Source organism: Onychomys torridus, chromosome 19, assembly GCF_903995425.1.
Source record: "Onychomys torridus chromosome 19, mOncTor1.1, whole genome shotgun sequence".
Taxonomy (NCBI): domain Eukaryota; kingdom Metazoa; phylum Chordata; class Mammalia; order Rodentia; family Cricetidae; genus Onychomys; species Onychomys torridus.
Window position 1 is genome coordinate 39457423 of NC_050461.1, and position 112861 is coordinate 39570283.

Sequence of the window (112861 nt, forward strand, 5' to 3'; positions counted from 1 at the left end):
TGAGCTGGCAAATCCCCAGTGTTTGAAACACCGAATTTAGCAAACCAGCCAGGGACAAAGGACAAAGTCAATGGAAATGGCTCTCCACTTTATTCTATCATCTTCTGGCCACCCCAGTCACCACCACCCCAAATCTGGAAACTCTTTCCTACAGTTGATGTATTGTTAACGTATTTTATTGGGATATAGCGTGCATAAAGTGCACATCTCTTAGATGCGTGCTTTGCAATCAGAACAAGCAGTCTGGTAGAAAGCACCACTGTGTGTGCCCTCAACTTAGTTGGCTCTCTCTTGAGGATTACAGGGATAGAACTTTTCAGAATACAAACATCTGACTTCTTCCCTCCTTGTCTGTGGGAGCTATACAAGATTTGTGAGGAGTGTGTGTGTGTGGTTGCCTTTTGTAAACACACAACTGTTACCTATCCATTCTCATGTTCACTAACTAACATTTGGAAGTTTCACAACTTTAAATAAAGTTTCTATGAACCTTTTTGCACATGGCTTCTGGTGCACACTGTTGGATAAATTCCAGTCTTGAATTTGCTAGTCTCAGAGCTTATGTTCACATGTGGTAAACCTTAAGTTTTTTTAATGTGAATTACCAACTTATTTTTCTTTTTATATTAGTGTGATATTAACACTATATGTATCTGTGTATGCATATATATATATATGCCTATAGCTGATAATGCCACTCATAAATTTAGACACTTAAAATTCAATATGTTCATTTTCTGAAGTGTGATGCTATACATCACTCAGAGTAGTCTTGAGTTCTTGGGTTCAAGTGACTCTGTTGCTTCAGTTTCCCAAGAATCTGGAACTATAGCACCTAAACTTGTACCCAAATTGACAGGTTCACAATCTGTCAATAGGGGTAAAAAAATAATTTCCCGAATCACCACCACCATCTGAATTTTGCAAAGACTACTCAGGGCCAATGAGTTGGCTCAACACAGACAGTAGCTGTTGTGTAAGACCAGCAGCCTGAATTCATCCCTGGAGGCCACATATGGTGTGGAAGGATGGAAGCAACTGGAATGTGCTGTCACGGGTTTCCTCATGCAAACTATGTTACACCCATACATACACAAAAACATAATAATGATTATGAATAAAGTATTTTTAAAACTTCCCAAATAATATTCTTGTCATTGGGGAAAATGCGTGTCTGGGTTTGAGCATTAGAAGATAAAATTTAACAATTGGAAGTCAGTCAAGGATTGACTTTAATGATCTAGCCATGAGCTGATAAAATTTGAGTTAGGTGCAAAGCCATTTGTTAATTAAGCAGCTTTTCAGATATCCCTATCAAAGAACATTTCACACAGCAAGGTGGATATTGGAATTATAATCAATTTTTCTAACTAAATCTCAAGTCTGTGTTGTACTCTTGAATTTTACTGTAAGTCCATTGCAAAGTTTAGATTGGCTAAGTGGGATCTTCATGTACATTTCTTTGAATAAATAAATATTCTTCCAATTTTTTTCATTATACTTTGGCAAGATAACTAATATTACTTATCATTTAGAATATATCTTTAGAAATTTTATCTTCAAGGTTAATTTTCTCTTATGACATTCAGTGTCATTATGCAAAGTTTCTTTGTTTCATTTTGTTTTGTGTTTTGAGACAAGATTTCTCGGTGTAGCTCTTGCTGTCTTGGAACTCACTTTGTAGACCAGGCTGGCCTTGAACTCACAGAGATCTGCCTGCCTCTCCTGAATGCTGGGATTAAAGGCATGCACCATCAAGCCTGGAGCCAAGTAAATTAAAAAAAAAAAAAAAACACTCTAAATCCTGAGAGGTCTTAAACTTTCAAGTTCAAAGTATTCTATTTTATTGATTCTCATTCTCATTTTGTCATGTTTTCCCTTGCAATAAAACTGTGTCACTGCCTCCCCCTAGGTTGCTCCCATGCCCCTCTCCAGTTGATAGGCTCTTTTGCTGTGGGGTAATGCTTTGGTACACTGGTTTAATAAAATGCTGATTGGACAGTAGCCAGGCAGAAAGTATAGACCAGATAAGCAAACAAGGAGAATTCTGGAAAGAGGAAGGCTGAGTCAGCAGAAGCCAGCAAGCCACCCAAGGAGCAACATGTAATGGGATGCAGGTAAAGCCAGGAAACATGTGGCGATACATAGATCAATAGTTATGGGCTGATTTAAGATTTAAGAACTAGCTAGCAAAAGGCTTGAGCCATGGCCATACAGTTTGTAAATAATATAAGCCTCTGTGTGTTTATTTGGGTCTGAGAGGCTATAGACTAGGCAGGACACAGAAAAACTTCCAACTACACTCTTTTTATTATTCTATTTGTTACATATGTGTCTGTGCATGTGTAAATATGTATCACTTGCTGAATCTGTCTTTGTTGTTTGTGTGTACATGATTTCAAGACTGACCACTCTGTGTTGGAAAACCAATAAGAAAGGGCTCATCCCTGAAAGAAACTAATTATGCCTCTCCCAGTAATCATTGGTTGCCTGCAGTTCTTTGTCTAGGGGTAAGAACCTGTGAGGTATTTCTGCCTTCCACTAATCTTAGCAAGTCTATTCATATTGCTGTTGTTCTAATACTATTTATGCAGCCATTTTTAAGAAAGACTACTTCACAGAAGATACTGTGATATTCTGGTTCTTACAATATTTCTGTCACTTCTTCCTAGATGTTCCCTATGCCACAGGAAACTGTGATGCAGGATCTGTGGTGTAGATGGGACTGCACTCCCCATGATCTCTGCATTGTGTCCAGTTGTAGTTTTTTTGAGATGGCTTCCATTTGCTATGAGAAACTTCTTTGATGAGGGGTTGTAGCTACACTTCTCTGTGAGTATAATGATAAGATTTAGAATACAATATGGAATAAGTGCTGATCTATCAAAGTGATGAAGATAGATTCTTTCCTAAGTCCATGACCTTCCAACCACAGAGAAGCTGCCTAAGTTAGTACCAGGCATGAGTTCTCTGTATTGAGTGGGCCTTAAATCCAATTAGACAGCTGTTGGTTGCCACATACGTGTGAGAGCTACTTCTTACACCCATTAATAACTTACTATGCTGGTAATTGTCATGGTTCATAGGCACTGCAGCTGGATGAGACTATTTAACTGATTTAGTCTCTTCTTAGCTTACATAGTATTTTTTGGAAACAAGGAAAATATACTATAGAAAGGTGGTTATAAGGTCAGATCCAGCTTGAATTATCTGAATTTTGTATCCTAAATGTATGGTATCTTCAGCAATAGGGGCCCACACTCAAACCTCAACCCCTAAGAGGAAACCTAGGGCTACATCAATAATCTATATTGTTTTGGAAATCATATAGACTACCCTGACCAACCCATCAAAAGGAGGTTTCTTGGGCCTGGTACTATGTTATTCTATAGTTATCATAGTTCAGTGTATGTATATGAATATATGTGGAGAGCTAAGGTATTGAACCTTCTTCTGATTGTCTGTATGCTCATAACCATTTAGATAAGAAAAGTGTTTAGTCCAAAAGCTGTGTTAGCAAATATTCAAGTAATGGAACTCGTAGAAAGGAGGAATTTGTATTGGATTTTTTTTTCATTTTTGAATAAATCTCTATGTATATTTACTTAGAGATTAAGGTTCAGGGTAAAAGTGATTTTAGACAATATGCAATAATGACTATTATGAAATTCTATTAAATGATTATGGCTATGTAACAACTATTAGATGCAACACAAAATTCCAAATAGAATATGAATGTTATTTTACTTTTTTTGTTTGTTTGTTTGTTTGTTTTGAGCTGAGGATCAAACCCAGGGCCTTGCACTTGCTAGGCAAGCGCTCTACTACTGAACTAAATTCCCAACCCCGTTATTTTACTTTTGAACACACATCAGAAACAAGCATGCTCTGAAGGAACAAATTGTTTATTTTATTCAATGCACCATCCATCTGCTTATATTCATATCTCACTAATTCTGCCACAACCTGAACTAGCTCTAGCCTGTGCTAGAGCTCACATCGTTTGTTTGCTTGCTTGGTTTTTGATTAAATGTTTTTGTTTGGTTGGTTGTTTGTATTTCCCTAATAATGGGAATAACTTAATATTAAAGGTCCCTTTGTGGGAAATGTGTTTTGTTTTTCCCCTAATAGTGGGAATACCTTAATATCAATGGTCCCTTTATAGGAGAAAAAATTAAAACAAGACCAACTTCTAGTACAGAAGCAATCACAACCAAGGCACAAAATACCAAGTCAATGTTGTTTAAATTTCCAGAGGTATTAGTCATTCATTATATGGAGGAGGTTCTCTTCTCTTGCTCATCTAATTAATGCTTAAATGAAAGTCCAATTTTCATGGTAAAGAAATTTTAAAAGTAAATTTTGTAATTTTGAACTATTTACCATTCGGTTCGATCTTACTCGTTCATCATTACTGAGGATTTGGCTCTGCTCTTTAAGTTACTTTCTGAAAACTCTTGGTTAAATTTTATTTTAAAAAATGTAATGCCTGATACAGAGAAGGTTATTAGCTTATTAAACAATGTGGCTACTAAAACAGTAGCTCATACAAATAGTCTCTTACTGATGAAGAGCCGACAAAAATTATTTTTCCACTAAATAAAATGCAGGAAAAAATATTTGTTCCACACTGTTAATAACTGGCAAGTCACATTAACACGCTACTTGGGATCTATAAAAATGAAAAAGGATCCTCTTTTTAAGATTTTATAAAATTACTCCCTGGGTATTGCCTAAAGTTACTTCTTAAAATTCTATAGAGATTGTTTTTAATGCTTTTATAGATTGCTCTTGACAAGTAAAAGTGCATGTTTACACAAAAATTCCACATGCTCCACAAAAAGATTGTACCCACTCTGGATTATACAGCTCAAAAGTCTAAGCTTGCTGTAATCAACCAACTTTTATTAGATATTCCAAGCCATTAAATATTTTAACTGACTCTTCTGTTCATTTAAATTTGGATAATAGTTTATTGGATGGACTAAGAAGAATCAGTCTTGTGGTCACAATTAGACAACTTTGGAGCCCCAGTTTGCACATTTTCACCCATATGTGTAGCCTTAAGGAAGGCTGAGGCTGAACATTAACTGCCCTCCTATATAAATTAACACATGAAGGACAGAGATGCACTGAGAATGGAAAGCAATCTAATTTGAGAGAAAAAGAATAATGCAGGAAGACTGTAAACATAGAAAGGCTATGGAGGAAGGAAACATTGGAATTGGGCATTGAGAAGAAGTCTAGTGAGCAGAAAGTTAACATAAATGGAACATGAGCAGTTTGGAGATGAAAAATAAAGACACAGAAATGGGGGAAAAAAGAGGCTTAATGTGTTCCTTCAGCTTCGTTTGCTTTAAACACTGGTGGGAAAAAACCTGCCTAGGAGGAAAAGCCAAGAACTGTTGATAAAAGGCAACACCTAAAAAGTTTTCTTAGTCCTAATGAACCCTCTGCTTATTATTTTTTTTTGGATTAGAGTGGATTTTTGTATAATGATAAATACCTAAGGTTGTAAAGGTATACTTGGGTTGACAGAAATTGACTTGGAGATGCACGTCTAAAATTGCAAAATTTTAATCTTATAAAAGCTACTAATGTGTTATAAACTGTTAAAAGATAATTAAGACATAGAAGTTTATGGCCAATCACCTTATAAATGATAAGATTCTTAATGTGTTCAGAACTAAGTTTGTAGTTATGCTAAATATGAATTTAATTCATTTACAAGGACAAGCTTTGGCCTTCTGTGAATGTTTTCAAATTTGGGCAGGGTTTGTTTGGAATCAGGTGTGCTTGGTGAGGATTGCCTGGTCAAATTTTTGAATTCTTATTTTTGTACAACATAACAGAAAATTTTAAGGATGACCATGTAGACAGGCTTGGGATGGATTTGAAAGGGAGGATGGTGTAGCAGGAATCTTAAATGGTCTTATTAATAAAATCAAACCTGAGGCCAGTTATTGGGATGAATGCTGGAAGATCAGAGAAGCAGAACAAGCCAAAGTTACCTCACCTGCCAGTTCTTCAGCTGATCCTGTTTCCTCACACTAGAAGCTTCTGTGTCCTCAACCCAATGGCTCTCAGCTGAACTGCTGCTCCAAAGCCTAAAAGCTTAACTAGTAAAAATGCTTCTAGTTTCTGGCCTTCACGCCTTATATACCTTTCTACTTTCTACCGTCACTCCCTGGGATTAAAGGCTTTTTCTGGGATTACAGGTGTGAGTCACCACATTTGGCTGTATCCAATGTGGCCTTGAACTCACAGAGATCCACAGGGATTTCTGTCTCTGGAATGCTAGGATTAAAGGCATGTGCTACCACTGCCTATCCTCATGTTTAATATTGTGGCCATCCTGTTCTTGACCTCAGATAAGTTTATTAGCCTGTACAATATTTCGGGGAACACAATATCACCACAGAATGGAGGTAAATTGAAATCAGGGAAAATTTTAAAATATTCCTTCTGGAAAATATAGTGGCTAAAAAAATATAAATATAATTACATTTTTCTTAAAGTTTCTTAGAGGCCAAAAGGAATTAAACAAAAACTACAATCATCAATAAAAATTAAGTTATTTTAGCCAGGCGGGGGTGGTGCATGCCTTTAATCCCAGCACTGAGAAGGCAGAGGCAAGAGTTCAAGGCCAGCCTGGGCTACAAAGTGAGTTCCAGGAAAGGCTCCAAAGCCGCACAGAGAAACCCTGTCTCGAAAACAAAACAAAACAAAACAAAAAATTAGGTTACTATAAAGGTTTCACCCAAAATTATTTTTGGTACAGCTTGAGAATCTATTATATCAAACTGCATATAGAATGTAGTAAAAACTAAAGACTTCCAACAAGTTCTTCCTCCATGGAACTGCTTGGCTTTGATGTTATTCACAGTTTAGTTTCATTTTCAGTATCAGTTGAATAGGTACTTACATGAAAAAATCCAATTGTTTTCTACTTCAGGGTTTCCTATGATTATTTCTTAGGTACTTCTAAAAATTCTGTTACCTAGTTTTAAAAAAAAAAAGTCTTCTTTATTATTATTATTATATTTGTATTTTAATTTTACACATCAGCCATGGGTTCCCCTGTCCTCCCCACTCCTGCCCCCACTCCCACCTTCCCCCCATCCCCTCCCCTCCATTCCCATCTCCTCCAGGGCCAAGATTCCCCTGGGGATTCAATTCAACCTGGTGGATTCAGTACAGGCAGGTCCAGTCCCCTCCTTCCAGGCTGAGCAATTTCCCTGTGTAAGGGTTAGGGTTAGGGTTAGGGTTAGGGGTTAGGGGTTAGGGTTAGGGTTAGGGGTTAGGGTTTAGGGGTTAGGGTTAGGGTTATGGTTTAGGGGTTAGGGGTTAGGGTTAGGGTTAGGGTACCTCTCCAGCACTCTGCCTATTCCTGATCTCATGTGGTCATCATTTATCATGATCTGTTATTCCTTGTTCTCCCTCTCTGTTCTTGATCCAGCTGGGATCTCCTGCTCCCCTAAGCTTTCTTTTCCTTGAAACTTGCTCTTCATTATTCCCACTGTTGTCCAGGTTGTCCTGAATTTTAACGATACCAATTCTTTAATTAAAAGTCTTTAGTTTAAATCTTTAAAAGTGAATGACCATTGTTAATTGAATGGATTTTGTTTGTCTTTTAGTTTCATGCTTGCCCTTGGTCTGATAAAAGATAGGACTCGAACTGGGCAGTGACACACGACTTTAATCCCAGCATTTGGGGTGGGGTTGGGGTGCAGAGGATCTCTGTGAGTTGGAGGCCAGTCTGGTCTACAGAGTGAATTCCAGCACAAGCTCCAAAGCAACAGAGCAACCCTGTCTCAAAAACAAAACAAAACAAAACAAAACAAAAAAAAACAAAACAAAACAAAACAAAAAAAAACAAAAATACAAAAAAAAAAAACCTCTGGTAAGAAAAATAGTGAAAAGAAGCTCATGAAAGCATGTCCATTATTTTATGCAGTATAAAGACTAATTTTATACAATACTCCAAGCTTCTAATACATCATTAGTAATAAATGAAAATATAACTGTCTGTGTTTTGGACATTCTCTTCTGTCAAGTATGTAAATATCTGTGCTCAAGGTGCACCTCGGTCATACACAGTGCCTCTCCCTAGCTAGTCAGCTACGGAACACAGCATCAGGAGTGACACAGGGCCCTGAAAACTCCACTAAAATACTATTGTATCTTTCCTGAAACCTAACTTTGTCAAATAGCTCCTTATCCATTTCCTTTCTAGGACCCTTGCAACTATAAAAAGATAATGATCCTGCATCTGCTAACAAATGGTTTAAAAATTTTTAATATGAATTGTGTTACTGAAGCCCCTTACTATCCACAGAAGAGGGAAGTCAAACTATTGTGAAATGACACCGTCAAATACTTAATCGACAAATTTAAAAAAAAAAAATTTAATGGGAGGGGTAAGAAGCTAAATCCTCACATACTATGTTAACTTTAAATTTATATATTTTTTTTCATTTTAAAGGATAATCATGTTTCTGCTGCCCGAAAGCATTTGCCTTAAAGGAAACACAACCTAAAGTAAGTGCTAAATAAAAATAAAGAGCCTGATGTCCTAACACCAAGGTGAGGTTATGCTTGTGTCTTTTCAGAAAAAGAACAAAGTCCCAGATGGCTCCTGGTCTGATGCCTCTGTCCAGGACAACCAGAGTCCACCAGACAAATAAAACGTCTAAAGACAGACAGCAAATCCATCGGAAAGATATGTGCCAAGAGGGAGAGTAAGCTGATAACATAGGAGCATTAGGACGTAGACATTAGACATTTTGTTCACAGCAAAAATATTAACAAAACATCATGAGATTTCTTATTCTGGCTATTGTTATGCTTGTCTTTGCTGCCATATCTTTAGTGGCTTTGACAGTGTTGGAAGGCACAACGTAAGCTGCTAGAGAGAAACGTTTGTTCACATAGCACTGGACCATAAACACTACAAAACCAACCTGCCAGGCAAGTTGTGCCCACTGCGACAATAATGGCAAGATGGTTGCGGGTATAACCAACCACTTTCTGATTGGACTTGAAGCCTCCAGTCCACAGGAAAGATTTCATTTCCAATACTGGAAACCTAATCAAAAGCTTGTGACTGGGGCTATGATACAACCCAATGGCAAATCTACTCCAATATGACTTCTTTCTTAATAAATTTGTCTGTACTTTTATATTTGTGCTGCTCTCAACTTTGGTCAGAGAAGCTTATTTTTACTGTGGGTAATGATTAACACAGACTCATAACTGTTTAAAGTGATGAAAATAAATGACTAATTGCTCAGCCATAAATGGTTCATCAATATAAACCTTCCCCCCATCCAAGTTGAAAGGAATATCACCAAAAAAGTTTAAAGAATTTAAGAGCTGGAGGATGAGGAGAAGAGCTGTCCAATGTCATCTCTTTGACATAACTATTGAGCAACAGGCTTTCCTCAGGAGAAATAACACACACATCTACACACCCTGTAAAGGGAATCCTGTGGTGACTCATAAAAGTTGCATCCCTGGAGCTGGCAGCACAGTTTACAGGGGACTCTGTAGTTCCAAGAGAACAGTCTCCTCCCAACCCCAGCATACCTGACTCCACCCACAGTTGTCTACTGCTTCTACACAATGCTGAGAAGGGAGGGGCCTTTGAGCAGTTTCCAAGTTTCAGCTGTCCCAGAGGTGAGTTGGATTACTTCCTGAGTCTCCTGAGTCTTTTACTCCCTTCTGGAGTGACTATTTCCATTCAGAAATGGCTACGCAAAAATGGTATGGCTGATACACACAGTAGCCTGCAGCAACTGTGGTTGCCTGCGCTAGACATTCACAAGATCAAGCCAGTAAAAATTCCAACATGAATGGAGGAGGGCTCTCCACTCCTGGCTAAGGAGCTATTTCCGATGATGGCTGCTGAAGGAGGAAAAGTCACTACCCCAGTGTGGCCTCTGATAAATTGTTTGTGCCCCAGGGGATGACACCATACCTGTTTGCACTCAGTCAGCACTAATCTGACTCAGGCAGAGGTACAGTGATTGAATAAGAATGGCCCCTACTGGCTCATAGATTTGAGTGCTGGATTTCCAGCGTGGCACTATTAGAAGATGTGACTTTGTTGGGGTAGATATGGATTTATGAAAGGAAGTGTGTCATTGGGCATGAGCTTCGAGGTTTCAAAAGCCTTGGCTCCTCCGAAAAAAAAAGAAAGAAAGAAAGAAAGAAAAGAAGATGGAATGTTGAGTCCTAGGGGCAGTATGTAGATGGTAGAGAGGAGTAAATCAGATTAAAATACCTTATATTCATGTACGACATTTTCAAATGGTAGATTAAAACATTATTTACAAAAATTCAAAGAAGATAAACAGATAAAATGTCACATATAAAGATATCCAACATCATATTTTAATGTATAACAAATTATTTTGTAGCATAATATTTTAAGGTATAGTAAACTAAAATAACAATGATTTATTCTATACACATATTAGAATGGCTATAATCCAAAAGACTGGTAGCACTAAAAAGTGAAATTTGAAACAACATGAACCCTCATTCAAGGATGGCAGGAATGCAAAAATATAGAACACAGCTTGGCAGTTAACTTCTGAACATATTCTTAGCATATGGTCCAAGTGCTGTCTTTGGTACTTATTCAAAGGAGTTGAAAACATGTGCTCTATGGATTCTGCTTGACCTGAGTGCTGCCATCTTGACTTGTAACTGCCATGATTGCCTCCAAAATAATCCTACCTAGTTATTCCTGAATAGTTTTCCAACAAACCATATAAACAAGCTGTTAGAACAGGCTAGTGAACCCAGACTGCTCATACAGAGGGGTGCCTCATTCTTTGATATTGGCTCAAAGCACACCATGTACCTACAAGCAAGCTAAGAAATTACCTTTGTCCTAACCCAAATATATATGTCTCTTTCTCACCCACTGAAAATATGGGAACTCAGCTGGTCTTACTAATACTTAGGATCATACTTCCACCAATTGGTCTCCCATCAAATTATATTCTATGCAATCCAACATCAATCTGGCTCTCTTTATTCCAGTTTACAGCACCTCAATGCCAGTCCTTATTAACTAGAATGAGTTCATCCAGAACACACACACACACACACACACACACACACACACACACACACACACACACACCACACACAAATCTGCCAGTGGATGCCTATATCAGGCTTATTATTGTGAAATTTTGGCAACAATTAAGATGTCTTTCTGCAAGTCAACAGAACAAAAGCAAACAAACTCTGATGGATCAAACAATGGATATTATCCAACTCTGAAAATAACCTTTCTAAACTGTGAAAAGAGTCACAGAAAATGGATATATATAACTAGGTGAACAAAGGCAATCTGGAAAGGATGCACACTGTATTATTCCAAGTACAGGGCAAAGCTACAGACAATAAGGAAACCTGTGGCTGCCAGTTGCTGAGTGAGGGGAAATCTGAATATGCAAGTACAGAGAATTGGGGGTTAGTAAAAATAGTCTATATAATACCATAATTACGTGTCCAAAGCATGTAACATTCACTGCTAAGGGTGACTCCTAATATGAAGTGGTCTTTTTGCAATTTGTAACATTTCAAAGTAGGTTCATTAATTGTAACAAATATACCACTCTGGTTGAGTATGCTGATAAACTGTATAGTATTAATATATTGGGGGGGGGGGTTATGTGTGGAATCAGTACATCTTTTAAGTTGTACCTTGTCAGCAGTCTTCAAATATATTAGTCAGTTTGGGCTATGATAACAAAATACCATACACTGGATTATTTCTCTGTATTCTCACAGGATATCAGAGACTAACAGGCTTCCTTGGGCCTCTTCAATAAGGGCACTAGTCCTTCTTTTCTAGTGGCCTAATCACCATTTCAAGCTCCTGTCTATACTACTTCATAGGTTTCCACATATGGGTTTTTGAGGCACACAAACATTCAGACAGTAATACATACAAAATATTTTTTCCTTTTAGAAAATGATGTGGTGGGCTGGAGAGATGGCTCAGAAGTAAAGAACACACTGACTGTTCTTCCAGAGGTCCTGAGTTCAATTCCCAGCAATCACATGGTGGCTCACAACCATCTGTAATGAGATCTGGCGCCCTCTTCTGGTTTGCAGGTGCACATGCAGGGAGAATACTGAATACAGAAGAAGGAAAGAAAGAAAGAGAGGGGGAGAGGGAGAGAGGGAGAGAGAGAGAGAGAGAGAGAGAGAGAGAGAGAGAGAGAGAGAGAGAGAGAGAGAGAGAGAGAGAGAGAGAGAGAAAGGAAAGAAAGAAAAAGAAAGAAAGAAAGAAAGAAAGAAAGAAAATTTTGTGGTGGTAACTGAAGCCAGAGTATTCCTGGGGATCACATACAAACTCAAGTACTAGAGATAGTATCTGTAGTCTAGGTGATCTATGAGAAACACTCCCATACACATAGATAATAGTGCAGTCAAGATTAACTACTGTCTAATGATTTTGTCTTGAGAAACACATTTCTTGTGTGTAATTGCTTCCAAATTTCAAGAAGTTATCACACAATGGACATAACGTATATATTAGATCAAATAAGAAATCTACTACTAGGCTGAAGAAAACCTCAGTGTAAACAGTATCTAGTACAGAAAATTTACAGCTAATAGAATTTACCTCCGTGAAGAGATACACTCAGGGAAAGAACAGATCTTGTGAGAATGAGATACCCCATGGTTATGTTATTCTAAAATGAATGGAAGTGATTGCAAGCTCCTGGTTCTGATAAATGCCTTTTTTCTTTCCCAAGTGGAAAAAAAAAAGTTCTCAGATGAAGATGTAGCCCATCAGTACACCACTTGCCTACTAGTGTGCATGGTGCCTTAGGTTGAACCCTCAGTGTCTCATAAAAAGAAGAAAAAAATAGAGATGTTAATGCTATGTAGATTATTACAAAAATTGGAAGAAGGGAATTCTTTAGACAAATGGTTAGATAGATACAGAAGCAGCCTTCTATGAGAGCTCAAACAGAAATATGCTAACAAGAGTGTCATAGACCTATTATCCCCAGGGGAGAACAGAACTGGTAGACATTATTAATACACATAAACATTAATAACTTTTGACATTATCTATAGTGAAAAAAAAACAAGAGGGGGATGAAGAAGAGGAGAAGATTGTCCAAATTACCTGAAAAATCTAAGTAAAACCAGAATAAGTCAGCCTGTGGCATTTGAGAATCAACCCACCTCCTCGTGACCCCCAGTTAGCATGGTAGCTTCTTTCTCTGTGTGAAAAGCCACAACAGAAGACACCATACAGTTTCTTCCCAGGAGGATCAGAGTACCACTGGTTATCAATCTACATATGAGAGCTCCAGTCCAGCCAAGAGCAGCTGAGTAGTCCAGAGCAATCTTACTCCACGATCTACTACTAGCATGTCAGAAGTTATGCTCCAGGCGTAGCAATCTACAAATGCTGGGGCCTACCATACTCACTTTCACTCTGGTTCCCTTGAAGAGGGAGGGGCAAAGTGAAGAAAATTAGAATGCCCACCTTGCCCGTTGCTCTGCCTGTAAAGCAGCAGTAATGGTGTTACTCAGATAAAAAACAAGCCACATGCCCTGCTTTCAGAGCTGAAACAGTAGTTCTGATAAGTGTGAGTGTTGAAGAAAGGAAGGAAGGAAGGAAGGAAGGGAGGGAGGGAGGGAGGGAGGGAGGAAGGAAAGAAGGAAGATCAATAAATAGCTCTACTCAAGGAAACTAACACTGGAATAAGACTTGGGAAATTTTAAGATGAATGACATTGTTCAAATCAGTGAAGATTATGATACCTGTAGCTTCTAAGAACAATAAGATAAATCATAAACCACCTACTACTTAAGAAGAGAGAACCAAAGAAACAGGACAGAACAAAGCTGAAATACTGACCTTAGAGACTATCTTTTGCAAAAGGTTCTGAATTTAATTGAATCATACTGTGAAGCATTTAATGCCCCCAAGGTACTATTAAAAACAATAGAGCATCAGTTAGCAATTAGTTGAAGCTAACAGCTGGATATGATATTTACTGAGGCAGACAGATTAATAAAGAGTTCATGGAGGGCCTGGAGAGAGATGGCCCAGAGCTTCCGAGTGCTTATTACCCTATCTGAGGACTAGAGTTTGGTTTCCAGTACTCAAAACCACTCATCATCCCATTGCAAGAGGGGGCTCTAATGCCTCTAGCCTCTGCAAACACCTGAACGCGTGAGAATATAACCATACACATACATATAATTTTTTAAATAAAACATAAATTTTGAAGAGTTCAGGGACAAAGAACATTGCTCAAACCACTTCACACTAGGGTGACTATCCACATGCACAGCTTCCATCTCTGAGGAGTGATATCAGAGACTGCACACTGTGAAGTACAGAGACATCATCCAAATAGTTCAAACTAGTTAACAAATATAAACAAGCCAATAGATTTGAAGGTGGTCAGAATACAGAATGGATTCGATGTATTATCTAAACTGTGTAGTTTTCAATGAAAGAGTATGTATGAGATGTGAAAAGAAACAAAACATACCTATAGGAAAGAGCAGACAAGAAAAGCGAAACATAAAATGTAACACATGAAAAGTTTATGTTAATAGTTTCATATTGAGTTTTTCTATACTAGCTGAATAGAATACTCGATATATTTAAATAACTAAACAACCCCTGGTGTAAAAATAGAAGGTATGGGATGTCTCATTCCATATAGGATGTTGGAAAAGGAGGTAATTCTTTCTTAAAAAAAAAATGTGAATTCCAGAGATGAAAAGTTTAACAATTAGCATCACACATTCATTGTTGCCCTCAGCACTGGGTTTGAACTGGCAAGAAGTCAGTAACACTGAAAACAGACTGTAGTTAATGTATAATCTGGAGACAAGAAAAGGCAAAATGAAAGTGAGCAGACTTTGAGAATTTGTGGCATATCATTAAGTAGACTACAGTATACACATATCACCATACCAGACAGATAAAAGGAAGCAGAAAATATTCAAAGAAATAGTGGATGAACATTTCTTAAATTTGGTGAAACATATTTAAAACATGTTGAAAAATCCCCAGTAGCCTTCCAACTGGACAGCACAAAAATATTTATACCCTGGCATTTTAAGGATATAAAAATATTCAAAGATAAAATAGTGAAAGAAAGCAGCAAAAGAAAAATGGCTTGTCAAAGACAAGGGAACATCTGTAGAGTAACAGCTCATCTTTTCTCTTGAAAGGATGGAGGTCTACGCTCCAATGGGATGTCATATTCACAATAATGAATGAACACCTGCCAGACAAGAATCTTATAATCAGCCAAGCTATCCATTCAAATGAAGGGAATACATTCAAAGACAAAAACAGTATTTTGTGGCAGCAGTATCAATGAAAAGGAACACTAAGGACGCTTCAGTGGTGATTTCTGCTGCAAAAAGAAGCTGCTTATTTGATAAGGGTGAGAGCTACACCTATCTGTGCATATAATATATTTAGGAATTACAATGGCTTAAGGAAGAGGCAATAGTAGGTTCTCTCTAGAGTGCATGAACTCACCAGTCACAGGTAGTTGAATTGGTTAACAGTACCGGGTATGAATTCCCTCTTATTGAGTGAGCCATAAGTCTAATTAGATGGCTGCTGTTTACCTTCAAAATATAAGTGCCATCCCCAACTGATACAAATACAGCATAACCCCTTCATTCACCTAAGGCTCACCAAATATTGAAGATAAGGGAACAGAAAGATTGTAAGAAAAAATATAGTAGGGAAGCCACACCCACAAAATAATAACAATATTGTCACCTAAAAAAAAAAAGACCTGCATAGTGACACTACCAGTTGTATTCCCATTATGGAAGTGGGGTGTCTTACAAAGTCCCAGCCACAAATAAGGAGCAATAGGAAGTTAATTGGCTGGTACAAGTAGAAGAAGCAGTCTTTTCAAAGGATGGATCCACTGATAAATTATTTTTAAACACATATGCATATGAGTAATACTAAGTTATAGTGATATTTTATTTGTATTGAAATGTGATTTTATTTGTATGTCAATAAAGTTGCCTTGAGGTCAGAGCAAGCCAGAGCAGAAGCCGAGCAGTAGTGGGGCACGCCCTTAATCCCAGCACTTGGGAGGCAGAGCTAGGCGGATCTCTGTGTGTTCAAGGACACAGCCTGCATAGCAGACACACGCCTTTAATTTCAATAGCAACCATAGAAGACCTGGAGGTCTGTACAAACAGGCAGTGACGAGGAGGTCATGTGTCTGGGTTACTACCAATGTGGGAGGAGAACAGAAAGTCTTTAAATAGATAGGACGCACAGAAGTTGGTCTCTTGCGGAGAGGAGGAACCGCAGAAGCAGTGAAGGGTAAGGTTTTCTGCTTTGGCTCTGACCTCGTGGTTTTTAACTCTGCAACTGGCTCTGTGTTTCTTATTTAACAAGCAGGATACATCTACAATTGGCGCCCAACGTGGCAAGAATTCATTAAAAAACCGCTTGCCTTGGCAGTGGGTCCGGCTTCCCGCCTGGGCGGGCCTGCCTCCCTAGCTCCGGCTTAGCCCTGGTCTAACCCAGGCCTAGCTCAGCTTAGGACTCAGGCGCTGCAGCTGGAGTTACTTGCTTAAAAAGCCAGTGCTACAAACAACTCAGGCCTGCGGGAGCTACCGCTAAATTGCAGGAGCTACACGCAACTGCAGATAGGCTGCTTTTGGCTGAAACGCCAGCGCACGTGGTCGGTCGGAGCTTAAGGAAGCCAGAGCCCAGGCTGGACTCCGCTCAGACCGGAACATTGAAGCAGCTGGATTCAAGATTTTAGCCAGAACTTGGCTACGCTTTCTTGCTTTCTCTCTCTCTCTCTGGATTCCCACCTCGGACGCTAGGTAGCTGTTTGGAAATTCCCTCGGATTTCTACTGTTCTGCGCATAATTGGTAAGTCATTTATATCAGATATTTTAAAGGAAACTATTTAAAAGAGATTTTTTTCCACATTAAAAAAAAATGGGTTTTATGTGTACATTGGAAGAAAATTGGGCTTTGTTTGAAATTTTAGGCAGTATGGTAATGGAACAACTATATGAGAAGATTAATGTTGATCGAATTATGTACATTATTATTCTTCTTATCCTTATTTTACAATTTAAAAAGACAGTCAATTTAAGTGCCAGGATAAAAATTTTAGAAAAACTTGTTAAACCTGTTAAAATGAATTATAGAGAAATTCAGATTCAGACAGAAGAAATTAACAGTGAAGTTGTTTCAGGATTGGATTATAAGGTTACAGAAAGAAAGCCTGTTTTCACACAATCACCCTTAATTTATCCGGTAACCATACAACAGCAGCCTGGTCAAATGACTACACAAAATATTTGGACTCCAGTTGAAATGTTAGACTTACGAAGGTTTAAGGAGGCAATAGTATCTTATGGCATGCATTCTCCATATGTAAAACAAATGTTAAACTCCTGGTCGACTTATAATAGAATTATACCACAGGACTGGCGGGAGCTGGCACAGGCGGTTCTAGAACCCGGACAGCAGCTCCAGTTGCAAATGTGGTTCAAACAGGAAGCTAAAACCATAGCAAAACAATGTAGTGATAGAGGTATACAAATCTTCCAGGATCAGCTTGTTGGAGAAGGCCAATATGCTGCAGTACAAACACAATGTTTATATGATATGCAAACTCTAATTCTATGTCGAATGGCAGCCATGAATGCATGGGACAGAGTTGAGGAACCAGGGAAGAAAACTGAGTCATTTACAAAGGTTATACAGGGCCCAAAAGAATCTTTCACAGATTTCTTACAAAGATTGACTTCAGCAGTAAAGAGAATGGTCCCAAATTCAGAAGCTAGCCAGATAATAATTGAATCTTTGGCTTTTGAGAATGCAAATGAAGCATGCAAGAGAACAATCAGGCCGTTAAAGGCGAGATCTGCACCCCTGGAAGATTGGATTAGGGACACGGTTAATGTTGAGGCGCATGATCATGATAATATGTGGGTAGGAGAAGCAATTTCAAGAGGTTTGAGGAATGTTAGATGTTTTCGATGTGGAAAGCAAGGACATTTGAAAAGGGACTGTAAACAGGGCACTTCTAGAAACAATGTTTCTTCAAGGAACAATGGCAACAGAATGCCCCTTCCTTCAGGAGTATGTAGAAGGTGTGGTAAGGGAAGATATTGGACCAAGGAATGTAGATCAACAAGGGACAGACAAGGTAATACTTTGCCTCAGTCTTTGGGAAACTCCCAGAGGGGCCTCAGGCAGGCCCCTACAGTGAATCCAGTTCAGACTTTTCCTGCAATCGTAGAGGAGCCCCCTACTCAGAGCAGTTAAATGACCAAATGCCTATTGGAATAAACCAGGCTACTCAGAGTAATGGAACAACTGAGACAGAGAGAACAGAAAATTCAGGAGAGACCATAAAGAAAATTTTTTGGCAAACTTCTATAAATGAACAAAGACCACAATTAACAATAAAAATAAATGGTGTTTTGTTGTCTGGTCTGGTAGACACAGGTGCTGATGTTACCATAATTGCACCAGAATTTTGGCATCCATCTTGGCCTCTTCAGGAGGTAAATGTTCAACTGTTAGGAATTGGAACATTATCTCAAGTTAAACAGAGTGCAAGATGGCTCGAATGTATAGGCCCAGAAGGACAGAGAGGCAGATTAAAACCATATGTGGCTAACATAGCCATGAACCTGTGGGGTCGAGACCTGTTACAACAATGGAATACTCAGATTAACATCCCTCCAACCTCAGAAATAAATAATAAACTAGCACATGTTTCTGAGAGAAATATTAGAAGGTATTATTCTAATGAGTGGTCACCAGCCATCCATATTATACAAGAACAGGGCAGAAAAACTGATGATCTTCCAAAGGCACCAACAGCTCTACCTTTAAAATGGTTAACAGACAAGCCTGTATGGGTTCATCAATGGCCTTTAACAACAGAGAAACTCCAGGCTTTAGAAGAGCTGGTAGAAGAACAGTTAAATGCTCAGCATATTGAAGAATCTACTAGCCCATGGAATTCTCCTGTATTTGTTATTAAAAAGAAATCTGGTAAATGGAGAATGGTAACAGACCTTAGAGCAATTAACAAAGTAATTCAGCCAATGGGCTCTCTACAATCTGGAATTCCTTTGCCTACTCTGTTACCTAAAGGATGGCCTCTCATAGTTATTGATTTAAAAGACTGTTTCTTTTCAATACCCCTACAAGAAAAAGACAGAGAAAGATTTGCTTTCACGGTGCCTACTTACAATAATTCTCAACCGGTTAGAAGATTTCAATGGAGAGTCCTCCCACAGGGAATGTTGAATAGTCCAACCCTGTGCCAATATTTTGTACAACAGCCCTTAGAAGTGATACGTAAAAAATTTCCTAAATCTATAATTTATCATTATATGGATGATATTTTACTAGCTGACTCAAGTGCAGATACTTTAGAAAGAATGTTTGAAGAAGTAAAGAAAATATTGCCTGGCTGGGGATTACAAATTGCTCCTGAAAAGATACAAAGAGGAGATTCTATTAATTATTTAGGATATAAAATAGAGCTACAAAAAATTAGACCTCAAAAGGTACAAATTAGGAGAGATCGCCTACAGACTCTTAATGACTTTCAAAGATTATTTGGGGACATTTCTCATCTACGAACTATTGTTGGGGTAAAAAATGATGAACTGAATAATTTGTTCAAAACCTTAGAAGGTGACAAGGACTTAAATAGTCCAAGAGAATTATCACCTGAAGCTGAGAAAGAATTGGCCTTGGTAGAAAAAAAAGTACATGAAGGACATGTAGATCGTATTGATCCAAAGCTGGATTGCATTTTGGTTATTTTACCTTCTAGGCATTCTCCTACAGGAATATTAATGCAGAGAGAAGATATTATATTAGAATGGATATTTTTACCAAATAAACCAAATAAAAAATTAAAAACTTATGTGGAAAAAATCTCTGACTTAATTTTGAAAGGAAAATTGAGACTTCGTCAATTAGCAGGAATAGACCCAGCAGAAATTGTTGTACCTTTAACTAAAGAGGACATTGAAAAATTATGGGCAGAAAGTGAACCTTGGCAAAGAGCTTGCAGTAATTTTTTGGGAGAAATTAACAGCAAATATCCTAAAAGCAATAGAATTGATCTTATAAAGAGAGCTGATTGGATCTTGCCTCGAATTGTACGTGAAAAACCCATATCTGGAGTTCGGACATTTTATACAGATGCCAACAAGCAAGGAAAGGCAGGTTACAAATCAGAAAATTTAAGTAAAGTGGTTCAAAGTCCTTATAATTCAGTTCAAAAATCAGAATTGTATGCTATTCTCTTGGTATTAATGGATTTTTCAGAACCTCTCAATATAGTTACTGACTCTCAGTATGCTGAAAGAGTGGTATTACATATTGAGACTGCAGAATTTATCCCTGATGCTTCAGAATTAACTTCACTATTTATTCAATTACAAGATACAATCAGGGAAAGGAGTCATCCTTTATATATAACTCACATCCGATCCCATACAGGTCTGCCAGGCCCTCTAGCACAAGGTAATGATGAGATTGATAAATTATTGATAGGAAATGTGCTGGAGGCCTCAGAATTTCATAAGAAACATCATGTCAATAGTAAAGGTTTAAAAAAGGATTTTTCCATAACCTGGCAACAAGCCAAGGAAATTGTAAAGAAATGTCCTACTTGTTCCTTCTACAATCAGACACCATTACCAGCAGGATGTAACCCAAAGGGTACTCAGAGGAATGAAATCTGGCAGATGGATGTGTTTCACTTTGCAGAATTTGGAAAATTGAAATATGTACACCATACTATTGATACTTATTCAGGATTTCAATGGGCAACTGCTTTGAGTTCTGAAAAAGCTGATTCTGTAATCACTCATTTGCTAGAAGTTATGGCCATCATGGGTATACCTGCACAAATTAAAACTGACAATGCTCCAGCATATGTCTCTATTAAAATGAAACAGTTTTTTGCTTATTATAATATAAAGCATATTACAGGTATACCACATAATCCTACAGGCCAAGCAGTTATAGAAAGATCCAACAGAACTCTAAAGGACATGATAAATAAACAAAAAGGGGTAACAAAAACCCCCAGAAATAGACTGCACAATGCTCTACTAACTTTGAATTTTCTCAATGCTAATGAGAAAGGAACAACAGCTGCAGAGAGACATTGGTTAATAGAAAAAACAACAGAATTAAATCAGCCTATATACTTCAAGGATGTGCTGACCTCAGAATGGAAACCAGGGCATGTGTTACGTTGGGGACGAGGTTTTGCTTTTGTTTCTGCAGGAGAAGATAAGCTGTGGGTACCATCAAAACTGATAAAGTTTCGATTTGAACAAGAGGGACCTCTTAATTAGAAGAGGTGATAGTTCATCAACCAACATGACCATCCAGTTTAAACTCACTTATACCATTAATACATGCCTTTTCATTTAATCAGATGTAACTTGCCAAAAGGGGACCTCCCCAAAATTAGTCTTGGGGAAGGGTTTTTGTTTTTGTCTTTTAGGAGAATGAAGGCTAAGGAATCTGAAGAACACTGGACAAATGAGACAACTGAAGAAAAAGGACAAATCATCTGTCCCAGGAAAAAGAGTAAAATGGCCTATTGGTATATCATCTACAAAATTTCATAAATCTTTCTAAATGTTTGTTTCTGCTCTTCTCTAAAAAATTAATACTCTTAGTCTTCTTGTAGTCCCAGTTCAATTAAAGCTCCAAGCTGATTTTGGAGTTGGAGAATGGCTCTCTCCTCCTTTAAACTCAAGCATGTTGTTAAAAAGAAAATGAAAACTCCCTGTATCATACCAGAAGAAAGAGCCATCTTCTGACATGGGACAGGAGAAAAACCAAATTAATTAAGGGACTATTCTATTACTAATCTCAATTCTTTGACTCTATTCTGATTCTTTAAACTTTTCTTAAAGTATGAATTTTATATCAGAATTCACAAGATATATATATATATATATATATATATATATATATATATATATATATTTTAAACTTTGTTGAGATAATAATGGTCATATGAGTACTACTTAATTTAGAGAAAAGGCTTCGATTAGCTGCCTATACATGTCTTTGTGTTCGAGTCTCTTTTCAGTTTTCTGCAGGAAATCACGGCCAGGCCTAACATCAAATGAAATCTCCAGGAAGAAGATGGGGCCCCACAACGACAATTCCATGTGGAAAATAATATCACTAAGCTGACAAACATCATCTACAGATCAGCTTTGGACTACAAAGTGCTTAGAACAATTCTGAGATGGCTAGCTGAGATGATCCAGTTTCAAAGACTGCTTGAACAAGGACTTGAGATAAACCCTGAACTTTGGCATTATGGATAACAAAGAATATAGTTATCTTTCCTAGAATTTGTCAATTAACCCAAAATTTTTCTTTTCAGAATAAAGATAACTTCGCCCATACCCAGCAGGAAGCAATTTTAAGAATTCGACGCCCACATTCCCAAAGGGGTGGTGTGGGGTGGGTGGTGGTTTTTTGGTCTTTTTATGGGTATTGGGTCTGGGATAGTTTTCATTGTTTAGGAGGGTTGGTTACAAGTTGTTGTTAAGGGTTAGGTAAAGGGCTAGGCAAAAGGTGCTTGTTAAAAAAAAAAAAAAAAGACAATTACTAGTTTTAAATATTTTACATTCAATTGGATTGTTTTATATTGTATACAAATTATTATTATTGAGATTGAGATTGTTAGAATATACCATATACGTATTTCTAATCTTGTTCGAGATATTGTATTTATACCATTCATTTAACAATGTAATTGTAATTTGCTAATCCTTAAATGTTAGTATTACCAACTATTAGGATATATAGAAATAAAAATTAGTGGTTAGACATTACAATTGAACTTGTAGTCATATTAGGTGTGTTGTCAAGATCAAACAGATATATTTTAGATAGACAGGTCATCTTCAAACCCTTCAGAGATCTACAGAATATGGCATTTAAAATGTTTTAATAACTTAAGAATTTTTCTTTTTTGCTATGACTATGAGACATGATGGCTCCTGGCAGTACCAATCTACTTCAGAGAAAATATGGGCATTGAAGAAACTGCATATGGAACTAACTTTCATTGTTGCAAAAGTCAGCAACTGGACAACAAAGTATCCTTGAATCAACTGCTGACAAACAGGACAGACAGGACATGAAACCAAGGACTACCAATTCTTGCCAAAACAAGTGTGGTTGTGGCTTTAACAAAAGGCATCTTCTGAAGCCAGGACAATATGGCACCATCCCTGAAGTGAATGACCTTTGCAATCTGTAAAAGGTACCATGTCCTTTTCTTTGAAGGCAGCTGAACAGGGAGTGGGCCAATGGCTTCTGATGTGCAGTGGAACAGCAGATGAAACAGTTATTCTTGAGGAATAACTAAGCTCACCTCTCTCAATAGTAGACTGGTGTTTAATAGAGAGATGTGGAGAAGAACAGGATGCCAAGATGAAGCCACATATACACAGCCAAGAAAAATGGACAGCTGAATTGAAAAGACATCAATAATTTCCAGAATTTAAAATCCTGAATCATGACATGACATTAATGGAATTCAGGTGTTTCTGGTACATGGACTGCTCTCACCAAATGTGAGGTCAAACTGTTGACCTTGTATACATCTTAGTTCACAAAAGAGTCTGTCAGAAACGCTAAGCCTGTAGGCTGAAGATGATGCCCCAACACTGTGGAGAAACCTCAGGTGACTGTCCAGGTAGCTGGCTGTTTCTGTCAACTCACATTTTTTTTTGAAGCTGCTTGCATGTACTTCTTGTTTTTATTTTTTATTAGGTAGTATTATTTCCTTCTTGGGTCTCTGAGGGAGTTGAAGATCAGTTAGTTATAGTTATAATTATCTTTGTTAAGGATTTCAGAAAAACTCACTAAGAGCTGTAAGTGTATAAATTTGAAAGACGTTATAAGACAGTTCCGTTAGCTATATAAGTTAGGATAAAAAGTGAATCAGGTACATTCTGGACTTACCAAAATAGGATAGATAATGGAATTATTTTCTCTGAATTTGTCAATTACAAATGGACTAGACATTGCTTAGGTATTTATTGTTTGTATATATGGTATATATAGTTATTGTACTTTTGTATATAGTTTTTCTTATATTAGTTATAACTTTTTCCTTTTTTTCTTTTTATTAAAATAGAAAAGGGGAAATATAGTGATATTTTATTTGTATTGAAATGTGATTTTATTTGTATGTCAATAAAGTTGCCTTGAGGTCAGAGCAAGCCAGAGCAGAAGCCGAGCAGTAGTGGGGCACGCCCTTAATCCCAGCACTTGGGAGGCAGAGCTAGGCGGATCTCTGTGTGTTCAAGGACACAGCCAGCATAGCAGACACACGCCTTTAATTTCAATACCAACCATAGAAGACCTGGAGGTCTGTACAAACAGGCAGTGACGAGGAGGTCATGTGGCTGGGTTACAACCAATGAGGGAGGAGAACAGAAAGTCTTTAAATAGACAGGACGCACAGAAGTAGGTCTCTTGCGGAGAGGAGGAACCGCAGAAGCAGTGAAGGGTAAGGTTTTCTGCTTTGGCTCTGACCTCGTGGTTTTTAACTCTGCAACTGGCTCTGTGTTTCTTATTTAACAAGCAGGATACATCTACACTAAGTGGACTCAGCAGGCTGTACTTAAACATATAAGTGGAGTGTGGTGTGGGAGTGTAGCATTAATAACGGAGAGATCATACATTTGAGAGAGAATTCCGAGGACAAAGGAGAAGCTGGAGAAGGGACAGTGGAGTAGAAATGGTGTAAATAGAGTATTCACGCATGAAATTCTCGAAGCAAAATGAAATATAAAACAGGAAATGTATGTCTTAGATTTTAATTACATTTCCCCTTAATCTTTTTTTAAAAATATTTATGTATTATTTATACAGTGTTCTGCAGCCTGCTGCAGCCTGCAGCCAGAAGAGGGCACCAGATCTCATTGTAGATGGTTGTGAGCTGGGTGGATGTGGTTGCTGGGAACTGAACTCAGGACCTCTGGAAGAGCAGCCAGTGCTCTTAACCTCTGAGCCATCTCTCCAGGCCTCTCCTTAATCTTAATAGGTAATTTTATTTTCATTGTTAAGTGTTTTTTAGTTTATCATACAATTATACACATTTTTAATTATATAATAATTTTGTTAAATAAATACTTGGAATATGAAAAAAAAACAAAGGAATTTCTTCAGCCAAGAATCAACTGACAGCAATCCCAATCCACATGAATTAACATAACAAACTGTATAATTATGTAGTTATCCTGACTCCTACCACTTCTGTTTAAAAAAAAAAATTACACAACATAAAAATTCCAACAATGTATTATTGAGCTGGTAACATATGCAAATGAAATGTCTTTGATGATATTATCACCAAAAACAGGAGCTATATATGACTAGTGTTTTGGGGCCAGTGAGATAGCTCAGATTGTACAGTGACTTGCTGCCCAGCCTGTCAACTTGAATTTGATTCCTGGACTCACAGGTAGAACTGACTCATGGATTATCCTCTGACCACTCATGTGCCTTTTGGCACCACACACACACACACACACACACACACACACACACACACGATGTAATTTGAAATTAAACAGTAATATTTTATAACTTGCCAAAACTGTTCATATGAATCTGAAGTGGATCTAATGACATACATATGATAATCCATAAAGCAAAAACTAAGAATATTGAACAAAAATTAAAGAAATTGAAAATCTTTTTTATTTTATCTTTATATATATGCCAGCCCATGCACCAAGGACAGGTCCTGGCTCCACTGCCTGGGGACCTCCCAAACAGTTCAAGCTAATCAACTGTCCCACTTATCCAGAAGGCCTGTTCCAGTTCCATGGGGTCTCCTCAGCCATTAGTTCACAGTTCATGTGTTCCACTAGTTTGGCTATTTGTCCCTGTGCTTTTTCCAATCATGTTCTCAATATCTCTTGCTCATACAATCCCTCCTCTTGCTGATCGGGCTCCTGGAGCTCCAACTGGGGCTCAGCCATGGATCTTTGCAACTGCTTCCATCAGACACTGAATGAGAGTTCTATCATGACAACCATAGTGTTCTGCCATCCAATCACCAGAGCAAGTCAGCTCAGGCACTCTCTCAATAGTCTACATTGGAGGTATCTTTGTGGATTTCTGGGGACCTCTCTAGCACTCTGCTTCTTCCTATTCCCCTGGCATCTTCATTCATCATGGTATCTCCCTCCCTGTTCTCCCTCTCTGTTCTTGATCCAGCTGAGATCTCCCGCTCCTCTAAGCTTTCTTTCCCCCTGGCCCTTACCCTCCATTACCCACCCTCACCCCCAGTTTGCTCATGTAGACCTCATCCATTTCTCTGTCATTGGGAAATCCCTGTCTTTTACTCAGGGTCCTCTTTACTAGGTAGCCTCCCTGGAGTTGTGCGTTGCAGTCAGTTTATCCTTTGCTTTATATCTAGTATCCACTTATGAGTGAGTACATACCATGCTTGTCTTTCTGAGTCTGGGTTACCTCACTCAGGATGATTTTTTTCTAGTTCCATCCATTTGTATGCAAACCTCATGATGTCATTGTTTTTCTCATTGTTGAGTAGTACTCCATTGTGTATATGTACCACATTTTATTTATCCATTCTTCAATTAAAGGGCATCTAGGTTGTTTCCAGTTTCTGGCTATTACAAATAATGCTGCTGTGAACATAGTTGAACATGTGTTCTTGTGGTATGACTGGGCATTCCTTGGGTATATGCCCAAGAGTGGTATAGCTGGATCTTGAGGGAAGTCGATTCCCAATTTTCTAAGAAAATGCCATATTGATTTCCAAAGTAGCTGTTCAAATTTGCATTCCCACCAACAGTGGAGGAGTGTTCTCCTTGTACCACATCCTCTCCAACATATGCTATCTTCAGTATTTTTTATCTTAGCCATTCTGACAGATGTAAGATGGTACCTCAGAGTTGTTTGGATATGCATTTCCCTGATGACTAAGGATGTTGAGCAATTCCTTAAATGTCTTTTAGCCATTTGAGTTGCTTCTGTTGAGAATTCTCTGTTTAGCTCTATAGCCTATTTTTAATTCGACTGTTGGGTGTTTTTATGTCTAATTTCTTGAGTTCTTTATATATTCTGGATATCAGTCCTCTGTAAGATGTGGGGTTGGTGAAGAACTCTTCCCGTTCTGTAGGCTGTCGCTGAAATTGAAAATCTTAAAACAGAATAATAAATCAGTTTCTTGGGACCAGAGAAAGTAAGAAGGAATGGAAGGAAATGGGAGAAGAATTTTTCCTTCGGGGAAAGAGAAAAATATTTCTAGGTTGATTGTGGTCATCACCACAAACTCCTGTGACTGTAGTAAAAATGACTGAATCGTACACTTTAAGAAGCTGAATGGCCCATGTAGCTGTAAGGCTTCTAAGACACAAGCAAGGAGTAAGTAGAGGGGGGAGACAACTTCCCAGACCCTTTAGCCCATCATGTTTACTTCCAAAACTATTTATAGAAAATCTATTGGACCCTTTAAATCATGGAAGTTTCTAAGTGGGGAATGGATGTTATATTAATCTCCTTGACAGCTCTGACCCATAAGTTCAAAATAATACATGACTAACTATGGAACATATAGAAATAGGAAACACATAAATTGTTTCTCAGGTAACCCCCATAAGAAGTGGATGGGTTACCTTGGAGGACTTTTTCCTTTAGGAAAATATTTCAATTTAATCCTATAAAACAATAAAAGATATGTCTGTACCAATGTGGACAAAATGCTGGGTCTTGAACTCACGGAGGCAATGGCCTTTGGTTTGTGCTGATACATACAATTAAAACACACTTGAGAAGAGATCATTTCTGTTAGAAAGAGGCAAGGAATTCAACAGCCAAGTTTTTTACTTATGGTTAAAAATCACATTGAATGTTTCTTAATGAGAAAAGTTGTTTGGGTATATAATGAGGTTTCTATGTATTTTTAAATATAAATATTACTTGTGAAAATTAATCAGGTTGTTACTTAAGGATTGGTAATACTAGTAAACCACTTTAAAACAGTTTCATCCAACCGTTGTTTCAAATAGTTGCAAAAAAAAAAAAAAAGTGAATTGGGTAGATTTATTCAGATCAGAGCACAGAACTGGATGAGACTGACTTACATCCAAAGAATGGTGAAAACCTTAGAATAAGAGGATGTCAGTGCTGATGAGATCCACGTGGAATTGTAACTTCAGATAACACGTACTCAATAAATGACTCTCACTCTGTTGCAGCAGTTCTCAGCTTTCTTGGGAACAGTGTAGTACCTCCCAGCACAAAGCCAAAGCTGTTTGGAAGTTTAATTCTCAATTAAATGACATAAGCAAATACGTCAATCCATTCACACTAACTAGTGTTTGCTTGTTTCAGTAAGCACACTAAATTGTCACTCTGTATCCATTTTTGTCTGAATGCATGATAGAGTTGAGAGAGAGAGAAAGAGAGAGAGAGAGAGAGAGAGAGTCATTTTCCAACTTGGAGCATTTAGCCTAGATAGGAAATCTTCTAGATATGCCTCGAAGATGAACAAGGTAATAATTTCATTATGTAGCTGCCATGGATCTCAGGCGAATCCTATGCAAATATTTAGTGGAATCATCAGTATAGTCCAGTTTTCCCCCTTGCAGTGTATGATTACCAAGTTCTACTCCTAGGTTGAAAAAAAAAAAAAAACACTCACCCTTATTTTCAGAAAAATAAAACGGTTGTTTTATTTTCTACAAATATGAAACGGGCACAAAGAATAGGCATCATCTTCAAATTCCATATAGATCAGGAATTGGACAAATCACTGAAAAATCCCTTGGTATCTCATAAGCATTCCCCCAAATGAGAGACAACGCGACCAATCTGTCTTCACCCTCAGCATCCTTATTACTGAACTTCATAATTTAACTGGCAAACAGATTGCTGGCTGCAGCCTTTGACAGTTAAATAATATGTGTCTCGTGAGCGCCACCTACTGAGTGCTGGTTTTATTTCCTAACTCTCAGAAGACAAGCTTAAAAGCAAAACATAACCAAACCAGAGGAACAAAAGAAGGACAATGGGGTGGTTCTGCGGCCAGTACAACATTTCATCCCCTCTTCCTAAGTATAGGTGTAGTCAACAGAGCAGGGATGTCACATCACAAAAGGAGCTAGCTTGACACTTCACATCCATTGTACCATGCTTCTGTAAACCTTGCTTAATTATTACAAAACAGTATGAAAAAAGAGTAGTGAAATAAATCTGTATGTCTTATTAACCACACACTTATATTACAAGCAGAACATGAGTCAAACAATAGCCACATTGTAAGTTTTCTCATCTGCCAAATTTGGGAGCATAAAAATAAACATAACTGAACAGATTACCACAAACATAAAAGATGACTGTCTACAATGTTACCATTTCACATAGAGGCTTTGATACGTTCAAATGTAAACATGGTCAAATTACTGTTATCAAACCCTGTCTCCACTGCATGTGTGTTCTTGTTTAGAGGAGATCATCCTGTGGTAAAATCCTGCTGCATTCTCTCTCCCACGCCATCCCCCATGATTCTCCAGAGGTTTCTTAGCATGGAGATCTCTATTATGAAATAGGAACAGTTCCCCTCAAAGCCAATATGCTCAGTCACAAAGTATTCTGCAGAGGTTAAAAGACTGTTATGAATTTGGTCCACTGCATATAACCTGCATGGTATTGCCAGAGAAGACAAGAATTTGAATGAGCCCAGGTGGGAAAATAAATTACCTAGTTCCTTGAAGACAGTCTCCACTGGTTAAGGCCAAGACCTTTTCCGGTGGAATTGTAATCATCTCTCTCATCCTTTTTATTTTTTCCTCTTTACTGATAACTACATGGTTTGGACATTTTAGTTAGTAACCTGATATTTTATCAAAAATTGTCTTTCAAACAATGGAAATTGTTCTCAATATAATAGGAATGACAAATCATACAGATAAATGTCTTTCTTAAAATCATCATAACTAGCTCAAACTCAGACTATTAATAAGAGTGCTGCCTTCATCCTTCATTATATTTACTTCTACTCTCTGGGTTCATTGAGTGCAATATGACATTTCAACTTCCTGGTATTTCAGCACCTATACAGAAAAGTGTAGTGATCAGATACATGTCTTGTTAATGTCAGCAACAAAAGAAAATGACATAATCGTTGAGAAATTGTAGTCTGAGTGGCATTCCCTTTAAAGGTACCAAGTTGATAAATGAGTATCAGTAAACATTAAATCCAAAAGTATAACTGCCTAGAAATATGTTGAATTACATGTCAAGGATTTCAGGGATTAGAAACAGACTAGTCTTGAGAATAAGAAGCAAAATAAGGGACAATCATAACAGTACATACAATTAAATGATTCACAAGCTGCAACCTCCAGAAATGTGAACCCAAATAAGCATCTTTCACTAAGTTGCTCACCTGTGGGAATTTAGTTTTAGTGGCTGAAAGTGAACATAATATGACCATTACACTTTGTATACAAGTACTGAAATATTACATTGCTGAAGTCCTATTGTCAAACAAAAATTATACACATCTATTTTTAAACTTTTCCATATTTTAAAAGATACATTTGTTGGCCGGTGGTGGCTCATGCCTTTAATCCTAGCACTCAGGAGGCAGAGGCAGACAGATCTTTGTGAGTTCAAGGCCAGCCTAGTCTACAGAGTGAGATCCAGGAAAGGTTCAAAGCTACACAGAGAAACCCTGTTTTGAAAAACAAAACAAACAAAAAACAAACAAACAACAAAAAATATACTTTTTTTCTGATCCATTCAGAGATGTTTACTCACTAAGCTGTATGTCTTTTGGATTTTTCTATCAACTGAAGTGTTCTGGCTTTTATTTTCCCAATTTATACAAAAGTGTAATAATATACAATACCCTGTAATTATCCTGGGTATTGCCAAATGTTCCAAACATTCAGAAAGAAATGTTTCTTTTAACTCAAATGATCAAGTGATCAATAATAAAGTTAGTCATGGAGATAGCAGTCTAAATTTATTGATGGATTGATTTACTCTGTATGAGTGTGTATGAGTGTATGTGTGTGTGTGTGTGTGTGTGTGTGTGTGTGTGTGTGTGTGTACATGTGCGCGCACATGCGTATGTATGTGGGTATTTACATGGAAAGAAGTGTATCTACCTTCCGTGTGTGTTTTGGGGACCTAACTCAGGCCATAAAGCTTGGTAACTTTACCTGCTAAGCCATTTTGCTGGTCAGAAAATAACTTTGATAATTTCCTCCACACCTTTAGTCTTACAAAAAAATATATATAATCTGAATCAAGCACACATTTATACAGAAGTGCTTATTGAATTTAGTCACAAGTAGCTGCTTGCAGAACATTTGGCTCTAAGGGCATATATAGTTACTAAAGTCTCATTGGAACACCAACTAGGTCTCGAAAGTACTCCTATATTCAGACTCTTTTTGGAAAGATAAATCACTAGACCCATTCATCAACTGGGAAACAGGCTTCAAAGCTTACAAGTTTGATGATGCACCTGAGTTCCTGAAATGTTACTACTCTAGGAAAATCCTCGACACTATTCCTGAGACAGAGAGCATTTGTTTCCAGATTGTTCTGTGTACCAATTCAAAGTAGTTCATTCCACTAGGCTCTCACTTTTTGTCAAGGTCTCCCTACATTAGTTGACAACTAATGAGAAAATTTTTAGACAAGCAACATTAGAAGACATTTTTTTTTGTTTCCTGCCCATTCACATTTCCATTAAGAGTTTAGAATTACATTTTTAACACCAATAAATTCAGTGGCATAAATAATCTTTCAGCTTACTATTATCATAAATTTTATCTAAATAGACTCTGTTGGTTATCATTGTATTTCACATAATGACCTCTAACTAGTTATTAACTTCTACTACCATTGTTATGATTAACATCATTAGCAACCTGCCTCCTCATGAATGAATAAATCACATAAGCATTGTACATTTTATATAGTAATATTGCTATTAGAAACTTGCTGCCCATAAACTTATATACTAAATTGTTTGGGTCCCCAGTTACAAGCATGAATACTGGAGTTAGCCTTCACTCATTCTATGTACAACATTTGTTATGAATAAGTCACTACAGGATACTTATAGAACCTTTCATTGCACCTTGAGAAGTATCATTGGCATATAAATCTGGGGAAGCTGTTCACTCTAAAACTGTGAGAGAATACTAGATGCTTTTAATTTGTTTAGTTTATATGACTCAGAAACCTCAAACAATTAAGTAAGTAGATAGGATATTAATATAACCATCTCACATATGGCTTTATATCCTATTGGCTCTGGTGAAACTATATCAGAAGATCTCTATTAATATTATAAAGAAAAGTGAGCACATTCCAGTGTATAATGTGTAGAAATGAGTAGAAAATTTGACACTAAATTTTCCTTACAAAAGAGGACAAAAATATTTTATAAATTAGGTGTTCATAACAGGGAAAGGCATTAATCAGCTTTTGAAAGCTAAATGTGTCTCAGGTTCATTATTATTCAAAGGAGTGAATTCTCCCTAGTAACATGTCACAAAGGAACAAGGAGCAGCTCTAATGATAGCCCAACAATTTAGTATAAGATTTTTAATCCTGAAATCTAAAGCTCGTGCACATGAGACCGCCTGCATAAACCAAAGTTCAATTCCAGAAACATTTCATTAATTAAATGCATCCATTGCATCTCAGCCATTCCAAAATATGATTCCAGATTTCCATACTAAGCCACTACAAGGTGTTTGGTTAAACTAGAAGCATTCTTTAATTTTCCCCACACTAAAGCATGCAATATAAGTATTTACAAATGCCAATTATGTGCAACATTTAAAAATGGCAACAGATCAATGGCATAATGACAACCAATTGATGGTATGTCGGACTTATATTGATGAAAATTAGAATTGAAATTAAGTCAAATATGAGCACCAACAAAGGGGACATTTCAGTTTGACTTGTAGTAAATAATTTTACAACATTGGCCATTAGACATATACAGCTTTATAGATATTTGGTTTACCAAACAAAGAAAAAAATACAATTTTCACATATTTAAATTTTTATTATTTATCACAAGGAAAAATATGATTTTCTTATCAATGAATCTAAATGATCCAGTTAGAGCACCATAACATCAGTACTCTTTAGCTACTACAATGATTTGAAGTGATATGAAAAAAGAAAATCTAAGCATATTCAAAGGAATACTTAACACACCAATACTAATGTGTTTTCTTCAGCTGTCACTTACTTGCAATCATGACTAACTTATTTCTATGAATACTATTCATGAACCACAACCTACCTTAGGATCAAAATACTTCATTTGCCATTGGTAACTTGGGATTGCTTAAGACAAAAGCCCCCCAAAGCCATGTTTATTTACAGGACAGATTATCTCAGAACGAATAACAAAAAAATGGAAGGTTTTCTTCTTATGTCCCTTCAGGCTTACGTAGCTCCAGGTAAAAACGTGTCCACTTTTGAATCACGGAAACTGTTCTCAGTGATCAGAGTCATAGACGATGACGTGGATCTAAGAGACTAGAAATAGTGAATCTTCTGGCCGACCTGAAGGGTGAACACTTCAGCATCCCAGCACGGTTAACTTATGATTTCTGAACATAATGTCCTCACACTTGCCTCCCTCTCTACACTTCCTTTATGGCCTTTCTTCATCTAATGGCTCTGATTCCGCAGACATAGATGTATTCGGGAACATCTGCAGTAAAAATACCTTTTGAAGTAAAAGCACAAAACATTTCCAGACTCATTAGGGTGGTAGAGGCTGTAGTTAAAGGAACAGGAATAGACAACAATAAAAGGAAGAGAGACAAGGCAACAATAAACCGCCTTACCAATTGTTTGGCAACTGTTGCTCTAAATGGAAAGACTGTATCAAGTCTCACTGAAAAGCAAGCAGAGGGTGAGTACATTCGGAAGCTAGCATCTCCTCTCATTGAACATGTCACACCTATGCTCCTCAGTAATATGATTTGGATCTGAAGTGTCCCCAGAAGGTGGGATTCCCTGTGTGGCACTGAAAGGAAGCGGTAAACCCTTAAATAAGTGGGACCTACTGGCAGGTCATCAAGTCATTAGCAACATGGCCTTGAGGGGATAGTAGGGCTCCTCCCACCTGCCTCTTGCCCACAGAATTCCTCCAGGATGTACTGTCTCACCAGCCATGCAGAATAACAGAACTGTTGATCATGGGCTGAAACTGATGAACCATGAATCTAAATAAACATTAAAAACTTACTTTCACAAATATTTGTAACAGTGAAGGAAAACTGACTGATCCAAAAATGTCTTAAATTTACTTCCATATGAACAGATTCTGAGATGGAGGATGTGGGTACAGGATATTTATTGAAGAGCACTCTCAAGAATTGGCTGGAGCCGGGCGGTGGCGGCACACGCCTGTAATCCCAGCACTCAGGTGGCAGAGGCAGGCGGATCTCTGTGAGTTTGAGGCCAGCCTGGTTTCCAAAGAGAGTTCCAGGAAAGGCACAAAACTACACAGAGAAACCTTGTCTTGAAAAACAAAACAAAACAAAACAAAGAATTGGCTGGAGAAGAAAATGGAAAAGACTGGTCAAAGGAAGAAACATCTATGATATGGTTGTCACTGGAGTCTTGGTCAATACCAGGGAGAACTCTGGAGTTGGGATCGCCCTTGAATATTGCTCTGAACTAGGATTAGAATAGGGCTGCATTAGCCTATAACTGCCACAAGTCACCACTGGGGAAGGATCTAAACTGGCATAACAGTTCCTAGAAAGGTAGGACAATGCTCAAGAAAGTATGCAGCTGCCTCTGTTGGCAACCAATAATCCCAGCAGTCGAGGTTAGTATGGGAGTGGAGGACCTTTACCATCCACCACACTTGAACCAAGTTACCCTCATCACATAGGATTATCTTATTAGGCTTCGGTGATTGGTTGCTGTTGCCTGATACCCTAAGAGATGATCCAGAGGGATTTGGCCAGATAAAATTTTCTGGTTTTGCCCAACATAAAACCAAAGACTCCAGACATAACAGGCAAATAAGAGCTTTAAGCTCAGTGCCACATTGGCAAATGACCAACCTTCAAGTAGTGATCCCATGAAATGAACAACACTTCTTTTCTAATCTGGTATTTATGTTCACATATGATGCTAAACACTTTACACAGGGTATCTCATTTAATTCTAACAGAAGCCCTAGGAGGTGTTTCATACATTTTTTCCTGTTGCAGATGGCATATTGAAAACAAAGAATAAGTAGAATATGTATTTTTTGGTACAACCAGGAAATAGTGGTATATTGAAATATAGAAGCCTTTGACTGTCATGGATGTCAGCTTAGCATTCCATTAGTGAGGGTTTAGTTTTACCTAATATAATGGAAAACATACTGAGAGTAACCTGTGCTCAATCTCCAGGACCCACAAGGTGGAAGGAGATAATCAACTTCTGGAAATTGTCCTCTGACCTCCATACATATGCTATGGCGCATCCATGCCCCACCCCTGTAAAAACAGCAAGTGCACTGAAATAAATAGAATAAAATTGTAATTGTGAATTAACTGAAGTATTCGTGTGCTTATATTTATATGTGTATTTACTTATATGTGTATTTACTGGACAACCAATACAATCTCCATTCTTATATTACATCCAAGAACAATCAAACACTCAGAACTAGGAACAATTTGGTCATCTAAAATAAGTAAATGAGTAAATTAAAAAAAAATACCTCCACACCTTTGATTAATACTGACTATATATCACTTGACACTTCCATGACCTCTGTTGAATTCCTCATTCTAGCTCTAAGTCACGTGTGCTATATTACAAATATTTTTATTTGCATTATATTTGTCCTGTGGTCATATGTCCAACAATCTAAATTCTTGGAATACTATTGAGAACAATAACAAAATCACTCTGAAAGAGTTTCTGTTTGGGGAGAAGATTGTAGTGCTAGGGGTTGGGTGTCTTGCTTTCAAAACGATAAAATCACACCAATAACAGCAGCCCTCTGTTATAATTGCTACCAAAGATCTTGGCCTCCTGATAAATAAAGAGTGCGGAACTTCACTACCAAAGAAGAAACAAACAAGCAAACTGAATATATCGGCTTATGTCCATCTGTTTCCATGCTCTTTCAGAACAGGAAATCCTATCATACCCTAGGTATCTCCATGAACTCAGAATGCAAGTCTGTTCAGGGAGATGGAAAGGTGCCCAGTTTGCCAAAATTAGTACAATAGAGGTGTAAATTAAGAAGAAAGCACTCTAAAGACATGAAGAGATGTGGTATTGTGTTCCCCAAAATATTGTTCACGCTAATAAACTTATCTGGGGTCAGAGAACTGGACAGCCACAGTATTAAACATAGAGGATAGGCAGTGGTAGCACACACCTTTAATCCTAGCATTCCAGAGGCAGAAATCCCTCTGAATCTCTGTGAGTTCAAGGCCACATTGGAAACAGCCAAGCAGGGTGACTCACACCTTTAATCCCAGAAAGTGAACCTTTAATCCCAGGGAGTGATGGCAGAAAGCAGAAAGGTATATAAGGCATGAGGACCAGAAACTAGAAGCTTTTGGCCTGGTTAAGCTTTTAGGCTTTTGAGCAGCACAGTTCAGCTGAGATTCATTCTGGATGAGGACTCAGAGGCATCCAGTCTGAGGAAACAGGATCAGCTGAGGAACTGGCAAGGTGAGGAAGCTGTGGCTTATTCTGCTTCTCTTATCTTCCAGCATTCATGCCAATACCGGGCCTCAGGTTTGATTTTAATAAGACCTGTTAAGATTCCTGCTACACCGAGGGGTCTGCTGGAAGCTTCTACTGAAGACTGAGCTCATAAATGACAAGAAGCTACTGAAAGCCTGAGAAAGAAACACTGTAGCTTCTATCCCCCACACCCAAACACAGATATGATGGTACATTCCTGTTTTCCTCCACTCAAGATGGCCACAGGAAGATCACAAACTCAAGGATGCCCAGGCTGCTGAATAGAAATGTCCTTTCACAATAACAAGCGAACAAATATTTGAAACAAAAAGAACCAAAAGTGATTTATGTCAGAATGGAGAGACTTCATAATGCAGGATGTATATATACTCTATAAAATACAGCCATTCACTGAAAACTACATTTAGGTCAGTCATGGGCCATTCATATAACAGCACCCCCCATACCATAACATAAAGTCATCCTGTGATACAGTCGTCTTAGCTGGTACACAGTAAATACACACTATGCTATTTGAACAATGACTAAATTGTACTGGTTGTGTATGTATCAGAACGCGTCCCGACTTTTACTTGGGAGAACTTTACTTTAGTTGTGTGTCTAAATTTTCCTACACTAAAAGCAACTCTAAATCTAACTTTACAGTGTTTAAGCCTCCAAAGTATTCATCAGAATCTAAAAAGATAGCTGCATGCCAGAACACAATATAAATGTATTTAAAAGAAGACTCTAAAGTTCAACAGCCAACAAAATAAAAATCCACAATGCCAGGCAATTCAGTTCAAAATTACCAAGTTTACTAAAAGCTGGCACATAATTAATAACGAGAAAAATCAATCACAAGAAAACAGACCTAGAAACGAAAAACATGAAGTCAGAAAATGTATTAAAAGCCATTGGCATATATTCTGTCTGTTTAAGCAAGAAGAGAAAAATATTAGCGTAATTACTAAAAAAGAAAGAGGTGGATTTTTTTAAAGGCCGGAATGGAACTTGTAGAGGAGGACCAACACTGGAGTGCTGGCAAGTTTTCGCTTCACAGACCCTACGGAAACTCTAACCTTGCGACTACACAATTGCTGTTGCAACCACTCAGCTCTCATTGTATACCAAAGAGCAGCCAGAGACAATATATAAATGTGCGCATATAACAATGCTGCAATAAAACCCTTTTCACAAAGGATACAGCAGCTACACTGTTGCCCTCTTCCTAGAGATAAAATATGTCCGAAATGAAATATTCCAACTCCTGAGCCTATACATTAACTATTTAAGATAAAAACTTAGGAGAGAAAAAAAAAATACGGATCAGTTAAGGTCCTTGTTTTCTGCTGCTATGACAGAGAACATCCCTGCCCCTTTGGGGACTTTATGTGTCACAGTTTCTGTTACCTTTGCTTAAACACTGCCCCAAACTGTTACATGAAAAACTTCAAAAGGAAACAATTCGTTAAGTTTTAAACTGTGAAACACTCAGGGTCATGTGATGAAAATCTCTCTTGCCTCAGTTCTTTCTGCTCTGTTAGTCAATCATCCCTCTGTTGGTTTATCTTATCGGCATATGCTATCATTAGTCACTTAGCGGCTGTCTCTGCTGCCAGATCAACTATGGTGTCAGTGTCATAGAACTTATGCTCAGAATAACTCCAACGTAGACCCCTAACACTAAGCCACATGCCTGATCATTTACCTCAACTCATCCTAGCACATAGGTGCTAAGTTATCTTATGTAAAGAGGAGTGAGTAGTCAACAATGTTTTCAGAGAAAGAATTACTACATTCACAGAACTTTTATCAGAAGGTATTGTTAAATTTTCTATTCAGTTAGAAATTATTATGGATTCTTACTTTGCCTAAACCATAAGGTAAATTTCTTCATAAACACTGTGTTTAGGTACTATGTCTAAGAAATACACAGTATGCAAGTGTTGGAACATGGTCCAAGAATGGAGTTGGTGAGAATTCTGAGAGCTTGTGAAAAAAAGCTCCAAGAAAACCAAAGTCTTGTGACCTGAGTTTCTTCAAAACTAGGAATTGTTCTTGGAATGTGTTTCCATGCTCCTCCCAGGTGTGGCAGACAGGAGTGCGCTTACTTCGGATTATTCATTACAACTGGATGTTGTTATGTGTTTCTATGCTCCATGGAAAACACATTTTTGTCATGTGAGTCCTGCCCGCTACATATGGCTCGACATTGTGATTGTATGTTTTTACTCATGTGACTCTTCTTAACCTTATCAGAGCATAAAACTGTCTGATGCTCTAAAGAAAGCTGTCTATTGCATGAGACTTTAGTCGGCCTCATTTATCAGCTCCATTCTCCTAGGTCCCGGCTTCTGTACAGCAATAAACGTATAAGGAATTAGGTTTAGGTGCTATCTGTTGTTTGGGGGTTCTAGAGTGGATAAAGTGGACTGATGTGCCACAAATTACATAAGTTACAATGTATTGGGCTCATAATGCTGCAAGGCTTGTTAGTCTAAAAGAATGAATCTGGCATCAGGCAAGGGCCTTCATCCTATGATGGAAAACCAAGCAAGTATGCCTGAGACAGAAAGAGGAAACTGAGCAGAGATGTGTCCTTGTCATCCGGACCCACGCTCAAAAGACCTAACCTACTCCCACTCCCATGATAGGGCATCGATCTATTTTCAAGGATAGAGGTCTCATAACTAAATCACCTGTTTAAAGTACTGCCCCCTTAACACTGTCATTAGCAATAAAATTTCAACGTGAGCTTTGGAGGGTATGCTCAACTTGTAGAACTTACCACTGGAAACAAATCCAGCAGTTTCTCATATACGTAACTGCAGTCCCAAGGGGGAAAAAGAGGAATAGAACAAACATTTGAGGAAATAATAGTTGATGTTTTATCAGTACTCACGAAGAAACCAATACACAGGTTGACACTGTTCAATAAACCTCACACAAATGAGCAGATCCAGGCTCGGAGGTTTGGGGAACTTTTTCCACAACTTTTTCAGTGCAAGTGATGATTCAATATCATGTTTGTTGATCCAATTATTCACAGTTTTGCCTACTTGGCATAATTCCTGCTACGTTGATAGAATGAAGAATCATCTTGAAAACAGGAGTTAAAATGTTGTTTATTGAGAAACCAAGAACATATCTACCAGACACTGCTCAAGGCAGTGTGTCATTTACTATTCCAACCAGAGCATCTCAGTTAAGAGTTGTCTTCCCCATTTTAAAGATGGAGACACTGAAACTATAGATTCAACATAGATGCTTAAATAACAGCAATAGTGGGAAACAGACATGGACTCAGGTCTTCTGGATTTATATGCCATGTTCTCCTTGGAGCTAAATCCTATTTATGATATATCTATAAAGGAAGAGTCACATGTGTTATGAAGTTAGAAACTTGGCAGTGTAGGAATATTCAAAATAAAAACTCCCTGGAATGATGGGAAACAGAGTCTAATATTCCACTCTTAGAACAAGAAACTGTTGGCACCAAGTGAGTAACTGTCAATAAATCTCAAAAGTAGAGCAATCATTGCAAGTATGGTAATAAATACTTAGACTCATAAAACCACAGAATTGTGAAATTACTTACAGATTGTAGTATCCAGTCCTGTCTTTTTGGAGAAATGGAGGTGTACCTCAGAAGGTTAAATCATTTACCCAAAATAACATTGCTGGTTATTGACCTTTCTATTAAACCATCCCAAATTCCATTCCAGAAAATATAAATTATTCATGTAGAAAGACAAACCCAATTTTGGCAGGTCAGAGATTTCAGTGAGATATGAATTGGTTAAGGGCCGTGATTTATGAATCTAGGCAGCCATCCAGATTGCCTTATCTCAGCTGTCCTTCTGGGAAGCACACTATTGTGACTACCTAAATTGATCTCTGCTCTACCCCATTCACAGTCATAGGCTATCACATGAAGGGAAGGGTAAATTACTGAGACACAGTGCAAATACTGAAAGTCAAAAGACGTTAAAGAAGAAATTTATATTGAGATCACCTCCCCTTGTTTGAAAGAAACAAAATTATACAAGATAGTTCATAACGATACTCTGAAAAATTAAATACAAATCATGTCCCATTTTAAGCAAACCCTCAGCACCACATTTATACACACACACAGCTGTATATACATATCCATATATTCTTATTCAAGGTTTAGTTATTTATTTTGGTCTTTCGAGACAGGATTTCTCTGTGTAATTTTGGTGCTTGTCCTGGATCTCACTTTGTAGGCCAGGCTGGCCTCGAACTTACAGAGATCTGCCTGGCTGTGACTCCCAAGTGCTGGGATTAAAGGTGTGTGCCACCGCCACTCAGCTTTAAGTTTTTTTTTTTTATGTATTTGAGTATTTTGCCTGTATGTGCATATGTGCACCACATGAATGCAATGCCCATAAAGACCATAAGAGGGTATCAGATACCCTGGAGCTTCAGGTGGGGTGCTAAGAATTGAAATGGGGTCCTCTGCAAGAGCAGCAAGTTGTTCTTAACCACTTAGCCATCTCTTCATGCCTGATCCACACAAGCTTTTATCCTTATAAGTTCTTTGAATTCAAGGACTACCAGGTTCTCATACATTTCAGACACCTTGAAGATCAGCTGATACTACAAGTGCCCCATGTTTATTGAGTGAGCGAATGAATGGAAAAATGCTGGATAAGCAACTTGTGTTACTTAATGTCACATTAGCAAACGTGTCCTCGGCAGATGCCAAAGCACTACTTAACCTGTGTTTTTAAGAACCTGCATGTAAAGAAACCCAGACAATGACCCAAGAAATTACCCTGGTAATTGTCATATGTGTGAGGCCCCCTCCCAAGAAGGGCTCTTACTTGGTGAGTTTACCATACCTTTGGAAGGTAAGAGTGAATATGTAACATTTATTGACCAAGACTTTCTCCTTGTAAGCAAGTAGCCCACAGAAGGATGTTACGATTCACTATATATATTTAACCAAGCATTATTTATTATAGCACATAGGTAGAATCTAAAACATGATTACTTTCACATAAATAATTTTAAGAGTTTTTACACTTCTCTTTCTAGGAAGGAATTAAAGTATACCTATATTCTTATTCTGAAGAGATAAGAATACAAGCTAATTTTAAGGGATTATTAAGTGGTTCATTTTGGTTGTTCCTATTAAAACAGCACTCTTATTCAAGAATGTCACTGCCTTTGCCCATTGGCTACAACTATATACAACACTGTTACTTCTCCACTGCTTGAAAAAAAAAAAAACAGTCTGGAGTTAGTCTTCAAGATATCACAAGAGAAAGAAAAGTGAGTAAAGGAAACAGATATAATCCTTCATTGGCTGTGTGCTAAAAATGGTCTATAGACAATAGTAGCAATTGGTTTAGGTAGAGTAGTTGTTTCCCTTTTTAGATCCATCGGGCCTCAGTTCCCATAACAATATCTAGTGGATAATGTATCTACTAAGGAAGAAAGGAAAAGATAGACTGTTATGATTCATGCTAGACCCTAGTCTTATCTTGATTATCATCCCTCATATATATCCTTAGTACACCTAATTGCATCTTTTTCCACATCCGTTGCAAGTATTCAGCAAAGAGATACATATCACAGCACTCCAATAATATTCACTGTTGGAATAATCATCATACACTCACATTTGTAACTTCTTAGACCTCTTAGAAATTAGCAATAGGTTATGGAAGGAAATCAGAAAATACAGTAATGTTTCCATGTACTTTAGGACATGCCAAATAACACTGCAGAGTACACAGTGTTCTAAGCAATTCTCAAGAGATTGCAGGGCCTCTGGGTGCTCAGAGCATCTGTCTGCTGGCCTGCTTTGCTGGCACTCCTGGCTGACTGGCTGGCTTTGCTGATCTTGCAAGCCAAGGGATTATTAGATTGACCACATGCCCTCTGCTTTTGTTTCTTTGTTTTTTGTTTTGTTTTGAGATGGAGATAGGAAAGTTGACTAGGGCCCCAGAGATCTATGAGGAAAGAAAAAAGACAGGAAAAGGAGGAGGGGAGAGAAATTTGCAGCGATAGGTGGTTTCTGTTGTGTAAGTCAAGAGAGAATGTAAGAGTTTGATTCTAGTAGAAGCAAACTGACAACATAGTTTAACAATAGCCCACAGGGATGCCAAGATAACATCTCCTGAAAGATGTCTCTAAACTACATCAAGAACTTCTACGAAGGATGTGTAAGTAGCAAACAAGAACATCAATTGCATAAATTTTTGTCTGTGTATTTTTTAACTTGTTTGGCATGTGTGTTGATAGGCACATTTATTGTACATTTACAAAGAAAAATAACATATATAACAATCATGTGCTGTAAAATAGTCTGAATTTAAAATTATAGATAGATTAATTCTGGAGGTACTTTCATCCATTGATGCTTTAAAGTAGGTCACACTCTTAATTCAATATTATGTATGGAAAAAATTTGCCAACACTGAATAAATACTGTTCTGTCCTTTTGATAGTACTTGTCCTAAGCTTAATGTTGCGTTTTTCATCTAACCTTCCAAAAGAGGCAACCAGACATTCTAAGATATTTATGGTTTTATTTCAAAGAGATTACATGAGAAGGAAATATGCACTGAATTCAAAGTAGTTCAATACTTATCCATTTGATTGACACTAGATACCAGTTTGACGACTGCATTCTGTAATTGAAGATTAAATGACACAACACTCTTGCAGGGTTTACAGTCAATATGATAATTTCTTCAAAACTTCTCAGATCTTAACATTTTTAAATCTTGTTTTAATGAGATCATAAAAATATCCTTCAAAGTGTACTTTGTAAATGTTCCTTTCCAACCCAATTCCCCCCCCTCCCAAAACAACAGGTGAAACCGCCAACTGTGATCGGCCAGTTCCACACCCTCTTCTTCGGTTCTGTGAGGATGTTCTTTCTTGGAGTGCTGGGCTTTGCGGTTTATGGGAACGAGGCTTTGCATTTCAGCTGTGACCCAGACAAAAGAGAGATAAATCTGTTCTGTTACAATCAGTTCAGGCCAATAACTCCCCAAGTAAGTTTTCCAGTGTGTGTGCAAACATTGACTCCCCAACACGAGTAGATTTTTTTTCTCCTATAATTTTGAGAACTCTATTTCTCTTTAATAGGCTGAATATTGCAGAAAATATAACTTGAGGTCCTCAAAAATTTCTTTCAAATCCAGTATTCTATTATCTATTGGTATATTTAGCATAGAGACATTAAGCAGCTATTAAAATCAAGTAATTCATCATTACCATTAGTGGATAGGCAGCGATAGCAAATTATGATTATGTTTTCCAACTGCCATATGTTTAAAGTTCTAAAATTTTAGAAAATAAATGACATATGTCAGCACGTCTATGTTTATTCATCATATTTTCATATTTTAAGGCATTTGTGAAACTTAGAATTCTTAAGTTGCCCTTGCTGAATCCATGAATTTTCCATGTGTGTTTTTTGGTGACATGTTGTTTATTTGACTTGACTAAAACAGTTCTGATATACTTTAGGTGTTCTGGGCATTACAACTCGTGGTGGTCCTGCTTCCTGGAGCGATTTTCCACCTTTATGCTGCATGTAAAAGCATCAACCAAGAATGCATTCTTCAAAAACCCATGTATACTGTGATTTACATCCTCTCTGTCTTGTTAAGAATCAGCTTGGAGGTGGCAGCGTTTTGGCTTCAGATTCATCTCTTTGGCTTCCAGGTGAAACCTCTATACTTGTGTGATGCTGAATCCCTTGGTAAAAAAATGAATGTTCTAAAATGCATGGTTCCAGAACATTTTGAAAAGACTATTTTTCTCATTGCAATGTATACCTTTACTGTAATCACCATGGTATTATGTGTTGCTGAGATTTTTGAGATAATATTTAGAAGGTCATGTTTCCTCTTTAAACAATGACAGAGTTGACTACCTATTGTCATGATATAGTTCCTATCAATCATTATGTTTAGTTTCCTGATCAAACACTTCAATTCCGTATGTTCTTCAAATTTTGGTGTGTCTGTAATTTATGTATATTAGAAAATAGGATACCATTTTTAAAATAGTAATTTTATAGGCGCCTCTCATACACAACATTTTTGGGTTATCACATTGTTTTGTGACCAGAGAAACTTACTGCTGTTAGACACTAGAAAATTGATGTTCAGAGACGTTATGTTATGTGCAGTAAGTCACACAACCAAATCAGAATCCGGGTCTTTCCTATCCACTGAACCATGTAGCTTTAACTTTGAGGACATAATTATCTTTGCATTTGTATAAAATATAATGTTAAACACAAAATATAAATTAATTAAAAGTCATTATATAATTTTATCACTAACTCAGAGAAAATGAGCAATTGGATCTTTAATATTAAGTCCATATTGTCAAATTTCTAATATTAAATGATCATGGAGATAGTTAAAAAATAAATTAGAGTTGCTATGAACAACACTGAGTGGCTTCCTTGTTTTTTTGTTGTGCCTATACATGCTCTGTTTTTGCATAACTTCTATATTTAAAATTATTTGAATGGAAAATTATGCTTACATTAAGCTACAACTCCTCAATAATTTTGAAACTATCCCATAGGTAATTTTATAGAAAATCAGTGCACTTATTTCTATTTGTCTGTACTTGCAACAATCATCCACTTAAATATGTCAAAGATTTATGTCCTACTGTTTTATGCTGGTATTTCAGTAGGGAACCACACCAAGTCCAATACTGAAATTTTGGAATTTTATTAAGCCTATATTTGATATTATAAGTTCCATATTAGGATTTTAACTCATGGATATTGCTCAACATAAAATCAAAGAGGAAAATCCAACTTAGTTTCACTCAATAAACTAGCTTCTGAGGACCTAGTATTTAATATGTACTACACTGCTAGGTCAAATATATATATATATATATATATATATATATATATATATATATATATATATATATATAAAAAAAACTCGGCACCAACATGCTGTGGAATAATCAAGTGATATGTCAAGAGAGTGGTGACTTGTCATAATGGAAGTAATTGTAAATAAAATAAAAAATAAGACGTTGAGCAAATGTCCAAATACTTGAAAAAAAAAAAAACACTGATAAATTTATATTCATTCATGCACTTAGGAAGAACTGGCATCAGAAATTAAAAGGTACTATAAATCAAATGATAATGAAAGCAATTTATTGAAATTTGTTGAAAGAATTAAAATAGTATTTGACTGTCTATAGAAGTTGTATATTATGTCATGAAAATTATAAATTTATCTTCACACTTCAAGAAATTAGCAAAATAACTAGATAAAAATCATTAAATAGGATAAGAATAAAAATAATATGAAACTGAAAGTTAAATAAAATGCATTAAACAAATGGTGATTACTTCAAAGCCTAGTAAAACTAGTAAGTTTTTAGTTACATGGTTTTAAATGATACAGAAAAAGAGAAATCACCCTTATAATAAATGAAAAATGATAGGACATTAACATGACCATAGGGATACTTGAACAATGTAACTATAAGTTTGATGGAATGAAGAAATTCTTTGAAATCCATATTACTAAATCAAGAGGAACTGATAAAATACACAGCAAACATAAATATTCTTAAATCTGTTAAATGAATTAAAATTCAAACCCTTTTCATGAAGAGAACTCCAGATCCAGACAGCCTCTCTGGTCAGATTCACTAGGGAATTTGGAAGAGATACCATTTTCAAAATCTCCTTAGGGAGAAAGACAAAAGGAGCTCCCAGTCTTCTGGGCAAGACTGTGTTCGAACAAGTAGAAAATAGTTCCCATCTTGTTTAAAGAGAGAAACATAGCATAAATTGGTTATTGAAGCTTCCTAGAAAAAGATATTAGCAAATGTAATCCAGCTATGTATGCACAGATAAAACATGTCCAGGTTGGATTTATCCTGAGAATGACAGATTTTTTTAAAAACACTTAAAAGACAATTAATGTAATTGAACTGTATTAAAAGAAGAAATCACATAGTCATCATAACAGATACAAATAAAAGTATTTGGTTAAAATTAATAGTCATTTTTGACGAAATAAACAAAAACCAACTTTTCACTTAATGAGAGAATTACCTAAATTTGATGAAAAAAAATCATATAAAGTAATCTTGGGAAATACCCTGTAATATTGAAAAGAAAGAACAATTTTCTCTATGATCTGGACAAAGAGAAGCATTTCCACTCTAACTGTTTTGGCTTAATTTGAACTGCAGTTCATTTAAAGAGCAAACAAAAAAAGTATTAATGCTGAATGATCTCGTCAGTAAATTAGATAAAAGATAGGCAGATTGGAAAAGAAGAAATGCCATCTGCACTCACACAACAGTACATAGAAAATTCTAAAACATAAAAAAATCCCTAAAACAATCATGAAATTCATTTTAAAAAACATAGCTTTAAAGCAATAAAATATTTAAATTTGTAAAAGTATTGTCATTTACAATAGACTAAAAAAATCAGGAAACACATAGAAAAATTCACACAATATTTGCTAGACAAGTACAATAAAAATAATGTGGTAGTCCTGAAAGATAAATAAAGCATGTCTTGGCCATAACTGTGTTGGCAGCCTTAATTACTTAGAACTTCTGGTACCTCACATAGATCTATAAATTCAATGTAATCTCAGCAAAGTTTTGTAAATATCTGCAAGTGGCATTTAAACTTTATAAGGAAATACAAAAGAAAACACATGATTTGAATAAATTTCACAAAAAGAAAAATTCCATTATTTAAATACAGTAAGCCAACAAACAAAACCCTATTTCAAATATGGGAGAAAGAAAATAAAAAATAACCTAACTAACAGGAAAAATGATAAATAAAAACATAGAAGTTAGCAAATCCTCATCAACAAACTGAAACACAACTTACCTCAACTCATTTAAAAGGTGAGACTAGTTGCCTACACTAACGAATAAAATCGAGCTTTGCAAATGATCACTCAGTAGTTACAAGTAGGTACTGCTCTTCCAGAAGATCTGAGTTTAGTTGCAAGCACAGGTTTCAGGCAGTTTACAGCTACCTGTATCTCTAATTCCAGGGGATCCAATGCACTCTTCTCACCTCTGTTGTCAAACACACACACACACACACACACACACACACACACACACACACACACACACAGAGAGAGAGAGAGAGACAGAGACAGAGACAGAGACAGAGAGACACAGAGAGACACACAGAGACACACAGAGAGAGACAGAGACAGAGAGAGAGAGAGAGGAGAGAGATACAAAACAAACACATACACGGACTTCTTTTTAAAAAATTCTTTAAAAAAGAACTCTAACAACTCTCTGTTCTGTCTGAAAAGCACACATCTGGCAAAGTCGCCCAGAAACTGATACTGAGCCTCAGAGAATCAGAGTGTAAGTATAAAGTAAATAGAAACAAACAAGGCTGATGTAGCTATTCTGATATCTAATAGACATCAGACCAAAATTAATAAAGAAAACCACTATAATATATACTAGTTGAGTGACCCAATCAATATGATATAACAAATGTAAATGTATCATGGCATTTCAATGAATACTTGGGTCCCTAATTTCATAAATTAAACAGTAATGTGCATTAAAGGTCAGACATGAGCTGAGACAATCAACACCCCAGATATCAACACCATGTTTTTATCCTCAGAAAAGTCATTCATACTAAACATCAACAAAGAAAATTCAAATTTAAACCACATCACAGACCAGTTGGCCTTAATAGACCTCTACAGAAATTTTATCTAATGTGTACAGTATACTCATCTACAGAACATTTTCTATCATAGAATATATTATAGGCCCTAAAGCAAGTCTAAATAAATATTAGAGAATTGAAATAATTCATTGTATCTTGTGAAACAATAATAGAACAAAACTACAAACAACACCAAGAGAAACCATAGAAATAGCATAAATACTTAAAGACTGAACAATACACTTGAGAAGAAGCAGTGGATCATTACACAAACCAAGGAAGAAATTTAAAAATTACTGGAATGAAATGAAAATTAAAGCACAGCTTATCAGAACTCAGGGATACAAGGAAGACAATTGTTATTGGGAAATGTAAAGCTATAAGTGGCCTCATTAAAGAAAAAAATCACGGAGATCACTAATATTAATAATAATAAAAGCTAGCAATATCCTTCACACATTTTGGGGAAAACAGAAACCTACCAGACACCAAAGAAGTAGGCAGCAAGAGCTAATGAAAACAGGGCAGAAGCTAGTGAACCTGAGGCTAACAGAGTACCATGATGTCAACTCAAAAGAACTTGGTTGTTTGAAAAGATATGTGAGATTGAGGAACTCCTAGTCATACTAACCACAAGAAAGAGAGAAAACTAGAATTAATAAAAACTGAGATGCAAAAAAGGTTGTTATAGCAGACTCCAGTGAAACCCACAGAATCATTACAGAATACTTTGAAAACTTACATTAAAAGAAAACAACTGTAAAAATCAAAGGGAAAGAATTTCCCAGACATATATAACTTACCAAAATTAAATTTAAAAGATATAAACAACTTAAAAGGATTCATAGCAAGGAATAAAAATAAAGCAATCATTTTTTGAAAGTTGCTCCACAAAGCAAAAAAGTAAATAAATAAAAATAAAGGACTAGTCATATTCACTCTTCAATCCCCCGCCCCCCCCCATACACACACACATAAATCAGGGTTTCTCTGTGTCGTGCTAGAACTCCCTCTGTGGACAGATTATCCCTGAACTCAGAGAACTACTTACCTCTGCTTCCTGAATTCTGGGATTAAAGGTGTGTACCACTGTGCCTGGCATTGTTGAATTCTAACGAACCTTTACAGAAGAGTCAACAGCAATACTTCTCAAACTATTCCATGTATAAGAGGAGAAGCAACATTACCAAACTCGTTCTGTAACAGCAGAACTAAATGAGGTAAGGCTAAAGAACACTATGTATCAATATTGGCCATGAACATAGCTACAAAAAAATTCTAATGAAAATACGTTCAACCACAATTCAAGAATACATTAAGAAAATCCTAAGCAATGGTCAAGATGATTTTATCCCAAATGAGAATGCTGGTTTGCTGTGGGATGTTCTGTACGTCAAATGTGTTGCTCTGATTGGTTAAAATAAATAAAGTGCTGATTGGCCAGTAGCCAGGCAGGAAGCATAGGGTAGGCGGGACAAGGAAGAGGAGAAGGCAGGGAAGTGAAGGCTGAGGAGAGACACTGCCAGCCACCGCCATGAGAGAAAAGACACAAGGTGCTGGTAAGCCACGAGCCACATGGCAAAGTATAGATTTATAGAAATGGGCTAAATATAAGAGTAAGAGGTATACAATGGTAGGCCTGAGCTAATGGCCAAGCAGTTTAAATAATATGAATGTCTGTGTGTTTATTTTGTAAGTGGGTTGTTGGACTAATAGGGCTTGGCGGGGCCTGGAGAGAAGCTCTCCAACTACACTGGTTCAACATGTGCAAATTAATAAAAGCTATATACCATATAAATATACTTAAGGACAGAAATCACAAGATCCTCTCAATAGACGCAGAAAAGACTTAACAAAGTCTAACATTGCTTTATTACATACATACTTATCATTATGTTATTTATATATTATATATATATATATATATATACATGTAAATATATATGAAAATGCCATAACAAATCCCTAAGGGCCATTACTTTATATATTAATTTTAAACTTATTAAATTATATAAAAATAAATGTAAGCAAAAAGTGTAGAAAACACACATAAAGTATCTAGAGAGGTCTACTACAAGGTCATTGGGAGGAGAATGATCACAAAATTTTAGGTTTAGGAAATTCCATAGCTTCAGATTTTAGTTCTCGGCAGTACTGGGATTTTAATTAAAACAAACAAACAAACAAAAACAATTTGCCCTTGCCAGGCAATGATGGCACATGCTTTTAATCCCAGCACTCATGAGGCAGAGGTAGGCAGATCTCTGTGAGTTTGAGGCCAGCCTTGGCTACAGAGTGAGTTCCAGGAAATGTGCCAAAGCTACACAGAGATACCCTCTCTCAAAAACAAACAAAAAAAAAAAAAAGGAAAAGCCTCAAAATTGAGAACTGTGGGGGAAAGTGGGGGAAGATTACTGAAGGAGACAAATGAAATGTAATTCCTTAAGAATTCTACCATGGAATAGAAAGGAGGCACAAAAAAACCATCAACTTGTAGAAAGAAAAGGTGAGGGATGCTGTAAAACGACCTGAATCAAAAGTGTTGAATAAATATACAGGACTCTATCTAGACAAGTATTAAAACACTTCCCAAATGTTCATCATATTCCGTGAATAATAAACTTACATAACATTAGTTCGATTTTCATTAATTTCCACATATTTAGCTTTCAAGTTTGAAAAGGGCTGGCTATTTAGTCCAGTATGTGAAAATGCAAAATTTTAATTTAAGACTTAAACATAGCACTTCCCTGCAAGAATTTAAAGCCTCTAAGCCAAAAACAGTGGCTCTTTCCAGTTCAGACTTCCTTCACATACATGTTTCCATTATCTCTCTACAATTTCTAGAAACACTGCAACGAGTACTTTGTGTGTGTGTGTGTGTGTGTGTGTGTGTGTGTGTGTGTGTGTTTGAGTGCTTATAAAATTTTATTTGGTGATCATTTGTTTGATTAAAATTAATGAACCCTCAGCCCCCAACCACCCCCCAAAAAAAAGCTCTGTGGGCTATCAGTAAGCATATGGCTGTAATCTCTATTAAAAGTGGGAAGCTCTATCTAGGTAATGGATATCAAGTTTAAAGCCTGCTTTGGCAACTTAGTGAGACACCCACCCACACTCACACACAAAGGGTGGGGGGGGGGGAGGAAGGGAGGGAGAGAGGATTGAAAGCTGAGAAAGTAGCTTAGTAGTAAACAATGCTTGCCTAGAATGTTCCCAACACACACACGAGGGAAAGGCAGAGATGAGGCAGAGAGACCAGGAGGAGGTATGGTATTGAGGGGGAGATGGAATGGTTAATATATTCAAAATTAAGATTGGGGAACTTGAAGTTATATTTTCCTTTCTCCCGGTCCACGAACTTTACTTTCTTACTTTTCCCCTCTCTTCTCCTTCCTTTTGTTCCAAACAAAAAAAAAAAAAAAAAAAAGAAAAGAAAAGAAAAGCAGAAAGCTAAATTAAAAAACCGCTTGTCTTTTTCTTACCAGCAGAGAGCGCTGGTGCCGTGTGCAACTCAGAAACCTCACATGATCTGCGTTCTTCGCTGCCTTGAACCCGGCAGCTAAGTTTGACTCTTCCGGGCATCCGTCGCCGACAAGCCGACAAAGCGGCTGATCGGCGGAAGAGAGGGCGGGCTTTGGCGCGCTCGAATGCGGAAGCGGAAGTGTTTGTGGCCGGCTAGTAGGAAGTGGTGCTTCCGCGAGTGGAGATGGCCGCGCTGGCCCCGCTGCCGCCGCTGCCCGCGCAGTTTAAGAGCATACAGCATCATTTGAGAACGGCTCAGGAGCATGACAAGCGGGACCCCGTGGTGGCCTACTACTGTGAGTCCCTCCGAGTCGCCGCCCTCCCTCAGGGTTGCTCCCGGAGCCCACGCGCCGCCCTCGGCGCTGGAGGCCCGCCCCGCCCCGCCCCCTGGCTTTAAGCCCCGAGCCTTGACCTCCGGCCCGCCCTGGGGAAACCTCAAGCATCTTAGTGTCCCCTACCAGTCCTAAGTAAGCCTCGGAACTGACTCCACGTGCGCCTGAGTGGTCTGCACACTCCTCCCAGGTTTTCGGTGTATACACGCAAGCTACCTGGGGAGTCGAGCCTTTGAGATGGGGTTGAAATGCAAGTGGATGTCCCCGAGATGGGGGAGGAAGGTAGACTAATAGAAGTCATAACAAAAAGTGCAGGTTAATACACACACGCTTCCGTGGCGGGTATCTGCTGCTAGACACTTTTTGAGTTTGACTGCTCTTGACTTTGGTTTCCCATGCTCCTCTCTTCCTTTGTCGTCCTGATAGAACGAAAAGTTGAGAAGTTTATTGTAACAGTTTTCCCAGTTTGAGATTGTATAAAAGCTCTACCGCCCAAGGGAAAAACAGGTCTAACTTTGTTCAGGCTTTTGGAGTTGGTAAAGCGGGTAGGGCTAGTAGTTTTATGTAAAATGTGTTTTGAATTTTATATTCATATCTTTGTTGCAAGAAATGACTGTACTACTCTGAGCCCCTAAAGAACTTTCAGAATAGAGAAACTCAATATGATTTGTCCTCTGTTGTGAACATTGCAAGGACGTTGTTAGCAAAAATCTGGACCAACTCATCCCTTCCCTTCTCTACATGTACCACCTCATTTCTGCAATGTGCGTGGATGTCATCACACACCCGCCCCCCATAGTTGCCAAACTCCTCGTGATTTAAGATTTGAAATGTAACCTCTCCTGCAAGCCATAAGATGACTGCACTTCATCTTGGTCAAAATTGAAGAGTATTATTTTCACCGTGCTTGCTCTTTTAACTTCCTCAACCAAGTCCTAATAATCATTCATGCAGCATGTAATTATTGAGCCTTTTTACCTGGTGCCAGGCTTTTCCTTGGTACTGTCAAAAACCGTTTGTAGTACTAATGAGAGGAGGTTGCTTAGACAGTACTCAAGCATTATAACAAGTAAATCGGGGAAGGGAACAGAAGTACCAGAACAGTGTAGAGGGGAGAGATTTCGTTTTCCTTTGTTCAGAGGGTATTTCGCTGAGTAGACAGTCGAAGCCAGTAGGTCATGCACATTTGGGAAAGACTATACCTTTAGGTGGAATACGAGTCTGAAGGTCCAGAGGCAAGTTTAAAGGAGGAGCTGGGATACTGGGTGTGGAGCTAGAGAGAAGCTGGTACATGAACAAAGAAGCAATGTCTGGGAACTGAAATAGGGCCCTCTGTTCCCCTCTGAGCGAATCTTTCTTTATTCATGCACCTATTACTGTGCACCTTTGTGACTACCCAGGATCCTTTCCTTCCTGGGTCAATATGCCCAGTCTTGCCCTTTGTTTCTAAGCTTGTTCCTCCATTTCCTTTGTTTAAACATAAAACAATTAAAATTAAAAAGAAAAAAAAAAAAACTAAGAGAAGTGTTTCCCATGACAGTCCCCTAAAATTGAGCCTCATCACTCCATCTTTGAGGTGAACTTGAAGTGGGAGTCCACTCTTGCCCTCACCCTTTCCTGGTGGGGACCTTTGAGCCCGCTGCCATCTGGTTTTCATGCCTGTTTCAATTTAAGCAGACTCCCTCTCCCTAAAGTCATGAATGGGAATTTTATGACAAGTCCATTTGGCTGTAATACAGTATTTGTCATGAGACCCATATATAAGATCGTACATGATGTCCATACAGAGTTTAAGGAATGATAGGAACATACTAATGTACTCACATTTAGTGAGACTCAAGTTTGTAATTTTTGCTAATTTGGTGACTGTGGATGCTGTCTCTTTGAAGTGATATTTGCAATTCTCTGGGTTTTAATTAGGGTCACCAGCTATTCATATGTTAATTAAACATGTGGTTTCCTTTTGAACTGCCTTTTTGTGGTTTTGCCCAGGCTTCTATTGAACTGATAATATATACTAATCCTTTGTTGCATGTATTGCAGGCATTTTCTCCAGTTCACGGTCTGGTTTTTCTGCAGGAAGTTCTTTTTCCAAAATGCTTAATGTAAATTGTCTATCAGTTTCTAGGGTACATTCTAGTTTTCTAGGCCTTGATTTCTTCTGGGTACTCACTTGGGATTTGGTTTTAATTTAGGATTAAGATTGTAAATGGATCTTTTATCAATTATAGAAAAATTACCTTGTTGCTGCTTCTTTGTTATAGCTATTGTGAAGGTTTTGTTACATATGTGCTATTCTTTTCCCTTTAACTTTCTTCTCCTAATTCTTTCAGCTGTCTTCTCTCTGTTTCGTTGTGTAACTCGGTAAGGTCTGTCTTAACCTCCAGGTGTTCTGTTGCTGAACACATCCATTGAGTGACTTCAACTTTTAGTTCTTATTTCTGGGTATTGTTTGTTTTCAATTCTGCCTGACCATTTCTGGTAGTTTCTTATTACTAAGTTTATCTTTAAACCTTTTAAATTAGACTTATTACCCCCACACACCCTGTATGCTCTATAATCCAAAAGGCTTTTAATGCCATCATGATGGCAAGAGTAGAAAATTTCACACTGAGAAACATTGTTCCGTGCTTCAAGCTATTGAAGTATATAAATTTATCTTCCAGGCTAGAGAGCTGAGTGCTGGAGAGATGGCTCAGTAGGTGAAACGCTTGCTCTACAGACATGAAAACGGAGTTCACAGCACCCCCATAAAAGAGATCCCAATAGCATGAGCCTGGGGCGGGGGGGGGGGGGGGGGGGGGGATATGAACTTCAGGTCAATAAGAGACCTTGTCTGGGAAAATAAGGTGGAAAGCAACAGAGAAAACACCCACCGGTGATCCCTGCTTCCATACATGTCTGCATAGAGAATAAATATATGCACAAAAAAATTATCTGCTATCTTTGTGTACAAAATATTTATTAAATGAAACTCTGTCTTTACTTGGATCCAATCCCTACTACAGATATCATTGTAGTTAGGAGTTTCTAAGAATATGAAATCCAAACTGTTATTTTTTAATGTAAAAATTGAATTTAATATAGATGAGTGTACTAAAATCTTCACTGGCATAGCTGAGAGATTTGGCACAAAGTTTTAGAAATGTATATATAGTGAAGTGGTTCCAGTTTGGGGAAACATGTGTTTAGGAAATAATCACAAATATTGTAAGAGCTTCAAGCAGAATTCAATGAAGTGTGTATGATGTAGATTTTTTTTCTTTTATAAAGCCAAAAAATGAGTAAGTCCCTACAAACAACAGACACTGTGTGAAGTATTCTGGACACTGCTAGCTCTGGTTTTGTAGTTAATGCAAATTGCAGGAAGATCTTTCCATTCTCAAGTTTGCTGAGCATCATGGCATACATCTGTAATACTAGTATTCAGGTGGTAGAGGCAAGAGGATCAAAAGTCCAAAGGCTAACCTGGGCTACATGAGAACCTGTCTCAGAAATAGTGCTAGGGAAATACCTCATGTTAGAGTACTTGCCTAGCATGTATGGGGCCCAAGTACTACACACATTTTGCTATAAATAGAAATGTAAAATTTCAAAGCACAAATTTTGTGTGTATGTATGTAAATGTATCACAAATATACAAATAGATACTATGAAAGCGGTAAGTGTCTTCACTGGTAGAAAATTATATAATTGTTCAAAAATTACAAAGTGCATTTTATAAGCTGAATAGTTACACAAAAATTTAGGATAATCTTGAACCAGTCACTAGTGGTGCACATCTTTAATCCCAGCACTTGGGAGGCAAAGCAGGCAGATCTCTGTGATTGTGAGGCCAGCCTGGTCTACAGAGCAAGTTCCAGGACAGTCTGGGCTACACAGAGAAACCCTGTCTCAGGAAAAAAAAAATCGTATATATTCATAAACAACGGAGTGTTTGTATGTGTGGTGTTTTTCCTGTTGATTGCTTTCCCCCTTTGTGTAAGTTGGGAGTTTTTCGTATTGTAACAAATAAAGCCATTGAAAACAAAAACCAAAAACAATTTAAAGGCATAGGTAGTGAGGAAGTTCAAATGTTATTCAGAGAAAATAGCAGTGTCTTCAATGGCATGGTGTCTCCAGATTGGATTTTGAGTCATATTTTGTAGTTCTGAAGAAACTGAGTTGCCTTCCCCTCATGGAGCTTAACTAACTTGCTCTTGTCTCTATGCTTTGCAGCCTCTGTTCTGCTTCCATGACTCTTCTTCTCTCACCACACACTCCATTCTTATCCTTAAGGTCGTAGCTTGAATGTCACAGTTGTTCCTGGTAGCTCTTCCCTTGGGCCCCTGGTTTTAGGTTCATCTTCTTAGTCCTCCTTGTGTTTTCCGTGGCTTTCTTCTGGCTGCCTGCTCATTTACCTGTCTTCTCTTCTAGATTGTGGACTTCAGGGGGCTTGCTTTTCTTCATTCAGTTACTGTGCCTCGTAGTGCCAGGCCACCAGAGGTCATTTCATACTAAAGAGTAGGTGTCCAAAAGAGCATTTACTTGATTGACTTGAATATTAAGGTAACAGTGGCCCTTAGAGGAGAACTGTGGCCACACCATTAGTCACAGGAATTGACAGACAACTAAAGCTTATGTAACTCTGGGCATTTATAATAATCTTTTTTTTAGGGGCATTTGCTCTTGCAGCCATTGTGGTCCTCTGTTGCTATTTAGTAGAACCAACACCTGAATGACAGGTGGAGAGGAGAAATGTTGAATGAAATGTAGCGTGAATCTTAAATGGTCTTATTAATAAAATCAAACCTGAAGCCAGGTATTGGAGTGAATGCTGGAAGATCAGAGAAGCAGAACCAGCTACATCCAACCTTACCTCGCCAATTCCTCAGCTGATCCTGTTTCCTCAGACTGGAAGCCTCTGTGTCCTTACCCGAATAGATCTCAGCTGAACTGCTGCTAAAAGCTAAAAGCTTAACCAACTCTGGTTCCTGCTTTTCACACCTTATATACCTTTCTGCTTTCTGCCATCACTTACTGAGATTAAAGGTGTGAGTCACCATGCCTGGCTGTTTCCAGTGTGGCTTTGAACTCACAGAGATCCGAATGGATCTCTGCCTCCCAAGTGATAGGATTAAAGGTGTGTGTGCCACCATTTTCTGGCTTCTATGTCTGTCTACTGGCTGTTCTGTTCTCTGACCCCAGATAAGTTTATTAGGATGCACAATATATTGGGGGACACAATATATCACCACAATGAGAAAGTTATCAGTAATAAGTAATTAGCAAAAAGATACAGACATAATCTGGGGAGAAACATAAGTAGAAAGGAAATGAAGATTAGGCTTTCTGCTCCTAAACCTGTATTTCTAAGCTCCTTTCCTGTTGTGGGATGTTTGGGGATATTAGTGCACTGTGTGAAGATGTATTATTGTGGTTAGAGTAATAAAGAGCTCAACAACCCATAGCTTGGCAGGAGAGAACAGGCAGGAAGGAAGGTGGATTCACCAGTGAGACTCAGGGGAAGCAGGACATACAGTATGGAGATGAGGTTAACTGGCCACATAGAAGAATGTAGATTAAAAAATATGGGTTGATTCAAGTTATAAGAGCTAGTTGGAAAGAAGCCTAAGCTAAAGGCCAAGCTTTCATAATTAATAATAAGTCTCCATGTTATTATTTGCAGACTGGCAATCCCAATGAGCAAGTCTGACTACACTCCCTCTTTTCTTTAATAAGACCAGAAAATATTTGAGTCCCCACTAACAAAACTGTATGATAACAATCTTTGACACTGCCAGATTTGGTGCTATAGGCTAAATTCAGAAAGATCTCTTTTTTTTTAAGTTCACTGTAACTGAAATATAAACTTTTCAATTTGGCTTTTAAAGATTCCTTCAGTGGGTGTCATTGTAAAGCCAGAGTCCTTTAATGACCATGAAAACATGTTCTTGAGACCCTGTTTGTTTATGTGATCACAGAAAGATTAAGTAGTTCCTCAGGAAGTTGTGAATACATGTAACTATTTTAGTCAGATATGATATAGCACATAAAAGCAGAAATGTTTAACTTAAATATCAAAAATGTTGGTTTTCTTTGCTAGTGATGATAAAGTACATGGAAATTAGCATTACAGATACATTGCCTCTTATTTGTTCTTAATCACACAGAAAAAGGAATTTTTAAGTTAGATAAGTTTAAACCAATGGGAAGAATCTTGTTATCTTTATGGTTTCAGAACTTAAATGATAAATTGGGACCATGGTTTTGTCTGAATTTTTTTATTATTATTATAGGCCAACTCAGGATACTGTACTGACATGACAGGTTATCAGTAATACACAGAATGATCAATTTTCACTTTATGCATTAGAATCCTATTACTTTTGTTTGTGAAAGTATATGGGCATCCATATTTTGTTTTATTAATATAGTCATTTGAATGTTCTCTTTTGATTATATAAAACTCTTCAGAAAACAAAAAACAAAACTGTGATCTCTTAAATGGAGCTGTGCAACCAAATAGCACCCCTTACCTTTCATTTCCTTCTTTGCTAGCCCAGATAATTTAAGCCTCTTTGATAAGGCTTGTGTTTCAAAATAGTTACATTTGACTGCTCAAAGGTGAAAGCCTGCATCCTTTTTTAATAGAGCAGGATTATATATTATAGTTCTCCACAGGCATGTTTGCTAAGTTCCTGCCTTCACTCAAAAGCTTCATATAGCTGTTAGGATTACTTTTGTCTTTCTATCCTAGGCTTTAACAGGTGTTTTTTATTTTGTTGTTGTTTGTTTTTTGTTTGTTTGTTTCTTGGAGGGGACACTTTGTTTATTAAGACTCACTTTATTATTGTTTATTTTTGGACAGAGTGCAGGAAATCATGGAAGGGCAGACCTTTTTTGTCAGGACTGTGCAGGGCACTTTAGAAAGCGTTGTTCTAAGCAGCAGCATTCCCCCATACACTGCATCAACAAATATAAGTTTTTAGAGGAAATCTGATGCTGGGAAGATGGCTCAGTCATAGAGTGGTTACCATGCAAGCGTGACCACCTGATTTTGATTCCCAACACCTATGTAAAAGCTAGACATGACACCACTCCTCTGTAATCCCAGCTCTCAGAATGCAGCGACAGGTTGATATCTGAAGCTGGTTGGCTAGCCAGTCTAGCTAATCAGCAAGATCCAGGTTCAGTTAGAGACACTGGCTCTAAAGTGAGGAAGACACCCAGTATTGCTCTCTGACGTTCATGTGCACATACATTCACACATAACCCCATACCCATTTTTCCTGCTCCCTCTAGAAGCAATACAGTATTGTTTTGTTACTTTTGAGAAAGAGTAGTCAAAATAATGCATGTTTATGTTAGACAATTTGGAATACATACAAAAGAATAAAGAATCACAGGCTTCCCACTTATACTCATTACAGGTAAGATCTGCCTGAAGTGACTAAAACGTAAAGCTATATGCAGATTCACACCTGCTATCTTCTGTAGCTTGCCACCTCACCCTCTTAGGCTGCAGTTCTTTTGAGGGAAAAATGCTTGATTATGCCGATGATGATGATGATGGTGATCCATGATATTTCAAGGATTCTTTAGGATTGTATTTTATAGTGAAATAGTCACTATGTGAAGAGAATAAATAATACATTTTTACCATGGTAGTCCAGTTGAGTAAAATAGACAATGGTAGTATAAAAGTGTCTAACATAAAGCTATTTTTAGCAGTGATTTTTAAAATATGCTCAAAGGGTAAATCTAGTATTTATCATTCAAGTCCTTTATGGTGGGCTGATAAAATGTTATGTCACTGTAGAAATGATAGTTACATTTATTACAGAAAATACCCACAACATACTGTAAAAAAGAAGTGTGAAGAATTATATATTCTAGCATATATAATTTGTGGTTGCATATACATAGCACATATACAATGCTGTGTACATGTGTGCTGTGAGAGCTAGAGAGATTCAAGGTTAGGAGACTCCTGCCAGACTGTACCTAAGTAAAATCCTAACCCATTACTTGGTTATATGACCTTGGACAAATATGCTTCACTTGTGAAATTTAGTTTATTTTTTAATGTTGTATGAATAGTGGCAGTTATGACGTTTGCATACATCATGTCGTTAATGGTGCCCACCCCATCACCTTTCCTTCCCTCTTCTCCCTCCTCCCCAGTCTCTTTCACAGTAGTCTCCTTTCCACTTCAATGTCGTCTTTCTCATTTTCCCCTGGCTCCACAGAGAAAATGTGCTATCTGCCCTTCTGAGTTGGCTTGCTTCACTGGCGTGATGATAGCCAGTTCTATCCATTTTTCTTCCAATGATATGATTTCCTTCTTTATGGATGGATAAAACTCCATTTTGTGTGTGTATGACACATTTTACCTACTTGTTGATGATACCTGTTGGTCATATAACTTCCCGATTGTAATTAGTGTCTCAGTACATATATACAGGTATCTCTCTGCTAAGCTGGCCTTATTGCTTGAGTCTGTAGTTGAGAATAGTGTAGGCAAGGGGCTGGAGAGATGGCTCAGAGGTTAAGAGCACCGACTGCTCTGCTCTTCCAGAGGTCCTGAGTTCAATTCCCAGCAACCATATGGTGGTTCACAACCATCTGTAATGAGATCTGGTGCCCTCTTCTGTATACATAATAAATAAATAAATCTTTAAAAAAAAAAAAAAAAGAAAGAGAATGGTGTAGGTAGATCACATGGTAGTTCTGGGTTTTGAGGACGCTCCATCCTGATTTTTATGATGGTTATACTAATTTATATTCCCACTCAACAATGTATGAATGTGCCTCTCACACATACCAGCATTTGTTGGTTTTAGTTTTAGCCATTGTGATTGGTATAAGATGAAATCTCAATGTAGTTTGGATTTACATTTCCATAATGGCTAAACATGTTGAAATTTTTTTTTCATGTATTCATTGACTTGTGTTGTTTTGAATAATACACATTTGTTCATTTATTTCTTAGATTATTCTTTTGTTTTATATTTAAATGATCTGTATATGCTGAATATTAATTCCCTGGATATATAGATAGCAAAGATTATTATCTCGTATTCTACAGATTTTCTCTTTCTTGGTAATTGTTTGCTTGGCTGTGCAGATATTCTTGATATTATTCCCTAAAATGATTTGAATCTTGTTCCAAAAGTCTTTGCCTGTGCCTCTAATGTGAAGTGTTTCCCCTGTGACTCCAAGCCTTTCATTAGGGACTTGGATTCGTTTCCAGTTGATTTTTGAGAAACATAAAGATCTAGATTGACACTGTTACCTCGGACTATCCAGTTCTCTCAGCACCATTTTTTTAAAGTCTGTCATAGTTTTAGCACCTTTGAGAATCGGATGGCAGGAAGTATGTACTTTATTAGTAATTTTGGGACAAAAGTAATAGCATCACAATATTTTTGTGGTAAATTAATTTGATTTTACCACTTTTAAATGATTATGTTAGTATATGACTCTTGTTAAATATTCATTTAATGTTATTTATTTTTAAGTTATTGTTACTCCTGTTGACTGGAGTCTTGAAGACAATATATTCTTGAGTCCTATATTTTTACTCAGACAAAAATTTTGGCCCATTAATTGGAGTAAACTATTTGTTTAATGTGATTATTAATGTGCTTAAATTTAAATTACTCTTTTTGTTGGAATTACTTCAATTTTTTCATTTATTTTACATCCCCACCACAGTTTCCTTCCCTCTTTTCCTCCTGTTCACTCTTCCTGCTTCCCCTCCCTCCCCCACTCCCATCCACTCCTCCTCCTGTTTCATAAAGGAGCAGGGTATCATCAAAGTATGGCATGTTGAGTAAGACTAAGCTCCTCCCTTTGTATTAAGGCTGGGCTAGGCAACCCAGTTTGGGGAATAGTTTCCCAAAAGCCAGCTCAGGTATTTAGGGACAGGCTCTGATGGCACTGCTAGGAGTCCCACAAATAGACCAAGCTACACAGCTGTCACACATATGTAAATGGCCTAGGTTGGTCCCATGCAGGCTCCCTAATTGTCGGTCCAGAATCTGTGAGCTCCTATGAGCCCAGGTTAGTTGGTTTTGTGGCTTCCTTGTGCATTGATCCCCCTGACTTGTACAGTCCTTCCTCCCTTTTGTCAACAGGATTCCCCAAGCTTGGCCCACTGCTTGGCTGTGGATCTTTGTATTTGTTTCCACCAGTTACTGGATGAAAGCTCTCTAATGATACTTAGGGTAGTCATCAATCTGATTACAGGGGAAGGCCAGTTCAGACACCCTCTCCACTATTGCTAGGACATCTTTGTGGATTCCTGGGAGTTTGCCTGGCACCAGGTTTCTTTCTAATCCTGGAAATACTCCCACCCCGCATACATGTCTTTCATTACTCTCCTGCTCTGTCTCACCCCCAACCTGCCTAACCAGATCCCTTATTTCCCATCCTCAACCCCCACCTCTAGTTTACCCAGCTCTCTTGTATTTCCCCTTCCCAGAGAAATCCATACTATGAGTGTTATATTTGATTTTTCTGGTTTTTGTTTCCTTTTCTGCCTCTTTGGTAGATAATTGGTGTGTGTGTGCGTGTGTGTGTGTGTGTGTGTGTGTGTCTGTGTGTGTCTGAGTGTTTTTACCTGCATGTTTGTCTGTGCACCATATGTATGCAGTCCCTGTAGAGGCCAGAAGATGGCACTGACTCATTTAAAGTGGAAATTACAGAGAGTTGTGCTCTTCCATGTAGGTGCTGGTCTAGAACCCAGATGCTCTGCAAGAACAGCTAGAGTGCTCTTAACCACTAAGCCATCTCTCTAGTGCCCTCAAGAATTTGTTTTTGTGGGTTTGTTTAAGGATTCTGTCATTCTTCCAATGTTTCCAATGTGAGATTAATATTTCTCTAATTTATTAGTGTTATTGTAACATTTGCATTAAGGCATCTTCTGTCATATGATATAAAACTTTACACATGAAGTCTTTATTGTTTTTTCCTGCCTTTTGCCTATAGTTGGTATGTATTGTATTCATATATTTGTCATATACCCTCTAATATATTTTTACTTTTTAATTATTCTGTTTTAATTTTTTTCATAAAATAAGAAACTAATCTCTCATATATTTGACCACATGAATATTGTTTACATAATTTTCCTTTCTTTGTAGCCTAAGCTTTAAGTCTGATGATTGTCTTTTCTCTCTGAGAACTCTGTCATTTCTTACTCAGTTTGATGCTGAGATTATCTCAGCCTCTGCTGTGAGGAGATAGGCTTTCCTATCTTGGGCTTTCCTTTTGAAAGATGCATTTGCACTTGCTGTACACTAGACTTGACAGTTTGGTTTTTTTCTTTACCTCGTTTTTTGACACCTTTCTGGCTAGCTCCCTTCATTTGGGAATCTGGACATGTAAGCTAGACTCTTGACATTTTCCTGGACCTCTAGAGGCTAGTTTTTAAGTTGTTTATTTTTCTTTTCTTGAGATTGTTTACCCCCAGGTTTATTTTGAGTGGTTTCTATGGCTATTTCTGAAGCTCACTAACCATTTCTTCTTCTTTTATGTTTATTCTGTACTATTAATCATCAAGTGAATTTTTCACTTTGGATAATTATTTCTAGGCATTACATTTGAGTCCCGTTGTATACATTTTTCCTTTCTCTTTTTACTCAATTTTCTGTAAATACTTTTATGTTACTTAGTTTCCTAGTAGTTGACTGTCATCTTCACATACTTTTATCATTGCTTGATCTGCTTGAATTGTTGGCTTATTACTTTATGCATCACACTTTCACACCAACATGGTTAGTAACTTTTGCTTGGACATAGGACACTTTGAAAAGATTTAGTCTGGCCAACGTTCAAGGTGTTAGTGGTTCATTGGATCCCTTTGTGCTTTGTTCATTGGTTTGTTTTCCAGTGTTGTTTGTCGCCATTATTACTTCTAGCTCTTTGGGGAGCATGGATAAAATAGCCTTTGGAAAATATGCTTAAAAGAGCCTTTCTCTAGGAACAGGTTAGTCTCACTGCTAAAGTATGATTTGGGAGTCTACTGAATATCCTGAGTAAATAGCCAGGACTCTCCATGTTCTGTTTGGAACATGAATGTATTCTAGCACTGTGTGTATGCTTAGGAAGAGGTAGACGTATAGCCCTTGTGCATTCTTTGGCCTTGTGGAGTTTTCCCATGCACATACCTGTAGTAGTGTTTGATCAAACTTTAGCTGTTTACCTGTGCAGATCAATGAGCTCCTTTCTCTTAGCTTCCTCCCGGTCATGACCCTAGTCTTCACCTTGTAACTGCCTTGTTCTCCCTGAGGAGAGATAATAAATAAAAACAAATAATAGATAAATAAATAAATAATTTAAAAGCTGTTATTTTCCCAATTCAACCAGAGAACATTGCTTGGAACTGTTGTCCTTCCCCCAAGTTTAGTGTTTCTGTGCAGAATGCTGAGCTGATCTTAGGTATTCCATGCTTGGATCTTTTCTGTAGATGTCATGGAGGAAACTTGCTTCACGTATTTTGTTCAGGATTTATTCCTAAATTGCCTGAGAAGGCCTTGATCACTCGGTTTCACAGGCCAGCCTTGGACCTGACAATCCTCTTGCTTCAGCTTTAATAAAAATATCTTAGAGTACTGACCTGCTCCCCCTGGCCCAGCTTATGGTTCATTTTAATAACCAGTTGTCATGTAGTGCCTGCTATGTATCAATACAATGCTAGTATCCATAATGTAAGTGTGAGTATTGGATGATTTTATAAATTAAAAAACTGAGATATACTAATTCATAGGTCAATTTTCATTTCATCTTTTAGTAGGAATTAAGACTAACTTTTTCTTAAAGTAGTTGTATCATGACAGGAGCTCCAGAATGCTTGTTTGATAAAGGGTGAATGCATACCTTTTAGTAGACATTCATTTATTCTGCCTATCTTGTTACTTATTTTGTTTTGATTTGATTTGTGGTCAAACTGTGTGTAGTGGCAGGTGAGGAGATTGTTACTGTTGTTTTACTTTGGAAAGTAGTAAAATATACCTGCTATTAAAAACTACAATGTAATTCAGTGTTTGACTCAGAAGTTGCTTCACAAAGGATAATACTGACCATATAGCAGGTATTTATAACCTACTTAAAACAGTGTAGTGTTTTCAGTTCTATCTTTTGAAATAAGTTTTACTTTTAAACATCAATGTATATATAGTATTTCAATGCTGTGCCCTTTTAATATAATAAAACCTTGTTCCTCTTTGATGTGTGTGTGTAAAATTTTGTATTCACATGTTAGACATTTTTACATTTCTCTTGGATAATCAAGATCTGTTAAAACTTTTATTTTCATAGTCTGTGGAACTTTGAATAATGCATACCTTCATGATTAGTGAATATTTGTATCCTGAATGCCTCACATTAAATACAAGTTGGCTTGGAAAGTACTTAATCCTTTTACAAATATACCTCATTACTCATCATCAAATAATATTTATTCATAAAAAACAAACAAAAAGAGACCATGAATTTGAAAAAGAGTTGGGGTGGAGGTGTACATGGAAGTGGGAAAATGGTGTAATTATAATCTCAAAAAAACTAAAAACTATCCATTCCATTCCTAAAAGAAATTCCAATATGAAATAAATATTTTCTTGTAGGCAACTTTAGCTACACATGCATTTGTTTTACCTTAATAGACAGTTGCTGTGTTACATATTAATTTTCAACATATTTCTGTTTCTATAATGAATTGCTTGTCTCAAAAAGCTCTGTATGAAAGTGATCCTTTTTTTCCATCCATATGACAAAAGATATTTTCTAATTTTCAAAAAGAGATTTAAGGTCTTATTTTTATTAGTATTAGAGAATGTGTCTTCTATTACACTTTCCAAACTTCAAATTGTAAGCCACATAACTGTTTTATCACCAACACTGTGGCTGCACCTGAATCTACTGCTGTTTCAGCCAGTAACTGCAGCTCGACAGCTATTGGCTGGCTTCTCAGTAGCTGGGCAGGACTTCTACCCCTGCTGCCACCACCAAATGTAGTTTTTAACTAAATCTCTATCATTCTATTCACCAGTAAAGACTCAGGAGTCAGAGGCTGGGGTGAAAACCTGTTAGCTCAGAGAGGTTGAGGAGCAACCATGTGACCTTCCCTCTTTGCTGATGTCTCAGAAAGAGAGCCTCTCTTCTGTCTCCAAACCGAGACGGACAGTCACACTCCAAGTCCCTCCCTACTACTTCCTGTGCATATGTCTGTCTGTTTTCTGGACTCTCAATGACTCTCTATGATTACTTTCTATCAGCTAGTTGCTGGTTCCACTTCCTGACCCAAGGTTAATTTTATTTAATTAACGCAAATGCAAACTCTGGGATCACAGTGTGATCATGTATCTCACAACACAATACAGAAATGTCAAATCAGAATCTGAGAGGATCTAATTCTTGTTAAGGATCTTACTATTTAACGATGCCTTTATAATATAGAGTAACTTATATACAAATGAAGGGGATAAAATTTAGGCCATGTCCAAGAACATTATTACACTGTATTTCAAGTGTTTCTGAAGAGTAAGAATGAGGATGATAGTGGTTGTGGCTACACTGAAGTGTAAACAATTTTACCTTTGATTCAGAGGAAATAGATACACATTTCTCTATAGATTGTAAACAACAGAAGCTAAAGAAACTCATAAGGGGCTAAAATCTTTCACATGACAAGAAATCACATGTGGTAGCAAGAAAGCGCTGGTTTAATTTTCCAGTAGTTGCCCTGAGGCTGTTATAGAAGACAAAGTAAGTCTAGGAATCAACCTCACTCCTTCTCTACCTTGGCTTTTAACTATGTCAAATAGCCACTTGTCCCCCAAGTCGGTCTACTAAATAGCTAACTGTTCTTGAATGGTAGGCCTAAGATAATGTCCACTGTCCATTGCTCTGAGAGAAGATTTTTTAAAAAAGCAAACAGAAATGTGTCTTGCCTCACATTATCATATTATATTGCCCAGTGTTTCCGTAGTGATCAGTTAATTAGTGTGTGCTAATTTTTGTGTATTTGTAGATAAGCTTGTTTTAAAGAGATTGAAGTATATTCAAAATAAAACTTGGCATTTTGGGAAAGTTCATATTAAGTTCATTTGAGACTAATAATTGTATTTATAATCATGACAGTTTGCCAGCAGTCTGTGCTGCTTAGATGCAGACATAGAGAAAAAGGGTAGTTAAATTTATATCTGAGGGCTACAATAAAAAGACTTACAGGTAGAAGTACAGTCACATAAAAAAATATAGACAGTTATCTGAGTCACTGTTCTATTGCTGTGAAGAGATACCACGACCAAGCAACTTATAAAAGAAAGCATTTAATTGAGAGCTCACTTAACAGTTTCAGAAGGTGAATCCATAACTACTAGCGTGGTGGTGGTGGTGGTGGTGTGGTGGTGGTGGTGGTGGTGGTGGTGTGGTGGTGGTAGTGGTTGCAGCAGACAGGTAAGCATGGTGATGAAGTAGTAGCTGAGAGCTTACATTCTTATTACCAAGTTGGAGGCAGAGAAAAAAATTGGGAATGGTGTTAGCTTTTGAAACCTTAAAGACTGCCCCCAGTGGCATACTTCCTCCAACAAGGCCACAAGTTCTCCAACAACATTACACCTCTTCATCCTTCCCAAACAGTCCACTAACTGAGAACCACATATTAAAATACTTGAGCCTGTGGAAACGTTCTCATTCAAACCACCACAACAGACATGGTGACCCAGCTGTCTAGCCCCAGCATTTGGGAGGCTGAAACATAGCGTTAGGCTGCAAAGGGAGTCCCAGGCCAGCCTGAGATTCATAGCAATACTCTTATCTCAAAAAGCAAAAAGAAAATACATTGTAAAATAAGTCTGGTTATAGGCATAGCTGAAATATGACATATTATAATTTATGACCTGGAAGTTTGGAGGTGTGCATGTAGTTAAATGTTAGAACAGACTGTTGCATTCACAGAGTTAGTGCTTAATAGACTTGCTTCAGCTGTACATTAGCTTGCAGTGGTGACTCATTTGTAGAATGGCAGTATGTAAGCAGAACACATGATTTAGATTTGCTTGTTTATTGTAGAAAATCCAAACTAATAATCCAGGTAAAATAAGGATTTGCTCCCCTGTTTAAAAGAAAGGCTTGTTAGCAGTACACATGTCAGTGGACACCTCTCTGAAATTACAGGACCCCAAGCACATGCAGTTGCAGAGCTAGCAACCAGCACACCGCAAAGGTTGCAGGTGAATACTAGAGTTGAGGAACTGAGTAGCAGTGTTCTAGATGGCAAGGACAAGATGAAGAAGGCGAGATCGTTCCCTGCCATTGATGGTTATAAGGAGACTTTACTAAAGTTTCTCCCAGCAGTTTCTGGTTCTGCAAAGTTAGTGTTAGTTATTATGCAAGGCCATTCTTCAGTTTTGCATGTTGCACAATGTAATCTTTGTACACCTATCCAGATAGCAGAAAGATGGAAAACAGGCATATGAGAAGGCCCCTAGCATTCTCTGCTACCGTACTTTTCATGTAGCCAAGAAAGTTTCAGAAGTGTGTGAGACAGACAAGAAAGGCCCTGAGATCCACAGGCCGTGGCAGATACTGTGACATTGGGTGGCAGAGGACACGAGCAGCCTGAGAGCATTGGGAAGATACAGGGAAACCATTATAGTTTATAACAACAGAGCTCATCAAGGTAACCTGTAAATCCCAAGATAGGTGGACTGTGAGGAAAATCAAACAAATAATTACCTGAGAACTACAGTCCTGACCTCCTGAAGTGATGGCAGGTTTGAGTTAGGACACAGCAGGGGAACCAAGGAAATACTGGATAGGTGCTGATTGTGAAGCAGTATGTGGAGAAGAGCTTGGGCTAGAAGAGGGGCAGGAAATATCTGATAGCTGCAAGAATTGGGGTACAGTTTGATACTTTTTTCTTCTATCCGTTTGAACTAAAACTATGTATTGAACACCAATCTCCAATATATTAAGTCTGTAATTTATTAACTACGTATTGTTGTGCTAATTTTATGTAAACTATATAAAAGTAGGTATTTTAGAAGATTGTGATTAAAATATCATTAGATATGCTTATATATCTTCCACAGTCCATCCAGCTGTTTTGCTGACCCAGGCTCACGTGCACATAAAATGCTTCCATTTTAGTATAGCTGAGGGTGGTGATTATTGGGAGAGGTGTGAGCAGCCTGGCGTGGACCCTTGCATGGAAATGCTTTCTTCCCTTTCGGAAGCCTTCCTCTTAAAAATAAGAGCAGGAATACTTAATGTACTTTGGGAAAGTTTGGAAATAATGTAAAACACAGACTAATATTTACCATGGCATTTCATCCAAGATTTCAACAAAGTCAAATAGGCAGAAAGTATACAAAGTAAAGTATATTTTAAAAAATCACAGATCACTAGATAAATAAAAGATGATGTGTTCAGTGATTTTAAATATGTTACTTGAAGATGGGATACAAGACATACAAGACAGTTAAATCTAGAAAATTAAGCCATAAGAAAACCAGAATAATCACCTAGGTAAATTTTGAGTGTTTACAGATAAAAAGAAGTTCCCATGCTTAGGTTCCTTTGGTGGAGAAATGTCACAAATATAAGTATCTTTAACCTCTCTTTTGAAACATTCCAAAAATTTAAAAGTGCCCATAGTATTTGTAGCTAACATATTTCTATCTGAAGAGCTTGTGTCATAGACTTTTAAGAAGGAATGTAAGCAAACCCTGGAAGAAGATATGGACTAGCTCATCAAAGAAGTGGTCAGAATTCTTTCAAGTTCATCCTAAAGTCCTAGACAAGTTTCTAAAGAATATGACTGACTCAAGGGGAGGGAATATTGAGTCTTTGGGTAAGAAAGAATTCTGTCTATCTGATCTCAAGTAAAGAACTGCAGACTGGGATTATAGCTCATTGATACTGTGTTCATCTAACATGATACCTTGGTTTTAGTCTCAAACACTTCCCACCCTGAAGAAAAACCAAAACCAATAGTTCTTTGGACCAGTTTGTTACAAAGAAAACCAGTTTAGTAGAAGAATTTAATTTTGATAGCAGCCCTAATTCATAAAGTAGAGTACCAAGATACCTAGGAAATTGTAATGTCATTAGGAAGTGCAGTGAGATGCTACTTTCAGTCCCCAGACTGATACAGGTTAATGTTTAATATCAGCTTTTGTGAAATCCAGTCTGTTGCATAGATTATAATTGTACAAGTAACTGTGTAGTGATACTTGGTTGTAAAGCACACCTTAAAGTAGCTCTCAAAGTGAAAATGGCACTAGAGAATGGTACCTCTTGATTCCCCCAACCCAACTTGTAAATATGTCCACTAGGAGGGGCCATAACACAAGAACAATTACCATGGTGAAATTTGAGAATGGCCCCAGTGTGCATGGCTAGAAGAACCCATGTGTACTGTGAAACTCCTGTGCTGCTGTCTTCAGGACCTGCTGAGTTTGCAGAAGGGGGAATTACAGACATTGTTGTGTGTGTTCATCCTGTAAAGTCACTACCATAAACATTTCTAGTTCTCAGCATTAGAAAACTGGGGAGCTGGGAAGGGGGGGTGTTAAAGGGGTCTCTTCAGCTTTAGCCTTATCTCAAATGCTTTTATTAGTTTTTAGGTTTATTTCTTTAAAGGAAGAGTGTGTATTGAAATTCCTGGAGCAGTTCTCCCTATAATCTTCAGCTCAAGCCTCTGTTGGCACCATCCTAGCCCGAGGTGTCTCTCAGCACCACTAATTTGACACTTGTTGGGCACTCTTTACATGGGGTTGTATTTTCTCTTGTCTTGTCTTGTCTTTTAATGCTCGTCTCATCGGTTAAATTGTACATCCTTTTAACAAAGGGCCTACCTAGTTTTTTATTTGTTTTTAACTTGACAGCAAAAGAAGGTCTTACTTGTAAAAATGTGCTAGCATGGTGGCTCTCTTGCATTGTTTAGATGAGATTTTTGTGGTTTTTATAAGTAAATTCCATAATCTAATTTTTATTTTAATTTGTATAAATTTATATAAATCCTGAATTTCTTACTAGGTAAAATATTTTAAATATTCAGCCACTTAAAAGAAAAATTTAAAGTATAAAAGGTCATCTGCTTCCCATCCCGTAAGATCACGCTTAAAAAGCCAGGAAGTTAGACCAAAGGTGAAGCCTAGAGCCAAGACAGTGGTGGTGGAATGTTTCATCAGGGTCAGCAGCATAAGACAAAAACACTCAGGAATGGGAAACCTTGTCTTGTTTAGAGATGTTCCTCAACTTTCTGGGTGTTTTAAAAAAGGAATGGTAGAAGACATGCTCAGCTGTTAAGTACAAGGCTGTGAACAGTAAGTTCACAAACCACTGGATGGGAACAAGAAGAGTGCTTCCTTAGTTTGTATCTTAGCAGGATGATGAGATAGATGTTCTACTCAAGATATGATGCAAAAGCTCTTGAGCCTCAGGGGAAAGACCTACAATGAGCACACACTCCTGGTGTCCAGTCAGCATTGCTTACCTCAAGAGCAGCAGCCATGGAAGCCTATACACAAGGCCGATGAGATCGGTGTCATGGAAAAAAGGAAAATACCAGGTTATAGAACAGCTAAGGTTGGTTAGATCCCCGCTCCAGGTCTACATGCCTTCCAGTTTCATCCTAACAAGTGGAATTTATCCTCACGAATGGGTGCTATAAATTATTTAACTATGTCCATAGTTAAATAACTGATGGGCATTTTTTAAATGTATAGAAATTTAAAACCAACATGTTTTTCTTTTCTGTGTAGGTCGTTTGTATGCTATGCAAACTGGAATGAAGATTGACAGTAAAACTCCCGAGTGTCGTAAATTTTTATCAAAGCTAATGGACCAGTTAGAAGCTGTAAGTTAACCACTAGTAACCTACTATCTGACTGTCTTATATGGCATTTCATTTTGTGTGTTTGTGCATGTTTTCTGTCATTTCAATTTTTCCCAGCAATGTCATTACACTTGAAGAAAAAGGAGGAGTCTTAAAAACCCACACTATATCCAGGGGAGTTTCAAGTGTAAAGTAGGCTCTGGTATTATTGCATCCTTTACAGCTGTGGGCTTACTTTCTGTCTGTTTAGGTATTTGCTAATTGCATCACTTGTGTTATTTGTCTTAAAAAAACAAAAGTAATACATACCAAAAGTAAACAATTTATGTTAGCCCAGAACCCTTGAAGGTTTTTATTGTTTTGCTTTATTATTCCAGAGTTACTATTCAGAGCAAAGGTCCAGTCTACCGTAGAACGTAGAGCCTAGTTGTAATTGGCAACCATAGATAAAGTGTCCTCTGTGACTTCTTGTCACTGTCTACTGACCCAAAGTCCCCGGTTTCTAATGTTGCTTCCATGGATATAAGGTGAATTATAGTGCCATTGCATGAGATACCACTGGGAAAGATGAACAATGCCTTTCACCCATCACAGTGAACTTGGGAAGTCTTACCTTTCACTGACATTTATACAGATTATGGTCTTTCACATTGGTTATAACAGCTAAGGTAAAGCTTCAGACTGAGCAGAACTCAGTTCTTTGCAATGCTTACAATTACAAGTGAGGTAAGTTCATTCACATGAGTGCTTATCTCTATGATACAGCGTTTGCATTAGACTTTAAAGCATTCAAAATGTCTTGATTTTATCAGATATTTTGCATAAACGTAAGATGAAGTGACATTTTCACTAAATTTTTAGGATTTAATCTGCTTTTACAAATCAGGTTAAACACAGTAAATTGTGTTATATGGGGATTTGGGTGGTTGGAATAAGGTTAGGCAAAATTACCTTAAATTTCAACATTATATACATCTCTTCTGGAGATTAAATTATTCTGTTTTAATTTTTAGAGCTTTTACTTCGGCTGACTTTTTAGGCAATCCTGAGATTTTTTTTTTTGCATGCATACGTGAGTGCGTGCATGTTTGCCTGAATGTATACAAGTGTTCCCCACGTGTTCAGTGCCTGCAGAAGCCAGAGAGGGCATCAGACTCCCCCTGGTACTTGAGTGACAAGACTTTTGTAAGCCACTATGTGGGTGCTGAACACTGAACCCATGTCCTCTGCAAGTGCTCCTGAGCTATCTTTCCAGTCAGCCTCTAATAAAAGCAATTATGGTTGCCTAAATATGATGCTCCTGAAAATTATTTTGTTTCAGTTAATGGCCCTAGACAAGCAAAACAGGAACTGCTTTGGTTTTAAAATATTTCAAATTACAGTATGTGTAGTGGAGGGATATGCAAACTGCAAATCTGCATAGTTGTAAGTTGTGTTGACTTGGGCTATGTGTGTCCAAGTTTAAAATAATCTGGTAATGAATTTGTCACTTTACACCTCTCATAGTTTAGTGTGAGCTCTCCTTTAAACTGTGTTCTAGAGGCACTATTTTAGGACACAGTGATGCTTCTGGTCTTATTCTTTTATATTTGATGCAAACTGAAATAGGTCCAAGTTAAAATTTAAATTATGTGCTTGAGAAGTTTCTAGTTCCATTTTAGGGTAGTTGTCAGTGGCTGGGTAATATTTAGCAGGATTTGCTTCATCAACACTTGGCAATGTTGTCTTTTATTTTTGCTTGTTTTCATCCATAAAGCTCCATTATGCCTCTACATTTTCAACCCTGTGAGGGAGTCGGGCTTTTGTTTGAATACAGGAGGCTGGGGTAGAGCTACTTTATACAATTTACTGTTACAGTTTTTATTGAAATGAATGTAATTTATTTAAAGTAATTATTAGATTACTTGTGCTTAAGCAGACCCTTCTGAGAATACAAAATCATGAGCTATGTGTCTGATTTTATTTTAGCTTAAGAAACAGTTGGGAGATAATGAAGCTGTTACTCAAGAAATAGTTGGTTGTGCCCATTTGGAAAATTATGCTTTGAAAATGTTCTTGTATGCAGACAATGAAGATCGAGCTGGACGATTTCACAAGTAAGTGAGGAAGGAAAATAAAAACTTCTAAAGTTTGGCTGCTTTCTGACCAGAATTACCTAATTTCCAGTTGAATACTTTCTGACCACCTGAATAATAGTTTATATATTTTGGAAGTGTAATCCACAATGATTTTTAGGTTACAAATGTGGGCTTTTCTATTTGAAGAGAGTAGCTTTAGAAACGATTTATGTCCAACTCATTTCTCAGTAAATTTATCCCAATTAGCCAATCTTTACATGTAGTAAAAATCTGAGTTGATTTTAGTCAAAACAAATTTGTTCCGATGGTGTCAATTTTAAAAGGATACCAGCCAAGCTGAGTGTGGTGGCACATAGCTATTTTGAGATAAGAGGATCATCAAACATTCAAGGCCAACAGAGGCTACATGCAAGACACTGTCTCAAAAAGCAAATGATACAAAAACAAGAAAGAATACCATCCAATTTAGAAGACTGATTAGTCATTATTATAGTATTTAAAAACCATAGAAATGTATTGTTCTTTGATATAGATTCAGGCAGTAGTTGACATTGCTAAATCAGACTCCGTGATAAAACCTTGTAGCATTTACTTACAGTGTGTTAGTTTCTTCTGATGACATTAGCAATGGACTCCCATTTGTGTTCTTGGAATAGATTTTATTTCAAGCATTAATTTCAGTGTTTTTAAACGTATTTTTTTCTTATAAGCACATGACTACATTTCAATGTTTGTTTGTTTAATTCTATCCTTTTCTCTTCCAGAAACATGATTAAGTCCTTCTACACTGCAAGCCTCTTAATAGATGTCATAACAGTGTTTGGTGAGCTGACAGATGAAGTAAGTGTGCACCTTACTGTCTTACAGCTGAACATGAGTGATGGTGCTTTTTATTTGTTTTCTATTGCATTATTTACTCAGACCAGCATGTCTGTCTGAAGTATAATGGAAGCAAAAATGGTACATTTTTTTTTTCTAGCTACATTTTGAAAGTCAAGTGAAACAACACTTTACACACAGGGTAGCAATACTTTGGAAGATATGTGATTCCTCATTAAAAAAAAAAAAAAGATAAGATAAAGAAGCTAGAAAGTTATGTGATTGTAAATAGAAGTACTTAACAAAGAAGAATAGGGGAAAAGGCAGAAAAAAAAGTGTTTATCAGAATCCTGTTGATAACAGTATTCAGTTAAAAAGATGAAGATGGGGCAGGAGAGACAGCTCAGCAGTTAGGAGCACTGGTGCTCTTTCTAAAGTAAAAATATAGAAAAAGACATTCATGTCAGAGACTAAGTCACCAAAAGCCAAGGAGCAGTGATAAGCAAAGTAAGCTTTTAGTACATATTACTGTCTCATATTACATGAGACATTTCATAGTGGTTAGGAGTCAGGTCATGAAGAAAATGGTACACTTTCAAATGTCAGTATACCCCATAACAAGATTGTCAAATATGAAGTACTTAGCACAAAAGCTTTAAAAATTTGTAATTATAGTTAGAGATTTTAAAAAATCTACTCAGTCACTGATTAAAAAAAAAAAAAAAAAAAAGAAAAATCACAAAACAAAATCAGTAGCTTTAACATTCAGTAAATTAACCAAGCAAATAAAGACTGGCCCCTGAAATGTTTAGAATGAAGAAAAAACAGACCTTTTTTTGGAGGAAATGTTAGATATTATAACTACTGAGTGGAAAAAATTGGCAGGTTTTATAAAATTAAACATACTCACACCTTTTTTACCCAGCACTTCCTTTTCTGGTACTTACCCAAGAGAAACAAAAACATATGTCTAGAAAAAGAGCTTGCTTGTTGGAAATTTATTCATAACAGCCAAAATCTGGAAACAACCCAGATATGTACAATCTGAGCAATTGATAAACAAAATTGTGGTGTTACTCAGTATCATAATGAATTGACGAATGATGTGTAGCCTAGAATATGGGTGAATTTTGTAGAAATGCTGATCTAAAGAAGAATCTAATGGTACACTGTTCATGTTTGCCTGTAAATCATACAGACAAGTTCATTCTAATACAAAAAATGAAAAATACTTTGAAGGGTTTTTTTATGGGAGTAAGGGGAAATGGATCTGAAAGTGCTATAAGGAAATATTTTGATTAGTTAGAAATTATATATATTGTATATTTACACCAACATCTATTTATCAAAATAATAATTTATATATTTAATGCTTATACATCTCAAATTATATATCAGTTTTATTGAAAAAATGTCAGTATTGCACTATTTCTAGGCTTCTCTCTGGGGTGAGCTGACAGTTATAAAGTGGCTTACTCTACTCTGGGATTAAGCAGATGGGCAAATACAGAGGGAAGCAGGTTTGCATTGTGGTAGGAATTCTAAGTACGAGGAGAGAGAGAGATGTACATTGTGTTGCAAAATTAGAGGATCTTAATTCATGCTTATGAAGACATTGGGTTATATATCCACATTTATGCATATGGATATATGCTATTTTAATGTATATAATTTCCTTGTTTTCATGAATATGTATTTACAGTGTATATGTAATATATGTAAAAAGCATATACAGCCTAGTTCCTGTTTCTCTATTCCAAGACAATCTAAAAACAATGGAACCAAGGAAGAGAACAGCCTGAGTACCTGATTTGATTCTCAGCACCAGTCTTTTGTAACAGGAACCAATGAAAAAGACTACACTATAGTTCGGGTCAGAAAAGCAGTGCATTAGGTTGGACCTTCTTGTGCCAGAAAATCATAGTCTGGTATTCTACACTTGGAAAATTGAAGGCCAGCCTAAGCTATGTTGAGACCCTACCTCTAGATGGATGGATGGATGGATGGATGGATGGATGGATGGATGGATGGATGGGTGGGTGGATGGATACATATGTAAGTAAATAAGGGGGTAGAAAGAAAAGAGGAGAAAAATTTGAGCATCAATGCAAGTCTGATAACAGTGGACAATAACCTAAGTTTATAAATCAGTGGGGCAATAGTGTTAAATGTAATAAAATGAGTAAGTGATGGAAGAACAGAGAGACTATAGCATTAAATCCTCTTAACTATCTCCCCTCAGAGTACTTAATAGCTTCAAAGAGAAACAGTGTGGCAGGAATCTTAAAAGGTCTTATTAATGAAATCAAACCTGAGGCCAGCTATTGGAGTGAATGCTGGAAGATCAGAGAAGTGGAATAAGCCACGGCTATCTCACCTTGCTATTTCCTCAGGCTGGAAGCTTCTGAGTCCTCCTCCACATGAATCTCAGCTGAACTGTGTTACTCCAAAGCCTGAATGCTTAACCAACCAGATGCTTAACTAACTACATGCTTTTTTTCTCTAGTTCCTGGTCCTCACGCCTTATATACCTTTCTCTTTCTGCCCCCACTCCCTGGGATTAAAGGTTGGGTTTCTGGAATTAAAGGCGTGAGTCACCATGCTTAGCTGTTTCTAAAGTGGCCTTGAACTCAGAGATCCACCTGGCTCTGCCTCCCAAGTGCTGGGATTAAAGGTGTGTACCACCACCACCCAACTTCTGTTATGGTTTACTCTTCCCATTTTCTAGCCACCATTTTTGGCTTTGTTCTAGTGGCTGTCTGTTCTCTGACCCCAGATATGTTTATTTTGGGGAACACACAATATTTCAGGGAACACAATACCCACCACAAAACAGTGAGTTTATAAGGGAAAAACATGGACCTCTTGAAGCAGGTTGTGAAACCTGTAATCACTGGTATTGGAGCAAGCCAACATCACCATCACCTATTCAATGTTAAGTAGTCTGTGGCAGTGCTGTTCAAAATATATAATGTGAACCAAACATGAAGAAACATCCAACAGATCTAATCAATAGACATTTTATAACTATGCTAGCATTTTTTTATGTCAGGGTCAGGAGAAACAGTCTTTATCATATTGAAATTAAATAGCCATGACTACTCAGTATGACTAATGCATGTGTCTCTTAGATTAGCTCTCTGCCTTGGGAGAAGGAACTGCAGAGGACATTACTGGCGCAGTTGACAGAATGTTATGGCTGTGAAGCAGACAGTACTCCTGTGTGTGAATATTTCTGATCTTGATTCTGTTCTGATCTTGATTCTGTTGTATGAGATTGTCTTCCCTCTGAGGAAAATGATTGCAAGATGTGTGGAATAGCTTGACCAGATGTAATGTATCTACCTATATATAATGTAATATATACTGTTGTTAAAACTTTCCCATAAGTTTAATGAAACTATATTATTAAATATTTGAACATACATACCAATGTTATGATAATAGAATAAATTCTAATATGTGAATTTAATTTTAATTAATTTTTGAAGTAAAAATTTTGCTCTCCTCTCTAAAATCTTGTTTTGTGAGATTATAGTTGCTTTGAAAATTATGCATCTATAAAATTCTTGTCTAAACCTGTCAGGAAGTATATGTAATAAGTAATTACAAGTACTTCAGTATATAGTCATTATTATAACAATTTTTATTGCTTGTTTCTTATTATATTTCATTGCTCCAGGCACTATATATACGATCTTTTGTTCGTATGATATATTTTAGGGACCAGAGGTAAATTAAATGTGCTGTAAGCACTAACTAAGAGATTACTAGCCTTCCCCACCCCATCCCACCCCACCACCCACCACCAACCACCCCCATTGCTTTGAAAATTTTCTGAAAGCTATAAATTCTGTCTCAGGAATTTTTTTGCCACTTCTGTTTATAACTTGGGGATCTTACAAATACCCTCAACATTATCCACTGAACCCCAAGTCATTGTATGTTCAGGTTTAACAAAAAAGGTTTATTGCTACATTTCAATAGCTGTAATTGAGAAATGGAAGGTAGGAATAAGAATTTGTGAGTAAGTTGATTTGAGAAAGGCCTTGCTGAGAATCTGGCAACATTTTAGCAAAACCTTAAAGGTGGTGAGGGGAAAAAATCACACAGATAGTCCAGGAGGAGGCAGTTTTGTGTGGAATTCATACTCTTAATCAAGTAACGTAATGGTTCTGAAGCTAATATTAACTACTCATCTAAGACTAGGTAGCAAGGGGAATTCTGTGACTGAATGAAAAATAAGAACAGGGAGAATAATAGATTAAGATGAGGAGGGAGAATTCAAGCATAATGGATAAGAAATGTCTTTATCTAAACAGTTACTATTTTCAGGGCGGTAGACAAGGATTGACTAGGAAAAGCAGACATTAAAATAATCAATATGAAAGATATTGCTTGTTCAGACCTGACTTTGCAGTAGAGTTCATGGCAGCAAGTAGTTGGATTCTGAGTGTGTTTCTGTCACAGCACTGATAGAAGTACATGATAAGAGCATGGCCTTGAGCAGCTGTTGAGAATGGTGTTGCAAGCCATATGTGGTAGTGTACTGTAATCCCAGCACTCAGGAGGCAAAGGCCACAGAGCATCATCAGTCCCAGGCCAACCTAGTTTAAGCCTAACCTGGTTAGTAACTCAAAGCAATAGCAAATAACAAAAAGAGAGCTGCCATTCAGACATGTCAGAATTGACATGAGAAGGAACAGATTTAGTGAAGGGATCAGACAATGGAGCTGAACATTATAGTAGTGGCTTATTGTCGGTTGAAATATAACACTGAAGTCTTAAGAGATCATTATACGTTTATTAATTTAGGACTTTAAGGAATTTGTTTCTTATAATAGGAAAATATTTCCTAATAAAAAGAAGATTCCCTCCAAATCTGATCCTTTTTACTAGGTTTTAAAACATGGCTGCCCCTAAGATACTGCCTCTAAGTAAGAAAACTATATGGAGGATGGGGCAGGAGAAGGCTACCAAGCACACAAGTGAAATGCTTAATTAGATGTGTTAGTTTTGAGGTTTGAAATAGTCTGAAAAGTAGATGTAAATTTGGGACTTTTTCAATGTTGTTGCTTAAAGTCAACATGACCAAGGCAATTTTTATAAAAGAAAGTACTTAAACAGGGGCTTGCTCAATTGCAGAGGGTTAGTCCAGTATGATGGCTGGAAGCAGACAAGCATGGTGCTGGAGCTCAGAGCTTTGCATCATGACCCACAAACAGGCACAAACAGTACAAAATCGACCTGGCCTGGGTTTTTGAAACCTCAAAGCCCACCTCCAGCTATATGCTTCCTCCAACAAGGGCACACTTCCTGATCCTTCCAAGCAGTTCATCAACTAGGAACTAAGCAAAAGTGAGTCTATGGGTGCCATTTTGTTTCAAACCATCACCCTGGAACAGAGAATCAAGGTAAAGTGGGGAAGAAGAGGTATATAAGCACTAATTGGTGGAAGTCCAGGCCCTGTATAACAAGAACAAGCTAGTGTAAAGGATTGATTGCAGTGTCATCAAGGAAAAAAGAAAGTCACCAGACCTGGAGAGCCTGTAAACCAAATACAAATGGAGATTAAAGCAATGGGAATGATACAACAAGGTCTCAGGGTCCAGAAAGTGCAGAATGAGCAGAAAGTGCCATCTAGTATAGGGTGAGTACAGAAGTGTTCAGAAATCTAACGTTGATGAAAGCCGTTAACATTAGTAATGAGGATATTTGTGATGTTGAATCTAGGTAGTTCAAGACAAAAAGTCAGGGAGGAAGAACTAAAGGTCACTGGGGCTCTCCCAAAAGTGAAGTCTTGTGTGTGCCAGAAACTGGTTATATTGGCTTTTCCAAGTCTGCAAGCATGGGGCGAATTTGATTTGTGTTTGTAATTAATCTCCTTTCATTCCTGTGTGCACTTAGTTAGAGAACGCCTGATCCAGTTTTGTGTTTTCCTACCAGTCGAGCAACTCTGAGGGCTAGTCCAGGCAGTGCATTGAGAATTCAGTGGAGAGCTTCATATCCGCTGCTGACTCCACCAGGTGAAATTTGCCATCGTCAGTGATTTTCATCAGTTTAGTTACAAAACAGGAACTTGGGGCCAGGGACAAAAGTAAAAGCTCCTTTAACAATTCCTGTTTCCCAGAAAGGATGTCTTAATCAGCCAAAAGAGGGAATGGATTTTACAAATATTGACATCTTGAAATTTTCCTCTTAAAATACTGTGTCTCATCAAACATTCTTTATTTTCACAACAGCATTCAAATGTCTGTTGACTCAAGTTAAAACTGTCAGAAATTCCTGCTACATATTATTCATGCCAGGATTTTGGAAAAATAGGCACTAAAAACATATTTTTCTTTATTTGCTGTTGGAAATATTTTTTCATATGTTTATTAATATAAATCCTCTTTAACTTAAACTAATATTCTCTTAAAACTTTACATACTTAGTCAAGGTGCTGAGGGTGGTTTAAATTTCTCACAATATGAAACTAGGAGTGAATCTTATACAGTCATAATACTGCTCTTCCACAAAATCTGCAGACAAGGTTAACTTATATAAAGATGCATTTCATTTGTTTATAGAAGTATCCTCTTTTTACTGGATACATCCTAAATGCACATTAAGTAATTGACCTTCTGAAGTCATTTCCCCTTGGTTCATATATTTCCATCTGAATTACAAGTTGTAGCTTACCAAAGTGTGCCTGGTTTTATTACTAAAATATGACCATTGATAGCTAAGTAATAATGAGATTAATCAGCCCTAAGTGAAAAGGATGAAGAAGCAATATCTACTCTGGTTTGACTATGGTCTCTCCAAATATCTAGGTGTTAGATTCTTATTTCCTTGGATCCCCTGCGTGGATGGTAGGACCTTGTAGAAATCTTTGACCATTGACAATGTGCCCACCACGGGTACCCTGGGAACCAGGCCTTTTTCTCTTCTTTCTTGGAAGTAAAGTGTGTGGTTTCTTCTCCAGCAGAAGCTGAGAGCAGAACTTTGGATGGAAGGGCTCACATTTAGAGATGGCAGTTACTGGTGCCCTCACGATGGACTGTATTTGTACTGTCTCCTTCATCCTGTCTCCCTCAGCAGTTAGCGTAGTGTCTGCCTTGAGGAAGTGACAAATAATTACTAACTTCCTGCAAGCCAGGGGGTGGCTATTTGGGAATAAATATTTGAGCTGAGCCTTGAAGAAGAGGAGACATTTGACCACAAGATGGCCATGGTAGGGAAGGGAGAATAGCATGCAGGAAATGGCATGGCTGTGACTAAAGCAGAATCATTAATGGGGAAGGCTTTGAAGGCCAGACCAAAGTGGGGTTTGTTCACCTGTAAAGGAAGTAAAATATAACTTGCTTGCACTTCAAGATGATTGTGGAGGACCAAATAGGAAAGTGTATAAAAGTGCTTTATAACCTGGAGGGTGATAAAAAGTTGTTGGCTACAACTTTAATCTTGTTTTGGATTTCTCTTATCCAACTCACCCATAATCTTCTTACCTATAGCAGATTGAGTTTCCATTCATCCTAACTTCTCTTTGTTTCCACCTTTCTGACTGCATAGACCTTTCTTTCTCTCCAGCCTGGTCTTACCCTTCTCTCCACCTTTTCACATCATGTTTATTTTAAAAGACCAAACCAAAAATACCATTTCTCCTCCCAGGGATCTTTGAGCATCCCTTTTCTTTCTGAGTTTGTGGTGCTTTGAAAGAAAATGGTCCCCAAAGGAAGTGGCACTATTAGAATGTGGCTTGTTGAAGTAGGTGTGGCTTTGATGGAGGAAGTATCTCACTGTGGGAACAGGCTCTGAGGTCTCTTTTGCTCAAGCTTCCCTCAGTGTGACTGTCAGTCGATTTCCTGTCTCCTGCAAGATGTAGCACTTCAGCTCTAATACCGTGTCTGCCTGCATGCTGCCATGCTCCCCGACATGATGGTAGTGGACTGAACCTCTGAAACTGTAAGCGAGCCACCCCAATTAAGTTGCCATGGTCATGGTGTATCTTACAGCAATAGAAACCCTAACTAAGACGGAAGTATTTAAACACTTACCACAAGAGACAAGTTTAATGTTCCCTACTTGTTGTAGCTAATGGAATATGTTTCCTGTGTTTGTAGCTGGATGATTAGCTCCAAGGGGCAAATAGAACACACAGCTTACTATATATCTCTTACTTGCTAATTTAAAGTCTTAATAGCAAGTGTTTATTAAACTACAAAAATATCCATAGTAACTACATATATTTAAAATAAGTAATAACTTCAATTTTATAACTGGAGGATAGGATAATGAACATTCTAAAATAATGTCATTTGTAGATATGGGCCTCAGGTGTACATGTATACCAGAAATTCTTGAGTTAGATAATTTAGTGTTTGTATACCATGAGTCCCAGTTTGTATGGGATTTTGAAAACATAAAACTAATGGAAACTCAGTGTTTTGACATTTTTGTTTTGTTTTGTCTTGTTTTTATTAAAGGCAGTAAAAGAGAAGGGAAAAAACGAGAGCAACCCATATGCTAATGATGTTTCTGTAGGTCAGAAACTACTAGTCTGGTGTGGTGCCTCGTGCAAGAGAATTGCCACAATCTCAGACCAGCCTGGATTACACAGCACTCACAAGCCGAGACCAGGGAGCCGAGGCCTTAGAATGATACCCTGTTTCAAAAGCCCTCCACTCCCAAAAAAGTTCAGCAAACTTTGGAAATTTCAAATTGTCCTGTATAACCGTATAATCAATTCATTTGAAATTCCTAACCTGAATAATGCATACATAGACAAGCAATTCTGCTACATTATTGGAGGAAGTGATCATTTCCGTTAGCACACTTTCATCAGATAGGAGATGTTTTTAAGCAGCTACTGTGTACTAGAACAAAACCAGAACATGTACAGAAGGCAGACATTAGACTGCCTTTGGTGATGTCAGTGTGTTTATTAGATGAGAAAATGTTTTATAAATATAAGCATATAATTATAAATTATGGCGATTGTTAAAAAATAAATTACTTAGTTTTAGATTGGGTAGGTCAGGAAAACCTTTGTGAGGAATTAATATTTGATGCACCTCATAAGGAATGAGTAGGGAGTAAATATACCTGGTGAGAAAAAGTAGAAACAGCCAGGGATAGCAGCATGTGTGGGCCTGGGCCTGTTTAGAGACAGAAACTGTCCAGAAAGCTGCATGACAGAGTGAAGAGGATAGGAAGACTGAGGAGCTTAGACAGTTAGGAGCCAAGTAGGAAAGACTTTTATAGCCCATGCATATAAGTGCATGGGGAAGCCACTGAAAAGATTGATGTGAATGGGTTTATGTTTTAGAAGATTGATCTGAGCACTCGATGAGGAAAATACAGAGGAAGGCAGGCTAAAAATATAGAGACATATTAGGAGGTTAGGGGAAGCTTAGAAATGTGGAGGTAAAGAACATTATGTTTTTCAAAAGCAAAATCAGGTGAATTAGATGGAAGTGGCCAGAGATAAGATAGGGGTGCTAAAAACGACTCCCACAGATGCCTGTCTTCAATGAATGAAGTTAACTGAGAGAAGAAGATTCTGGAGAGAATCAAGAAAGCAATTTAAAGCAGATTAATTTTAGTTGTATATGTGACTTCATAGTGGAAATAACCACATTTTCAGATATTTGTCAAAAGCAAACTTAGACTAGTTACATACATTTAAGATGAATAAAGACAACAGAAGCCATATAAATCAGTATGTCGATATACAAATAAGTTGAATGACTGCTGTCCTGATGCTTGTAGGAATTGTGTAAGTAGTATAGAGAAGAAAGATGGGCTGCTATGAGTTAACACATTGTACCTGATAATAAATGCTAAAGATGTGTGAAGCTGGGGATGCAGGGAGAGGGCAGTGGAAGAGCAGGGGAGAGATGTGGTGTTAATGGATCTGCATGTGTGCATCATTTGAATGAACTGCCACCCAGCTCAGATACACAGCCGAATAAAGGTAATCCCAGTGGTCCAAAGCCTCCATGTTTAAAGACATTAGAAATAATGGGTTTCTGTAACTTTGCTGATACCGTGGAAAACAAAAGCAATGTTTAAAGTCCTATATGAGTCACACTGACTGCTCCACTGGTTTTCAGGCTCTGCTAGAATAGGAGCCTTCAGACTATTTGGAGGATAGATAGGGGCTTAGGTAGCAAAAAAAAAAAAAAAAAATGGAGGAAGGAGAAAAATAGTCACAAAATGGGACTGACTCTTTCACAAACAGAAATGGCCCAGGGTTTAATATGCTGCTGTCGTGTTTGACAAGGGAAAGCTAGTAATGTCCACTGGGCTTGCCCAAGAGAAATAGGTTATTGGTGACGTTAGCAAGAGAAGCTCCTCTTCGGTGAGGTACAGACCCATGCCATTGAAGAGGTGGGTACATTCAAGTTGTCTGACTTAGTGTGTGACCCAAGTGAACTGAAAGGAAATAAAACAAGCACACGTGCCAGTGACCTAAACAGTAAAACCAGGGAGACCTAAGAGTGGGCAGTTGTTCTGAAAACTTGTTAAAGAAATGGAACAAAGGGCAGTCAAATCTGAATGGGGGGACAGGAAGGAGGCCTTGCGGCTGACCTAGGAAAGTTCAGGCTCCTTAGTAAGAGACGTTTGCAGTTCCTCTTTAGACGACAGAATAAAACCTTCCCTCCCCGCTTGAGAACTCAGGTGGTCAGATCAAGCACTTAGGTAGCAGCATATGACAACTTAGAAGTGAAAATTAACCACATATCACTTTGATTATCTTAGTTTTATTTTCATGGATTTATATGTATCTTTACAGAAACAAGTTATCTATTGTTTCTGTCTTGTACATTTTAGCTTAAAATTCCATTTAACCTATTTCTCTAGGAACCCAAGAGATAGAAATTTTGCTGGCAAGACACACAAACACTTCCCTTGCAGCCTTTTTTTGTTTTTTTTGTGATGTGATGCCATAGTGTTCTAGTGAAAAGACCTCGTGGAGTCTTCCGGGCCCTGACCACTGGAAGAATCAGCAGTAGAATGTAGAGATGGTCAGACTCTCAGCACTGCACCCCACAAATAGAGACTGCATCTCAGGAATGTGACTTAGCCCATGTTAGTACTTCTCGTTTGTATTTGATCATGCTCTGATGGTGCTACAAATATATTCCCTTTTAGAATGTGAAACACAGAAAGTATGCAAGGTGGAAGGCAACATATATCCATAACTGCTTAAAGAATGGGGAGACTCCTCAAGCAGGCCCTGTTGGAATAGACGAAGATAACGGTATGTATTTATGAGTCCTAAGTAGAAATGTTTCCGTAGAATCTTGAATGTCCAGATTTCAAAGTTTTCAGATAGTACTGGTGACTATTTCGTCTACCAGGAACTTAGGGACATTTAAGATTAAAGCTTTGCATGTGTTGTCCATTTCAGCCAAGTGTATTCACTGTCTCCTCTATCTGCCCAGACTTCATCTCTGCATAGGAAAGACAGTTCACTTTCAGTGTGACCTAGAAGTGTTCCCAAACCCCAGTGAATATTGTATTAGTGCTGATGTTTTTGTATATTATTTTTAGTTGTTCTTTATTGGCCAAGGACAGGGTAATACTTTACATGGCTCCAAAAATTTCAGATCATACAAAAGTGGGAAGTGAATTTTTAATTTCCATGTACTCATCTTCCTAGATCCTACCGAAACTCAGATAGTAAATACTTTAGAGAGATTATTTTTTATAGAAGGAAAGAAGGGTACTCATATAGTCTCTTTTCCACACAATTTATAATACAGTGTTTTGCCCTTGACTTACAAAAGAAAATCTTTGTACAGTAGAATTTTAACATTATTACATAGTAAGTGGGTTTATACAATTAATAATGAAAAAAATATGAAAATCTTGTTATTTCTATCTGACTTGTAGTTAATATGGAAGGAAAAAGAAAGGGAAAAATGTTTCTCCCTTTTTTAAAAAACAGTTACTAGAAATGTAGTCAATATACCATTTTTGCTGAACTGAGAATAATCCAGGTGATCCTTTCATTTTTTGAGATGATTTGGGGGCATCTTGGAGGTGATTATGTACAGCAGGAGTCATTAAGCTTTCTTAAAGGATCAGGAAGTATATATAAGGATATAAGTATATGTAAGTATATAAGGATATGAACCACATATCCTTAGTGCAGATGTTCAGTTCTGCTATTACTATGCAGAAGTGACTGTGGGCAGTGGGCAGACAGGTATACATGATTATGTTCAGTATTCTGTTTGTCAGAGTTGGCCAACTACAGCCTAACTCGTTTTCTTACTGTATTGAATAAAGTGACGAGACTGTTCAACTTTGAAATAACTTTACATTGCAAATAAACCTCACTTGACCATGATGTATTATTTTTTCTTACACAGATGAATTTTTGTGTTGATGATATTCATAACCCAAATTGTTCTAGAATTTTTTGGGGTGAGGATTAAATTGTTATGCTCACAGGGCAGTTCACAAACACCTGTATCTCCTTCAGGGGCCCCAGCTCCTCCAGCCTTTGTGGGTATCTGCACTCACTTGGACATATCTGACAAAATACACAAACAAATGTTATACTTCATAAATAAAATTTGAAAATTTCTGGTCCATTTCTGTTCCTTGTTTTAAATAGCTTGAAAATTATCTGCTCTTTTAATACTTCGTAGAAATGTTCTATGTATAGGCCCATGCCTATAATTCTAGCCCACTAGAAGGCTGAGGCAGAAGGATTTCTCTGAGCAGACAGACAGCCAGGTTTATGTAACCAGACATTACCTGAAGAAAGTTAGAAGAACAAATGGAGGGAGGAGGAGGAGTCAGCTGTTATGAAACACTCTTTGGCACAATTCTTAATCTGTATCCACCCACTAAATGAATTTACACAATGAGGCAAGTACTTCTCTCCACCCATTTTGGTAACCTCTAGGTGTGAATATGGTCTTCCCATTAGCTCTGAGTTAGTTTGATATAGAGATAAGCATACCTATACAAGGTTGCATGCATCCAATGTCAAATGTGACAATGATGCTGAGTATCTGACTCGGGGACCATTGTGGGAAAGGGGGTGGAAATATTGTATGAGCCAGAATACTAGGAAGTGTTCTGTGAAACAGTCTCTCCTAGAAATGGCTCTGTAAAGAAGACCAGAACATGGCAGTATCAGGGAACATGTTAATAAGGAAAAAGGAAAACTTTAACTACAGAAACAGACTCAGCAGGTTGCATTTGTGTGTGTGTGTGTGTGTGTGTGTGTGTGTGTGTATATGTATGTATGTATGTATATATCCGTGCACACGTGTGCGTACATCTGTGCATGCATGCACGCACGTGAGTGTGAGACTAATCAAACAGACGTTATCAGCTTGAGGATCCGGAGGTGTGTGGAAAGGACTCAAGTGAGGCTAGCTGAGAGGGGCTGGAGGTAAGAAGGAGGAAGTGATATAATTCTACTTCAGTTAAAAACATTAAAAAAAAAAATAAGAGTTAACAGGTGCCACATAAGTACTAGGAAGGATGCTGGAATCATTAATTAGTGGGACAAACCAAACCAAAAGATAACCATGTACTTACTAAAAGCTAGAGCTCTGATTTACTGAATGACCTGTTAGTGCTATCAAAGATGCTGATCAGCTGTAACTTATAGATGGTTTATGGGAAAAGGAAAGCAAAGGTATGAAATTGCCCATACACTTAACATGAAGCCTAGTAGTCTAATTATTTCCCCTAGAGCAGGTGTTCTCAACCTGTGAGTCAAATGACTCTCTCATAGGGTTGTGTGAGAAATATCAGAAAAATAACAGATATTTACATTACAGTAGCAAAATTACAGTTATGAAGTAGCAGCAAAATAATTTTATGGTTGAGGGGTTACCACAACATGAGGAACTGTATTAAATGGTCATAGCATTAGGAGGGTTGAGACCTGCCGCCCAAAAGAAAGACAAAGGTATGTTCACACAAAGGACTGTATGTGAATGTAAGAACTTTATAATTACCTAGAAATGACTCAAATAATACTAGTTTTTGAACACATTATCTATGGAATGTCCTTGCAGTTGAAGACCACTGCTTTTTTAACTTTCATTAGCTGTTTTCTTTGACAGTTTCATACATGTATATAAAGATCTGATGCTCATAATGTCTCCTGATGCTTTGTCATTGCCCATACTCTCTAAACACCTCCAGATCCCTTTGCTTTCATTCTCTCTACATATCCCTTCCCACATTGGTCTGTTTTTGTTTGTTTTGTGACTGGCTAATTTAAACAAGGGCCATCTGTGTAACCATGGATTTGGAACTAAACATCAGGACCCAGTCAGCTCATCAGTGAGAATGCATCTTCTCCCCAGAATCTGTCAGTAGTCCATCGTTCAGAAGAATGATGGGAGCCCCTTCTCACCCATGATTAACTCTTGACAGGCCGAGTCATCTACAGGCCCATTATTGGTAGCTCTGGTACTGTGAGATTGTGATCGAATTATCTATGTCATTCTCTAAATTTAGCATTTCCCAGACCTTATCCCTATTTTCCTGATGTTACAGTCTTTTCTTCTGCTTTTCATGATGTTCCCTGAGTTTTTAGGGGGTGATATAAATGTCCTATTTGGGGCCAACCACTCAGCTAGCACCTTGAGTAACAATGAGTCTCATATTCACCACCATTCGTTGTAAAGAGAACCATCTTTGAGGAAAATCAGGAGCTCAGCAGGCTTGAAAGCAGAAACCGTGGAAGAACACTGCTTGCTGGGTTACTTCGAAACGTATACTTTGCTTGCTTTTTTATCTAGCCCAGAGCCCCTTGCTCAGGGAATACTGCTGCCCACAGTGGGCTGGACTCTCCTACATAAAATAATAATTAAGGCAATCCTTGGTAGACATGCACATAGGCCAATCGGATCTGAGCAAACCTTCAATTGAGACCCCCAAGTGACTCTAGGCTATATCAAGTTGACAATAAAGGCTAACTAAGACACATATAAATATAGATATTTAGAAGGAGGCCTTGTACCATGACAATTAAGTTAATCAATAGTAGTAAGTTCTCCCCAGGGCATGAAATTGAGTTTCTGGTTGGCTTTTCATTACCAGGCCTGCTGGGGAGCTGACCTTATATCCATGTAGAGATCTGGTGGTTACTCCCATAATAGTCATGCCATTATTGTACCACTGAGTACATCCTGCCTTTATGTTTTTGTTTATGATATTGTAGTTTATAGGACTTAGAGCCAACTAAGACCATTGGTACTAACAGCCTGTTTTTCAGCTTTCAAGACATACTATAAAGGTTATTCTGTTAGAAAGAAATATCCACTTCAGTTCTAGCTTGATTTATCTGTATCTTAGAGTCAACATGTATGTCTTTAGTAATGGAGTCTTCTCCTCAGGGTCTGGTAGCAAGATTGTGTATTGATGTGGTAGTCTCTAGGGCTTCCTTGACAAACAGTTCATTGGGGGTATCCCACACCTGACCCTGGTATTTATTTTGAATAGCCCATTATCTTTAGGAGCAGCATTATCTCACCTGGCAAGGTATCTCTCTTTTGGAGGTTCTCCCTCTTTCCGCAACCTTGACTCTCCTGCCCCTTCCCTTCTGTTTACAAAGTACTAGATGTCCGTACGCTTTTTACATGCCCTTCCACTAGTTTAGCCCTTTCTCCCCCACTCAGCTTCCCCACCCTTGCCTAAATATTCTCCCCAGTGCTCCTGTCTGTTTTCAGATTACCTGTTTTCTGTTACCCTCCCCTCCCTTAAAGCAGCCCTCACCCCAGGTGTACTTTTCTACTTTCCTGACTTCCAGGAAACACAAGTGATACACACAGACCTAAGGATTTGAAGCTAGGATCTACATAGGAAAATGAACATTCAACATTTGTCTTTCTGGGGCTGAGTTACTTCACTCCATGTAATCTTTTTCAGTTTCATCTATATACCTATAAATGTAATAATTATGCTTTTCTTTACAACTAAATGTGATTTTATTGTGCCTATGTACCACGTTATCACTAGCTACCCATCTATTGATGGACATCTAGGTTAATTCTGCTTCCTAGTTACTGTGAACAGAATGGCAGTAAATGGATAAGCAAGTACCTCAGGAGTAGAACATAAAAGTCATTTGGGTATATGCCTAGAACTAGAGTTGTTGGCTCATGTGATAATTCTATTTTTAGCTTTTTGAAGAACCTTCACATTGATTTTTATGGTGATTTCACCAGTGTGCACTCTAACCAATAGTGAATAAAGGTTCCTTCCCCTCCCCATTTCCTCACTAGTATTTATTATTATTTGTTTTTTTTATATATTGGCTTCTTTCATATTATATATTTTGATCTTATTCTGTCCTCTTCCCCAACTCCTCTCAGATCTTCACGACTCCCTACCCATCCAATTTCTTGTTCTTTCTCTCTTTAAAAAAGAAACAAAAGACCAAAATGACAAAACATACCAAAACAAAATGAAAAACAGCGCGCGCACACACACACACACACACACACACACACACACTCACACTGTTTTGTATTGGCTAACAACTCTTGTGTTGCTCATTAGAGAAAATTATTTTCCTTTCAAGCAGGAATCAGTTGCAGATAGCTTCTTGGATAGGAGTGGAATTTTGTACCCACTTCCCCTTCTGGCCTGGGGTTTGTCTGGCCTGAACTGCACAGGTCTTGTGTGCTGTCACAGTTTCTGTGAGTTCAGATGGTCATCAGTTCTGTTGTTTCTGGAAAATGCTATTCTCTTGGAGTCAGTCTTTCCGCCTCCTCTTCTGGATAGATTCTTGAGCCTTGAGGGGAAGACTTTGATGAAGACATCCCATTTAGGGCCGAGTGCTCTAAAGTCTCTCACTCTCTGTACATTGTCCAGTTCTTAGTCTCTTACTTACCATCTACTGCAAGACAATGGTTTTGGATAAAACTTGAATGATGAACTTATCTCTGAGGATAGCATGTTATTGCCGTATTCCTTGTGCAAACCAGAAGTAGATTTTCTGCTAGGGCAAGCTAGTCTCAGGTTCTTGGCCATCTTAGCAGTGTCAGGAGTTGGTTCTGTATCATGGAGTAGGCCTTAGATTAAAAAACCTGGTTGGTTATTTCCATAACATTGTACCACTGCTGCACCAGTGTGTTTTGTAGGCAGGTCACTATTGTAGGTCACAGCTTAAAGATAATGATGATGATTTTTCTTCTCTGGTAGCATGTACAGTACTTTGCAGCACCATGTATGCTAAACAGTACAGTGAAGCTTAGTTGGGCACCAGGTAATTTTCTCCATGTTTGATAACATAAGTGATGTCTTCAGCAATAGAAATAACATTGGTAATACGTTAATATTTAGGCAAGGGATCTATAGGAACACCATTGGCCATTGACTCTACAGGATATAACCCATCCCTCTACTAGGGGTTTTACTTGGTGGTGTAAGATACCTAATTAGGGCATTGTTTCCCCCATTATGTGATAATCCTTTTAAATTGTTTTAATATGTGTATATACTTAAGGAAGCTTCTACTGTAGTAGACTTCCATATGGCTTTTCAGACAGCTTTAGTGTTAGTTGTCCCTCCCCATAGTCCCTCCTTTGTTCTGCCCTCTCACCCCTCACCCCCATCAGCCCTCTTAGTCTAGTTTCCCTGTTGTCTCTTTAGAACACTATACTATTTCCCTTCCTTGGAAGATACCCCCACCCTATCTCCTGCTACTTACCTGATCTCTGTGGTTAGTCTAAATCAAGCATATGTATCTAGCACTTAAAAGCTTGAATCCACATGAGAGAAAACATGCAGTGATTGTCTTTCTGGATATTGGTTACCTCACTCAAGGTGATTATCTTCCCTTCGCTTCATCTATTTACCTGCAAATATCATAATCTCATTTTTCTTAGTAGTTGAATGTAACACAAATTCTAAATGGTCTTTTAATAAAAAAAAAAAAAATCCTGGTGCCACATATTGGGGTAAATGCTGAAAGATCAGAGAGACAAAGGAACAAGCCACAGCCACCACCTCTTACCTCACCAACTCCTCAGCCTAAAAAGGCTTTCTAGCCAAAAGGCCTCCAGCCAGAAGGGGTTCCTCAGCTGAAAAGCCATTAGTTCTTGTCTTCTCACACCTTATATACCTTTCTTCACCCAGCCATCGCTTCCAGGGATTAAAGGTATATGTGCTTCCCAGTACTGGGATTAAGGGTGTGTGCCACTACTGCCGGTCTCTGTTTCTTTCCTAGACTGAGTCAATCTCATGTAGTCCTGGATGGCTTTGAACTCACAGAGATCCAGATGGATCTCTGCCTCCTGAGTGCTAAGATTAAAGGTGTGTGCTATTATGTCCAGATCGCATGGACCCCCAAAAGACCACCATGGAGACCGAATCCCGAATGTAAAAGCAAAGAGCCTTTATTTCATGGTCCCTCTGTCTGTCTGACACAGCGGTGCGAGCAGAGAGGCCTGAGCTCAGGTGGGGCAGAATTTTATCATAGCAGAGGTTGGGATGAGGGGATTTCCAGGGTCCAGGACCCTGATTGGCTAACAATTGTTTCGGGGTATCTGTAAAACAAAAAAAAAAAATAGGTGTGTGCTAGACTCAAGGACATCTGGCCACCTTATCTAATGGTCAGAATGTTTGGGATGTCAGGTACTTCGTCACCCCTGGGTGGATCCCTGGGTGGTATCAGCTTAAGGCTTTTCCTGGATCTGGGTGTTGCCTGCCAGTAAGCCTGTCACAGAAGCTGTGTCTAGGCCTCTAAGCCTGTCATGGCTGCTGTGTGGTCAAGTTATTTTGGTGCCCTTCGCATGTGCCACTACTGCCTGGCCTCTATACTTAAGCTAGTGCCTTGTTCTGTCCTCTGACCTTCAGGCAAATTATATTAGGATACACAATATATCACCATAGTCGAATAATCTTCCATGTGTTAATGTACTACACTTTCATTGTCTATTCATCAGTTGATGGACATCTGGTCTGTTTCCAATTTGTGATTATTAAGAATAGAGCAGAAATGTACATAGCTGAGCAAGAATCTCTATAGTAAGATGTAGAGTTCTTTGGGTATGTGCCCAAGCTGGGTCTTGAGGTTAGATTGATTTTTCAACTTTTTGAAGAACCTCCATGCTAGTTTCCTTAGTAGCTGTACCAATTCCTGTTCCTCGCTTTTTCTTCTATCATATTCTGGGTATCTGGTCTTATGTTGAGGTCCTTGATCCATCTGGAGTTGGTTGAATTTGATACTGGGCGATAGATACGGTTCTATCTTCATTCTACGTGCAGCAATCCCGTTTATCGACACCATTTGCTGAAGAAGCTGTCTTTTCTCTAATGCATATTTTCAGCATCTTTGTTTAAAAAAAAAATCAGGTGTCTTTAGGTATTTGGGCATGTGTCTGGGTCTTCAGTTCAGTTCCATTGATCAAACGTGTCCCTCCACCCCCAATATAATGTTTTATTACTATAGCTCTATAATACAACTTGAAATGTGGAATGGTGATACACAGTTTATTATTCGGAATAATTTTAGCTATCCTGAGGTTTTTGTGTTTCCATATGAAGTTGAATATTGTTTTCAGAAGTTTCTATGAAACATTATGTTAGAATTTTGATGAGGATTTTCTTGAATGTGTAGATTGCATTTGTAGGATGGTCATGTTCATATTAATCTTACTGACTCTTGAGCATATTGGAGATCTTTCCATCTTCTAGTGTCTTCAATTTCTTTCTTTGGTGCCTGAAAATTTTTCTTATATGAGTCTTTTACTTGCTTAGTTAGAGTGTTCCCAATACATTTTAGGGTGCTGTTGTGAAAGATATATTACCTTTATTTCTTTCTTACCCTGTTTGTCATTTGTATATAAGAAGGCTACTGTGTATGTGTGTGTGTGTGTTTTTTAATACTGTTACTTTTACTGAAAATGTTCATCAGCTGTAGAAGTTTCCCATTGGAGTCTTTAGCATCTTTTATGTATCAAATCATATCATATGCAAATAAGGATCCTTCTTCCCTATTTGCATCCTCTTGATCTCCTTCATTTGTCTCATTGCTCCAGCAAGACTTCAGGTGCTGTATTGAATGGGAATGAAGGGAATATCCTCGTCTTATTCTTGATTTTAGTGAAATTGCTTTAAGTTTCTCTTCACTTAAGTTGTTGTTGGCTGTGGACTTGCAGTAAATTGCCTTTATTATGTTGAGGAATGTCCCTTTTATCCCTAGCCTCACTGGAGCTTTTATAATAAAGGGATGTTGCATTTTGTGAAACATCTTTTTTGTATATAATGAAATGATCATGTATATTTTTGTCTGTCTTAGTTAGAGTTTCTATTACTGTGAAGAGACATCATGACCCTCTTATAAAGGAAAGCATTTAATTAGGGCTGGCTTATAGTTGTAGAGGTTTAGTCCATTACCATCATGGCAGGAGGCATAGCTGTGTGCAGACAACATGGTGCTGGAGAAGGAGTTGAGAGTTCTACATCTGGATCTGCAGGCAACAGGAAAAGACTGACACAGTAGCCAGGCTTGAGCATTTGAGACCTCAAAGCCCGCCTCTGCAGTGTTACATTTCCTCCAGCAAGGCCAGGAGTCTCCTACTAGTGCCAGTTGCTACCTGGGATGGGCACTTGCCCTGAGGTCACCAGTCCTATTCCATCCAACATCGGGCTTTTCTTTAGTCTGTTTGTCCCCTTGAACACGGGATTTAGCTCTATTCCACTTCCAGTGCCCCTTTTCTCCATGAATTGTACATTTTGTATTTTCCCTTGCTCGGCTTGCTCCTTTTCATTATAGTTCTTCATAAGAGTGAACACTGATGGCCACAGGACAGAATCAATACTAGGCTGTTTTGAAATTTCCTCCACCAGTGCTAGTAAACTAAAACTCTTCAGTTTAGCTTCAGACAGATTTTTTTGGTCAAGGGCAAAAAACAGCCACATTCTTAGCCAAAATATCACAAGAATGGTCTCTAGGCCATATCTGGAACCTCTTGAGTCAGGCCCCAACAGTTCAAATCACCCTCAGCACCACTGTCTTCCGTGTTGCTACTAGGATGGCCCATTAAGCTCTACTTAAGGCATTCAACTACTCTTCTAACCCAAAGTTCAAAAGTTCACATTTCTCCAAACACCTATTATGATATAGATATCTGAATATGAAATTTCATTTTTAATTTTTATTAATTTTTGAGAAATAGTAATAGATAATCATTTAATAGCCTGCACATAGCAAACGTTAAATAAAAGACAACTATCAAAAAAACGATCCATTTTGGACAACACAGATGTGACCTATTTTCCTAAAAATTTCCTTATTTTTCATTTGAAGTTTGTTTTAAAAAAAGAAATGTCATGTGTAAAGAATGTGTAGACCATGCCAGGCAGTGGTGGCACACGCCTTTAATCCCAGAACTCAGAAGGCAGAGCCAGGCAGATCTCTGTGAGTTTGAGGCCAACCTGGTCTACAGAGCAAGATTCAGGACAGGCACCAAAACTACACAGAGAAACCCTGTCTCTCGGAAGGAAAAAAAAAAAAAGAAGAAAGTGTAGACCTGGTGGGTACTGTCCTAAAGAAATGATATTTACTGTCATCAAAAACTTTTTTTTAAAGACTTCTTTATTTATTATGTATACAGAAGAGGGCGCCAGATCTCATTACAGATGATTGTGAGCCACCATGTGGTTGCTGGGAATTGAACTCAGGACCTCTGGAAGAGCAGTAGGTACTCTTAACCTCTGAGCCATCTCTCCAGCCCCATCAAAAACTTTTTAAGAAAATTAAAAAAAAAAATTATAGCAATGATTTCAAGAAATAGCCTGCTTATTAGATGCATTAGGTGGAATTTTGTTTATCATGTGAGTGGAGGAAAATAAAAATGCTTAACAATTATATTTCAAAATGTCTGCTTCAAGATTGTATATGTATTATATACAGATGTTGAAGAAAATGAAGATGCTGGTGCCACCTCTCTGCCCACTCAGCCACCTCAGCCATCATCATCTTCAACATATGACCCAAGCAACTTGGCACCAGGCAGCTACAGTGGGATACAAATTCCTCCAGGTGCACATGCTCCAGCTAATACACCCGCAGAAGTGCCGCACAGCACAGGTATGAACTCAGTACTGTGTCCCCATTTTCATAAAACCTAGAGCTCTGAAACTGGAGATAGCTCAGTGGGTAAGAGCAAGCTGCACAAACCTGAGGACCTTAGTTCAGATTTCAGCACTCACATAAAAAGTTGGCCATGGCCACATACACAGCTATAACCCAATAATAAAGAATGTGGAAACAAGAGAATATATAGGGCTTGCTACTAGCTTAGCTCCAGGTGTTTTTGAGAGACTCTACCTTAAAGAAAGGCAGAGAGGAGTAGAGCAGAGGATACCCAGTGTCCTCTGGCCTCAGCACACTCATTCGCATACACATACACATACACCACTCTCAGGGACCACACATACATAGGCACCATGCACTTGCACCACACACTCAAAAGTGTATATGCTTCACACACAACACACATGCACCACACACTCATAAATGCATATGCCCACACACGACACACCTTCATGCATGCACATATAGCACACTCAGGCATACACACACAAAATGTTTTTAGAAATAACAATACTTATATTTGGTCCACATAATGATGTTAATAGAGTTTGATCCTTAAATTCTGTTTACTTTTGTTTTTAGTATTTATTGCAGTCTAAATTTTGGAGCAGTGACAGGTGCTTATATGTATTGATTACTGTTTGCTTCTTACTTACTAATAATGTTTTCTGTACATTATAGAAATGGCTCTTTTCTTTTTGTCTCCTTCCCTGTCCCCCGCACTGTAGCTTGAGAATAGTTCTGCAGTACTAGTTTCTCACTGGGTTTGTTAGTCGGGACCCGTCTGTGGTAGCACGGTTAGGATGCTACCTCTACCTCTACATGGTCCGTTGACATTGATGGCGAGTAGGCTTGGAGGTCGAGAATATGGGTGACAATAAAATCACAGGTGAACCTAACAAAAACATGACTTAGAAATGACAAGACGAGCTGTCTTCTGTCTTTGAATTCATCGGTGCATTACATGTGTCTTATAAAGAAAGATGTAACGAAACTCCTGTCCAGTGATAGCAGTGTCAGTAGATGAAGACTATGACACGTAGGCACAGGTACTCTTCATCCACTTGTATCATTGACAGAACATCTCCAAACGAGAGCCATATACAGCTAATGTTTAAGCTCTGGTATAATTTGGGCTTGTTTGTTGATTTTTTTTCCTAAAAATTGTTCATAAAATTTTGCTTTTACCTCAGCACCAGAGTAACCTCTGGTGTTGATCTGTACAGTATCCTCCAGTTTTAATTACTGGTTGAGAGTCAGCCTAAGAGCCCCGATTGTACTATTTCTGGGACACTGTACTGCTTACTTCATGGGCTTTTCTTTGTCAGCCTCGTTTTACCTATACCACTTAGGTCGTCTTGCATGAGTATCATACTAGTTAAAATTTATTTTCACCATTAAAATAGCAATTATATTTTTCTTCTATTTTGAAACCTCATGTTTTCTGTTTATATTGCTTATACATTGACTTTATTATTGAAGAAATTGATCATTGGATCTCTGGTCTCTCTTATGTCCTCACTTAGCATAGTTCACCTGGCTTTCAAGGCTTTATGGTGTGTACCATGACATAGCTAGTGCAGCCCGTGTGAGTTTGTTTTGTACGTATACTTCATGAAACAAACACTGTTTGAAATACATCATTTCTAATCTAAGTGCTTAAGCAAAGTCAGCTACCCCAGTGAATCTGCCCTAGGTGAATGCTGGTCAGACTGGAAGAGTAGACACTGGCGTTTTTACAGGATAAGCATGCCATGCATTTGAAGTCAAACCACTATGTCTGAAATAGCTCTACTGGCATCTACTTCTCTCACCTGTGTTTTTCTTCTTTCTGAGATGAAATTGGTATCATACTTGTTTCTCATGTTTATTTTAATTATTATAGCATAAAATTGACTAATTCTTACCCATAACACATAAATAAGCATCCCACAAATCAGCTTCTTTTCCTTTTCTTTTTCCATCTTCCTTCTTTCTGTGCCAAGGAGACAGGACTCTCAATGGCAAGTTAATGGGTATCCAAAATCATTCTGTGAATCAAGACGACTGTCGTATGTCAGTGTAGAATGTACAGGAAGATTACCTGAAAAGTGCTACTGTAGAAACAGGTCTGAGGACAGCACTGTAGTAGAGTCAGTCACCTGGGTAAAATGTAGACTTGCTTTGTATGTGAAACAACACACATTTTGTAGGAGGACTGCTTGATTGACTTTATATATAATTGCCATTTTTGTACAATGAAAACATTACGTTCTTGATAGCTTCATATGGTCCTACTAATAGTCAGCGTTTATTGTTGGGAACATTCGAGACGATAATATTAGGAGGTGAAATTTAGGAAGTATTCTAGTATTGTTGGTTATTTTTCACTCTGACTCTTTGGGGGACTCAAATAATCACACACAGAGACTTTTTCTTCTTATAAATGCCCAGCTTTAACCTGGTTTGTTTCTTGCTAGCTTTTCTTAAATCATCCTATCTGGGCTTTTATCTTAATGTATACCTTCCTTTAATTCTTACTCCGTGACTTTCTGTGTAGCTGGATGGCTGACCCCTGGAGTCCTCTTTCTCCTCTTGCTCCTCGACCTCTTCCCAGATTTCTCCTCCTATTTATTCTCTTTGCCTGCCAGGTCTGCTCATCCTCTCTCCTGCCTGGCTGTTGACTGGTCAGCTCTTTACTAGACCATCAGTTCTAGACAGGCACAGTAAGACAGCTTCAGATTTCAACGAATGCAACATAAAAGAACGCAACACATTCTTGCATTCTTTAACAAATGTTCCACAGAATAAGCAAATGTAACATAAGTTAAAATATTATTCTACAATATTCTAATTTGCACAGTACATTTTAGTCTGGTTAACAAAGACGTGTGGTGGTTGTGTGTTCTCACTCCCTCTCTCCATGTACATATTTACAAATGTACAAAAAATATAGCATTTTATATATCCTAATTACCCTTTCCCCATCCTCCTCTTTCAGTCATCAGAGAAAGAAATGAAAGTAAAACTTCTGAGAAACATACTCAGTGAAGAATGAGAATTTAAACTCAAGGCTCTGGCTTCATTTAGTTAGTTGCTACCTCCTTTCTGTCCTTTGTCTGTGATCCTTGGTAGACAAGGATCTAAAAGCTTTTCAAATCCAAAGCTGCTTTCTCAGTGGCATGCCTCTATTTAGTTATTAAGTTTAGATGTTGGATCTCCTCTTACCTCCAGGGTTTTTTCTGTGGCATTTATTCAGTTCATAGCTGTCAAATAAAAGAAAGCAATAACATTTTTAGTTTATAAACATAACAGATGTTTCCCCTCTTGCTCACTTTAAGAGTGATTTACCTTCTCTCATGAAATGGGTCCAGGATACACTTTTATCAAAGGGAAATCCTTGAGATAGCTGAGAAGAATAGTGTGTACTCATTTACAAGTCTTAGTTCTTCCACAAGAAAGCAGTGGGTGCAAGGAGGGCAGGAATAGAGGTTGGTTAGCAGTGTTGCCCCTGTGCCCCAGCCACTGAGCAGACATCACCTGGGGACACTAATAATGTTCACCTTATCTCTCAAAAACCTGTGTTTCTGCAGTCTGTGTTACAGAAAGCCTTAGCAGAAAGTCAGACTACTTAAGTGTGATAGAATTGTGTTAATGCTGCTGACTTTTTTTTTTTTCCCCTTTCTGAAACAGGGTCTCACTATGTAGCCCTGACTGGCCTGGAGCTCTCTATGTAGATAAGCTGGCCTCTAACTCACATAGATCCTCCTGCCTCTGTCTTTGGAGTAGTAGGATTAAAGGTGTGCGCCACCACATGCGGCCACTGCTAGCCGTTTTGCCTCTCACCAAATTACACTGCAAACCTGAGCTCTGTCAGGAGTTGTGGAGGGAGAAGTTAGGCTTTTGGGTTCTGTGATGTGTCATTTGCTCATTGACATCCTGGCCTGTGTTTTTCTCTCAGGGCCATTTCCCCTGGTTACATGGAGGGTCCGTCCCATCTGGTCTCCTACTTCCTTACCTTTGCGTCTCTTATTCATAGGTTAGAGCAGCAATGTCTTCCTCCCTTTGCACTATGTTGCAAGGCTCTGTCTAAATTTGGGAATCTAGCTTCTCTAGCTTCCTAACCACCTCTCATGTCTCCCTTCTCAAGAGTTTCTTCCTATGCCATTTAGTCTATAAAACAAGTTAGTTAACTAAAAATGCTACAGTATTCTTGAACGTGAATGGATGCTTTCTAATATGCTGCTTAAGTATAACTTAGAAGTTACTTTCTGACATAATACTTGCATTTTATTGAGTAACAGAAAAGAATAAATATCCAAGCTCATTGCTTTCCTCTGGGAGTGGATTTTAAAAAGATCACCTCACTCCAGCATATTACAGCCTAAAAGTTGCAACCATTGTGCAGATTTCAAGAAGGACCTATCCAAATCCAAAAAAAAAAAAAAAAAAAAAAAAAAAAAAAAAAAAAAGCAGACTACAGCATGCAGTGAATAAATAGTAACCTGAAAACATTACCAACCTACCAGGTATTTTTGAGCTTACGTCAATCCAGTATTTGGTGGCGGCAAAAGGGCAGACCTGCCTCTGCTTCAAGGCAGACAGGAAGAGACATGTTCAGACTATTGTGCCTCAGGCATGTGCAACTGAATGACTGAACAAAAACTTAGTAAGATTTACACTGCCTTTTCAAACATTATTCACATAAAATAATCTTTCATAACTAAGCAGTCTCTACGAACCCTACTGTGTTCTTACTACAGCTTGTTACATACACATCATTATTTGAACGTTATCCTAGGATGCCGGCCAGAAAGTGTGGCCTTCCTTGAAGGAGTTGGTTGAAAGATTTAATCTATGGAAGAGTATGAGTCGCTTGGGAAGGGGTGTCTTACCTGCTTGGAGAATGTGGACAGCCGTTGCACTTAATCTATGGCTGCTGCAAAGCACTAGGCTTGACAAACAGCCCCTCAGATCTCCTAGCTTTCTAACATTCACTGTGAGGCCCGGGCTGGTCTGGCACTCAAAGAGATCTGCCTGCCTCTGCCTCCTAAGTCCTGGAATTAAAGTCATGCACCACCATGTTTGGCTTTCTGACAGTCTTTTTATTGTTAACTTTATATGTGCCTTTAAATATTTGTGGGAAAACATATGTCACATGTTATTTAATATCCTTTGTTAGCACTCATCAAAATTAAGCAGAATGTCACTGAATTGTTCACTAAAAATTTCATGTGTCTTCTGGCTTTGCAGTGATAGTACTGTAGTAATGTGTGTAGTAGGAAAAGTGTAAAAACATGATTTTGTTAGTAATGAGTTGTTTTGTAAATCATGATCCATGCATTGAAAAGAAGCATTGTAGGGCCATTAAAAAGGAAGCAAGGATTGTATGTATTAATCTGGAATTACACCTGCTAAACCGTATGAACTACAAAGCACACAGAGCAGTATGCTATGCAGAACTAATTACTATTTGCAAGACACATGCTATACAGAATTTCGTTGTCAGAGATCACTTGGCTTCTGGAATTAATCAGCTTGTCTTTGTTTACTTTCCCTGCTGACTGAATCATTGTAGTCTTCTTTTGTAAAATTTCAGTGCATTCTGCTAATTTTTTAGATGACTAATAGCATCTAGAATACAGTGCTAGTTATTCATTCACTATGACAGCGTTGACAAGTCTTAGTAGGAAGTCAAGGCACTCACTCATTTACCTATAAGAAATACCATCTTTAAAACATTAACTGGAGAATTGCAGTGTTCCATTTCACACAGTTATGAACTGTACTCTTCTGCCAACTTAAAATAAATCATAATTATGTTTCACTTTGTCCTCAAGGGTACTTATCAGGCTAAGAGATTAAAAGGTGGGAAGGGAGTCTCTTCCTTTAAAGATATATGGCAAGCTTTAATTAAGAAGCAATGTGACCACTTGGTCATATACATATAAGTAATATGATATGGGATGAGCAGGTCACTGTTATGAATATATACATCAACAACAATTAAAATGAGGCATTGATTTTAGAGAGAAGAGGGGTGCATAAAACTGGTTGGAGGTAGGAAAGAGAAGGGGGAAATGGTGTAATTATATCTTAATTTCAAAGAATTAAGAAAACAATTTGAAGCACTAGTCATGAAGGTCAATACTCATATTTTCCTGCATATTTTCTGTTCCAGTTTGTAAAATAAGTTCATATCAATGCATCAGAATGAAGAAAATATTGAAATAGTGGAATAATTACCAACCCTTGGCTTCTTTCTGTGGCAGCAATCTTAACAGGTCTTATTAATAAAAAGCCAGGGGCCAATTATTGGGGTGAATGCTGGAAAGTCAGAGAAACAGAACAAGCCACAGCTTCCTCACCTCGCCAGTTCCTTAGCTGGTCTTGTTTCCTTAGACTGCAAGCTTCTGTGTCCTCATCCCAATGGCTCTCAGCTGAACTCTGCTGCTCCAAAGCCTGAATGCTTAACCAGCCAAATGCTTAACTAGCTCTGGTCTTCACGCCTTACATATCTTTCTCTTTGTGCCTCACTCCCTGGGATTAAAGGCATGTGTCTCCATCCTTGAACACACAGAGATCCGCCTAGCTCTGCCTCCCAAGTGCTGGGATTAAAGGCGTGCACCACCACCGCCCAACTTCTGCTATGGCTTGCTCTGACCCATTTTCTAGCCACCATTTCTGGCTCTGTTCTAGTGGCTGTCTGTTCTCTGACCCCAGATAAATTTATTAGGGTACACAATATTGTGGAGAACACAATACCACCACACCTAATACTTTATTAGGGGATGAAGTACTTTCTGCCTATCTCTGGTTTTGATTCACAGGTGTAACAAGTAATACCGTGCAACCTAGTCCACAGACTGTTCCAGCCATCGATCCTGACCTGTATACATCTTCCCAAGGTGAGTCATCTGGCTTTCTGTAGGCTGCATTGTGTCTCTCCTTATTTGGAGTGGTGTTTGTAACTGTTCCTTGGGTGTACCGTATAAATTTGAGTATAGAGGAAATTCAGAAGAAGCTCTTTTCACTGTCTCTGCTAGATTGTCAAGTGAACCAGGATTCTATAAGGTGGTCAGAGAAACCACATCCAAAGATACTCTGTTTTCTTTTCTTTGCTGTTCTTTTCTCATTGATCTGTATTAGATCTAATGACACAGATGTCTAGCCACAACCACAGTGAAAGCTTATGCTCGGTTACTTTCCTTCATTTCAAAATCACTATGTATTGTCATTGTGATTTGCCTTATCTGCACTACATTATTACATTATCCAAAAAGGAAAGAACTAACCATGATGAAAATCAGCTGTCTTCAGTTCAGTGGTTCAGTATTTGGTTGACTCATGATAGGTTGATGTAATCTTATTTACTTTTCTGATTTCTCTCTACTTTTTTGCCTCTAGTTGGATTGGAGGCATATTTTGATTTCTTACTCAGAGTTCAAGTCTTCTTATTGCTCATGGAAAACCAAAGCATGGTACTGGCATAAACCCTATACCAGAGTAACAGAATGGATGTCAGGGAATGAACTTAGAACTATGCATCTCCAATTAACCTGTTCTCAACAAAGGGTCCAAACACAGCCTCTTGAGTAAATGGTGATGGGAAAACTGGGTATCTCCATGCAGAAGGTTAATGTTATCCCCTTCTAGCTCTTGTACAAAAATCAAGCAAAAATCTTTCGAAGACAAGACCTCACACTTGGAAATCACTGGAGAAAGCAGAGATGAAATACTAGTAGACATTGGTGGGCCAGTGACTATATGTGTATATGACTCCTAAAGGACAGGAAATGAAGGCAGAAGTTGACAAATGGTATTAACCCCAAAGTAAAACAGGCAACAGTGAAGAGACAGCCCATAGAATGGGGACATATTTCCTAATTCACCAACTGACAAAAGACTAATATATAGAATACTTAAGTAAAGTAAGAACTGCAACCAAAAATAGGCTCATTTCAAAATTAGCAAATTGTAGGACAGTGGTGGCAAATGACTGTAATCCAGCACTCAGGAGGCAGAGGAGGCTAATCTCTGAGTTAAAGGCCAGTCTGGTCTACAGAATGAGTTCCAAGACAGCCAGGGCTACACACATAAACCCTGTCTCAGGAAAAAAAAAAAAAAAAAAAAAAAAATTAAGTGATCTAAATAAACACTTGCAAGAAGTTGAAATGACCAACAAATATCTTTAGCTATCTGTGAAATGCAGATCAAAACTATATAAATAGTAATGATGTGGAGATTAAGGAACTTTTGTATACTATTATAGGATATTAGTTAAGACAGTCATGTGGATTGTGAATAATAGTCCAGAGGTAACACTAGAACAGATCTTGCATGGGATCCAGGTATCCTGCTTCCAGGTTTCCAGATGTATTTTCAAAGGAAATAAATCCATAAACTAGAAAGGGAACTGTACACTGTATTCACATGTTGCTGTTCACAGTAGCTAAGATAGAATCATCCTGGATGGCCATTGGGGCAAATTAGCGAGTAAAGAAAATCTGGTATTTGTGTCTTGGTTAGCTTTCTGTTGCTGTGATAAAACATCATAACCAAATCAAACTGGGGAGGGAACGGTTCTTTTCATACTACACTTATCAGCCATCACAAAGAAAGTCAGGGAAGGGACCTAGAGGAAGGAACTGAAGCTAAAGCCATGGAGGAATTCTGTTTCTGGACTTCTCCTCATGACTTACTCAGCTTGCTTTCTTAGAGCACACAGGACCACTTGGCAGCCCAAAAGTAGTGCCGCTCACAATGAGCTGGGCCCACCCCATCTATCAAGAAGATGTACCACAGGCTTGCCTATGGCCCTGTCTGGTGGGAGCAGTTTTTTAGTTGAGGTTTCCCCTTCCATAATGACACTGTTGTGTCAAGTTATAAAACTAGCCAGCACAGTATGTAAATTGTAAGCACAAAATGTAAGCTATTGAACCATGAAGATGAGTGAAATCCTATGGTTTGCTGCCAAATTAATGGAACCAGTTGAACTATAGGACATGAACCCAAAGAAGCCGGGATAGGAAGACAAGTAGTGTGTTATCTCATTCATAGAAGCTGAGCATTTAAATGGCAGGTGATGATCTGTGCATGCTATTTGCCTGTGTTCAGATAGCATGTGAACCCCATTAGTAGATACAACAAGCACCTGTTAATCAGAATTTAAATTAAGTTAGGATAAAACAGGGGTTAAGTCATTGAAATTGAAAATAAATACTTTAAAAAAATTTACCTAAAACAGACCACATGCTTAAAAGTAGAATACCCCTTGATGCTTTTCCAAAGTAGAGAACCTGTCCACACAGAACACTGCATCCAAGTGTTAGTGCTATCTTTATTCATTTTTACCAAAACTGAGAAAGCAGCTAAGATCTCCATCCTTGAAAAAGGGATAAAGTGTAGAATACACTGATGATATAACATCGTCCTGTGTTAAATGCAAACGAGCTGTCCAGCCTTTTAACAGAAGGAAAGGAAACTTAAATGTCTGTTACTAAGTGAAAAATATTACTAAATGAAAAACCAGTCCACTGGCTCACTAGTCACTTGTTTTATTAGTCTAAAAGCTCTGTGCTAATATACTTAGGTGAGCCCACATTGTCAAGACAATTTACTAAAGACAAAGTAAAAGTTCAGTGTACAAACAGATGGCTGAAACCAGAACTTCCTCTGTGGTGAAATTTGTCATTGCACCTTCTCCCTGATGGCTTTCGTATTAAATAAAATGCTTGCTTCCGGTCCTGGAGAACAAAACAACACAATAAATACAAAAAGACTACATACTGTGTGATCCCAACTATGACACAAAAGAGGCAAGAGAGTGGAGGCAGTGAAAAGGTCGATATTTGTCAGTTGTGGTGAGGAAAACAGGCATGGACAGGAGGATAGAGAACAAGAATCTCCCTGCTGTGAGGAAGGATTCTGTTAATAACAGGCGTTGGGTTCATTGGTTCAAGCACACTGAATGCACAAAACCAAGAGGGAACCACACAGTGGCCTCAGGATGATCATAATGTGTCAGTGAAGGTTCATCACTGAAATCACTACTACTGATGCTGGAAATGGAAGAGCTTTGCATGTATGCAGCAGGGATTATGAGAAAGTCTGCCTGCCTCTCAATTTTGCTGTGAACTTAGAACTACTCTAAAAATTTGTCTGTTTTCAGAAAAGTAATACAGATTTCTATACTGACTCCTCAGGCCATCATCACCATATGTATTTCCCGTATCCTTTCCTGCTCTACATATCCCTTAGTAGTGTTTAATAACTACCATGTTTCAGGAGCATACTTGCTGTGCTAATGTGTAAATGCATTGACACTGATGTATATAAAATACTGTTGTAATGAATTTGTGACTGCTCCCAAGGGGAAAAAATGGAAAGGAAAAAAGTTTCAAAGTTGAGTATTTTTTTACCCTGCATATTATTAGAATATGAATAAAAAACTTACCTCTGTTTTTTGAGTCTTAAAATGTTAAAATATCTGAAAAATATTGAATGTTGTTACCTGACCTGTATCCTTTATTGCTCTTGCCATAATTGGCATCTTTGGACGGTGACTTTTTATAAAGATTCAGAACTGTGCTTCTGTTTGCCTGTGTCTTGAGTGGTCTGTTCAAATCAGTAATGGAGTATATTCCAGTGATATTAGCCAAAGCACTCTAATTTCTAGAACTACATCAATTGGAAAGACCCATTTGGAAATATTTCCAGTTACTCGTCCTGTCCTCTATAGTGGCATTAGATGAATGAATCCTGGGAAAGGAAGGATGCTTTTGTCAATGGAGCAGTCAGTGATTTTGCTTTCCCTCTGAATATGTCTTTGCCCCAGTGCTTGACCCACTGTCCTTACCACAGCAGCAGAGACTGGCAGCTAAACTGCTGTCCTCTGCCCATTCTGGCCCTGCTCTGAAGGGTGGAAGCCTCGTATAAGATGGTCTTGGTCCAAAGCTGTCTTCACAGGGTCTCAGACTGCCTGAGAGAGATGCCAGGTTAGATATCACTACCTGGGACCATGTGGTGCTTTCTCACCTGTGCTCTGTAGAGAAAACAGCTTTTACTTGGTTCAGTAAGACTGTCTGTATGATCCTGAGTATAAGATTAGTACACTGAATTAAACTGCCTCCTTTCTTGTTTCTTCTACCTTCTCTATTGAAATTTTATGTTTTCATAGAAAGCAGGGGACAGAGTTTATTTTTAATTCATAATAAAAGTTAAGTTCTTATATTTCATTATGGGGGACTTAATTAAATTTATTTCTTAAATTAAGGAAAGCCTGGTATGTTACAAAAGTAATTATTTTGCATGGCTCAGTTAAGTTCTTTAAATTGTTGAAAATAAGCCAAACAGCTCTGTATGTCTAGAAATTACATTTTGAATATGACTCTACATATTGATTTTTATCATCCAATTACTTTCTTTTATATATGAATTATGTGTGTCCATAAGCTTTGTATGTCATTTTTGGTAGTGATATTTCATTTACACTTTATTAACATTGAGATGACTTCAAAAAAAGCTAAGATGTTTATACCTTAAAATAGTTTGATTATTGGTGAATAAGTTTAGTTTATGAAAATAAAATAATATTAGCTTTTCTATTATGCATCTTTTCTCCTACTAATGAGGTAAGTGATGTGTCAGAAAACAGAACTAACATTAACGTAGGAAAGATGAGGTTGTTCTGGGCATCAAAGCTTCTTTCCCAACATGTATGGTGCATATAGGGTACTTGCATTAACTTTAACTACAATGGAAGGAGAGAGAGACCATCAGAGCCCAAGAGGGCAGTGGTAAGTGCACTCGGTCTACACAGTGTTCTGCTCTAAGGGAGTGTCTATCCAGGTGGGCAGTGGTAAGTGTACTTGGTCTACACAGTGATCTATCTACTCTAAGGGTGTGTCTATCCAAGTGGGCAGTGATAAGTGCACTAGGTCTACACCGTGATCTATCTACTCTAAGGGTGTGTCTATCCAAGGGGGCAGAGCCTCAGTTATTTTGAAAAACCATTGAGAATCTAGGAGATATTTTTAGCAAAGTATAAACTGAAGTGCATGTGACAAAATTGTGAACGGAAGTGAAGTTGGTGTCTTTAGGTTTGGTTGCTGTGGTAAATAACAACTTACTAAACTACTAGCAGATGGTAGTGAACTATGCTTGAATATTTCGTATACAGTTGTAGTTCTACTCATTTGGTGATCTGTGTTACTTGTCAAGCAAGAGAGAAATTCAAGGAAATTTAAAAAATGTTGTTAAATGAGAATGTCTAATTACGTTAATCTTGTGCTAATTCAATGATGATTTGAAGGCTTACTCCATGTAGCACCCTGCATGTTTACTGTATGTAAATTTGTAATATGTAAATAAAATCTGGGATTTAATTAGTGTTTAACTGTTGGAGAACTGTATTGAGAATTGGGAAATAAAGGCACTGGCACTAAAAGCGGCCTTTCCCAACTTATTCAGTGAGCCACTGAGCTGGGGACTGCCAGGAGTCTTGTACAAATTCACACTAAAAATACATGTAGTGTATCAGCACTTGCTTTGGAAGGTGGTAAGATTTGTTAGGATTTAGTGTCAGCCTACCTACAGTTGCGACCTCCTTACAAGAGAATGTCATAGTTTGCTATTTCCATCAATGGCAAAAAGTAAGAATTAAAGACCACCTAAAAGGAATCTGTGTATCCGTATAGCCTTAAAAACAATTTGAGTGTGCTGCCTGTTCTTTTTCCTGTGCTTCTGCCTTCTTGTCGGGCTACCATTCTCAACATTTCCCATACTAAAGTAGTAAGTGAATAAATGTCCATTTGTTTGTCTCTCTTCCAAAGACAAAACACTGTTTTTTCTTACCTCAGAAATACATATATACAAAGAGGTGTGTATCTTAGATTAAGTGAATAATGTATTTTTACTGAAATTATTTAGTTGGATTCTTGCATATTACTCATCTGTAAGTAGGAAACTGCTGGAAATAAATTTTGGAGAATTGTTTTGTAATGACTATTCATGTTTAGTTGTGTGTTTTAATGATAAGAATTTTGGGGGATGGCCCAAAGTTTTTTGTTTTTGGCTTTTTTTTACATGAATGAAGCAAAATGTAGAATATTTTAATGCTTGAAAAAATGATAATGTTCATCATAGAGTATGCTATCCCACCCCCTCCTTTTATTAGAGGATATATTTATATTCTAGCTCAAATGAGGGCTAAAGGGTTTAGTCTGTTTGTGGTGTTCCATGAAGAGAGAGCCTCAGCAGTCTAATATAAACACCAAGCTGCTTTGCTTGTTTTACACAGCCAGTCTTCTCCCCCTCACAGTTAATTTGCTAAAATACAGACTTCTGGTTTGTTATTTATTGGTGGAAAAGTGTATGCATAGAGTGTGAATAGGCACCTACTTAGATACAGCACAGCCTGATGTAATCTGTGGTATGTCTGAATGTGCTTCTTGTAGGGGATATCCGCCTGACCCCAGAGGACTTTGCTAGAGCTCAGAAGTACTGCAAATACGCTGGCAGTGCACTACAGTATGAAGATGTGGGCACTGCAGTGCAGAACCTACAGAAGGCTCTCCGGCTGCTGACAACGGGCAGGGAGTAAAGCCTCTGTGTGAGCAAGCCATGTGTTGTCAACATCTGGAACTAACCGTCTGTCACACTTTGCTCAGCCTTCTGGGAGCATGGATTGACAGAAGACTGCAGTTCCACTGAGTAAGACAATGACTCCTCTGTGTCTCCGATTCCTAGGGAAGCATTCTTCAGCTGCCTCAGCCAGGTGTCATTGTCCACTTAGTGGACCCAGTAATCTCTGAATTTATAAGAGCTGATGTTAGCATTGAACCCTGCTTCAGAAAACGAAAAGGTCCCTGTAGAAAATCATGTCGGGTATAGGCTTTCTTAATTTATATACACTAAAGGAAGTTTTTGAAAAATCTGTAATATTTGGACAAACCATATTATGTTGCTATAATATTCTAAATTAAACTTTTAATAAAGATTGCCAGAATATTCTGGATTGGAGATCCTGGGTTTTTGGTATATTTTTTAACCCCCTTAGGATTTGTAAGGCAAATGTGAACATCCAAAAATGATAAATGAATGATAACAGAGATGAAATGCAGCTTACATTCATGTTTAGCTATAATTGGGCAAAAACCAAGGTCATTGAAGTAAATACAAGGTGGAGAGGTAGAAAAATAACTTTATTACTGAAAAGTGACACTGGCTTCCACTGACTTCCTCTTACCCAATGACACATGAAGTGGATTACTATCCTTCAGTAGCACTTGATTCATGTATTAGGAAATGAAAAAAGGAAGTTCTCCAAATGCTTGTAAACTGGACAATGCTTTAAAGATGCTCTTCTGCTCTTGTGGAATTTTAGAGAGGGGATAAAGCAGGCCAGAGGACTTGAGGGTCCTGGTCAAGTTGATAAGTTTTATAGGGGTATTGCACCACCTGCAGGTGCGCTCTGTGAACATTGATACAAGGATACTTCTAACTTTTTTTAGTGTACTGCAGAGACAAACATGTTGTGAATTTGCATGATAGAAATATCTTTTTTCTTACATGTTCTTAATTAAAAGGTGAATTTGATTCACCTGAAATTTGTCTAGTCCATTTCAATTATGCTATTTAGATTAGAATTCTTTAGAGTAGGGGACATAGACTCTATTTATCACAGGGAATGGCAGGACATGCTCCATAGGCTCTGATAACATAGGGGACATCAGGCCCTGGCACATAGTATGTATTTAACACAGGTCAGCAGGCCATGGCCTATAGACTTCACCTCTCATATAGGATCTTATTTGAATGACACCACACCCATTCATTTATGTTTTGTCCAGGTGGCTTTCACAGTTGCAGAGTTACATGGCTTGTAAGTCTGAATGTTTCCTATCTAGCCCTTTAAGGAAAAAAATGGGCTGGAAAATCTCTTCTAACCTGCTTGAGAGAAGAACCACCAACTCGTTCTCATTGGCGTCAGTTTTCCTCCCCATTAGTGTGTATGTGCACACTTTGTAGAATGGATAGACATAGTGACTCAGCTGTCAATATCATCACAAAGAATCCACAATGTACATCTCCTGGAAAGTTCTCTCATGAAGTAAACGTCACTCTGGCTCAGCATTTATGTCTGGAAATGCAGTGCTCTAGTATGGTTCTATAGAACATCATAGTTAAAAAATTCTGGGATGGTTGATCTTCTCAACAGGCATAATATAATGTAGCAAATTTAAATGCAAACATAGACATGTTTGCACATTGGAAGTAAAACTGTCACTTCCTGTTTTACTCCCAGGTGACAGAGCTCATTCAGGTAAGGAGATAACCGTGAAGGACGCTGGTACAGCCCAGAGCCCCTCTCTGTGAGATGGAAGGGGCACCACTAGAGTTGGCTTGTAGAACTGTATGAAATGCCATGTGCACAGTGCTTAGCACACGGTAGCATTCTTTATACATGTCAGTTATTCATTCGGATGCATTAAAATGATGCAAAATACTAATGGTAATTTATTTTTCAAATAATCAGGAAATATTTGCTTGCAGGGGAGGGGTTGAACTATATTTAATGTCTTTGTATATATTTCTCCCTATAAGTTAGGGTGCATTTTCTGATGTAATGGGATGAGCATTTTGCAAATATAAAGTGTACCTCA

The 112861-nt window shown here is 37.8% G+C and overlaps 2 protein-coding genes across 2 annotated transcripts; both read left to right on the forward strand.

Annotated features, from left to right (window-relative positions):
- The first annotated feature begins 42996 nt into the window (after window positions 1–42996).
- On the forward strand, window positions 42997–44746 carry Gje1 (gap junction protein epsilon 1). The gene is made up of 3 exons (XM_036168663.1): window positions 42997–43035; window positions 43690–43872; window positions 44351–44746. The coding sequence occupies exons 1-3, from the start codon at window positions 42997–42999 to the stop codon at window positions 44744–44746; spliced, it is 618 nt and encodes a 205-aa protein (XP_036024556.1).
- A 7462-nt stretch (window positions 44747–52208) lies between these two features.
- Vta1 (vesicle trafficking 1) lies at window positions 52209–111218 on the forward strand. The gene is made up of 8 exons (XM_036169083.1): window positions 52209–52375; window positions 72169–72263; window positions 74211–74338; window positions 75085–75160; window positions 86282–86390; window positions 97035–97211; window positions 104027–104104; window positions 110654–111218. The coding sequence occupies exons 1-8, from the start codon at window positions 52264–52266 to the stop codon at window positions 110797–110799; spliced, it is 921 nt and encodes a 306-aa protein (XP_036024976.1). The 5' UTR covers window positions 52209–52263; the 3' UTR covers window positions 110800–111218.
- The last annotated feature ends 1643 nt before the right edge of the window (window positions 111219–112861 follow it).

Coding starts and splice junctions, on each gene's coding strand:
- Gje1 (XM_036168663.1), top strand. CDS start 42,997: ATGTCTCTAAACTACATCAAGAACTTCTACGAAGGATGT. Junction 43,036..43,689: donor AGAACTTCTACGAAGGATGT/GTAAGTAGCAAA, acceptor CCAAAACAACAG/GTGAAACCGCCAACTGTGAT. Junction 43,873..44,350: donor TCAGGCCAATAACTCCCCAA/GTAAGTTTTCCA, acceptor GATATACTTTAG/GTGTTCTGGGCATTACAACT.
- Vta1 (XM_036169083.1), top strand. CDS start 52,264: ATGGCCGCGCTGGCCCCGCTGCCGCCGCTGCCCGCGCAGTTTAAGAGC. Junction 74,339..75,084: donor CGAGCTGGACGATTTCACAA/GTAAGTGAGGAA, acceptor TTTCTCTTCCAG/AAACATGATTAAGTCCTTCT. Junction 104,105..110,653: donor CCTGTATACATCTTCCCAAG/GTGAGTCATCTG, acceptor TGCTTCTTGTAG/GGGATATCCGCCTGACCCCA.